The sequence below is a fragment of the Lepisosteus platostomus genome, chromosome 2 (genome assembly GCF_059453375.1).
Source record: "Lepisosteus platostomus isolate fLepPlt1 chromosome 2, fLepPlt1.hap1, whole genome shotgun sequence".
Classification (NCBI taxonomy): Eukaryota; Metazoa; Chordata; class Actinopteri; order Semionotiformes; family Lepisosteidae; genus Lepisosteus; species Lepisosteus platostomus.
In genome coordinates this window covers 51,791,941-51,936,119 of record NC_142612.1, presented here as the reverse complement: position 1 = coordinate 51,936,119, position 144,179 = coordinate 51,791,941, and the positions used below count along the sequence as shown (strand labels likewise).

The following is a 144,179-nucleotide window of genomic DNA, read 5'->3' as shown; positions in this document are numbered from 1 at the left end:
AACGCCTGTACACAATACCGCGGAAGCCCTGCCAGACCAAATTCTGGGCTTACAGCAACCAACCCATTACATACACCGGTGCCTTCCCCGGGCCAGAGGAATTCAGAAACTCACGTTTACTCCGTCATCTCGGGCGATTCTCGCAGGGAGCAGAGATTTCCCAATCAGTCAGAGAGAGTCGGGACTTTTAAATAAAAGAGGAGTCCTTACCTCTTAGTTATGTGCGTGCTGACCGTCTCTCCTGCCGATGGGAAGTTCTGCGCCTTCTGGAGCATCCGCCGACTACGCCAAATTTGTTGTAACAGAAGAAATAAGGTTCTTGATCCCGAGATGAAGTAAAACAGATGAGTTTATTGCATGCAAGGAACAATAAAGCCGAAGTCTTGTTTCCCGCAAGAAACAACAAAACCGAAGTATTGTTCCACGTACTGTTACAAACTTTTGGGTTATATAGTGTTTTCTTCTCCGTTTCTGACGTCACTCGGTCTGATGGTAAAGAGGGGGTTCATGGTATTTGGCCAGTTTACGATGTTCTGGGCAAATGGTCAGTTTAACATTACACCCAGGGGGGTTCCTAGCTTGCATCTGCAATCCTTATCAGTTAACCCCCTTTCCTGCCATAAACCCCAGCTTGTGACTTAGAAGTCTAAACCCCCTACAGAAAGGATTAAATTCAAACCCCCGTCTTCACATCTTTCTTCATTTAAGTTTTTGCTGTCAGACACAATATACATTTTTGCATTACATCATTTAATTTGAACCTCTTTATTTTGAAGGAGAAAATGTAATGATGAACATCAATCAGAACCATATTGCAGAAATTAGTCATACCAAAATTAACCATTGAAAATATACTGAATGCATAACTCAAATTCTTTGTTAAATGCATACAGAGAAGAACAAAACAGTAAAAGACCTTGAAAAATGTATTGTAACCAATCAACCACCCTTTGTAGACTAAAGTGATTATTTTACAGTACTTGTAAACTAATGATTTGATCACTGTTTGAGCTTTTCACGGTAGGAAAAGAAATTTACAGGTATAAAATTACAGGTTTTTACAGGTAATTGCCAAGTCAAAGTGGGTCAAGAATAAAAAATCTGTAAATGACGACAGAAAATGATCAGAGTTCTTAAATCAAGCACTAAAAGCCTATCAGGATTTTTCATGTAAACATTCCAGTGAAATCACCAATAAGAGCAGAAGAAAGAGACAATAGAATTACAAAGGTGATGTTGCTGTAAACTCCTCACCAAGACATATCAAGAACAGAAAAGCCAGGTAAGAACTTGCTCAGAAGCACAAAAATGAGCCAGGAGAGTTTTGGGACCAGTAGAATGAATTCTGAAGCTGACAGAAATATTTTGTTTGCTCATGTAGAAAAAAATTGCTTCCATACTGTACTTATTGGCAGTACTTTACCACGTAGCATAAAAATGACCCAGAACATATGACCAATGTAAACAAAGAGTTCATCAAGAGAGAATAATGGAAAATCTTAACTTGGCTATATCAATCTTCTGATTTAATCAAGCATGCATTTTACATGCTGAGGGGAAAAGTTAGAACACCTCAAGAATAGGCAAGTGGCTGCATTAAAGGGTTTGGAAAACAATCTCAAATGATCACATAAAGGGTTCGGTTGAATTCAGTGGGTCGCAGACTTCATGTAATAATTGTTTAAAAGGGATATGCAACAACTACTGTATAAATACCGACTTCTAGATTCTGTAATTTACTTAAAGTGAATGTGTCCCTTATGGTTACTTGAAATCTCCCTGTTGAACCTAAGGAATGTTTTGGTTGTAATACAACATGAATACATGGAATATTTTTTTTTACGTATATTACCCATCACTCATACTGGATTGTGATTCAGGGGAGTAACTTCAGGGAAATATGCCTCTCTAACCTCTTCACACCCTTGTCCTATGGTTTTCTTACATAATCACAAGGGCTCCTACAGCATGCGGGGACATCCAGTGTTCCATTAGTTGTACATTATCTACCAGATCTTCTGGCTTTTACTCCAAGCAAGCACTGCAGTAATCTAATTCTTACTGAGACTAGGTACATGTTCATTTGTCCTGCTTCAGTCATTGAACTAATTAAGTGAGGCTCCATTAGAAATAAAACCAAAGGACCCTACTTGTTTCTAATTGAATCTGAGACCCCTGTAGTTTTTTTTCACTATAAGGCAATTTAAAATAACATGATTTATTGTAAAAAACCCAACACCATAAGAACCTCTGAAGCAAGGCAGGTCCTGGAAGGATGACGTGTCTGCTTTTACTTGAACTTTTAACGATCTAAAACCAGTTCATCATTGGCTTAGAAAGATCAAAATCCTCACTTCGCCGAGCTGTTCAGAGGATGCTGCTTTAAGGAGACCTAGAGAACGTGCGGATATAAAACTTCCAGAATTAAGACTGGACATTGATGCTTTACTGTGACTGTTTTAACTGCAAGATGCTTTAAAGGGAATATGTTTTTCAAATAAAAGCCACAAAAGGTTAACAAGGGGTAAATAAGGACACAATGATCAATAATAATTCAAAATAGCATCAAAACGGCAGCAAAGCAAAGCTCAGAAACTGACCAAGAACACAAAAGTTAAGGTTTCTGTCCAATGAATTTAACACAACAATACTATATTTCTGTTCTATAATATTTCAACAATACTATCTATTCTCTATTCCACACTATATTTCACTTGCAGGATGAAGAAGAGATAAAGCAACAGAAAAAGGGTGAATAAGGTAAATGAGCTCCTGTACAGCAAAACAGATTTATATAATTAAATTAATTAATTTCTAAGTTGCAAGGTAATGGGCAGGGTGCTTTCCTGTGCTTAATGACCAGTGATCCAAAAGGAGACTGGGGATGCAGGAGGTGCTGTTCTTTAGATAACATATTTATAAGAGGAGTTGTAGTATTGGTCTTTAAAAAATGTTTTTAGAGATGGTACTATTTGTAAGAATAGGGATGTTATCTCTGGCGCCCTGCTTACAATCATGCACTCTTGGCTTGTACAATTTGCCCCTATCTATGGTTCCCCCTTACAGTAATTAAATTTTGCTCTCTAGTGGAGAGGCTGGTTTGAAATAGCTGTTGTGCAATCTTTCAACTGGTGCCCTCGGTGGTGGATGAAATGGGTCCCCTATTATGTGTAAAGAACTTTGGTATCCTTTTGTGACGAAAAGAGTAGTATAAAAATTTTTGATCGATCTAATCAGCCTGTTTCTTCTTCTTGTCTCAGTATCAGCCTTCATCCTGTCCACTCTTTTCCCTTTTCAGAATTGCCCACCAAGCCAGTCTGTCCACCTGGCTGTCTTCTAGTGTCTTCTGTGCTGTCATTGTGTGCACATGGATGCCTGCCTCTTCAAGTATAATATGAGTGTGTGCTCATCCCTGCAGTCTAATCAATGTTCCTTACGCTTCTTATAGATATGGTGCATCATGTGGCTGCATGTGTCACAATGGACCATCACTAACTGGATGGCTGGTGCACATAATAACCTGAACATCAATGAGCACTGTGCAAATGTATGTGTTGTAACAGACAAATAAGTTCTGGATCCCAAGATTAAGTTTAAACAACTGAGTTTATTGCATGCAAGGAACAATAAGATCAAAGTATTTTTTGGAATATAGGTACAAAACTTCCAGTTTATATAGCAAACTTCAGCCGTTTCTGATGCAAATTGTTACCGTGGTAATGTGGGGAGGTCACCTGTGTTTGGACATTCCCAAGACCTTGACCACTTTGAATGGCCGGTTTTATCTTTCCTTAGTTAGGGGGTCTCTATCTTGCACTTGGAATCTCTTAACAGTTAACTCCCATCCCTGCCATAACTGTCATAATGTCATGTCATGTCATGTCATTTGCCAAACCGCTTTATACCATGGTGTCGCGGGAAGCTGGAGCCTACCCAGCAAGCAACGAGCACATGGCAGGGCACACGCTGGACGGGGCACCAGTCATACAGTACATGGAGACAATTTGGAGGTCATGGTAAAGGCCGAGGGGAGAAATTTGGCCCAGACACCGGGATAACTCCCTACTCTTATCGAGAAATGCCCGAGGATCATTAATGTCCACTGAGAGGTCAGGACCTCGGTTTAACGTCTCATCCGAAAGATGGCACCCACTACAGTGTCATGTCATAATGTACTATCTCATAATTACAATATAATATCCCATAATTAATAATTCCTTATAATTATATAGCTCTTTTCTGGATACTCAAAGTACTTTACAGGTAATGGGGACTCCCCTCCACCAATGTGAAGCACCACACTCACCACACATCAGCTATCAGTGGGGAGGAGAACAGAGTGATGAAGGCAGTTCAGCAATGGGGATTATCAGGAGGCCATGATTGGTAAAAGCCAGGGGGAAACTTGGTCAGGACACCAGGGTAGCACCCCTACTCTTTTCGGGAAACACTCTGGGGTTTTTAATGACGATAGAGAGTCAGGAACTCAGTTTTACACTTTATCCAAAGGACAGCACCTTTTTACAGTAGTGTCCCCATTACTATACTGGAGCATTAGGACCCACACAGACTGCAGGGTGAGACCCCTACTGGCCCCACTAACATCACTTACAGCAGCAACCTTAGTTTTTTCCCAGGAGGTCTCTCATCTAGGTACTGATCAGGCTCATACCTGCTTACCTTCAGTGGGTTGTCAGTTGTGACTTGCAGGGTGATATGGCAGCTTGCCATAATGACATCATAATGTACTATCTCATGATAACGACCTATAATTCTCAGAAAAGTAGCTGCAAGGTACTTATTGTCATATTTTGGTCATATTTTTCTTAACAAAGTGCACTGTCACAGCAGTATCTTCTCTTTAAAACAAATTAATTAGTTCCAGTCCTCCTGTACACTAGCAGCACTGCCTATAAATCCATGTAGTAAAGGCTGAAGAGTCACACAGATTAGTTATCACTCTCACAAGCTGTAAAAACTACTATTACGGTGCTAGAAGATACTCATACCAAAGGCAATTTGTGCCAGAGATGCCTGCTTTTAATGCTCAAGTACATGTGAACAAAACATATTTCTCCATAAATTAACTACTATTGATTTCCCTTGTATATTTTCATCTCCCCCAATGAGTGTCAGTTTTGTAGACCATAGGATATTCTCGGTGACAAGATTAATTGGCAATGAGGTCTTTTTAAAAGGAGAGGGTCTGTCAGTGAGTGCATAAGAAATGGCCAATTTGTTTTCACAGAAGCCCCCTGTGGTTGTTTAATGACTAACAACCTATGAATTAAGAAGTGAGAGGTGAGTCAGCTCTTGAAAAATGTAGAGATAGGTTTCTTTGCTGTTATTTTGTTTTTTAGTTAGAGACTTTGGGAATGACGCCCCTGCTATCACACAAATGTATTTATCAGCTCATACCTTGTGAGTTAGTGACTAAACACAGAGTCCATCCCTCTACAAGTTCAGAGACAGAATCTCCCTTTTCCCAGCACACTTGTGTCTTAACAGTGTGCAGGGAAATCCTCATTGTTTTCTCATTTCTATTGTAAAACCCATGTCTAGCCAAATACAGGTTTCCAGTTAGTCAACTGAGAAATCTCCCAGAGTTTCTACCAATCCTGGAAACTTACATTTTGTCACTAACTTTTATTAAACTTCTGGTTTTGTTCCCCATGAATGAGGGGTGTATACTCTAAATTTTATTTCACATAGATGAATCAAGACAGAGTCTGACTAAGCCTTTATAGTCCCTTCACCACCCTGCTGTCACAAGTTTATCTCAGGACACAGAGAAATGTAGGTGTTCAGCAGTAATCCCCATTTGATGTCCCATTTCCGAAGGTTATATTTCCTTAAGTATATTTCCTTTATTTCATATTACTGTGGGATAAAAACAGAAGTGTTTTTATGAAGATGTGTAATGCATGTCAGAAATGGTCTTGAAGAATACCCCCTTCAGTTAGCAAATTCCACCCACTGGCCAATTTTCACAGAATTCTCTTACACATATCTTAAACTGATTTTTGTAAATAAAAGTGACAACAAAAGTGCATACTGGCTCTTACAGTACCTCTTACAAACAAGCGAAGGTTTCATGAAAGCTCACTCCTCACCCCTACCCTGAGTTCTCTTCTCAAAGCTCATCTTGGGAGCAAGCAGAAGACAGATAAACTGTACTGTACAGATTCTACTTTAAAGTTTGATAGCTTGCAACAAAGGGTACTTTTGTCAGGATGAAATGGAAAACTACTTGGTAGCTTCTATTCCATTTAATGAAACAAGCACTGGCATCATTTGATCAGCTTCTACTCCCTGATGATCTCTAAGCCTGTGTTCCAGGTACATAGATTGCTGATTCTGGACAGCAGAGAGCAGGAAAGGCAGCAGTTTAAAACCCTTAGGTTTAAAAGGAGACCAGTTACAGAAAGTGGAGGGAAAAAAAGATTGTTAGTTGATTGTAAGATTGTAGATTGTTAGTTGAATTATAGTTTCATGTTCAAAAACATGACATACCTTTTTCAATTTCCTGAATATTTAGGGTTTTAGTAAAATTGTAGCTGGTGAGACCCACTGTTCATAAAATTATCATACATAGTCCATAGAATATTGCCATTGAATATTACAGTTCAGTGTACAACTGTCTGTTCAGTTGGGGTGTATTTTTAAAACTCTTGCATGTTTAGTGCAAATCTTTGTGCCAAATTTTTATCAAGAGAAAATGGAAGCATATGCTTGCTCTGCACTGTTATTTTATCATTCAGGCTGATTTTTCACAGCGAAATACATAAACCTTCCTGTGCCTAGCTTTTGCATGTGGCATTTCTGCTTCCTTTTTTAACTTTGTTTTCACTAGGGGTTTGCTGATGTCTATCTTTGAATCATCATGCATTAACATCAAACACAGTGGTGGTTACAGAATCATACCTTTCTCTTCTCAGTGTCACTAGAAGTAAAGGGGTGATAACAAGACAAAAGCAAAGGGAGGCTGCCTTTTATTTTAGGAATTATTTTTATTCATATTTGTTTTTATTCTTTGTGGGCTGTGGGGCTCCTGCTGACATTGGGTTGTTGCTCGTCACAGCCAGCCATATGAAGTTGAAGTAACCTGAAAATAGAAAGAGAATAGATAACCTGAGATTGCAATCATGCCGACATCCGTAAGGGAAAACGATTGCACTGCTTTTGTCACTGAGCAAACATCAGCAGACTTCACCAGCAAAGGCTGTGGTTAGATATGTGTGGTTGTTTTCTCAATCTGAATTAATAACAAATTTGTGTGCCATAGACTCAGATTAAATTAGATGTTGAAACAGTGCAAAGTCAGCTCAAATCACAAAGGGCATTTCCTGACAGAGTGCCTGAGAAAAACTGAGAATTTCACCGACAAATGGCTTCTCCTGAAATTTTCAAAATCTTGGTTAAGTCTACTGCTATCTGTTAGATTTATGAACACTACACATGCCAGTCCTTCTGAAGTATTTAAATAAGTAAAACTGTGTGAATATATAATTTAATTATTTACTTTTTAAGATATTTGATGTGCTGCACTTCTCTGTCTCTTTTGTTAATTAGAGCAAATGTCACATTGACTACCCCTGGATCACTACTGGGCCTTACATGAAAAGCTGCAGAACTTTATTACTTACACTACACTATTGAAAATATTTACTTCTCTACAAGTGCCAAGGGAGAGCTGACTTTGAGTGTCACCCTCTACAAATACATAACTTATCGTAATTATTTTCTGTGATATTTTTATGTTAAATTTATTGTTGCAATGGCTATTGCCATGACTAAAAAGAGTTCAAGAGAAACACAAGACTGTACCTCGACTGCGTAGTCTCTTGAAGAAATAAAGACAGACCAACAGAATGGTGGTGAATGCTGTGGGGTTGACAACAGAGCAGGAAAAACAGGATCCTAGACAGAACACAAGAAAATATTTCTGCACATTTTCATGGAGAAGGAGCTGTCTGATGCAGTCAAATCCAAATCAAGCAGCTGTCTGATGCAGTCAAATCCTTAATTAGCCCTCCACATCATTAAGTCGGCTGCAAAACACAGCAGCCTTGCATAGCTGTTTGGTAATACTAAGTGATACAAATCACCAAATTATTTAAAGCATGTCTAGAGTACCTTTTGAAATAGTCAAGGAAGGAGGACTTGTGTCCAGAGCTGAGGGACTGGGAGAGAGGGGGAGGCAGAGAAACTATTTAAAACAGTAAGCAAAGGAAGTAGCACAGTCTGGTGTTTAGAGCCAAAGGACTAGGAGAGATTGAGAGCTCAGAGCCTTGGAAAGACAGCATACCTGAGACATGGAGCTGCAGGAAGTGTGTTGTTCTCATCATGTTACCCCTAACAAAGCAGGTGTAGTTACCAGAGTCGTCTAGGGTGGCACTCTGGAGCAGCAGTGAAGCATTACCCTTTGCCAGGCTGTCTGATGAGAGGTGTGTCCTGCCATGAAGTGATTTTGACTGGTATTTTGGCAGGTCCTGTCCATCAATATTGCAATGTATAACTGTATGGTCCCTGGTCCAGCGCACAACCAAATAATTGTTGGCAGACTGGGCATGAGGGGTGACAGACACTCCAGCACAATATCCTCGCCAGCGATGGCTAGTATTTCACTCCTACCTGAAAGAGATAAATACACGAGTACATTAGTGAGATATTATAAATGGCAGTCTTCTACCATCACTGATAATTTATTTACCAGTGATATATCCAGTGATGATTTCTGATCACATAACTACTGGGTCTTCTGAGGTTCTTGACTCTTGCCAGCAGAACTGTAATAACTTACAGATCTTAACTGTTCACCTCCATCACAGCACAATCTACTCAGCCACAGCATGTAGAGTAACAGGTTGGACAACACTGCAAGAAACACACAGGAGTAAGGACCCACTACAGCATAATTCCCTACATTTTACTCTCTTTTTTATACTTTTCTTCATGGGTTGTCTGTCTCTGTAGTTTAAATGCAGCAAGAGTTTATCTAGTCTACTTATTCAGAAACCTCCCTGTATTATCACTTCCTGAAACACTGAACAGCAACCGCAAGATCAATGAGTAAAATCTCTAGCTTTGCAACCAATTCATATTATTACAATTCTGGTTTTCCCATGTTATGGGGGCAGCCAAGTTTCAAACCCAATCACTCTAAAGACTCAGCACACATAGTGTCACTTCACAGAGAGCAATGACCTCACTACACCAAAAGACCAGGTCTTCTGTCACAGGAGAATTATAGACGCCTGGGTTTCAAGGTACTGGTGTCACTCACACAGCCAGTTTGAACTGTATGGTGCTGGGTATTTCAGTGTGAGAAGAGTGTTGTCTGTATCACTCCCACTGTCCTTAGCCATAAGGACAGCCAGGCCTGACAGTAGAGCTAATCCTGTCTTTTCTGGGGAGCCTCTCATGCATCTTCTTGCAAAAACCACATATCAATATCTGTGACTATTAACATGAAATACAGTAAGTACAGGAATCACACCAATAACCTTTTTTTTTTTGCTGAAGACGTCAAATACATTTTCTGTAGAATATTGATTCGTGAAACAAAGCCTTAATCTAAATCTTTGGTCATACAGATGCAGCCATTCAAAGTGCGCGGTACAGACACGTACCGGAGGTAATTGGCTACGGGGTCGCGCATCGTGACGCAAGATGACGCGGGGTACCACGGTACGTGATTGGTTGACCGACAGGGGCACTCGTGGTCTGTTGGTCTGTCGTAGAAAGATTTACAGTAAACGTCTTTACTGTGCCCATTGTAGTATTGAATATTCATATGGAATTTTACCACTGAAGAGAAATCTTAGTAGCTGAGCATAAAAAGAATAGGAGCATACTGCAACGCGTGTGAAGGCCATAAACTATATTAATTTTGGAACATAAACATACAGTATATGGCTGGTCTCGGTACTTTAAAGAAAACATACACGAAACATGGTTTCATTATGACCAGAATCGGTCTTGAGATATTTTTAACTTGATTTACAGTATTTGAGAGGTATGTCTTGACACTGATACTACGTAAATACTGCTCACGTACTGTATATGTTTCTAGGTTTATATTATGCATTTCATATGGTCAAATTACTTTTGAGCAACTGATAAGAAGCGCAAAATGGTATGCCCAGGGCGTTTTAGTTTTAGTTTTGTTTTAATGCAGTGCAGTGGATTGATTAGAGATATCAAGTACATACAAGTCATTTTTTAAATGTTGTAGTTCGTCTTGTAAAAACGTTACGAGTACATCATCTGTCAACAATTACACAGGTTCTGTTTCCATATTGCGGATTTTGGTTACGTAATATTATTTTCTAATTTCACGTTGTGAATATATGATTTGGGCAAACAGAGCCGCAAAGAAGTACATTATGGGTTGTTGGTTTTTTTTTGCAGTTATATCTAGAACAAGCGATGCTTAAACCTTTGTCTGATTCTTGTGAAAGTATCCACACGACAGTTACCTAGGAGTTGACTTCAGTGATGTCACTGATGGGATGTTTCTAAAAATCCATCCACTGTAAAACGTCTTCTCCACTTGTCCTGCATATGTATTCGCTAATGAAGCTGTGTGTTCTGAGCCTAGTTCTCTACATTTCTGTATGAACCAGCTTAGAGGGCTAAAGATAGCTTGTGTTTAAATTGAGTGTAAGGTAATTTATGCTTCTAAAGTCATGGTCAGCATTTATTATTGTACTGTGCTGTAAACTTCTTCTGTGCCTAATTACATTATTTGATAGCTTTATCAAATCTGTACATTGTCTGTCGATAATGTTTCTGTAGTGCTTTTTCAGCCCTCACCATGTGACTGTGCCGGTGGCGCTGTGTGTTAGTTTCCTGACTCTCATGTCACATGGTCTGTGATTGAATCCCATGGAACTAAGGCTTCATTTTTTAACAAACATTTCTTTGAAAAAATGAAACGTTTCCCTTGGTCAGAGATTAATTAAAACCTCACTCGCACCAAACAAATTTATATTTCTAAATATCACAACATGATCGAATTTAAGTCTTTTTAATAACAATGAATAGTCACCTATGCGTTACAAAATAAACATTTATATTGATTTGAATCGCGTTTTGATTTAAATCGTAAACGCGTGTTTAAATATATGTTTAAAGGCGATATACTGTATAAAAGCGCTGATTCTTATGGAATGTGTTCCGCCGGGGATTCAAAAAATTTGTTTTTTTTTAATCGCTTATCTAAGGAAAATTGCAGTATAACTTTGTTCATGCACATCATTATACAGTATCTCATTTTATATTTCTATAAAAAAAAATTGTTTGCCCAGCCAGTAATGTTGTTATTGTTTTTATCCTGTAAAGCGCTTTGAGGAGCACAGCTTTCTCACCACTTAGATTACTTTTTGACACCATCCTTACACAAAGCAGAAACTGATTGTATTTTCCGATGACATACAAGTGCAAAGATTACAGATTTTAATCGTCTTTTTTCTGAACCAGGGAAAATCTGATCATGTTTCTCTATAACAATAATAAAAAACTTTATTTTACATATCTCCTTTAAAAGTGGCATCTCAAAACAATACAGTAGATGTAAACCACAGATTACAAAGTAAATACCCAAACAAACGCAAACGCGTTTTTAATAAAATGGTTTCATTCATTCAACAGAGAGAGAGCGTAAAACCTGGGTGTAACAGCTGTTCCTTTTTCTGATCACTCGCTCTCTGGATAAACGTCTCGCCTGTCCAGTTCTTTGTTTTCCTAATTTGCCGATTATGCCTGCTGCGATCCACTCCTACCCTCACACCTAAAGAAGACTATTTTAAATTTCTTAAGGTGATATCACATAAAGGTGATATGTAAAATAATGTTTTTTTTATTGTTGTTATAGAGAAACATGATCAGATTTTCCCCGGTTCAGAAAAAAAGATCTAAAGTATACTAGTTAAGGAAAATAAATCTAAACGGGGAGAAAGCTATGCTGAAAGTTTATTAAGATACTTAGAAGACAAAGATATCAATTTATTTTAGTCAAAATTTTATATATCACCTTTAAAAGTGGAATCTCAAAGCAAAGTAAATACCCAACACTGATTGTACCCATCTGTCATGCTAATAAAACACCTTGAATTGAATTGAATTGAGGGAGAGAGGGGGGGAGGGCGAGCGAGATAACCAGGACGCAAGGCAAATAAGATACACTCCACAGGCATTCACAACAGCAACATATGAAACGTTTGCACATATAGTTAAGTCATTACTTGGTTTTCAAACTGCAATGAAATACAATATTGTTGTTGTTGCTGTTCTTGTTGTTTTTATCCTGTAAAGCGTTTTGAGAAGCCACCTTTAAAGGCGATATATACTGTAAAAGCGCTGATTCTTATGGAATGTGTTCCGCCGGGGATTCAACATGTTTGTTTTTTTTTAATCGCGTATCTAAGGAAATCTCAGTATAACTTTGTTGATGAACAAACAGTGGCATGTTACATTATTAATTTGGGTGTCTTAATTCGATGTATTTAAAGCAGTGAACTACTGTAGGTGTAACATAACATTCAGAAATACAATCCAGAATAGTTTTGTGGTGTTTGTTTAGATGAAACGTTCCTAAAACGTATAACGTAACCGGGCATCCATATGAATCAAGTAACAGGTTTATTCCATGCTGAAAAAAAAAAGAAAGAAAACACATTCCATAAGAATTGACTGAGCTCCGCTCTATACCACGCAATGATCCCCCCAGAGTCTCTGCCCCGGGTTATTTGGGTTTTTAGACAGAGGGTAAAAAACTCTCTCTGGCTTGACCTCCCCCTCCTTGTGTATTGTCTGTTTTTTTGTTAACAAGGCTCGCCAGCTAATGTGACTCGAAACCTGTCTTTCTAGCTTTTAAAGTCGTGCGATGTGTAAGCCACAATTCAAATAGAGAAAAAAGAGCTGACTGACAAGATTTAAGATGTGGCTGTCAATGCTGGATTAAAAAAAAAACACATTGCCTGACGTTTGTTGCATTGCTTGAAAAATAACTTTATTTCGAGAGACTGGATAAGTAATTCAAGTGTTTTTTTTAACTTCCTGAAAAACAACTAATAATTTAACTATATGTGCAAACGTTTTATGATATGTCACTGTTGTGAATGTCTGTGGACATGTGCTGGCTGGACAGGAGGCTCTTCTGTACACAGAGAGGAGCGGGAGGAGGGGACAAGCTGATATATATACTCTTAGAGTTTGATTAATAGGGAATATAATACAAAAATATAGTACTAAAAATAAGATACACTCTACAGACATTCACAACGGCGACTGTCAGAAGATAGGACACAGCGGCTCAGGCACCCGCTGAATGGAAAAGGGGCCCTTTAATGTTCTGTATGGCTAATACTAAAGCCAATACTAATATTCAATACTTTAATATTCTTTTCTGTATGTTTAACAATAGTGAGTACTGGCCTAATTCGTCCCTGCTCCCGTTGTTAGGTGTTAATGTGTTGTTAAGTGTGAATTTGTACCTGTTTCCCTGAGGTCTGGCTTTTTTTCTGGAAAACCATAACTCTGGTCTTGTCCAGATTGACTGTCGGCGCCCAGGTCTGACAGTGCTACTCCAGCAGTGCCAGGTTCTGGCACAGCCTCTGTTCTGTGGGCGACAGCGGGACCAGGTCGTCTGCAAAGAGCAGGAACTCGATTTCCATAATTAATGCAGATCAGTAAATCAAGGGACAAAACAACTATTGCGCCCAGGTCCTCAATGGGCTTTGACATGCTAATGCGTTGGTTTAACAATCCGGGTGTGGCAAGCCTCTAATGTTTAACCTTTAACTGTTTTTCCATCTACTGTATTGCTTTGAGATGCCACTTTTAAAGGTGATATGTAAAATAAAGTTTTTTATTATTGTTATAGAGAAACATGATCAGATTTTCCCTGGTTCAGAAAAAAAGATCTAAAGTGCTACACCTAACTTTCTTAATTCGATGTATTTAAAGCAGTGAACTACTGTAGGTGTAACATAACATTCAGAAATACAATCGAGAATAGTTTTGTGGTGTTTGTTTAGATGAAACGTTCCTAAAACGTATAACGTAACAAAATTAAAGACGATTAAAATATGTAATCTTTCCACTTGTACTGTATGTCATCGGAAAGTTTCTGCTTTGTGTAAGGATGGTATCAAAAAGTAATCTTACGTGGTGAGAAAGCTGTGCTCAATGTATTTAAGGGACTTAAAAGTAAAAGGACATGCTTCATATTGCTTGACTAATTTTAAAAACTAAGTTATAAATGCAGTTATAAATCCCTCGGTGCCGCGCCGGGTGTAAATATCAAAATATACATTCATCCCGGGCAGAGGCCGAAGAGCGCCCGGCTGGGGTGCGCGGGGAAGAGCAGGACAGGAGTGAAAGGCAGGGTTTAGGAAGGCGTACAGTCTGGGCAGGTATAGATTACACTTTTTCTAAAACGTATTTGAAAAATAAAAACGATTACAATCTAATCCTTCCACGTTTGATCCCAAAATCCCAAGAAATATAAATCTAAACGGGTAGAAAGCTATGCTGAAAGTTTATTAAGATACTTAGAAAACAAAGATACTGTATCAATTTATGTTGCATTAGCCTGATTATGATTAAAAAAACACATAATTAAACACGCGTTTGCGATTTAAATCAAAACACGATTTAAATCAATATAAATGTTTATATTGTAACGCATACTGTCCAGCCTCCATTTCTCTATAAAAATGTACTCTATTACACACACACACAATAGAAGCAGGAAGCAGAAGCAGGGACCGTTGTCAGAAGGGAAGAAGGTTCATTGTTCATTCATTGTTATCAAAAACTTAGAATCGATCATGTTGCGATATTTTGAAATATAAAAGTCAATTGATTGTCCATAATATTGCTATTCTATTTTTTCGAAGAAATGTTTGTTAAAAGAAAAGTCCAACACCAGCTGGATTCGAACACACAACCTGTGAGTTGATAATCAGGCACGTAGACCAGTGGGCTACAAGGGAAGTCGCATGAAGAGAGAGGGGAAACAGCCCTATACAGCCCTGTCGCAGTAAACGAATATAATCATATCGTTATTAAATTCTTTAGATACGCGAGTCCATATTATATTAGCAGAAAAGCTTAAAACTACCACTTTTTCACACGCTATTTCACATGCTAGTTAAATACTTCGATGCTTAAAATCGTTAGGGAGAAATGGAATACCGGTGTGTATTTTTCCTTTAAAGTACCGATTCCTGGAATCTGACTGGCTGACACCCTTCTGAAGTGGTTCCATAAAATCTGGTATACGGAAAAGAAAGCGTTGATAAAAAAGCCTGGATTCTCATGTATCTCATACAAGTATCTTTTAATACAGTCTTTGCTGTGCTCTTGAGGATCCTTGTGATATTTTGAGCTCTAGTTGAATGATAAGTGTCGCATTTTAAATCATTTTCGTAGTTAGAAATTATGAAACGCCCTGTTAAAAGCAAGGGAGTTTTTATGCCCGTTGAAGTAAAACAAAATGCCTGACAAAGTATGGCTTGGACAGATTCCAAGTGCTTGTACAAATGTGCTAAAGAAATTATTCTTTGAGTATACAGCTTGTCCAAAGTCATCCATTATTAATACTATTAGTAATATCTTCAGTAAAGGCTTTGATGCATAAATATTTCTGATAAAGGTAGGTTGTGTACTTTTGTCCAACTGAGCAATCTTGCTTTCATAAAATATACCAACATTTTAATGACTGATGATTAACATGCTGTAATACACAGTTCAAAATTAAAAGCTCACATGCTGTACATGAGAGGTTAAGCTCCCCCTGGCGGTTTTAGAAGGTGACGCCGGATAGTTTCCGGCATGACGTCAAATGACGCGATTAACCGCGTGATACGGCGTGATACCGCGACACGCCCACCGGGGTATGCCGCGAAATACCCCACCCATTTTGAATGGCTGCATCTGTACTTACACCTGGAAAACATTGTTCCAAAACCTACTTTCAAATAATTTAATTTTCTGTGCAAGCGGACATGTCATCTCTCCGACACGTCCTATGGAAAAGAGGCGGAAGCTTCTCTGCGCTTCAAAAGAAAACTTGAGGTGCAGTTGTCAGGCTATTTACACAAAAAATGATTAATACACCATTTGGTTGCAGTTTAATATCCGCTTAAATTTAAATCTCTAAATTATAGAAATAATTTAGATTGATGTTATATCATCAAGTTTGTTTTAATTACTTGGGAAAATAAATTACTGCAATTATTTCGAAACAGTGGAAATGATTGGACGTGAAAGAGTTCAAGAAAAAAATTATTCGAGCAAACCACTGCATAACAAAAAAAAAGCCACTTGGCAGCTGTCGTTATTTTTCTTTAAAACGAACTTGTTACTATATATGTAAACCCTTTTCCAGTGAGGTAAAGTAAGTCGATCATTAACACATGGCTTAAGATGACATTTTCTTTTTCAGGTCGGAAGCTGTCCCAAAGAAGCCGAAACGTTGTGTTTTCTTCTCTTTTCAGCATGGAATAAACCCATTACTTGTTCCATATTCTTTTTTGGTTGTATAGTGTTTCTCCGCAACACTAACTTTTAATATGGTAAACTGATGTTTGTTTGCTGTTAGGTTTCTGGGATAGGCCGTGTAACAAGCCCTCCAATGAAACGCACAAAATGCTGTGGAAAGGTACTAATGTCTTCTTTTCATCATCTTCAACCTCTGTGTGTAATTCGTGTCGACTTTAAAAGCATATATCGAATATAGGTGTTATTATCCATATCCTCCCTTATCTCTTTTGTGTCTTTGGTCACAAGTTATAAGCTTTCCTCCTGACATTAACATATTTCAAACTTAAGATTTGAGGCTAGTAGGAATTAATAGGTAACTGAAACATTTTCCTTGATAGGTAATGAACAGTGTAAAGCGTCTTGGTTTGAGGTCTGACTCTCAGGACCTGCTTTTTCCTGCAAGATTTTTTCCAGAAGCCTTAGGCTTACTCTGTTTTGTTGAACTTCATTCTAGCAGACTTTAGCAATCCTCAGTTGGACATTTACACCTCTGCTTTTGAGCTGGTTTGTAAAGTCAGCACCTTGCTTATTTGCTGTGTTCTCCTGTGTATGGTGCGCTGTGTGATGAGCATAGACAGCTTTATCCTTTGGTGCTTCATTACAACAACACAGGCTTCATTAATACAAAAAATGTGGTAAGCAGAATCTTATCATATTGAACTCCTGCGATTTAAGTTATTTCCATTTCCAGGGTTAATTTAGTCATCGGGTTTTGATGTACTGTAATCATATTCTTTGTCAAGTTGAATAAAACATCTCTTAGATTTAGGTACATTTTAGTTACAAAATTATCTAAAATTTGACTAAAATCATTCTCTTTTAGTCAACGTACAGTAAACTGCATTTGTTTTAGTCACATTTCACACAGTTACATTTAGTTAAATAAAATGTATAAAGATTTAGCTTAATTTTAAAACTTCCAAAATATAAAAAATATTTAATGAAGGAAATTAAGGTTAGTTCTTTTTTACTTCAGAATTAAGACAGTTCCATTTGAACAATATTTAAATTCATATAATAATTGTGTGGCAAATGTTAAGCAAGGAACACATGCTTAGAAAAGACAAGGAACCTTAACAGTTACTCTAAGAAAATATAAGAACCATGAAGTAATTTACATTTAAAACACTAACAAAAATAATTGGACAAATCTTAAAAATAGAATAATGGACTGTTTTCTTTGGTCTTTACACAAATTGGGGTTTCATTACTGTACTGCAAATCTGAGAATGACACAAAAATGTATGAGACTATAACAGAATAATGTCATCAGTTCACAACTTCCACTATTGCAATACCAAATATTCTACCACATGATTATGTTTTCTTACACATTCTATTAAAAAGCACAGGTCCATCTTGCACAATGTGAAGTATGTTAAAGAGATTAGAAGTCAGATACAGTAAATAATTGTGCAATAAAAGGTAATAATAAATCATCTAATGCAGAGACATTGTATAAGAGTTTTCTATTGAGAATGTCAGTCCTGGCCCTGTTAATGATACTTTCTTGCATGTATTTAACATTTTTCAAGATACTCAGAAATTGTTATTGTTATTAATTTATCCAGCAGAGGCCCCCATAAATACAGAGTTTGCAGAAACTATAGGCAAATTACTGCATGGGTTACCTACAATATAATAAATACCTACATATTGCTAGAATATTATTAATATCACCACATTATTTTAGTTTAAGAGCAATTTAAACTGTACTCATGTAATTAACTTCTTCAAAATTATTCATAGAGAAGGAATTAAACTGGATTTGGGCTTATAAGAGTCAGTAAAATACCAGATCTTTAGCTATCCTTTGTTATGATAATTATGTCGTGCTAGCATCATGCTAACAAAGTGACATGCCTATGCTTCAGGTTTGTCACAGCACGTTCATCCTGCACGCAATCTTCTGTAAAAATAAAAAGGAATACATGCATGCACTATAGAATGTTGCCACTATGAAAATATTTCCTTGGTTAACTAAATAATCAGACGGCTGTCTACATTAAATAAACTTCAATGACTAAATGCAATTAATGAACATTCTTTTCTGATTACTACCACACGTTGAGATGCATACAACATACAGCAACTCTCACTTTTAAAAAGACTAACTTCTTACGCATTAATCAAACTTTCAAAGACAGATGATTCTTTCCTGGCTTTTTATACAGGATACTTCATATTGTAATAATAATAATAATAATAATAATAATAATAATAATAATAATAATAATAATAATTGCTTACACTTATATAGCGCTTTTCTGGACACTCCACTCAAAGCGCTTTACAGGTAATGGGGACTCCCCTCCATCACCACCAATGTGCAGCATCCGCCTGGATGTATAGCGGATTTCTTATCAGTGCAGAGATGTTTGATTGATGTTGGTTCAGATATCCATTCAAATTTAATGTATATTTCCTCTCATAATATAGCTGCATTCTGTTTCTTTTTCTTCAGGTAATATATATCAAGCCTTCCTAGGTTTGATCATTGTATGTAATGTACTGCCAAACTCAATTTTTTCAGCAGAAAGTATGGATGAATAGCAGAGCATAGTGCTTAGGATTTTGTGATCTTATCCATTTGAATGTTTTATCAACACATCTACAGTAGCAAGCTAGCTACTAGAGGAAAAACAGCATAATCATTTTGAATAGAGCTTATAATAGTGACTTCATAGATAACTTGTTCCTAGATTGAAAAAGAACCTTACCTCCATAAATCCAAAATGGGTACACTAGCGTTACTCAAGTGAAATCTATCAAGAAAAAATAGCTTGTCCCAGCGAGACAAAAAATAACAAAGAAGATGGGCCTGTTTGCAGGTTTGCAGAGGCTCTACAAGAAAATATTTTTTGTCTTTTCTCAGCTTCTCTTCTTATCTGCTCTTGTTTTCTTTATCTAGTAAGTGCAACATAGAAATAATCACATTGTTTGCCTTATACCAAGAAATTAACAGACAATAAGTGATCACTAGGGACAGACAATAAACCAAAGAGGAAAAGAAAGAGAGAAACCGCACACCTCAATACTTAATAATAATTAATTATAATATGATATTTATCATTTTCAGGTATCGTATGAAAGTCATTATCATATAATACACCCCATCGAGTCAACTGGAATCTGTGCTGCTCTAGAATTATACCCTTTACAGTCATAGTGTGCATGCCTGTATTTGTAAGGTCTGAGAAAGTGATTTCATCTAAATGGAAAATGTCTCTTTGAATAATATTATTGTCTTCAATTTAATCAATTAAGTTAACACTTATTTAATTTGCCTTTAACGTGCAGTAGAATGGATCTTCCGTTAATACAAATGATTTTTTTTCTTAACAGACCTTCTGATTACAAACACTTTTTGTGTTTCATTATATATATATTATTTTTCTGGAAACTTTCTGGTTACAGTAAGTTGCTTTTGAAAATTTCTATCCCATGATGAAATCTGTCCAATTCGTTCTAGGTAAATGCATATTCCACTTTTGGAATAAACTTCAGTAAGCCCCTTTCCTTTCCCATACATTTTACAACAACCCTTTCCCTTCTTCTCATTAAAAATGATTCACATGAATGTCGATATACACTTTTCCTGAAATGTCCAATCTTTCTTAAGTTTTGCTCAGGTGCTGGTGTTATTTCCTTCCTATCATTAAGCTTGTTGGCAAATCACTTTGTATTACTGACAGAAGTCACATTGAGTTCAGATACTAAAGATTGTTGGTTTTCTGACTGGTGTTCCATATGAATTTATCCATTTCTGAAATGCATAGCTCCATTTAGGTTCACTCATTAGCAGTGGACATCAGTCTCAGTACCTTTCCAATCAAATATCAGCTGCTCATGGTTCTCTTATAAGTTATTAATGGACAAATCAACAGAATTATAATTAACTAAAAGTCAGATAAGTTCGCTATGGATTCAAGGTCAGAGATATTTATTGAGCATTAAATAGATATTAAGTATAGTGTAAATGCAATTATATGGAAATCTCCTAAACACAAGTAAAAACTGATTATCATGCTTTAACGATAACATGATCAAAATATTGGGGGTACGTGAGTCCAGACTACTCCCATGCCTATGTGCCTATGTGAAGGGCTCTATACAAAAGTGTCATTTTTCATTCAATCATTTACTAGGACAGTTGACCTATTGTTAATCCTTTACTATGTTTCTTACAGGAGGACTGGGCGTGATGCCATATGTCTTCATCATCCTCTCTTGTTACTCCTGTGAGTACCCCATCACTGCCTGCCTCTAGGTGCTATATAATTTCAGCATTTTCCCATTACAGTGCATTATGTAGGCATGATAAGTGGTAGGTTATCTTTTGATGTTAAAAGAATAGAGTTCTACAGCTCATAGTAGTGTACAAAAGAGGTTAAATGAACCTTCTTTCTTATGTCCCCAATGGAGATGAGTGTGAAAGCATACAGGTACTTTATAGCATAAAGACCAGTTTGCTTGTGAAGAGATCAGCGGTCACCTCTGTGAAAAACTCAGTCATTGTGTACAAAATATTGCACTGAGAGGGAGAAGACTAAATGGCACCCAAGCTCAGGAAAAAAAACAATCAAAAACCAAAGAGCTAACTACAAATACATTCCATGGCATCTGTTTACACTGAGTAAGATACTCACATGGTTCTTAATATTATAGTAAACACAAAGCAATACCAAAGTCCTAAAATGGGAAACTTCAAAGCATAAATATGATGATCAAGCTCCTAATTAAGCTGTCATTGGCATAGGCGTTTACCTGTTCAATACCTGTTTATCCACTCTGTTTCTCAGTGCCGGGCAAATGGGAGGTTAAGGTGTGGTCTCACAGGGAGGTCAGAGAATGGGAGGATGTCATGCTGGGCTGCAGTTTCCCATGCCTGAAGGAAGGTACACCCCAGATACTTACCATTGAGTGGCTGCTACATACCGATGAGGCCTCCTACACCGTGCACCACATTGATCAAGACAGCCCCTTGGTCCAGCAGCACGTCAGCTTCATCAGCCGCACACAGCTGGCGGAGCACATCTGCGAGAACGCTTCCCTGCTCATTCATAACGTGAGACTCGAGGACAGCGGCAACTTCACCTGCCACGTGCTGACCGAGAGGGGGCGAGCTCTGGGTGTCCTGAAACTGAATGTTATCCGTGAGTCACTTCTCTATCACTGCACTTGCTTGTGCCTGAATCAGTCCCAAAAAATAGGTTGTTGTCTCCTATTTTGCCAGATGAAGTTTCTATTAGAAGAAAAAATATAGAAAGTAGAAGAAAAAACTTTAACATGCTTTACCAGACAAACAAGTTACGGTTACAAAATACCTGAATAAAATTTTTTATCTTGGTAATAGATCTTGGTTGATTATGGAAAATGAGTTTTTCATGGATTACTATAGAAACACTGAAATTCTGAAAATCCAAAATACTATCATCAACTTTAATTTTTTAAGCTATATTTGAGGCCTGAAATAATAAAGCCTTAATAAGATTTACAAATATTGTTGTTAATTTCCCATGTAAACCTTCATGAAGCATAAAAGCATAATTAGAAACTAGCTTGATCCAAAAAGTGAGGGCTGAGAATCTGTAACACCTTCAGTATTTAAAGCATGATCCTGCAGCACTTCTCCGGCTCTGAAGGGTCTTACTTGAGTCCAGTTTTAAGTGTCCTGTTGCAGTAGTCAGGTCTGTCAGTCTCACATAAAGAGTTTGTTTTGTGACACAGGGTTGGTGGCAGAGGAGCAGTCATCCGTAACGTCTCCTAAACCCATTTCAGGAAGATCATATTTCACTGCAGTGCCCTTTCTTGTCATGCTGGGAATTGTCATTGTCTGGGTACGTAAGTATGAAAGTAGAGAGTGGTTTTGATACAGGCAGCTGTAGTGTGCTCTCACGAGGCACCAGTTCTGTAGGGGTTTGGGCATTTACTGGGACAATTATTAATTGTATCACTAAATCATGAAATTGATTCTTTTAATGGCCTTAGAATCCAACCATGCGGTATAACTCAAACAACGCACACACACAGGTACTAATACACGAGGATACATTTATTAATACATAGAATATGCATGTAAACCTAACAGATCTTATCGTGAGGGTTATATGAATACAAAAGATATATATTCATTCAGTTACGAAGAGTTACATATATCAAGAGGACATACGTTCAGTATATCATTCATTTAGACCGTTTCATAAATGAACTTGGTTATAACTTCTACATTAGATACTCAAAACAAGTACATAACTCTTAGGAATTAAATTGATATCAACTGGTTGGGACAACAATTGAATTCTCGAGCTGTAATGCAGTGAAGTTGAATACTCATCCAATCTCTGGGGATTCAGATCTCCTGTGGGCACAAAGAAACAGTTGCAGGCTTGTTGCTGTCCAATCAGCGCTCTCTGGCTCGGTGCCAGGCTGTGCTATGCGGCTTGCGACGGTGCGCTGCTGATGCTCTCTGAAGACCGGCTAGTTAGTTTTGGCTGAAACTAGCAAGAGTTTCTGCACAGGAGAAAAGATGACTGTGGGTCCCAACAGGTCAGGAAGAGGACCGGTTCGTTCCTAATGAAGCACTAGTTCTGAATAGTGATTCAGCTGTCCACAGTTCCGACCTGTTCACGAGGCTTGCTGCTGATGCTAACCTCGGGTGGATCCTCTGGTTACTCTCTGGCAACCTCAGCTCTAGACTCTTAGAACAGAGGAAAGTTCTGGCACTCGGACACACTGGCCGTTCCGTGGTTGTCCGGGCTGAGTCTCAGGATGTTCAGGAGGCGCGCTGTGAGAATGTCCTGCCCTTGGGAGCCTTTCTGCTCCTGGGCCGTCCTGCCCTGGAATTGTCTCGCACCCCTGGAATTCTCCTTAGAAATTCTCCTTCTCCAGGCTCTCTGTGTTGCCTGTTTTTACCTGGAGGAACTTCAGCTCGTTCATTGGCTGAAAGTTTCATGGGCATCAGAGACCCACGTGGGTTACTCGGCCCTACCAGTCCCTGATTGGTTGATCAAGGTGAGATATGAGTCACTTACTACTGACACTTAGGAATGCAGTCCAGATGTCCATCTGGCACCCCCTAGACATACCTAGACATAATGGATGACCATTGATCATGATAGCCAGGCTTAGCTAAGTGAATCCCCATTTGGGAGCTGTCCCTTTTCAAAAGAAAACATCTTTAAATCAGCCTGCCTGAATAGCTTCTCTGTGGCTGCACCACAGAGATGAAGAGAGAGATGGGGCGTCATTTGGGAAAGCACGGCAACACTTAATTCTGTCTTATTAATAAGCCTCACCGCTACACAGCTGTTCAGCCTAGTCATTAGGTTCTGGACTTGTAATGAAAGGCTGTAAGTTCAGTTTGGTTAAGTCAAGACCAGCCATTCAATCAGAGGCCCTGTTGCTTACCCGCTGTATCACTGATCTCTTCTCACTTCTTACACAGTGGTGGGTTTGCAACTCATCCCTCATACTCTACCCTTCTACCCTGTCTACTCTTTCTCTTTCCCAAGCTCCTGCAGCAGTGAAACCAGCTTCCACCAAGCAATTCAGACTTCATCCATCTCTCTCATCACCTTCTAGTTCCTGCTCAGCACTCCCCTGCTTGCATTGTACATTGTAAGAAAATTTCCAAACAAGCCAAGACTGTTTGGCCCATCTAGCATGTTTGTTTTGTTGTAAATAATTGATGAAAAAATGTCATTCAGACTTCTTTGATCGCTCTCACCTTTGTCTCATACCTACAGTATCAAGCTATCAGCTCAAATAGCCCACACCTGCCACATGCTTCTGAGTACTTGCCTGATCCAAAGCACCTTATTCCATCTACTCCTGTCTTTCTGATTGACAACTGCGATAATCTGAAGTTACAGCTCTTGAGTCATGCATTTACTGGCATTTTGTTCCCCACAAAGCCCACAGAAGTGCCTGAATATTATAACTGGGCAGGCAGAATATCATGCTGGCCTATGGAACAGTGATATTAATGATGAAGCATAAAAAACCTTTGAACAGCGACCCTTGTTTCGCATGCAGACATTGTACCCTATGAAAGTTTCTTCATCAAAATGTCCGTAACGCTTCTTTTCTTTCTTTCCTTGCCTTTTGTATTGAACACAAAGATGATTTGGAGAAGAAGAATTCCAGGCAGCGATTCAACTTCAGAGCTCCAGAATAGTGAAGAAGATGCCTGTGAACTGACAGGGAGCTGAAGAACAGATGTCTATGCACACAAAACCTGACACTTGAAACTGGAGAACATAATCAATAATGGTCAGCGTGCTTATTGGGGGAGTGTTAAAGCTGATTTGTAATGGATTGCTGGTGCTGTTAAGTGGAGTGGATGGTGCTTGATCATTGCTTTACCACCCTGTATCTGTAAGTGGCAAAAAGTGATACTTAACTTGGTCACCACTATGTTTGTTATCTGATTTCAAAGGGATAAGGAGTTCCCCGTTGCTGTTGCATTCACCACCACAATAGACAAATGCTAAACAGCAGCCATTTTAAAGGATTCCAACACTCTTTTAAAGTCATGGGGAAGTGAATTCTAAGCAAAATATCTTTGTGGAATTGAGGATTGCACTTTGTACTGTAAAGCTTTGCTGAACAGAAAGAAGAAACAAAGTCCTCCTTACTGGTAGCATCATTGTCACAATCTAGGCATTCCTTAAACATACTATACCTCATAGCTATATTTCATTCTGTGCTTTAAATTTGCTATTAACTAATTTTAAATAGCAGTTATTGATATTTTAATATTCTTATAATACAAGTAACAGTTGCTTAAGCATTCAGTTTTTTTCTCTTTTGCTTGGACTTTCAAGTATACCAGAGCACCAAAGTAAGCATTTAGATATTTTCAATTATTTACTCAGGGTGTTACGTCTGCCCCACTGTGAAATAGTAGGGCATGTTACAGGGAACCAACCAGCTGTGAATTGACATGGGGTCTGTTCAGTTTCTCCTTGGAGATCTGGCATTCCAGTTCTTCATCTGGTGCTTTCCAGCAGAGGTCTCTTGATCCTGTTTTCCTATTCAACCTTGGAACCCCTGGTTTAAATATCCCTGAGCTCCTGCCGTTGTGTGACTTCATATTACAGCCAGGTGGTCCACATACACTGTCTCCTCAATAATCAGTACAATCAGTATCAGACAAAGTTGTGGCCTGCAGTCACTACAGCTGCGCACGTCCCACCTCTTCACAGCAAGGTGGACACAACAGTAGCTGTAACCAAACCCGCTGCTTCACAGTGGTGTACAGAGCAGTGGTAATAGAGCAATCATGTTTGTGTGTGCAAGGGATGGGGGGTAGGATTTAGGAAGCACTGGTCTCCAGGTCCAATTCAGTCACTGGACTGGAATTGTAGGAAAAGGACACCAGTGGAAAACTTTGTAAAAGGTCATTTTTTAAGCTGAGAACAGGAGGCACTTTACCTAAAGGTTTGGAACAACCTTACACAGCTATGCTGTTGAAAGTCTCAGGAAACATCTGGATGAGGTCCATAGATTATTATCTACCAACTAACAAATGGCCTCCTCTTGATTGACAGAAAGCAGTTTGGCTCTGTACTGTAGGTGTCGCTGGAGGACTTTTTTTTGTTATTAATGTCTGTTTAACTTGTCAGCAAGATCCTGTGGAGGTGGAGCACTGAAATCCGGAGACCTTTCCCAGGATGAGAGCAATGAAACAACTAACTGGGAAGGTTTCTTTGTTTCACAGAGATCTGACCTCAAACATTAAAATAATGTAATGTACTTGTTACCTTAAATGCTGAACACACTCTTTTGGTGCTCAGATACAGTGTTGACATCTTTGAGCTGTGATCCAGTGATTAGTGTTCATTCACGAGGATGTTGAGCAATATGTTGAGCTGCCAGGCCACAGCTCATATTGCAGGGATTTGTACTTTAAAGTAATAGGATTTTTTGCAGAATATAGTTCTCTTCATAGATATAATGTCCCGTCTCAGTGAATTTTGTGAACTCACATGTTTATAATAACTAAGTAATTCTCTGCATTTATAAAATTATTTGTATCCCAAAGTGCTTTACATATCAGAGAGGATTCACTTCATCCACTACAGAAGTACTACACCCACCTGGGCATTGTGCAACTGCCATTATGGAACAGTAACACTAGTACACCAGAGTTAACACTCCTTTTAAAAAAATGCCATGGGATTTTTACTACACAATGATCAATTGTCTCTAGTTCTGGTAGTTCTGTACTCAATAGGACCATGTCACACTGAGGACCTGTTGTGTCTTCTCCTTCCTGAACTTCATTGGCTTCCAAAGTAGTGCCTACAGTATCTTCAAGACAGTAAATGGGTTACATTACCTGTTTATGGTTACTATTCCAGAGCTGATGAAATAAGGAAAAGTCTCTCCCTAATATTACAAGATAGAGTATACAGTCAACTACTCCAGCTGTTGCACAATATTTTCCTTGAGAAGTGTGGAATACCACCCCAGTGGTGGGGATATGCTTAGATTCATTTGCTCTCACTCCAAACTCCAAAAGTCCTTAAACCCAAAAATAATGGTCCCGACGTTTCACTCTTGTTAATTAGAGAGCACTGTGACTCCTTACATATCTCATCGGTCATTTTGGTAGGGTTTAGGCTGAAATCAAGGACTAGCAAGATGTTACTGGAGACAAACCTAGTCTCTAGTACACAACCTCTGATGATCTTGCAATGTATGGTCAAAACTAAATATTAACTCAAACCGAACACCAGTTTCCTTTGTTTTATAAGTGAAATGAATATGGCTACATTGGTGTTAAACTCACATTTTCTAATAAACACCTTGTTTTCTTTTCTCACTGCCAAAATGGTTTCTACCGCAACCTGTGGGACCCAAACCATGGCATAGCAACAGGGGCTGGCTTAGTGGTGCCTATTCCAGGGCTGGTTCAATATGTTAAAAGATACTATTATTATGTGGAGGTAGTGTTGTACATAGAAGAATTAATGGTATTTTATTTTTGTTAATAATATGTTAATTGTTAAATTATGTATTGCAGAAAGGTGTGTATCAGAATTATGATCATTATTTTGTATAATTCCTTTTTGCTTTGTAGTGGAATCTTCTAGGGGGAGGAGTTTTACCTAGAAAAGGAAATCCTCAAGATAGAAGAAAGAAGGTAGTAGGAAGCTTGCAGTATTGCTGAGTAGGAGCTGGCTATAGCAATCTGTTTCTTAAAAGCAATGAATGTATACTGTATATTCTTGTTGTGTTTTTTGTCCCTTTGGTTAGTTTGTATATTGCACTGTTTTTTTTTGGGGGGGGGGTTATGGAGTTTAGGGAACACAGTTCCTCACAATAAACACCTTTGCACTTCTATGAAATTGTGGCTGTGCCATCATTATTGCTGTATTCCATCTGCACTTCTAAACTACTGAAGGACGAGACTGACAGTTGTGTTTCCCATACACCATATTTACTACATACAGTAAGTTTGAAAATGACTGTCAGAAGAGAAGAGTGCCTCCTACCAAGCAGATATCGTGCAGCAGATATCTTTAGAGATCTCTCCTCCCAGTACTGACCCAGTCCAGCCTTACCTTCTGCAGACTGACCAAATCATGTTGAATCGTGGTAACAGTTTTTCAACAATTTGAAAGGCAGGCAAGTGTTACTGAGAATTGCCACTGCTTGAAAGCTTGATAGCATCATACATGCAAAGAAAGTGCACCTTCTGCTTAGTTCATGTGCACTATATAGAATGAAGAGATTTAATTGACTTACTGTGAATGAATAACAGGTGAAGGAGGTGGTGCAGAGTGTGGCTGACATGGAGGTCTTTGTAGTGATGATGGTTTAATCAGATATGAAGGAATTGCAAGTTTTATCTTCCTCTGCTTCTTAATAGAGAAAAAGGAAGAGGCATTGAGACTCAACAAAGTGCACAATGGTGGTCGTAAAGGTTGACATCCCTCACAACTACTGACTGGCTATCAACTCCAGATTTCATCCCTTTAGAAATGTATAAACATAGTTTTTCCTGAGTGACAGAAAGAGTTCCCTATTCTATCTGAAGTAGTATTAGGTGCTTGTAGGTGTTTTAATAGCATAGTACATAACATAACATCTCACACCTTTTCTAGGTCACTGAGGAAGAGACATACAGAAGATTTAAGATATGAGCTATTTCAGAGCTTTAAGAGTTTTTACTTGAACCAGCTGAGTGCTTATAGGAAATCATTTTTTTACTGATTTCAGGATGGTATGAAAAACGTACAGTTTGATATCACAGATTTGTGCTTTGATCTTTCAGTGTTTAGGACAAAGTTGATTAATGGACTTATGGGCATATGAAAATTGCTATATTTACAGCAGGTAAGAGAGTGACAATTAAAATGTTATTTATTAATAACATAACAAATGCCTTGTACTTGCAGATGATGTGTAATATGTGTAAAAGTTAAATAGATATGGATACTGTATTTTCTTGCACTGTTTTGGCAGGCCTCTTCTGTAATAATAAAAGCATTAGCTGGACTAGATTTATATGTTATTATTTAAGAAACACTCATCAGTAAAAACACTGTAATAAACTGTACTCATGTATGGAAATGCTTCTGTTGCTGATGTAGCGGTGAGGCTTATTAATAAGGCAGAATTAAGTGTTTCTGAGCTTTCCCAAATTAGGCCTAATTTCTCTGTTCATCTCTGTGGTGCAGCCACAGAGAAAGAATTCATGCAAGCTGATTTAAGATGTTTTCTTGTGATAAGAAACCAGCTCCCAAAGGGGGATGCACTTAGCTAAGCCTGGCTATCATGATCAATGGTCATCCATTGGCGCCTATCTGTCTAGGGAGTGCGAGTTGGACATCTGGATTGCATTCCTAAGTGTCAGGAGTAAGTGACTCATATCTCACCTTGATCAACCAATCAGGGACTGGTAGGGCCGAGTAACCCACGTGGGACTCTGATGCCCATGGAACTTTCAGCCAATCAATGAGCTGAAGTTCCTCCAGGTAAAAATAGGCAACACAGAGATTCAGACAAGATTCAGAAGGGATTCTGGAGAGGATTCTGTGGACTGTTCTAAAGGGAATTCAAAGGAGAATTCCAGGGCAGGACGGCCCAGGAGCAGAAGGCTCCCAAGGGCAGGACATCCTCGCAGCGCGCCTCCTGACCATCCTGAGACTCAGCCCGGACAACCATGGAACGGCCAGTGTGTCCGAGTGCCAGAACTTTCCTTTGTTCTAAGAGTCTAGAGTGGAGGTTGCCAGAGAGTAACCAGCAGCAGGCCTCGTGAACAGGTCGGAACTGTGGACAGCTGAATCACTATTCAGAACTAGCTCTTCATTAGGAACGAACCGGTCCTCTTCCTGACTTGCTGGGACCCACAGTCATCTTTTCTCCTGTGCACAAACTTTGCTAGTTAAAGCCAACACTAACTAGCCGGTCAGTGAGCATCAGCAGTGCACCGTCGCAAGCCGCACAGCACAGCCTGGCACCGAGCCAGAGAGTGCGGATTGGACAGCAACAGCCTGCAACTGTTTCTTTGTGCCCGCAGGAGATCTGAATCCCCAAAGATTGGATGAGTATTCAACTTCAATGCATTACAGCTCAAGAATTCAATTGTTATCCCAACCAGTTGATATCAATTTAATTCCTAAGAGTTATGTACTTGTTTCGAGTATCTAATTCAGAAGTTATAACCAAGTTCATTTATGAAACGGTCTTAATGAATGATATACTGAACGTATGTCCTCTTGATATATGTAACACTTCGTAACTGATTGAATATATATCTTTTGTATTCTGATAACCCTCTCGATAAGATCTGTTAGTTTAAGGCATATTCTATGTATTAATAAATGTATCCTCGTGTATTAGTACCTGTGTGTGTGCGTTGTTTGAGTTATGTCGCATGGTTGGACTCTAAAGCCATCAAAAGAATCAACTTTGTGATTTACTGCTACAATTAATAATTGTCTCAGTAAATGCCCAAACCCTACAGAACTGGTGCCTTCAGAGAGCCACTACATTACATTTTGGCTATGGCAACGTTACATATTTGGCGTCCCTGAACGGCTATGAATCACTACACTGATGATGGTCAAGAAACTGGTGTATTCTAAAAACTGGTAATTTAAAATGTAATTGCAAGACAAAGATTTCCTGTCATCTATGGGCATTGTAGATGTGGGCACAGATAGCCATCCGTTTGGGCAGCTGAAGTGACGCTGTTTCTCAGCCTGTGCGATAGTGCAGTGTCTTTATGCAAAAATGCTGTTGCCATGAAAGAGTGTGAAGAAACATTTCCTGTCTACTCTGGTAAAACATTGAAATACACTTCCTTGTAAACTATCCGGTTTCCTCAGGAAAAAAGAAAATGGTGGTTACTAGCAAAAAATCCATTGGTGATTTATTTTTTAAGGAAAAATGAAAAGTCTTGGGAACAAAGTGCTTACTTTCAAATTTGAAGACATCTAAACAGAAGGGTCTGCTGCCATGTTGGGAGAATGTCGGTCTACAGATGAGAGGAGGTCATTTTGATAAATGTGCTCAAAAGTTATGGAAAAGGTTGGAAAGCTTGCTTTCATTTTCTGTTCAGGTGCAAATGCAAATAAAAAGTATCACATGCAGACAGGCAAGTTTGAAGATGTAACATATTGAAAAGTATTATAAGTTTGTGGACTCCTCATACTATATGTTGCCATTCAGACAATGTGCTGAAGTTGTGGAAAAGACCAATATTATATAATGATATATTTATATATTTTAGAAAAGTATACCATTTAGGTCAAAAGGTGTAATGTTCAAATTATACAAAAGTGCTCATTCAAAAGTACTGTACAGATTTGGTTCCTGTTTGTCAAAAAGGGAATTGCTGTAGTACTGTAGTATGTAGTATGTAGTATGGCCTCAAAGTAATGTCTTACAAAGATAGGTTATAGGAACCTCTTGGTTTTGAATAGTGGAGATTACAAAGTGCTATACTGTAGTCCTGGAAGGTATTGTCAAAACGGACTACAGTATAGTGAAACAAGTACTAAGTATTTGTTTATACTAAACATTGTAGGAATCTGGAACAAACCTCCCAGCTACAATTTTGAACCAGGTTCTCTGGGTTTTGTTAAGAAATTGAAGCGCACGTTCCTTGGACCAATAAACTACTCGAGGAAAGGTTTGCATTGCCCAGTTTCTGGACTATCATTATAATTGTGTCTTTCTTTTTATTAACAGAAAGGTTGTTGGTTTTCATTTGGACTTGCAGCCATGGATCCAAACATTGAGGCCTAATTGAGCCATGGTAGGATGCTCACAGCTCTTTTCTTAATTACCCAAAACAACAAGAGACACTTGTAAGCCTGTGGTCCCAGTACTTGTGCTACTTCACCTTAAAGACGTTTAATTTATTTATTCACCCAAGAGGGCAGAGTTGCATTGACCTTAAAAAAGACTTAAGAGTTGTAATTATTCTCTTTCGTTTCCTGATAAATTATAATTCGAGTTCACAATAGAAATACTATTAGCTTTCCTTATCAAAATCCCTTTTAGAATTCCCCCAATTATTTTGGAGGGCAAGGCTCAGTAGCTTCAGAGCAATAATTTGCTGTATTGAAAATGTATTTGGAAAGTAAAGAAAGAGAAAATAGTTTTAATTAGTCAACACAAAGTTTGGCCATGAATCACACTCAAGACATTTTTGAGCTGGATTGGAAAGGAACAAGAAGTCCAGAAAAGTGGACTGAACAGGTCTTTTCAGCTCAGTGTGTTTGACACTGTACAACTGCGTCAGATTTGATAATATCAAACCCGGCTCCTTGCTAGCATGGATCCCTTATCCCACATGCTTTGTACAGGTGCTGCCCCTTTTCTGCCATGACCCTGTGTCTGAAGTTGGGAGAACTATGAGAACAAAAGACCAACACACTGATGATGGAAAAAATATATCTGTATTGAGTGTTGTAAATGACCCAGAGATTGATTGAGTGGCCTCCTCCCATGTGTGATTCTTAAAAAACCTTATACTGGAAAAATAGGTCACATGTGGGAGTCGATTAACATTTATGAAAATCATTTTGTCCACAGCTAATATAATAAATTGAAGGGATTTACATTTTAATCCGGAAAACAGTGTTTCTTAGGATTCAAATAGGAAAATAGAGTCTTAATAACTATACAGCAAAATTGGCCAATACAATCTACACATACACATACAATGTGTGTCAGTCCAAAAGGATCTTTTTTAAAGAGATTCTTCATTTCAAATGAAAGAAAAGGGAATGTTTTATGTTAACTAACATTTAGACATTCTTCTTGATTACATTTATACTAATCCTGCTTCTCCTTCATGGTTTAAAGATGCTTTAATTAAAATTAAAAATATAAAAACAAAATATGTGAGCATTAACATTAGAACGTTAACATTAAAAACACTCCAAATGTAATATCACACATCCTTCATAAAAAAAACTAAACAATGGCACACTTTAAGACCCATTGGACAAAATTTTCCATTTTGACCAAAACATATTTTTTCATAAAATTAAATGTCACATTTTATGAAATTATGACTGACAGACTATAAAAAATATTTAGATTTTTATAGAATCTGCAAAACATGCTGTAAAACAAGCAAATGTGTTTTTTCATTTGCATTTTTCATTCTTTGATGTTTTAGACGCTTCTTCCTTAATTGTCTTCTTACAGAATTCTTATGTAGAATTACACAACTTCGGTAAGATGGTTTCCTTTGTCTGAGGTTTTTATTGGAAAAAACTCAAGAACCACAAGGGAAAAAATATATACTATATGTAATGATTTATCAATTTCTAGCAATTGTGAAACTGTACCTCATGCAGGAGATGCAATAGTGCTGTGTAATTGCTGCAAATGTTCCACACTCATACAGTAAAACACTCCACAGGCTGAATATGGTTACGTAATTAGAGATAATTAATTTTGTGTTTCTAATACAAAACTATCTCCTGTTTTGGCTCCATCAAGAGTCAAAGAACTGAAAACAGAGATAATTCTGTAATATGAATGACACTGCAAGTCAGTGTTACCTCAAAGATTCCTGACTTTCCAAATGTGTAAATCACCTGATAATGAGTTTTATTCACAATGTGGAAAAAGCACACAATAGTATACAATCACAAATTTCCCAAAATAACAATTATACATTAGTAATCATCACATCACTTTTATTAACAATTTATCCTATTCAGGGTCACAGTGACCATGGATGGCATGCCAGTCCAACATAGGGCACAAACTCACACCAGGGCCAGTTTTCCCAGAAGCCAGTTATCCTACCAGTATGTCTTTGGACAAACATGCGGAGAATATACAAACTCCATGCAGATCGCATCTTAGGAATTTAACTCATTGTGAGGCAGCAATGCTAACAACGGCACCACAGTGCCACCCAAAAGCTTCTATGTAAAATTGAATTTTAAGAAATTATTTGAAAGCATTATAGCACTTAAAAGATATATTCTTGCGCTTTATTTAATATCCAAGCTGCTGAGTTCTTAACATACAGTTCTGCAACTTGTTAAGAAAATTTAGATACACCAACAAACACTGTACAGTATTTCAATATTCAAGCATGGTAAAGACATGGAATGCATCAGCCATATCACCCTACAACTCACAGCTGGTAACCCACTGAAGCTAAGCAGGTGTGAGCCTGGTCAGTACCTGGATGGGAGACCTCCTGGGAAATACTAAGGTTGCTGCTGGAAGAGGTGTTAGTGGGGCCAGCAGGGGGTGCTCACCCTGCGGTCCATGTGGGTCCTATTGCCCCAGTATAGTGACGGGGACACTATACTGTAAACAGGCGCCGTCCTTCGGATGAGACGTAAAACCGAGGTCCTGACTCTCTGTGGTCATTAAAAATCCCAGGGCGTTTCTCGAAAAGCGTAGGGGTGTAGCCCCGGCGTCCTGGGCAAATTTCCCATTGGCCTTTACCAATCATGGCCTCCTAATAATCCCCATCTATGAATTGGCTGCATTACTCTGCTCTCCTCCCCACTGATAGCTGATGTGTGGTGAACGTTCTGGCACACTATGGCTGCCGTCGCATCATCCAGGTGGATGCTGCACATTGGTGGTGGTGGAGAGGGGAGTCCCCATTACCTGTAAAGCGCTTTGAGTGTAGTGTCCAGAAAAGCGCTATATAAGTGTAAGCAATTATTATTATTATTAATTAGCTTTTCTGCATCAGACTAGGAGAAATTGGAAGAATATCTGCAAAGATAAAAACAAAGAAACAAAGACACCTTCGCAAGTTGAGAACATGAGCTTTCAGGGATTTCAATAAAAAATAACAGATTCCTGATGTGAGTCCATGGACTGATTTCAAGACCTTCAGTAGTCAAACTCAGTTTGTTACAATAGAAGAGTTGGTAAGGAGAGCCAATCAACATACAGGAACTTCAGACTTTACAGTGTGCAGATGTTAAAAAATGTCTTGCAGTCCAAACCCTGATTACAAAGTCAAGAATCCTTTCTTACATCTTATTTGCAAATAAGTACACTCTAACAACATTTAAGGCCAGAGGGAACAACTCTAGATCTTTGTGATTCTTGATGATATGCATGACAATGGGACAGAAAACTACCAAATGTAAAAAGCAAGGTAATTAACAGGAACGTGGTGAGTTTCATTTTAATTATTATTTTAGAACTGCTAAAAAGAGACTGCAGGAAACTGAGTGGTGAGATACATTTAGAAGTGAATATAGTATTCTCAGAAAAGGAATAGAAAAATAAAAATCCAACACCTGATGTATTCAAAGTTAGATTGAAAAACTCAGAAAAGCAATTGCATTCGGCTGCATACTCTGAGCGGTGTGGAAAAATGTAGTATTTATTTTTCTTTTTGCCTACTGGCTCCCACCAAAACAAAAACATAATGCATAACAATATGAGTGTATGCTACTTATAGCAAGTAAATTAACAGATTGTTAAATGTCCCTTGATCTCTGTTCACTTTTACGTCAATGAGACTACATGCAGTGAAGTTAGCTGGTGTGCCAAGGTGGAGTGACATGTAACTGAAACTTCACTAGTTTCTTACAGAAACAAGCAATTTATCACAAGACTGCAGCTGTAATGGGTAATGGAGTTCTTAAGCAACACTCATAAAAATGAAAAAATCTGAAGAAAATTGTTGGAAAACGAATTCGAATAGACCTGATATTGTGAAAGTTTATGTAAGGATTAGGTTGATGAGTAGATACCAGAGCATCCAGATCAAGACATGGCTGAATGATCCAGAATATCTAGATAAAAGGTGAGTAGGCTTTGACCCACACCTGCTTGACCAACATCTAGGACTGTGTTTACTTTCTGGTTCTCTAGCTGGCTACAGCCCCATGCCGCCTTAGTGATCAGCATACTGTAGCTGCCTGCACACTGCAGGTTTTCATGTCTTATTTGTCCTTCAACCAGCATGTGGGTTCACTAAATGCCTCATAAATCTGCTTCTCGCTTCACCTTAGCAGTGGTGCCATTCCTGTGGGCTCATTCTGATAAGACAACATTCCAGAAGACATGCTTTTCATGTAACAACAGCATACTTGTGAGATGGGAAAGAGACTATGAGGGTCCTGTTAGCTATTAAACATGAACCCCACAGAACATTTATGGGATGAGCTTGGATAATAATTGGCTAGGGCTCAGAGACCAGTGAACAGGCACATCCTTATCATCATTCTAACATCTCAGTAATATCACCAGACTATGTCCTATGTCATCTCTGTAGCTGGAAAGCTGGTCAGCACATTCGTCTTTATCAGAATTGATTACTATAATGTCATACTTGCTGGACTGTCTAAATCCATACTGAGCAAACTTCAGCATGCCTACAATTTGGCAGCCAGAATCATGACCAGGTTGTCTACAAGTGGTCACGTGATTCCTGTCCCGGAGTCCTTGCATTGGCTTCCTATCAGGTTTTATGTCAACTTCAAAATCCTTATCCTCACCTATAGGGGTCTTCATGGCTTGGCACCTCAATACCTGTCTGACTTATTATCTTATCCATAACCTCACAACCATTCAACTGACCCTGGTCTCCTGATCATCTGCCAAACTTGTTTACATAAAGTAGGTGACAGGGCCTTCTCTTGTAATGCCCAAAGGAATTCTATCCCTATAGGTATCAGAGAGTCACCTTCCCTGAGCACTTTCAAATCCTGACTCAGAACTTCTTTCAGAAGTGCTTTTACTTATTCAGTTCTGTGTCTGCCCCTTGTATCCCAAGTTTTTAATTGTGCTAATTTAAGAAGACTGAGACAGAATCCCACAAGACAACACCTGGAAACTTGTGCAAAGCATGCATCATATGCATCACATGTATAGCTTATCAGAATCAGAATCATCTTTATTCACCAAGTACCTTTCATTTACTGCACAAGGAATTTTCTCTGGAGTACTTGGTGCTACAAAATCATTCTACATATACAATTCACAAAGAACACTGGTAGATTTAATTAAAACAGTGCACATATAACTAGGAATTATGGAAGAAAGTTGTTCACATACCAGGTGGTTCTGTTTTTTTTATACCAGTAGTGTCTTCCGAGGGATGTTTATGAAATAAGTGGTAACCTGGCTAGAAGGGGTCTTCAACAATATTTCCTGCTCTTTTCCTTGCTCTAGAAGTGTACAAATAATCAGCAAAAGGCAGATGACAGCCAATAACACCTCTCTGCAGAGCAAAACGTTGTGTTGCCAAATCAAACAGTTATAAAAGCAGTCAGAATGCTCTCAATAATGTCAGTGTACCTGTTTCAGAAAATAGTTTGTCATTTTCCCAATAATACATTTGCGAATTTGTATTAATTGCAAGTGAAATATTTATTCAATGAGGCATGGTAGTGCAGGGGTTAGCATTGGCTTCCTGGGTTTGATTCCACATCTGAGGTGCTATGTGGGTGGAGTCTGTACAGTATATAGTCCCCTTGTTCACATGGGTTTCCTTGGGGTGCTCTGATTTCCTCCACAGTCCAAAATCAAGCTGGCCCTTGTGTAAGTGTCCTGTGCTTGTCTGTTGCTTGCCAGGATAGGCTCAGGCTCCCCCAATAACCTGAATTGTTAGAAAATGCATAGATGGATGTTTCTTTTGTCTTTTCAGTATAAAAATCTCCAAAATATAGATAACCTCTTTCAGGAAAGCAGCAGCCAAGATGAGCCAGTGTTTCTTCCCAAGTGAAGGTTAATCAGTTCTGGGGTCAGTGCTTTCAATGTTTTGGTAGTGTACAGTAGCTGGAATCTAGATGGTTGGACACACTTTGTAATAGAGAGTATCTTTCTTTTACTTAACAGTGTGTTTCTTTCCTTTTATAGAAGGTACCAACTAGTGCAAATGTTAAACTTCAAATGAGGGGCTCTCCATTTAGAAATTAATGAACTATAAAAGCAAATCATTAAGATTAACCTAGGTAGACCTTACCACTATAAGTGATTCACTGCATATTTCCAATAAATTGCAGTTAAATTAAATTCTCGTATTACTTCTTATATCATTGTTTCTTAAAGTGTTAATAGATGATTATACTATTAACATTTCATTTCTCATTAACTGTAATTTGCACCCCTTTTACTAATGTTACCTCATATTTTATACAGATTTCATACACCTTTTTCAACAAAAGCTCATCTGGTGTTTCATAGTCAATTATTGGGTGCAGCAAAAGGTTTTCCAGTTAAAACTCAGTTAACTTTTCGGTCTTTTCAAACTATCGAAAAAGTAATAATGATTTTGTTTAGCAGGGTCTTGTGATTTAGTTTCTTCCAAATATTAAAATGTCTTTAAGTGTTTAATATTTAAATGTTTTGTACCAAAATGTGGAGTGTGAACCCCTTTAGTTTATTTTTAAACAGGTCTTTTCACAGTAATTTCCACAGCCTAACTCTACCTTGTTTCATTAAACTAATTGCTTTGAGGTGATGAAAAAAAGTTCCATCTAAAAAACGTCTGGTTGAATGACTAATTTAGTTGATTGATTAATTAGTCTGTTGTACAACTGATTGTAATAGCCACTGTTCCATTCTTCAGTCTTTGGTTCCAATCTTTGGTTTCATTATCTTGTGTTTTACAATGATTGTTAAACATAACTTGAGGTGGAACAAATTATCCCACTTTAAATACCAATTTTTGGGGGGAGGTGCATGGCACACCCATCATGATAAGCTACATTCGAATGTTGTCGAGACAACAGCATTGCACAAACCTTTCTTTTGCAATGTGTCATGCTCAGAAATCCAGAGACCCACAGATTCTACTGTTGTGAAAATGTAGGTGAGGAAATGCAGACTCTTTCTCTTTCCTGTGCTGAAGAGCTTTTTCGCTGGTGCATTTGCAGTCTCATAGGCAGTCTCAGAGACAGTTTCACAGGCAGGCAGTAACAGGTGGCTCACACTCGGCACTCCACACTCAGGTAAGACTCACCTGTTCCAGCAGTTCCCTACCCAGGCATGTTGGTCATCTGTGTTACTCTTCATTTCTTGTGCAGAGACAGGCTTCTTTATAAATAGGTTGTATTACAAAAAACCTAAATCAAATATGGGACTTTTCTGATTCTAAAGATTCTGGAGACAGTTTAGTTAAGCGGCCAAGTGAAGTTACCATGAGCTCAGCTGAAATGTAAAACAGCACATACTGTTGTGCCCTTTTACAGGGACTAAAAATCCTTCCTTTGAGTTCTGGAAGTTGCTCATGGATCAGGGTGATTGCCATCAATTACAATTGCCGAATTGATAAAGGCGGCTCTTTTTTGTGCTATTAATACAATGCAATCTATGATTTTTGATCGCCCATATACTCTGCTTGAATCTGGTTTTGTTGTCTATAAGAAATCCTTGCAACGCACAATGAACCTCTTTTGTTTGTTTCTTTTTGTCACTAAATGTTTGAGGTCTATAGTTTTTTTCTGAAAGCATACACGTTTTTTAACTTTTGTTTTTAATTAGGAGCTAATGCAGCTGTTTTTGTTTGGGTTTTGAGGAGTTTGCTTCTACTAACTTGGAAAAGTGCAATTTAGCGTAAGGGGAGAACAAATTGGCAATTTGGATGGAGCCAAACATTTTAGAGACAAGAAATGTGGTGCAACACTGTAAAGCCAAAGTGCTGTATTTGACAGTCTTGTTTGAGCATTGTGCCAAACTGCTGAACCACAGGATTGCGATGAAACAAGGTAAGGAGTGCTGTGGCAATTTGTATTACAGTAAATTTGTAATACAAAAACAAATTTCCCCTAGGGGACATTAAAGCTTGAATTTAATTCAATTGAATTATAATAATTTGTATTACGGATGTTATAGCAAAGCTGGGAGTTGTTTATACAAAATTGAACGGCACAACATGGATTTGCAACATTTCTCCTGTTAATTCTACCTCCTTTTTTCTCAAAGCTTTCCTCTGTTAGTGAATTCTACTTGCTCAATACCACCCCAGTGCTAGATCAACAAGATACAGGTTTCTTTTCTAAAGATTCAAAGAACTCGCCTACATGCAGTAATCTTTTTCATCTTATGCAGATATTACAATTCCTCCTTTCAAAACCTTTTCCCTTCCATGTGAGATTTCTCCTTTTTTATTTTTGAAACACCCCCACCCTCCTGCCATTCAAATAACACAATGATTTGCAGAACACCAGGACATAGATTCACACTGCAGTACCCCTCCAGCTCCAGTTCCTCCGTATGCCAGATTACACAGCAATTAATTTCTACTTCTTTGGCAGGAAACATATATGGATGTTCAGAGACAATATAAGAATGTGAGAAATGTTAGTGCTTGGCTACAAATCCGACCAGAAGTTCCTTTTTTTAGAATATTGTCTACTCATTCACCATAAAGTTGTACTGTACATTGTAGAGTTAGCCACAGTGACACTTCATTGTAAGAAAACTATTACAAAGGAAATTTTATTACACAAATGGGTTAAGAAATTGAGTCAACATATTTCTTCAATGGATTAAAAAAAAACAATGCTCAAGAGTAAAATCACTTTGCACAGAGTGATTACGGTGATCACAATCTTTAAAAAGCTTACTTAAAACAACCATCTCTTTAATGTGATAATAAGCCATTTTAAACTATCCAATCACCCTCATCTCTAACATTTAACTTTTTAGTTTTGTGGGGACCTGGAGTCAAACCTGGAAGGAAAGGGGAATTATGTGGGACTAGCCCTTGGCCAAATTATTGAAAAACTAAAACAGGAAGCAACAACAGAACAAGGCAGCTAACAGCAGGAAGCTGATGGTCTTCTCTGGGTGTCAAAATTATTTTAGAACAAAAAAAAATGCCCTATACTCACAAGGTGTTTAGAAGCAGTAAACCTCAGACAGGATTTTTGTTCTTTAACTTTTTAATAGCAATATCTATTAAATGCTATTATTAAAGTCCCTGTATTTGCTGCAACCAGGCGCTGAACACTGTCAATGCAAGAGTAGATTCCCTTTTTAGTACCAGTATATTTGTTTGAAGGTTTATTAAGTCTCACACTTAAAGACCTTACTTTGAACTACCTTCCTGTAGCTGGGAGAAAGGTTTTTCTCTATTTGGTAATTGAAGAATCTCATTGAGGGGACTGAAGCCTGTCTCCATTACAACGGAAAATGCACCATTGCCCTGTGACATTAATTCTCCATAATAGACCTCCTTTTAAATCCTCCAGCCTTTACTTTCAAAACTAACCAGTTGCTCACTGGAAATTTGCCAGTAATGTATCACACATAATGATTTTGTAATTTCCTCAAATACTTCAGAAACAGTCAACACACCAGCTTTTTATGAATGACACAACTACTGAATCATCCTGGCCAAATTTCCCAATGGCCCTTACCAATCATGGCCTCCTAATAATCCCCATCTATGAATTGGCTTCATTACTCTCCTCTCCTCCCCACTAATAGCTGATGTGTGGTGAGTGTTCTGGCGCACTATGGCTGCCGTCGCATCATCCAGGTGGATGCTGCACACTGGTGGTGGTGGAAAGGAGTCCCCATTACCTGTAAAGCACTTTGAGTGTAGTGTCCAGAAAAGCGCTATATAAGTGTAAGCAATTATTATTATTATTATTATTATTATTATTATTATTATTATTATTATTATTATTATTATTATTATTATCCTAACCTACCAAAAATATTTCCCCGGTTTATTTAAAACTTAACCACTGTTTTGTTACATTTCTGTACATTGTTATTCCACATTCTGTCTGACCATAAATATTGGGGATAAAATATCTCCACATTCAGTGAAAATAATGGTTTTTAATGTAAGCAATATGCAAAGTCTAAGAAATGGAATAAAGAAGGAATCTACTGTACATTGAATACTTGGCATTCTTGCATTCTGAACACAATAGGAAAAAGCAATGCGCTGACGAAATGATCAATTATTTTGAATGCTGCGAATTATCTCCTTTGAACTGCAGGTATTTATATACAAAGAGCCTTGCAAAAGAATTAAGCCCCTTCAGTGTACCATTTTGTAAAATTACAAATGTGGCATACACATTTTTAAATTAAATACTTTATTTAAAACTGGAATGCTAAAACTGAAGACTTGTAAATGTCAGGACTTTTACTGGGCCACTCAAGCATATTTTCTTATTCTTAAACCACTCTAGCGTACTGTAGCTTCCACCTGAAGTTTTCTCCCAGGTTTTGGTCTGAAGCAGGTTTTCCTCTACTGTTTTCCCAGCACATTACCATTACTCCACCTACAGTATGTTCGCATCAGTCTTGAAAGTTTAGTCCTAGCTGACGAGAAGCAGAACTACAACAGTGTTTTCACAACCATGCATGACATCACTGACACCAAATTTTGTTTTGTCTGGCCATAAGATCTGTTGCCAAATGTTTGCAGTATTTCCTTAATGTTTAATTGCAAATGCCAAGTGGGATTTGTTACCTTTTTAAGTTCCATACAAGCTCTCTTTGTAGAATGACTAGGATATTCTTGACCAATGGACATTTTTTCCCATCTCAGCTGAGGCTGTAACTTTGAAGCTCATTTAAGGTTCTCACAGTGGATTCCCTAACCAATGTTTTCTTTGCCTGGCTGATACTTAGGAGGAACAGCCTAACCTAAGCAGTGTCTCAGTGGAGTAGTCTTTTCTGTTCTAAGATATATTCAGTTTTTTAACTGTTTTATACCTTTCATCAAATCTGTGCATTTCTACAACTTTCTGACTCTCTGAGTTGTTTTCATACTGTAGCTCTTTGATTTTACTACCTGGCCAAAGAACTTTACAGAAAAAGGTGCATTTATTCTGAGATCATGTGATTTCATGTTAAATCACTATCATTATACAGTACCAACAGATAAGATTGACTTATCAAAGTAATTCTGTGCACCTGAATTTTGGTTTAAAATAGCAAAGGAAGGGAATAATTATGACCCGGGTACAACTTACAGCACTGCCTCTTCCACTCCATTCCAAAATAAAATTCAGTAATATATTAAATGCTTTAGAAGAATATCTAACCGTTATTATTTCAATTCTCCACAAATTGATATCCCCAAAAGGCAATGGATAAAATCCAAGTCTCAACATTTAGACTTCAGCCAAATTATATGTGACTGTAAAAGTCTTTCTTCTGATCTAGTTTAATTAAGCTATTTTATCATTTATGTGTCATGAAAGCTCATTTAAAACACGGGGATTTTAACTTATTTCTATTTTTTTTGCTCGTTCAACTTATGGCCCTATTGGTTCACATCTACAATGTATTACAGATTTTCTTCATTTCATATGTTTGGAAGACAATTTGAATATGTGGAGTAGGTTGTATGCAGAACAAATATTTATTTCTGCTACACAGTGTCATGACTGCCATCTTTAACTCAACAGAATGTGAAAACTCTGCAAGAACCTGAATATTTTTAAAAGGCATCGTGTCATGAAAAAATCTCTAGTATCTTAGACCAATATATGCACATTATGAGCATTAGCAATCAAAACCTTCATTAGTGTCTTCTATTTGAACAGCTTTGAATGTTACCAATCCATCTTAAATTGGGTGGGAGAACACAATGTTTGTCATTTGACAAATTTTAATTCACATTGGTATAATTTTTGAAAAAACAGATTACCTCAACTCAAGGCAAACTATACACAAGTAGCCAATATGAAATATTGTAAAATCAGATCCATTACACTTACCAGTCCAGTCTGACTCATTTCAGTTGTTCCTCTCTACACATCCATAAGGCAAAAGGACTGCTTTTGATTTCTCTATTCCAAAATCTAGATTAATCTATTAAGATAAGGTACTAAATTAAAATCCAGTGTCGTATAGTTTTGCAGACGTGTTTGTGCATTAACTAAGTAAAATCATTGAGTTATGAGTAGAACAATGCAAAATGTCTAAGATTACATAAATTAATCATCAGGTTCTCTGATCAAAAGTAATTTAGAGAGACGAAATGGCAAACTGTGCGTCAACAGTTGCTGCAAAATCATTCAGAGAATCTCAGTTTTCTGTATCAGAGGATGGATTTGAAAATGATTAATTAAACTGCTCAGTGTAACATGCAGTGAGTCAGTGAGAGCCAGGACATGAAATGAGAATCTAATGAGAGCAAGACCTGTTATTTAATTACTAGGCAACTTTGTAGTTCTGATGGCCTCCTATATTGTCCTACAGAACTAATTGAATTCTGTCAATGAACAATTAAATTCCTTACAGGAGAGAAAATGTACAAATTTATCCTCAGTGACCATAAATGTAAAGTTTGGTTACCCGCAGACCATCTCTCCTGATCTTAAATTGGTTTCGTGCCTCTTAGTCTCTTACTGGTCCTAAGGGGAGGTGGTGACATTAAAAACAAGAGTACAGATTTTTATTTTGGACAAAAGTTCCAATATATTATTTGCATAATGTAGTGCCATGTTCCAAACATAAAAAAGTCAGGTGGAGGTTAACAGGGTTTTTCCATTTTTTTTGCGAGAATGTTGTTACCACTTCTACTTTACTTTTTTTCATGTGAGGATTCCATTTATGTTAGAAAAAAGATTCTTTGGACATTTTGCAAAGGCCGTTCTGAATTTGACAGTTTTCTTATATGTCGATTTCTGTCTTTCCTGTCCTCAGCAAACTCCCTCAATGGCTGTGTTCCAGACTGCTGGGGTGCCCATTTCACCCACTGTGGCTGCACTCTTTGGAAACAACACCCAAGATCCATCCACAGAGGTTGCACGTGTGGTTCAGATGGTGGTCACCACGCTCATCTTCCTGGTGGGCATTCCTCTCAATGGGCTTGTCGTATGGGTGCTAGGAGTGAGGAGCCTCAGGAGGGGGGGGAAGAGAAGCAGTGGCAGTTTTGGCATGTACGTGGTGAATCTGGCACTGGCTGACCTCCTGCTGGTGTTGCGCACCCCCCTGGCACTGGGCTACCTGGCTGCTAATTATCACTGGCCCTTTGGCTTGCCCACCTGCAGACTAGTGATGGTCCTGCGTGTGCTGGGGCTCTATTCCAATGCCTTCCTACTGTGTGCCATCAGTGTGGAGCGCTGCCTGTGCTTGCTGCACCCCCTGTGGTACCGACTGCAACGCCCGCCCTGGGTCGTCCCACTGGTTTGTGGCATCCTCTGGATGGTCTCCATTCTCCTCAGCCTCCCATACTTCTTCACCAGCATTATCATCCCCTATAATAACCACAGTCAGTGTATGGAGAACACGCCCCAAAACCCCAGCAAGGGTCTTTTCATCACCGAGACACTGCTGGGTTTTCTGTTGCCACTGTTCATCTTTGTCACCTGCAACCTGGCCGTGCTGCTGACCGCTTGGAAGACAGGGGGCACCATGAGCCCCACACCCACCTCCCCACGATACACCAAGCTCTACCGAGTGCTCTTCTTCACCATGCTTGTCTTCCTCACCTGCTGGGTACCTTACTTCACCTTCCGCTTCTTGAAGACACTGTACGGGGATGATACACACCACCCCTTCTACATCTCGTCGACGAAAGGAGTTTTTGTCTCACTGTACCTGGTGTACATAAAAAGTGCCCTGAACCCTGTGCTGTACGTGTTTTTAGGGAAGGGGCTTGGACACACCATCAAGGCCTCGCTGCTGTCTGCCATAGACCGCGTGTTCAATGACGAGACCTCCGACTACAGCCGCAGGAAGTCGCTCCGAGAGCGCAATTCCCTGGTCTAGCCCACGTCGGACCCCATCTCGCCTTATGCAGACTAGCATCTCTCATTTTGCAAATTAGCCAATGCCCGCCCCTCAGTCTCCTATACAACTTGTCTCTTCCTTTGTTTAGAGGGCCATCTGCATGGCCCCTTGAGAACATTCACAGCGATCAAGGACTTTAAAACCAATTTTGAATATATCTGAAATTTGACATGCAATACCTCAGAATAAAAGCCACACCTTTTGTTATTTCTTCCTCACCACAGTGGAATATTTACAGCAGAACTATTGAAGTCTGACAGATTTTTTTTAAAGTTTTGTATATACCTAAAAAATAGCTGTTGAATAGGATCAAAGATTTTTCTTCAAATATTTTACTTATACTCCATTTGCTTTTTCTTTGTAAACTGAATCAAGCTTTAAACTATACTAATGCATTACCTGCTGTAGCTTTAATAATTCATTTTTCATGTTGCTGTCAAACTTCTAAAACGCCTTGAAATAGAGTTGTCAGAGAAACTGATAGCTTATCAAAATAGTTTTAAGCCCAGAAGTATAAAAATGTACTGTATTCATTAAGATATATATTGTTAATATATTACTTTTTCGATCACATTATTTGTCCTCAGTAAAATTCATAAACCAAAAATCAAATCTGAAGAATTCCCTGGAATTGTGCAAATGGTACTACACATTCTCTAGCTTACATATACGTCTGAAAACATGTTTGTTTGCAGGGTAATTCACAACAGAATGAACAAACATGCAGCTTCTACCACTTTAAGATCAAATCCTATAGAGCAAACTGCTAAAATACTCTCTACTGAAATCCTTTTACAGAACTAGTTTCATTTAATGTAAGAAAAACTACCTTAAAGACAATTTATAGAAAACATTTTTCAATTTGCCAGTGTGCACCATTGGTCTTCTAGGATGGATGTGAATGCAATTTTCAGAAATTCCATCTTCCAGACCAGTTTAATTCAGCCTACATTTCTCTGTGCAGGTATGCACTACACCAGGAGAACACATGAAAGGATGGAGGGGCAAAGTACAGTTGATCCTCTTATGACATATCAACTTCAGAAGAAAAATAAACTACTGTATGTATATGAGATTGTAAAATGATCTGCAAGACACATTCACAAACTTTATTTTAAAGTTTTTCTATCACATTTAACAACAAATCATCAGCAAATGAAAGACAATATGATAAAAAGGGTTTGATTCTATTGATTTTGTATATATAATCTGCAAATATATCAAATTATTAGTGTGAAGAATGCAGGCATTGGAAATAGGTGTTATAAAAGGAGAATGCAAGAAAAAACTCAGATTTCTGCATCTAAAAGAAGGATTGAATATATAGTGCCTTGACAAAGGAACATTTTTGAGCCAAAACATTAGTTCGATAAATTACAAGCAAATGGGACAAAAAGTTCTGACTTGCTGTCAACTGCCGCCTTTAGATCTACGGTAAAAAAACAAAACTGCTGAATCGGAACATAGTTCCAGATAGACTATGTTCTGTAGACCGATGCTAAACGGCTGTCAAGTTTTGTTTTTATTATGAAAGAATAACCTTACTTACTCAGGACTAAAGGGTTTGTCATAATCGACAAGTTAAGATTTTGACGTGTTTAACCCTGGAAGGAAAAAAAAAATCCACAGGGTTATTTTAGTTGAGTAAAACAGCACTCCAGGTTCACCATGTCGCAGGGGCAGAGGGACAACGAGGGGATGATATACAGCTGATAGAGAACAGGATACAGCGTTTCTGTACCCTTGGTCTGCAGTGGTCTGCTTCCCACAGGCTCCCTTGTGCTCTGCTCCCTGTTTTTGCTATGGAAGCAGTTATTACGTGCAGTGAAAAGTGGCTTTAGAAGGTGTTATGATATTTCAGAAAGGCTGTGTTATTGTGAAAATTAATAAAATTAAGCCAAACCTAGTAAAGGACAAAGCAGAAACCACTAAGTCTGTAAACAAAAAACCATGGTGATATTCTAACCAACATATAAACCTCTGTGGTCTGTAGAGCAGGAAGACAGTTTCACAGAGTAAGAGAGGAAATGGCAGCACTAGGCCCCGCAATGCAGCAGCACACTGAGGCTGCGGGCTACTGTGCTGCTTCAGGGCTACTGCTCCTCTGGCCCTCGGAGGCAGTCTCAGGCCCAGACCGTGAGTAGTGCTCAAGGCGGTCGACTTGGTCATGCGCTAGCTCCAGAAAGGCCACGATGTCCTTCATCTCCTTGGAGGCCTGCAGGGCTTGTCCAAGCTGAAGAGCTATACCGGGGTTGGGCAACATCTTCATCATCTGCTCCTGCCAAAACATGAGCCATCAGGTAGCAGGGGGAGAGAGTCCCAGAGAGCAAATGCCCTAAAACTTCAAGGTTATAAAGAGAACAGATCATTAGTCCCATTAGATCTTGCCATTTTTCTACCTAAAAAGCTTTTTCATCACAGCATTTGGATTCATTTCTGAAGCTTCTTAAATGTTTGTCTCCACTACTTGGAAGATTTCTCTAGCGATTAATTATCCCCCACAGGACCACTAACAGCAGAGCCAAAGTATTTAGATGTGGTGGTGGGGGACTACTGGAGCTGCAGTGCAGTTTGTGGTTAGGAAACTATGGCCCACCAGACATGGTTCACTAATGATCAGGATCCCTCCCAAATTCATTCACCAGCTGCAAATGAAAAGACCTAAATTCATGACACTTCTGTCACTGAGATACCATATTTGTTTAGGGGGTGACGGTGACATTAACTGTGACACCACCTTCACCTTAGTTTTACCTTACAGTCCTACATTTGTAACCATACACTGTTTCTTCTTGTTCCTGAAAGGGTCGAATTAGTATTTTCAAACATCCTGGCCCTTGATAACCACTGGACTTCATTTTAAATTAGGGAAGGCAGTCTAGAACTACAGCTGATAAAGGACTTGTGAAACCTTGATAACACTGCGAAGAACTCAGAAAGCTCTGAAAGCTTTAATTTACACTGTGTTAGTGTCTTAAAGGAATTTACACTTGTTTGTGTGTGTATGATCAGGGCCTTAAGGAGATCTCAGTATCTTTCTTGAGACTGTGTGGGACGTAAGGACCGACTGTCCAATCTGTGGGTGTGAGGCAGTGCCGATGTACCTGAAGCAGGGGGGCTGTAAAGCTCCGGGGAGGAAGGCGGGGCAGCTGTAGGGCTTCAGGCCCTGGCCGCGGCAGCACCTGCAAGAAACCACAAAGCACATACAGTAAAACCCAGGAAGCAGAAGTTCATTTATCCAGCCTTCAGACAATTTTGCTTTCATTTTATGTCTTAGAATTCACACAATCATTTAAAATTTCGGCATTTCTTTTTTACAAAGCGCAGATATATTTTTTTTAATTGAGGTATTATGCAAAATAACCTTATACAGCAAGAGAAAGCAAAAGCTCTACTTAATGTTAAAATGTATTATAACCATTTATAAATATTTGAATCACACTAGTTTAAGATTTCTCTGTCCAACCGTTTTTTTCATGGTACAAATGGTTTGTTTTTTTGGAACAAACGGACCAATGTAACAGCTTGTAAGCTAAATTAAGCTCAACCTTGTAACTTTTTACCTAATTTTAAATAAAATCAGACCCCCTGAGTTGTAGTACCTTTTGGGTGCATCTCTCCAACTTCTCCTGCTGCACCCTGAGAGTGGTGATCCTTTCTTGTAGGCTGTTCTTCTCAACTTCCATCTCTTCCAGTGTTTTGACCACACAGCTCACATTGTCCTGTCAATACAGAACACCACAGCGTCACACACAATACTTTGGCACACTGTACCACACAGCTCACCTTGTCCTGCTAATATAGAACAGCACAACATTATACACAACACACAGGCACACTGTACCACACAACTCACTGTCCTGGCAACACTGATTAGTACAGTACCACACACATCACACTACAAGCACCCGCTACCACCTAGAGCCAAAAAGATAACAGTTTTTTTGCACAAGCAGGAGTCATTTGACACCTTTAACTACTAGATTTGCCAACGCTGCACATTACAGAGACAAAATAGCTTAGTGGCACGTTCAAAGGTCAGTGAAACCACCATAGTATGCCTGACCTTAACAGTAGTAATCTTTTATGTGACCAGAATGACTTCCTGTATATAGTCTCACTTTTTTATATCTCTCTCTGTTTAGGGCTATCTATCATTCTAAGCATAACTCCCTTATTAACCCTCTCACTGATTTCCTTGGCCTGCCCCTTCTTTCACACCCCAGCCATCTCTCACCTCTAGTTTGTGGAGGGTGTTTTTGCCAATATCAAGCTTCTCTTTCTCTACTTGATGAAGCTGTTTAATCCTTCTCATGTCACCCTGGTTTGTAGAGGGCACTTTCAGCTGTGCGCAGTGAGCCAGAAAACTGCAGAGACACAAGGTGTTGAGTGTAACAGATTTCAACAGATAAGCACGTTTAAAAAAGTTGTACAATCCCAGGTCAGGACCACAGAGAGATGAGGAGCTTTGTTCCTTTGGTAGGAGGTTTTAAAAGGGCTGTTGTCACTCAGAACAGCCGTGATTTTCTTACCTTTTATTGCAGAGGAGGGACTACGCACGATGGAACAAAAACTAGAAGGCATTATTTTGAGGCCCCTGGTGTAGGCAGACCTGCTGTTGGAAAAACTCAAACTGCTAATGTTAAACAGCTCAAATTGCTGTAATAAGTGTTGAGTGTAACACTAATTTCCACAGATAAGCATGTTTAAAAAAACACAAAGTGCACAATCAGGACCACAGAGAGATGAGGAGCTTTGTTCCTTTGGTAGGAGGTTTTAACAGGGCTGTCTTCACTCACAACAGCTGTGATTTTCTTATGTTTTATTGCAGAGGAGAGAAAGAAGAATTAATAAATTGGAATTCTAAAATGGAGACAGAGAAACTGGCTATTCTCATTGTCTAATTGATTTCTAATATTTTTCCCTTTCACAAGAATGTACAACTCTTCCTTTTTAAATATCAACAATTTTTGTAAAAATGTACAGTGCCTTTTTTTTCCCAATGACTCACATTTCAATGTTGCCTGATGATGTTCCAAAAGACAAGAAAAACCCACCGATACCATATTCGGCTCTTTAGCCCCTCAAGTGCCATACATTGCAGCAAAGCATTTTGGGCCTAGGCCATTAGTGCTTCCTGCACTGCCACAAAGTTCACACTGCCTGGCTGCTTTATGAACTTGGAATTCAGAGTGCAGAACTTACACCAGATAAACTGCAACTCTAACCTTGAGTTTTCTTAACTTTCATGGCAAGAACCATCTCGAAAGGTTTTTATAAAAATCATGTCACCACGGTGCACAGGAAGTCTAAATCTTTTGAGTAAAACAGGAACTACTATAAAACAGTAATATGGAAACATTTTAATGATTTTTTTCTACAAAATGAAAATTTATCAATTTCTCAAAAATTAGGGACACAGTAATAAAAAGCATACTCCAATCTGCACAGAGCTGTGACTCGCTCCAGTTTTACAAGCTGCCGGCTGTTCCACCAGTTTTACTGAAAAAGAGGAAACATGCGACAAGATTTCTAAATCTCAGGTTACCTCCACTGTTCCCTTGGTTCTCCGATTTACTTAGAAGTGTGTCAAATGCACAACATCCTTCACGTGGTGCTGGTTTACGTACTTACTGGGGTCATCAGCTGGCAAACCTGGAGGAAACCAAACTGCTATGCTCTGGGAGTCAGACCATTAGTCCCCTCACAGATTAGAGATGCAGCTCTGCCAAAAGCAAGTCTACAGCAGTGGTCTGAAACACTTTCTAGAGGACCTAGGGACACAATTCTAATTAACTGTGTAATTTTACCAAGCTCTGAAGTGTTTTAAGTGCCTTTAATGAAGTGAATACTTTAAATAACAGTGTAAAGAACTAAGAAAAGTCCCAGAAACGTGTAACCATCCTGTTATTCAACTGACTACATAAGATGGAACAAAAACTAGAAGGCATTATTTCTGGTTATATTATATAGACCCCTGGTGTACACAGACCTCCTGTTGGAAAAACTCAAACTGCTAATGTTAAACAACTCAAATTGCTTTTGAGTGTAACACTGATTTCCACAGATAAGCATGTTAAAAAAAAGAGAACAGACTGCAAAACACAGTTATCTGAGCTCTTTAATCTACCTCAAGCTGAACAATTTAAAACTAATACTTTCCATTCTGCCAGTGTCACTGATCACATCCTGTATTAAAGCTTTAATCATTCTGTGGAATCTGGGGAAGAAGCTCAGAATCACAATTTTAGCTTTGCCACAATACGGATTCAGAAAAAAATAACATTTCAAAAATTTCCATGACATGGACCTGCTTTGTGATGTACACTATTTATGGTTCCAAAATGAAATTAATGGTTTCCTGAAACATTTACATTTGATTTCAGAAAGTATAAGACTTGGGGAGGAGATCACAAATTGAGCCAAACATAATGATGATGTTTTAAGTAACCCACAACTTTCCACACTGATTTTAACGTTTCTAACAGACATTACATTTTTATGTTTTAATCAAACATTAGTTAATCAATGCTTTCATTATGAACATATAATACAGGTATGCTGGGACGCCAAAATGCCTTAATATCAAGAACACGGCTCAGCTTGCTTCAGTATCACTCCTGCTAACTGGTCCTCTTAATTTTTAAATGGCAAAATACTATGATGGTGTCACATGTGCCAGCAGCAAGAAATTTCCACAGACATTGGTCCTTCATTGACAATGTAGTTTCTACAACAGTACTAGAGTTCTTAACTGCAGACAGGGAGATAAGAGGGAACTCTTATGTTAAAACTTTCAAAGATATCAACAACTCTTCCACTTTCTGCACACTTTGATTTTTAAACACAGACAAATGCGGATGCGTTCTGTGCATTTTTATAGTATCCTGTCTGTATGGGTAATTTCTGAGTTTAACTTGAAACCACAAATGAAAAATCAAGGGTGGGGATGGAAAGAAAATTGGCTTATTTGGGTCAAACCCCAGTGTCTCTATCGACTCCTTAAGTAGTCACATAGTATCGTAAAGGTTCTAATTAGTAACAAGTCTTTCGGGAAACAGCTGGATGAGATCCTCAGATCATTTAGCTATTATAGACTAACTACCAAAAGGTTACAGAGGTCGAATGGCCTACTTTCATCTATAACCTTTCTCATGTTTATGAGTCAAAGTTTAAATGAGGTCCCTTTCACTTACCTTTCACCACTCTGTGGTGAAATTAGCTTTTGAATCTGTGTCTGATCAGTACTACAGGTTAGTGAAATTGCTTTGTATAAAAGAACAGAGAAAGGCTTGATCTGGCAGGCAATGTGAAGTCATGGTTCTCAGGGTCACAGCAAAGAGCTTTGCGAGACTGGAGCTGCTGTGGACCAGACTGTGACACAGCAAAGGTCTCTGTCCCTATGAGATTCTGCAATCCAGAAGCTACACCTAAAGTATACTATTTACCACAACACTTTTGAAAACAAAATGTAAGATAAGTTGCTGGCATTACAAACGTGCCACATGCTTACACTGCCCACAAAAAACTCTTAAGGCTAATTTACACTACGCACAATTTTTATTGACATCTGATGTCCAGTTACGCAGCCGTTCAATGGATAGAACTCTGAAGTCTACACTGGCAGCACATGTAGCCTATGAAGCTGTCATTATGTTGTTATGAATTATGAGCTGTTATAATCTTTCAAGCAAAAGGAGTGCAGTGGCTATACTCGGGCCACTGTCCAGTGACAACTCGACACAGCCTTGAGAGCACCACCCTCACCTGTCCTTCTGCTTGTTGAGTTGTCTCTGAAGCTCTTCTCGATCCTTCCGGCTCGAAGACAACACTGACCTGAGAGAAAGAGAAAGAGCAGGAGGAAAAGCAAAATGAGGCAGAGAGAGCAATGAGAAGAAAAAGAGAAATGAATGGAAGATGAGAGATACAGATAAAGGGAAGAAATCAGACAATCAGATCCTTTGTCTGTCTCTCTGACCAGTGAGATACTACAGTCCTCCACTGAATAGTCATCATTGTGAATCTGTGACCCTCAGACCCTTTGGCTGACCATCAGACACTGAGATACCACCGCCCTACAACTAGTCTCTGACCACTCCCTCAGTCCTGCTACCGGCTCAGCATGCTGACCTGCACATCTGCACCACATGTGGCAGATACTGTCTACCCTGCAAGATATCGTCTTGTAAAAAGGACTGAGCCCCCAGAATTCCATCCAAAAGCAGCTTTCAGATCATTACTTTCCTCCACTACAGGCATGATCAAACATTTTAAAATAGTCAAAAAACAATTAAATAAAATTCAGTTCCTGATACTCTTCATATATGAACCTACTCTTGCCAGGAAGCCATCCTCTACAAGTAAATAATGAATGAATTCATTTTAAAATTGTTTATAGTATATATTGACAAGAGTTCAGTCTGAAAGTCAAGATAAGATAAGGGATGAAGAACGTGTTGTCAGCAGTGTGTTGTGAGCACTTACAAAATTGCCATATTTAGGGTTTCGCTTAGATACTGCAAGGAGGATTTGGGCAAGGGCTTCCAATCCTTCAAGACTTTCCCTTTCTTTCCAGCAGGAAGCACCACGGAACACACTGGAGAGAATTACAGGAAAAGTTCAACCATGCAGAGCTAGGAAAACCATTTGAAGTTCAAGTCTCTGATTCAACAAAGGTTTGTAATTTGCTGTGTAGCAGCATTCTGCAAAAAAATAAAATCTGAGAACCTGGAAAAAACTTTTTAACTTGTTAATACTGGATCTCTCTGGAGTTAGATCGAAGGTAATTATTACTTAGCTGACTTGGCTCAATGTAATGTAAACTCAAAACAACAGAGCTGTAAAAAAGATATGAAAGCTTTATAGGTTATTAAAACAGTTTAAATTACTACTGTACAACAAGGGGGAATTTTAGTAGAAGTATTATATTATTTTCTAACAGTTACAACATTTGAACTCAAATATGACATTAACTGAAACCTGATCTTCCACTTCAGGGTCCTGATAAAAGATTTAATACAGCACATTTCATTCACTGTGCAAAAAGATAAAAAAGGTAGAGAAAAACACAGACTTGGTTCAAACACTAAAAAAGCAAATTTCTTAAAATGTGTTAGATGTGTTTCAGTCCTTGACAAACCTAGGAAAAGTGTCCCAGACATGGGGGCGGTAGTCTCTTAGGAGCATACAGAAGGTAGACTGCAAGTTTTTTTGTGGCATGTAGAGACAAAGGAAATTCTTGATAGAAGATGAGCATGCTTTCTTGACCTTGTAAAAGCCTACAGTGTACTATTCTGACAAACCTGTGCCCAACCTTTGTAGAAAAAACAGCAAACAAGGGTTTTACAGCAAATAATCCTTTTTGCAAAATGAAAGTGTTTAGGGTTTTATTGCATCAATAATTTTTCATTTAAATAATTAGAGAAGCTGTGCAAAATAGGCAAGGGTTAGAACCTTGAACTGCTTGGAGTCAGTAAATGGAAGGCAGACAACATCACACAGAGCTGTGTTGCAGGAGCGCCCCCTCTTGGTGCAAGCACGCAAGACAAGATTTAGATGCTAGATTAGCATTTTCCGTTGTGACTGTAAACAGTCACACACTCTTTTTAGTTTAATTTTGCAGAGTCTGTTTGCTTCCCAGATGTATACTTATGCAAATATTGGTATCTAGAATCTGGAAAAAAATGTTTATTATGCTTTGTCTCTTGAAACCCATCCATCCTTGCAGATAGCAAGGAAAGATTTTCTACAAGATAAAATACAAGTTATCAATACAAACAGGATTGCAAGGGATTTGACCACAGTCATTAAGAAGCTGGAGTTAGTGTCCCAGGCAGACATTCATAATCTCCCACTTATTTCAAACATACAGATTAGCAAATACAGATACTGCTAGGCAGGCCTGGTGAAAGGGCTACAGCAATCCAAACACAAGCACCCCCTGTCTCCCAAACAGCTCTTATTTCCATCTCACCTCCTTTCTTTTTCTGGGGCTCACTACGCTGGGTCTTCCCTTTGGACACTGCCGCCTAGAGAAAATAAAATGCAGTGTTTAATCTCCAGGTTTTTTTCTGCTCCCTGGCGCTCCTTCTGCACAGAGCCTTTAAGCGATGGATTGTGCAGGCCTGGTGACCCACCAAACAAATCGGGCTTTGAGCAAAGACTCCCCTGCAAGGTGTTCAAAATCGTCTTATGTCCAATATTTTACATCACTAACCCAGAAACATGCAAACATGTTCAATGTCATATCAAACATAGGGGTACATTTAACATTAGACATGTAGGATGATTTGTGGTGTAAAAAGAAATAAAACAACAACCGCAAGTCATAGCCCAGGACTGGATCTTGGGCAATGTTATTCTGTAAAAACAGTTTACACCACCTGCTACTTCCTGTTATGGCAATTCTAAATTGCTGTTACATGAGACAGGAAGTTGGGAAGACAACACGGAGCTTGTCCTGCAAACATATAAAAGTTATTTACATAGCAGCACCCAAAACACATTCTCCCCTCCACATTCTCAAGGGTTCCCAATTCTGAACAGTGATTCAGTTCTGATTAATTTTAAATGAACAAGTGACTGGTGGAAGATTCACATGATCTTGATCATGATCATTATGAGAGTACTGTTCTATTAACTTTATGGGGCTCTACCACATGACCACATGCTAACTCAATCCTGAATCACTTGTCAGCTATGACTAGGATTCCCCAAGAGAAAGAAAACTATTGGCTAAGGTGTGGGATTGAGATTAGTTGGTTAAAATTCTTTCAGTTCTTGGCACAACAACGACTCCTTAGACTTGCAATGCACCTGCAGGTTTTGCAATGATGTTAAAGAAAAAAAAACACTGCTCTTCCTGTCAGCACTAACCCTGCAGAGCACTGTAGAGCTGGGCTATGAATCAGATGAATGGTTCTGTAGGTTAGAATATCAAAAGAGAATGTCTAACTCTTTATAAAGTGATTGGATTCCTTAAGGAACCAAGACACTTGAGAACCGGAAATTTCTAACTGAGTGGCTACATAATAAGTAAACAGGTTTATTACTTTTTATGTTTTAAAAAAGAAAAAAAATATGATGTCAAACTCAATCCATCATATGCATGTACAATGCATATATATCATCCAACTTCTAACTGCTTCTTCTAATACAGGGTTGCGGATGAGCAGGAGCCCATCCCGGCAGGTGCAAAGCAGGATACACCCTGGATGGGAAGCCACTTTAACACAAGGCACACACAGACACCCGCACCAGGAGTAATTTTCCCAGAAGCCAATTAGCCTACCAGTATGTCTTTGGACTATAGGAGGAAACTGGAGCACCTAGAGGAAACCCATGCGAACAGGAGAGAACATACAAAAACACAGATGGCACCCCAGCTCTGGAATTGAACCCAAGGCCCCAGCACTGTGAGGCAGCAATGCTAACCACTGTGCCACCAATGCATATATTTATTAAAGAAAATGTCTCAGATACAGTATATGACCATATTGGAATTTTCCCTTAAAGGTTAGAAAACAGCGTGCCATCTGAATATACCTGAGGGAAAAATTAGGGATGAGGTGAACAGGAGCCAAAAGGCAAAGGGATGGCACTCAGTGTGCTCAGACATGCATGAGAGGCAGAGAGTGAATGAAACCTGTAGCACACTGGTCCAGCAGTCCAGTTGAATGCACTGCCTGTGTGAAGGACAGAGAAAGTCAGAGCACCATGAATGCTATAGCAGACAGATACAGACACGCCACCAGGGAGCTCATTACTGTCCTTGGAAGCACACACTCATCATCACTCAGGGACACATTTGCACATTTCACTTAGAGCTCTCCTCTGACTCAGCTATGAGAATAAATATGTTAGACTCCCGGAAGACAACAGTGCTCTCCTGGGATAAGCAATCAGGTCATTAGTTTCCATCCTATTTTACCTTTCTGCTTCTTCAAAATTGCTTTTGTCTGGGCCCAGTGCTTAAGGCTCACATTAAATTAAAGAGGCTGCAGCTTCACCGAGTATGAACTCAGTAATCAAGGGCATCTCTTTTTAAGGAAATCCACCATCAAGGATTAAGAATGAAAATTTGTACTGGCAGGCAGACAAAAATCTAAGAGTCATTGCATGGCAATTCTACTCTGATTTCAAGGTTTTCAAAGACGCCTAGTTTGATGTACGTGACAGGGTTTATTTTATATTTGGTTAAACTTTGTGTGGGGAATGTTTGCAGAAAGATTATGTGGATTTCAGAACTATTCTTGTGCCATTTATGTCCTTTTTCACATAGACGTTTCTGCATAAAAAACCCTTGGAAATGCTTGTGTTCAGGCCACAGCAGAAAACATACATCTGTGTCACTGCTGTGCTGTCCGTAGGGCTTTTCTGTACAATCCACTCATTTCAAAACTTCACTGAGTTGTGTAACGACGTCACTCATCCCTCTCTCACCATTTCTCACCTGTGAGGATACTTGTCGTGAAGGTGTAGGCCCGGCAGGCCTGCCGGAGGCTCGTGGAGGTTTCTGCACGATCAGAGGAGAAGGGAGAATGAAGAGACAGAAAGAGAGGCCACTACAAACCACAGGCAGGAGGCTGAACACCCTTTAGGGTACTAGGGTACTAGGAAAACAAAAACAAGGGCAAGTTTACATAAACATCCTGCAGAGACAACTTTCACTGCTAGAATGGGGCCGCTAGCTCACACTGTATCACTCTCGTTTTAAAAATCTAGTTCAAATGTAGCTTTCTCTTAAATCAACTCAATCATTAGAATCAATGGACAGTTGCTTTCTGGGAGACCCCTGAACTTGTGAACTTGTGAAATGTTTGGCAATTTGGAATAGGTTGCCCTTCCTTGTGGGTTCTTAGCCCTTAACTCACCTATTCCGGTTTACAAGAAATGCTGTGATATCTTTGTTGATACCAGCCTGTGCATTCTCCAGGGAGTGAGGAAGGCTCTTGCTCCAAGGGTTTTCCTATTTCATGTACCTCAGACCTATATCTAAATTTGAAATCTAAATGTTTTAATAACTGCTACAAGGGGTGTATCCTCTTCCCCATATGGCTTGCTTCACTTGGCTAAAATCAGTCCTCTCACAGCTATGAACAGCAAATGAATCTGCCTTTGAAACAGCAGCACCGCAGCTAATCCACTTTCATCTTGCACATTAAATATACACAATACCATACTGGTGGTTCCAGATGAAGATTTATCCTAACCCTCATTCTCAAATACATGCTCATGGTTATATGTTACTGACACACAGGCCATTCTCGGGGCATTATCAAGCACCAAACGATCCTACCCCACAATCATTCTTGGGATGCTATCAAAGCCCAGAATGACCCTGCTCCAGTATTATTCCCGGGAAACTATCAACCTCGAGAGTCAAAAGGCTGTATTTTAGTTTTATTCACTCGCTTAATGTTAACAATTGCTACAAGAGAGCCAGCAACACCAAAAGGCCAACAACACAATAATAATGCAACCCCTTTCACAAATTTAACAAATTCAACAATGTAATAAGAACAAGAGACACTGAACAGAGCCCCAGTGATAACTATTGACACCATCACCACTGGGCAGGCATAGATGAGGCACAGGCTTAGGATAACTTAACTTTCTGAAAAAAAAAATCCTGTAAAACCATATCTACAATGAATGACTGACACTCTATACTGACTTTGTATTACAAACACATTTTATTGATTAATGTAACCTATTGATTCCCTGGAATGTTTTAGCTCTTATTTAACTGCATTACATACTGCTATTGTGCCAGTGTATTTGTTTACTGTTATATGACTTTCAGGATTACCCTGCAACTCACTGAACCTCAGCAGGTGTGAGCCTGGTCAGTACAGTATGTGGGTGGGAGACCTCCTGGAAAAAAAACTAAGACTGCTGCTGGAAGTGGTGTCAGTGGGGCTAGTAGGGGGTGCTCACCGTGCAGTACGTGTGGGTCCTAATAGCAACAGGAACACTATACCGTAGAAACGCACCGTCCTTCGGATGAGACGTAAAACGGAGGTCCTGACGCTCTGGGGTAATTAAAAATCCCAGGATGTTTCTTGAAAAGAGTACAGGTGTTACCTCAGCATCCTGGCCAAATTTCCCATTGGCCTTTACCAATCATGGCCTCCTAATAATCGATATCTATGAATCGGCTTCATCACTCTGCTCTCCTCCCCACTAATAGCTGGTGTTTGGTGAGCCTACTGGCACACTACACACTGCCGTCGCATCATCCAGATGGGGACTGCACATTGATGCTGGTAGAGGGGAGTCCCCATTACCTGTAAAGCGCTTTGAGTGGAGTGTCCATAAAAGTGCGATATAAGTGTAAGGAATTATTATTATCATCACTGAAGGTTACCTGCATTAGCATAAAAAGTATACAGGTCTGCTAGCATACAAATTTACAAATTAAAAGTTGATTAAAACTAACAAAGTATGCTGATCAGCTGGTGTAATGCAAAACTGATTGTCTAAGACTAGCATTATCATTAGAAACACTAGAACATTTATCATATTATGTTTGATTTATACTACACAATTTTGATTGTTTAGGCCTAGTACTTTATTGAAAGTGACAATATGGAAATCAAGCTTAATTTGATAAATGTAATATACAGACAAATGTTTTGTTGGGATGCTTTTTTGTATAGGTCTAGTTTATGCAGCCAAATGTATTGGTCAATATACAGTATAGTATATAAATATCGAGTAGTTGTTTATTGACATATACTGTTTACTGGTTTATTGATCACATCTGTATTTGGAACTGATTCATAAACATAATGGTGTGATACATAAACTAGCTAATACTCCGTTCTCCTTAGTTAAAAGATTTCGTTGATTAAGAAAATGGACTTTCAATACTTGGTGCCTGTGTAACGATATTTACAGATGAAAGATGGTACTCATTTGGGTAGAACGTTACGTGTTTCAGAAATTTCTACAATCAAACTTCTTTCAAACTCTGTATTTAGAAACTATGTACAGTATAGTTAAAACTACCGCTGTGGAGGAAAACAAAAGCTTCGCAAACATTTACATGTACTTGAAAAACACCGGATCCATAATTCACAGTGCGTGTTAAAGCAATCCGGATGTGCTGATGAAAGACGTGTTCCCCTTCTGAAGTTCCCCACACCTGAAATCCATAACCGAAACTTTGAGTCTCTTTTCTTTTCATCATGAAATAAACCTTTAATTGTTCCTGTGTTCTCCATCTGTCAGGCAGTGCTAACACTACGGATCTCAATCCTAGGACAGCGAGGCAGTAGTAAACACGACCTCTGAGACGTCCGGCTTTCAAGCAACACATGAGGCAGTGTCAGCTGTTATCGCCAGCGCCAAAATGAACGTTACCAAAAGCCAGCAAAGATAAAAATATAAATTGATACGCAACGCTTTTACCGAAATAAGTGAGAATACTACAATGCTGAGTGCAATAAAGACAGAAAAGGAAATATCCAAATTACACTGCTTCATATTTTCAACTTCTGTATGTACAATTACTGCAATGTAGGTAAAAAATTGAAAATATTAAATCGACACTGATCGAATTTCACCATGCAGGGAAAACGCCGAACACTAACCTTATTCACCATGGTCGTGGCTAACACTGGTCTTGCCTTACGTTACGGTCACTGGATGCAAGATTCCTGCAGCCACTGCCAGCTGTCGGTCTGATCTCAGACGCGGTTTCAAGAAGAAAGATTTTTTCAAAACCTTATTGGACAGAACTCACCAAAAGAATTGCATTTAATTTTACAGAGGGCGACTAAAAAGCTTGTGCGTTGTATAGCCACATATTGGGTAGCAATTACAAGAATAATATTGGTTAAATAAATGTCGAGTTGTTCAACCTCTGTCTCCCGCCGCAACTTTTCAAAGCTGCGCAGAATCTGTCAGGACCAACGCTGACGAACCTGGGTGACGTCACCCAACCTCATCCGGAATGTACCACTTGATTTTATTCTTTCCTACAAAATTGTGCTTTTTCACTGAATGAGCCAACAATGCTATGTATGTGCTTCCAGTACTCCATATTAAAAGTAATTAGGCAAAATCAAGATAGAATCGCATTATCCGGCACATTGGTGGTGGTGGAGTGGAGTCCCCATTACCTGTAAAGCGCTTTGAGTGAAGTGTCCAGAAAAGCGCCATATAAGTGTAAGCAATTATTATTAATTATAATTATTATTATAAGAATAACAGTCTTGGTGTTCTGGAATCTGATGTTTTTTTGTCCCTTTAAGTCATCAATAGCATAAGGGAGTGGGGAAAAGATTAACATGTCTACCTAAAACTTAACCCTTTCAGTTAAAAACCTGTCCCAATTGAAGAAATGTAAAGGGAACATATAAAAACCTACTGAACTCTGGGCACCAAGTTCTAGTGTTTAGTAAGACCAGTTTTTAGTCTCAAAACTATTAAAAAAAACACCAATAGAAAAGCTTTTTTCCCTACTCTTAATTTAACCGTTACACTCACTGTTAATCCATCACAGAAACAGATAATGTCATGTCAGGGGAAGCTCTGCTGTAATAGTATGTTGTCAAAGAGAAATTCTCCTGTGTATGTATGGTGGCACAGAAGGGCTGTGATTGTCTTTGCGTATTGTAAGTTCTCCCTGTGTTTGCATGGGTTTCCTTAAGGTGCTCTTAAGGACGTTCCTTAAGGTGCTCTTACAGTCCAAAGACGTACTTGTAGGTTAACTGACTTCTGGGGGAACTGGCCCTGTGTGAGTGTGTTGAGCTGTTTGTTTGTATCTGTGTGTGCCCTGCAATGGACTGGTATCCCATCCAGGGGCGATCCTGTATTGTACCCATTGCTTTCAGATCCTGAACTGGATAAAGTGTTAGAAAACGTATGGATGGATATAAAGGGTATTGGGAAAGGGAAGAGGTAAATGCCGAAAACAATAGTGCCAAGACAGCGAGGTAGTATCAATAAGTACTTTCTCATGCAAACACTTTTATACCAGCTGTAAGATGCAATAACACTGTGGATGTATAAAGCTGAAAATGTTGGTTACAGGGGAAAAATTCCTTGAAGGCTCCTGAAAACCTAGTTATTGTTGTTTGAACAGCCACGTAGGATAAATGGTTTTGACCAGAAAGAATTTTACAGACCATTAAGTTCTGCATTTGAGCATCCTCTCCAGCAGTGGACAAAGAGAACATCTGATATAGGGAGCACTAAGAACCTGCTTGTAGGTAACAATAATACAAAAGACATTTCTTTGGAAAACATCAGGCTGGCATGTTTTATTTTCAACTGCACATCTTATTCTGAAGAAGGAATAGAAATCCATTTATAAATAAAAAAATAATAATAATGGAGTCCCTTACAGCAGACAAAAGCCAACAGGCTTAGTGCATTTAAGCTGCACTTCAATTATAAAATAATAGCATCTTTTTCAAAACACCCATCCCAGCTTCTGATACATCATTGGCTTTGTCCTGGACAGTCTTTCAATTCCATCTGCCCTGGGCTGCCCAGCAGCAAAATATCTGGTGCATTGTGTGTTAAATACCCAGCTACTGACGATGTAAGTGTCCATAACTGTTCAACTGAGGGACAAAAGGACTGTCTGTCACCCAGATTGTGACCCCTAAACCTTAGACAAAGTCAGGAGCAGCTTGGTGTATCTACTGAACAGTCAGTAGCTGCAATGTGGTGTGTATGGGAGGACGTCTATTCCCACTGCTGGAGCCGCTTTCCACAAGTCTCCTGCCAGGTGAAGGTCGTGGTAGAGGTGATCACTCACACTCTGCCCGGCAGGTAGAACTTGCCAGTGTACCTCCCATGGTACCGCAAGTCAAATGGGCTCAGCATCTTGCGAATGCCCAACATGTTGGAGGCAGCCACTCTCTGGAAGGTCCAGGGGTTCTGATTGTTCATTTCGCGCTCCTTCACCTCCTGCTGCATGGCAGCCAGACTCTCCCTGCTCACAACCTGCCAAAACAGGGACACAAGATAGCTTACAAACCTCATGTGGCCCACCACACCCTTTCTTTGCTCATATCCTCTCCCACAGATACCACAAGTTTATGTGTTTTTGACAAATCCCAAGGAATAGGCTCTCAGAACTGTTAGTCAGTGTCCTACACACACCAGCAACTCTCTGTATACAGAGGTTAAGCTGTTATTTCCTCTGCTAAATACATAAAATGTGCGTAATGCCTTTGCTGTTGCTGCTACAGACTTCATTGCTCACTGGTTTTTGTACCACTTACAAATTTAACAAACTATTTGAAAGTCTAACAGACCAGTGCTTCCCAACCCTACTGAAGGAACACTGTGTACATTATCAATGCGGGTGAGTTCTAAATCTCCAGTGTAACTTGAAGACTTTATTGACCTGCATGCTTGTTTAAACACGGGTACCACATTTCTTGCTTGCTATTATTTCTTACTCAACTAGTTGATCAACTGAATATGAACAGACATAGGTGGGAATGACACTGTATCAGACACAACCACAGGTGGGAATGACACCGTATCAGGCATGTCCACAATGAGCATTCTTCCTTTTGCAAAAGTCTCATTGCTTACATTAAGGCAACATATATGTCATTGTGGGGACTTCTGAAACTCAGAAAATGGCAAAGGCCTGATAGCAATTGCAAATCTTGATCTCTTAAGACAGGAAAGCAAACTTACAAATATGCCCCAAATAGAAATCAATTAGCTTGTGATTATGAACTCAGCTGGAGCAAAAACCACAAGACACGGAATGGAGAACACTGATCTAGACTAGGGCTACAAATCTTAATGAATTTCCAAAATAAGTTTATAACAGAATAGTTCCTTAATTATTTCCTTGACTATCCGCAAGATTGGTATAACCAAATAAGCTTCTGGTTGTATTAACGACCTGCAATGGGCTAGACTTGAAATTTGCCATGTGGCCTGGGTTGAGATACAGACAAGGAAGAGCAGCTGACCTTGGCTGGGAAAGGCAGCTTCTTGGTCACCTCTATCAAAACAGGTTCAACCTCGCCAAGCTCACAGCGCCCTCCAAGCTCCAACACCAGCCGCCCGCAGCGCACGGGAGTCACATAGTGGTCTATGGCACCCTTGCCTCCGCCCATGCGCTGCCCTAGCCCCTTGCGTGTGATGGGCTTGTAGGGCGCATTGACCCGCCAGCGTGCAAAGGTTGTTCGTGGATCGATGTGCCTGTTGATGGTCAGTCTCATCATTTCCATGTGACCCCAGTGTAGGTAACCCCCACCCATAGCCTGGGATGGAAAGAAAAATTATTTTAATGTCTGTTGGTATATTTCAGGAAAGACAAACCAAGCATATCCTAGAACCAGTTTAATATGATAAAGATTTAACTACTGGAAGAAGTGCTTGAGAAGAAAAGGAAATATCCACTGCTACCGTTGAAGGTGGTTCCACAGTAGGAATGTAGTAACCTGGCCTGCACGTAGAGGGCACCATAAAGAGCTACAAATACATTTGTATACAGTTTCATTACTGGCTAATGGAATGAATGTGATTTTTCACACTGTCTGCTTCATATTTAGCACATCATCTCACTCTGGGGCAGGAGTAGTAGCTAGGTGGTAGTCAGGTAGTGAGGTGCAGAGTGCAGATAGGCATTACCAGTTTAGTCATGCAATGTGTAGTTTAGTATATTGAAATATTGTGGTTTGATTTGATGCTTTTTCTTAAAAACAAAGCCAGAAACCCTCCTGGACCTTCAGTCTTGTTTAGGAGTGTTTCATATGTGAGGGTGCTATGATCTGTATTACCAAAAGTAGGATCTCCCACTCCAGTACTACCAATGATGCTGTGTGCAATATTTATGCATTACCAATACCCACCACAATGCCATACTGGCCATGCGTGAAAGTAGTTCCCCTAGTTGCAGGTCCCCTGATGTCTCTTAATCTTTTCATTTCTCTCTTGGCCTTTTTGAGGTTGGGAACCTTGTTTATGAACTTAAGTTTTGGGCGCTCAGGCAGTACCACACCTGAAGTAAAAAGAAAAAAAACAGACACTACTGAATTAAAGACAACATCAAATTTATCTAAAAGAGAGCTGGAACAGTAAGAAAAGACAAACAGCAGTCACAGTCCTTCTGTATTTCACTGTGAATTCCAAGCAAGGATATTTCTGTGCAAAGTTTGTGCCCACAGTGTCAGACACTGGAGTCACTCAGTCCCAGTCTCCACACAGCGTCGGTCACTGGAGTCACTCAGTCCCAGTCTCCACACAGCGTCGGTCACTGGAGTCACTCAGTCAGACAGATAGAGTCTCCACACAGTGTCAGACACAGGAGTCAGTCAGTCCGTCCCTCCCAGTCATCACATAGCGTCAGACACTGGAGTCACTCAGTCCCAGTCTCCACACAGCGTCGGACACTGGAGTCAGTCCGTCCAGGTCCCCACACAGCGTCGGACACTGGAGTCAGTCCGTCCCGGACTCCACACAGCGTCGGACACTGGAGTCAGTCCGTCCCGGTCTCCACACAGTGTCGGACACTGGAGTCAGTGAGTCCGTCCCAGTCTCCACACAGCGTCGGACACTGGAGTCAGTCTGTCCCAGTCTCCACACAGCATCAGACACTGGAGTCAGTCTGTCCCAGTCTTCACACAGCATCAGAAACTGGAGTCAGTCTGTCCCAGTCTCCACACAGCATCAGAAACTGGAGTCAGTCAGTCCCAGTCTCCACACAGCGCCGGACACTGGAGTCAGTCAGTCAGCCCCAGTCTCCACACAGCGTCAGACACTGGAGTCAGTCCCAGTCTCAACACAGCGTCGGACACTGGAGTCAGTCCCAGTCTCAACACAGCGTCGGACACTGGAGTCAGTCCCAGTCTCAACACAGCGTCGGACACTGGAGTCAGTCCCAGTCTCAACACAGCGTCGGACACTGGAGTCAGTCCCAGTCTCAACACAGCGTCGGACACTGGAGTCAGTCCCAGTCTCAACACAGCGTCGGACACTGGAGTCAGTCCCAGTCTCAACACAGCGTCGGACACTGGAGTCAGTCCCAGTCTCAACACAGCATCGGACACTGGAGTCAGTCCTGGTCTCCACACAGCGTCGGACACTATTGTCAGTCACTCCTATTTTCTACACGGCATTAAGACAATGATGCCTGTCATTCAGTCTTACCACTGTAATCAGGGGGCGGGGCATATGTTTTCAGTCCTGCAGAGAGAACCTTGAGGGGGTTCTGGAAGAGCCCTATAAAACACAGAGAAGCAAGAACATTTTATTATGCAGGAGCAAGTGAAGAGATCTCCAATACCTCAGCCAATGCCATGGGCTTTCTTAAACTGCACTTCACCTGATGGTGGCTTTTTCTGCTGTTCAAAACTGAATTACAGCAGAAAAACACAAACATTAGTTGGGTAACTACATTAAAATTTAAAAATACATTTAATCTGACTCTTTTGCTGAAAGTGAAATCATTTTAGGGAGGAAGTGGTCAGCAGACCCCAGAAAAATCAGACACCTTCAGACACAAATGTTTACAAAAATAACACCTGTACTAAACTGTTTATTTTCCTCACAAAATCCAGTCGATAAAGAAGTCAATAAAAATGGGCCAACAAAAATATTTTATTTTACATGTATAAATTAAATAAAATTAAAACAAAAATGTTCATTATTATATATCTTACTAGTTCACAATTTCACCTTCCAACATCACCAGTTCTGGGTCCTGCCACTGATCACACTGAGAACAGCTATTTATTTAACATTTGATCCAAGGGTCACAGTGGAAATTAGGACTATGAATTAATTTCTAACTGTAACTCTGTAAAATATTATAGAGTGCTTTTTGTTGACATTCAAGTCATGAGGTTAAGTTACAGAACAAGGCAAAATAAATTGCATACCTTATTACCGTTAACTTAAAACCGAAAACAGCATTCCCCCACTGAATGTGTAGCAGCTCCTTATACCGCTTAAAAGGAAGCAGCTAAAGCAGCAGCATCAATTGAAACATACAGTAATAATCTGCACTCCACAGAAGTGTGCGCAGTGCAACTGGTCTATGACATACTGTACAGCCTGAAATGCAGCTTCACCATACCAAGCGAGCATACACTGGAGACACTATAATATAATTACGATATAATCTGGGAGGTCAAACTACATTACTGTCTGAGCTAATTCGCAGTTATTAAATGTACAGTACCTGTGCACCCAGTGCTCCGGGCGAATACCTGGACGGCCGATTTTAACAGAGGGATCATGCTTGTATTGCAAAGTTTAAAACCGCTTCTCTAAACTGTTCCTCCCGCTGCCTCTTTCACACTCTTTACACTATCAGATTTAAGCGCGTTAGATAATTCATGTGCAACTTCTATTCACATTATCACCACCAAGGTCGCCGCCATTATTACTAAAAATCCGGTCCGTCTAAAAACCGCTCCGTTGCTGTAATCAGACTGAGAATCAAAGTTCCGGTTAACAACTTCCGTTCAAATGTTTAATAAAAACCACGTATTGATCAGCTTTGATTAGTTTTCCATTCACCTTACAACAAACAAGATATTCGTGTTTAAAAACTGATGATAACAAAGCGATCATTATTAAAGATGATGCTGATGCTGATGATGATGATTATTATTATGATGGGAGCGTAATGATTAGGGTTGCTAACAACCCCTATTCCTGTGGTTTTATCTGCATGGAGTTTGTATGTTCTACCCGTGTTCGCATGGTCTTCTTACACAGTCCCAAAACACACAGGTAGGTTAGTTGGCTTCTGGAAAAAAAACTGTCCCTGGTCAGAGTGTGTATGTGTTTGTGTCTCCGTGTGCCCCAAGATAGACGGGCATCCTGTCCAAGGTGTATCCAGCTCCCCCATGACCCTGAATTGGATAATTATAATAATACTTAATTTTTGCTTTTCAGTCGGTCACATAAAAGAGGTGTAAATAATTATCAGATATTAGTATTTCATTTTATTCAAGTGTGTCCTCTTATAGGTACAGGAAAGTGTCTTTAATAAAAGATACTGTAGGTTAGGTGGCTATCTCACCTCTGCCTAACCAGAACTGAATCTGTTTTTTATATTATTCCTTTTTATCTTCACGACTCATTTGGTTCTTTATGAAAGGGTTCATTGACATTTGTCCTCTATCCCATGTACCATGGAAAGCTTTCCTCAGCTGTGTACTGAGGGAGCTCACTGTCGGAGATGGAAGACTAAAAATGGAGATGTGTCTGTCCCTTTAAATGGATCAGCCTGAATAACCAAGACCCTGAAGTACAGGATTTAAGCAAAGAAGTCATGTGGAGATCAGGGTCTGAAATTCTAGATAATCCCTAAGAAGGAGGGAGCATGAGAGAGAGAGAGGCAGGAAGGGAAAGCCACAGTAACCACAGGGACACAGAAACACTGGCAGGAGTCGGAGAAACAGCCAGAGAAGACAAACAGACCTGCACATTACCACTTACACTGACCAAGCAGATTATAACAGACACACACGCAGAAAGACACAGTATCCCAGCAAAATGGCCCAGACTGAAAATGATGTGGCCACCATGGGGCCCAAGTCAGAGTTTCTCAATGGAGACCTGACCAATAGCACTGGAGAGCAGAAGCCGTGGCAGGACAGTTTGGCAGGGGAGAAGGTGAGAGAGAAGGCACAGGACGAGAGTCCTTGTCTAGCCGAGGAGATTGAAGAAGGCAGTGCACCCACTGAAGAAAACAAAACTCCCAAGGGGAAAGAGGGCGCAGAAGAAGAGGGGGAGAGACAGGAGGATGAGACAACAGCGGAAGCAGAACAGACAGTGGAAGGAATGGAGAAGAGCACTGGTTCTTTAGAGAGAGAGGTGACTAATGGTGGAAATACACAGGGAGAGGAGGCTGGGCCTACTGCTGCCACATCTGAGACCATCTTGGAACCCTCTGGCATCCCAGGCGGACAGGAGAGAGGAGAGGAGCAGGGGACTGAAGAAGAGGGGAAGACTGAGCAGGAAGAATACCTGCAGAGGGGGGAGAGGGAGCCCAGAGAGGCAGAGGAGGGAGTGGGGGAAGCAGTGGAGGAAAGCAGGAGCAGCAGTGAGGAGTCAAGCAGTGATAGTGAGGACGAGGTCGAGGCAGAGGCTGGGTCTACTGCAGAACACAGCCAGAAGGAGGTGGAAGATAATGGTCTACCAAGGAAGAAGGAAGAGGTTGTTGAGGGAGAAGCAGTTCTGGAGGCACCAAACCAGGAAGCAGCGATAGGTCCTGGGACACTCAGGGAGGAGAGTGGTTCTGAACCTCAGGAGTACGACATCTCACTGTATGTCAAGGTAGTACCATTTTTATTTTCCATGAGGGTCTGACATCGCATCAACATTGCTAGCACAAGGTTTATTGTACAAGGCAGAGAATTTGAGTGCTTCAGTAGTTAAGAGTGCTGGATTGCTCTGTGTTTGATTGGTAGGTTATACCATGGTTAGCACAGTGTTATAATGTAAGTAGGTCTTATGGTATTCAAAGGAACTACAATGGGTTTATTCCATGCTGAAAAGAAGAGAGAAAAAACATTGTTTTGGCTGTGAAGCCCTCTTCAGGTGTGAACAGTATCCAGCTACCTATGGTATTCAGCAACTCAACATTAAAAAATAGAATGTAGTGTTTTCTTAATCAGTTTAGTGTTAAAGTGTTTTGCTGCTGTGTATTTAGTAGCACAGTATTAAAGCAGTACCTCAGCTTTAGAGAGCTGCACTGTAGTGTGTTCAGGAATCCAGCACTAGGGCAAAGATCTGCAATGTGTTTAATAGCTTAGTCTTAGGGTGGTGGGCTGTAGTGTATTCAAATGCTGGGTTTTAGAACAGTGGGCTCTGTATTGTTATTTGAGAAAACAAGTAGGAGTTTCCAGTTAAACAATAGGTTTTGTATTGATATATAATTGCAGTTAATTGGTTAGGACAGTGATATTACCTGTAATCTTATAACAAGACAACTATAAAAATCCCACAAAGTATGGCACTAGTATGTATGGATAAAATTAGGATTTTCTTTCATAATTGCTTTGAAAAACCTTTATTGTTTCACATAATGTTGAGCAAGGCAGGGCCAATTATTAGTGTATGTTGCTTTGCAGATAACAAATGTGATGGGTTAGTAGTCTTTGCACAATGTCTGCATTTTGAAGTCACTTGTTTAATGAAAAGATCATTGACATTAATTTCTTACAGAAGAGTTAAAATGTTGTGATTAAAATATTAAGTACAGTGTACATTTACAAATGATTTATTTGGGGTTGTTATAAATTAAAATTAAGTTTTCCAAGACCTGAGTCTTTCCATCAGAGTACTGGTGGGTGAAATCTGTCTAAAGTATTCAGTTGTTAAATTTGTTCTGAGTAACTAATGGTCTCCCCATAACCAGGCCTTAGGTACAGGGGTATATAATTGTGGGTATTGGTTGAGTTCAGAGACATTGTTCACCCCTAAGGCCCATTTTCATAATCTTCTTCAATCTGAGTGAAAAGCCCCACTCACTATTTTAACACACATTAAGGTTTCAAAACCTTTTTTGAAATTTTATTAGTGTTACCAAAGTAATGTTACTAATCTCCTGATGGACATTTTATAAAACCATTTCTAGCAACACTTCAATTTCTGGGCTACCAGGATTAGCTCTCTGTGGGATGTTTCGAAATAAGCTTATTTCATGAACATTTAATCCTCATACATATCCCAAAAATGCATTGTGTTCTGTATATTATTTCTGTGATATATATTTCTTTGCAAAGCAATGCACTTAGCTGCAGAAATCCGGGTACGTTTGGTGTGTGTGAAACCGTTGCTGTTGAATTTCAATATTTACTGTAAATAATGGAATGTTGCTTTTTTAAAGTGAATGCTGAGTAGTGTTCATTACAAAAGGCTGTCAGCTCACTCATTGATGCCTGCAAAGGATTGTGCTTCATCAGAAGAGAAATAGTGCATGTTTAACCACCAAATGTGAGTGACTATGTGCTGTAAACCAGAGATTATCTCACACCAAACATTTTTTTTGTTTAATGAGAAGGTTCATGTAGTTACAGTACAGTATGTAGCTTGATTACAGCATTTTTAAAGCCAAGGCACTCTGATTTAGATGTGTCGTACCAGAAATAACAGCTCCAGTGACAGCAAATAGCAACACAACATCAAAGCTTTGTAAATTAAAAAAACTATATTTTTCTCATTGTTATCCTTATTTTCAAATGCAGTTTTAATACTTCTGCAAACAACAACTTCAAGTGAGTCAAACTTAGTGGTCTGATTCTAGTTTATTCCTTTCAGGATACTGTAGATATTGCTCTCCTTAATGCTGCAGCAAATGATCACAATGTTTTATTTCTATCCACCTTATGAGGTTATGACCTAGGTGGGGCTGCACTTCATCCACCCATCCATTCATTTTCTAACTGCTTCATCTAATTCATGGTCTTGACCAGTCCTTGCAAGCAATAGGCACAAGGCAGGGCACACCCTGGACAGGACATCATTCCACAGCAAACCACACGCAGACACACTCATATGAGGGCCTGTTTTCCCAGAAGCCAATTAAACTACCAGTATGTCTTTCGTCTAAGGGAGGAAACCCTTGCGATCACAGGGAGAACATAGAAACTAATAGGCCAGGTCACGATTGAACTTTAAACCTTTCAAGTAAAAATGTATTTCTTTATTTCCATTTGCATATTGGTCATATCCAAAACATACTGGATTCTAATTCTTGGAGAGACATGAAGGCATGCAGAAAATAACATTTGAGAAGAATCTCTTCATTCCATATTGCCTGAAATTGCAATAAAATGAGTGCCTGTATCACCCTGGCAACTGACAGCCATGACTACAGCCAGAGACAGGAGCTTAGTCAATCTGTGTGTCAGATTTACAGTAGCTGGAGACACTCATATCCTAACACCTACAGGTGGATAAGCCACTGAACAAGACACAGAGTGTCGGCATTAGAGACAGCACAGCACAAGGTCAATCCAGTCTATTGCACTTATTCAAGCACACATATTCTCACTTTCAAACCAACACACACACAGGTGGAGAGAGATGAAGAGTAAAGGACAGGGATGTTGCTGGAGAATCCCACAATTGAAACTCTCTTCTGAGTTTCTACCAAAGAAACCCTGAAATATAGTAAAATAACTATGATGAAAATAATGAGAACAAGGACACTGACTTATAAGTCAAAATCCATCCCTTCACCAAACCCATCATTGATGGATCCACACAAATATGTGTTACATGAATCCTGGTGGAGGAATCCACACGAATAATGATTCAGACAGGACAGGATCCAGTGGTGCCAGAGGAGGGAATGTGAATTCTCCCAATGTTGTAGTATACGTTAACATATGAAACATGTTTCTGTCGCAGCAAGAGGTAAAGTTAAATACATATTTTAGCGTGATTACCAGGTCAGAGCCTGGAATACCCAAGAAGTGGAAACCTGTGACCTAAATGGAACCACATCTACATACCCACAAAATGTGTAAAATGTGCTTATAGTGACCAATGGAAATAGTGTACAGCATGGATTTTCCAGTCCTAGTCCTGGGGGGCTGGTGTGTCTGCAGGTTTTCAAGGTCTGTTTAAAGCAGCAGAACCTGAAGAATTGGTAGAAGCTGTTAAATTGGTCCAGTTAAGCTAGTATCCAACTAGTTTAGCCTGTTAAGAGATATTGTGGAATGAAAACCCACAGATACACTCACCAGGACCAGGATTGGATAGCCCTGGTCTACAAGATGTCAAGCACACTCTTAAAGAAAATGCAAGAAGTGAAGCATTATTATATATTGTGCTGGGAATGTTATCTGTAACACAGTAATCTCTGTTTATAAGAATAAGAGGGACTATTTGGCCCATCTTGAAGGCTTGGCAGCTAAGTGAATCAAACGTAACCTAGAGTTTGGACCTCAACCATTACACTGGGAAGAATTCCACAAAATTGTTAAACAAGGTCTTCCCTACATAAATCCATATCTGTGTCTGTTGAATAAAAGTATGCCAAAGAGTGAGAGCTGATAAATATTCAAATTTAAATAGGCAATGAGAAAAGGATGGGAGAAATATTTTTCATAAAAAATCATATGTCCTCACAAGTATTGGTGTATTTAATAAGTATCATTTGTCAGAAAATGAAGATTCATCTCATCAATCTGAATTCTTCTAAAATTGTTTTCTTTCTTTCCGTTCCTTTCTTTCTATCTGTCAGCTAGACATGTCTGAAGCGGTGTGGAGGCTGCAGGAGCTCTGAGCTCAGTGGCTCTATTCACGCTGCTGTACAGCACACTGAGCAGGGGGTGGGGGTGTCAAGCCTGGCCGCCTTGCACTCCACACCCTGCAGGGTGTGTTTCTGTCTGTGCACAGCGGCTCAGCAGCCTCCTTTAATTTACCAAGAAGGGATGAGCGTCTGCACCCAAAGTCTAGCTACCAGAGTTTTAAATAGCTACCAGCCCACCCACAAACAGCTGGCACAGCCAATAAGAGTCTTAATTAGAGGGCAGCAATATTCAGCTGATTAGGCACTAACCCAGTTTACAAGGAGGCACCAGAGCCTGCTAGTTCCCAGCTGCCCATGATGCCAATTTTCACCTTTATGCCTGGACTGGGCAGAAACTCCTTCAAGCTTTCTGCAGTCACTGTGGTTGATCAAACTTCTATTTTACATAGAAGAATTAAACAAAAACCAATTTTATTATACTAATTGTTTTTTAAAGTTAAAGATTTTAAAAGGAATGAAAAAGACAAGAAATACGATATTGTTTTCTGAGTGAACACTGTCCCACATTCTCAGCTGACTGTCATACTATACACCTGAAAAAATTAAGCTTGATAGGCCCTGAAGTTGGAACTAGAGTATTTAATAGATAAGACTTTAGAACAGATCTTATACAAGTATCCTGTGAAGTTCCATGATAAAAGCAGAACAAAATCTAAAAAAGCACAAATGTAAAAAAGCACTGAAAGACACAATCAAGCATAGAGAAGTGCAGTATGTTAAAACATAGTTCAAAGTTGAAAAGTGAAACTAAATTACATCTTCTAAGCGACTACTGGAAAGCTTCAACCAGACCTTACAAATGCAGTGCGGTATGCTTTCACAAAAGCTAAGACAAAGGCTTTGTCTTAATTTGCTCTGTTAGGATCCTACAGTGCACCCTGTTTCTTGGAGCTGGGCTGCTGTGGTTATCAGGGTTTTTTTCACACAGGAGTTAAAATACACTGCTGCCAAGAGTCGATTGGCCTATGCATTGTCTCATTTCTCCTTAAAGTCATACATTTTAACATAAGTAATGCTCTTCTTGGTAGTAATGCATGTCTTTCTCATTGGAGTTGCAAGCCACTTAGTGTTAAAAATGTAATTAAATATGGTGGAGAAGTTGAATGTAAAAGGAATATGTTGTTTAAAAACTGAGTGTTCAGCCTCATGGCTCTGACTAGTCTCTGGGATTGAACCATATCAGTCATTGCCTTGCTATACAGACTCTTGGTGACCTATAGCAGGGCCTGGATCCCATGCAGCTATTCTCACAGAGAAGCCAATACTGGTGTTTGTGGGAGTAACATGGACCAATACTTTAGAGCGCAGGACTAAATCCCTGTTTAATAACATGGCCCAGCACCAAGCTGGAGGATGTTTTAAGCTTGGGGAAAAATGTTTTAATGCCTTCTTTCGGTCCTTTTGAAGCTTTTCCACAAACAAAGAAACTCTTTGTGGGGCAGAAGAAGAAAAGGAAAGTACATGTTTTGGTAAAAACAGCCTATTTTAGACCTGTGAGAGGAGACGTACCTTCTATTTTTTTTTACTCCACTGAAGGTATAACGTAAATACATTGCTTTATCTACAAATACAATGCAAATACAGTACAAGTGCTTTTCCTCACTTAGATCCTTCCATTCGTTTCCCTTAAGTACCAACTCAAAGCCCAAAAGACTTGCTTTAATTGGGGTATTGGTGTTTCATACTAACATAAGGGGCATTTTGACATGGTAATAGTAGGAGTTGCCTAGGGGGGTGTTAAGCATACATTGTGCATGGTGTCTGTTCACATTGCATATGGACTGTCTATTCAGTGTCAGAGCCCCCGTGCAAAGGCCTGTCAGATTTGCTAAAAATTCTGTGCTGGCTGTGTTCTGGACAGAAAAAATATGTATCTGGGTTCCCACTGGGTGCCTGGAACCACTTGACTATTCTCCCCACCCAGGCTTCCCAGACACCTCAGGATGAGCTGTGCCCTTCTTTTTCTACTCATCATTTTCAAACAGGATGCCCCTCAAGTCAAACTGACACAAAGCAAACTGAAATACAGAAATAACAAAGCCGATATAAATCCAATTTTAACCAAAAATCCAATATTATACAATCCAGGATAATACTCCTTTGCAAAATAAAAGCTCTTCTGACTTCATTCACCAACATCTGTTTTCAATTCTAGCAAATTTGCTAGTACATATATCTCTGTTGTAAAAGGCAGTAACTGTTAAAACAAAACCATCCATGCCTAAGCCGCAGTTCTATTCTTTAGCTTGTCATTGAGATTTACTTTTGAAAACAGACCTTAAGATGGTTGCCTCTGGGAGAGAAGGCTACATATGAAAAATAAGATATTAAAAGCAGCATTGCATGATACAAATTTGCAAATATTAAAGAGTTATAAGGTGAATGTTCAGGGTCACAGAGATAGGAATGTTTCTTCTCAGGGATTATGGGAGATAATATTGGATGTTTTGGAGACTATGTGGACCTCAAAATGACTTTATCCTGGACTGTAGTATGATAACTGCAGATCCATACCACAGTACCACAGAACTTTGGTCAAGTATGATTGCGGTTACCCTTGACTTCTGCAGCTGCTCTCCTTGCTTCATAATTGGTGGTGGCCGCAATTAAACCCTGTCGCGACATCAGTCTACCACTGAAACAAATAGTGATTTAAAAAAAAAATATTGTGCAGTTAATCAGCAGTCTGTTTGGGAGTACAGGACAAAGCTCTCCAGTTCTGATCCTGAAAAAACCCTGTCTTTCAGGTTTTATGAATGTTTTCATTCAGTGACTTAAGGTGGCATTAATCTTGAGCAATTAAGCTAATAAAGGTTCAATCCAGCAAATAAGAACTGGGCTACATCAATACAAATCAGATGACCACATAATAGTCCAGGAATAGAGACTCGTTTTTTTGGATGGCAATGACTAATCAGAGGTATAGACATATAACTGTAACGTAGGGTTTTGTACTGTATTGTACTTGTTTGTGAATTCTGAATAATGTATTAAAAAAACAACGTAGATTGGAGGTACACACTTCCCTATTCTATTTCCAGGGGAGGGGGGATGGAGCTGCGGTTGGCTAATCTCTTGGTAGCTCTGCATTCCTACTTCAAACCTCTAATCAGATTAACACCCTCACAATGCTATAGGGTGGGTGGCAGGCAGCGGGGTAGGAGGGGATAAGCGTTCTGTGCTGCCACACTTGCAGCGCAGTGAAATAACAGAATACTGGTACTTGGCGGAGGCACAGTGGATAGAACTGCTGTCTTGCAGTGCCGGGGCCCTGCATTGTAAACTTGGGGTGCTATCTGGAGTTTGTATGTTCTTCCCTTTGTCCATGGGGGTTTCCTCTGGGTGCTCCAGTTCTTTCCGGTGGTCCAAAAACATACTGGTAGGTTAATTGGCATCTGTGAAAATTGGCTCTGGTCTGAGTATATCTTCCCTGTGATGGACTGGGATCCTGCGCCCTCCTTGTGCCTGTTGTTTACCAGAGTAAATAGTCACTGGTTCCTCCGTGACCCTGAATTAGAAGAAGTTAGCAAATAGATGGATGGCACATTGGAATATAGTTTTCAGATCCCGGGCATAGGGATTCATTGAGCCAGAATTTGTCCTGGTTTCTGTAGCATTAAATGAACTTAGGTGCACAAGACTTCTGATCCCTCCTAGGAATCATCCCCAGAAATGCTGGTCCCCCCTTATACAGCTGGGTGGATTGGTGCAACTAGAATAAAGCACTTTACTGAAGGTACAACAGTGTGGACCTGAACCCACAACTAGTCACAAGACCACAGACCTACCAGCTACACTATACTGCTAATAGTGTACTAATAAATACTGTACTTGTACACCTCTTAAACTCAACACTTCAGTTTTCAGTAGGCATACAAGCATGTCAATACCATATATTGGAGTGTACTGTACCACATTCAGTTCCGTTTTAATCCAGGTTGTAATAACTCTGTTAATATTGCTGGTTTTTACATACTTTTTGCTGCACATGAAGGATCCCATATTATGTTTGTAGATACTGTATAAATACCTTAAACTGATTGAGCACATCTGATTTATCACCAGCTCATTCTCTGTTACCGACTGTTTAAGGCAGGGACCTGGGTGGGTATGAATGGAGAATATACAGTCACAAACATATGCACTGCCACTCATTTGAACAACATATTCATTAATTCATCCATGTATATCCAAATAGGTATTACAAATTACACCCAGATCAATTAATTTAATTTAGACAAGAGGTGCCAATGCTTTTGACTGTACTTGTAGCTGATAATGTTCTTCCTCTGAGCCACTGACAGAAAAACACAAACAGCATAGACAGGTTTACCATATAGCACACATTCTCACATTAGCTACTGGAGACATTACAAACACAAGCTGTTTATCTTCAGAAGGAGTTGAAGTACCTGGTGATCTGAAACGTTTTGCTAATGAGATAATTAATCGATCAATCAGCTCTATTTTTACTGCATCAACTGAATCCCACTTTATCTGAAGTACATTCTTAAAGCGCTTTGTAAAGTCAGGTGACTAAAGGTTTCATTTATTTTCTTAATCCAAAGTAAACAAATTTTCAAAAAAATAAAGTATATTTACTATATATGTTTATACATGATTATTTTGCAGACTTCCAGCTTGAGCTCATTCTGTGCTATTGAGAGGGATGGAGGTTAGTGTATCGGGTCCATGTTTCAAGACTGGAGATAATGCTTATTAGTACAATGAGCCCTTCCCAGCACCCTCACAGATGAGTCAGTCTTTAGGATTGCACAGCTCTCTGCTCCCACAACACCCTGTCACTCCATGCTCATAATATCCTTCCAATATTGTTTCTATCCAAGCCAATCATGAGAACTTTCAATAATGCACAATACTTTAAGTTCAACTGGTACTGCCTTTCTGGTCTGTAAGACCGAGTTGTCATTCTGCGATATTTCCACTAGAGGGCAGAGTGTCACCTCCTTTCATGAGTAAGCAGGTTTGTGAGAATGGATGAATGTGTTTAAGGGCTGAAGGTACTTCTGGGCTTTTTTTTAAATCTACTTCATCCCAGAGCATTTGTGGGATTTTATATTCATGGCACTAAAAATAAGGATAGTTATAGGAAACAGAGAACACTTTATTTCCCCCATTTGACATGTTTCATGATTACACCATGCTAAAAATGCATCCATCCATTTTCTATCCACTCCATCCAATTCAGGTTCATGGAGAGCCGCAGCCTATCCTGCAAGCAAGGGTAAGCCCTGGATGGGACACTAGTTGATCTAATGACACAAACATGCAAACACTCACACCAAGGCCAGTTTTCCCAGAAGCCAATTGATATACATATATACTGTATCTTTTCATTGTAATAAGAAACTGGAGCACCTGGAGGAAACTCACATGAACACAGGGAGAACATACAAACTCCACGTAGATAGCACCCCAGGTCCGGAATTGAGCACTACACAACCGTCCCAACTATGATAAAAATCCACTTGCAAAAATCTCCTTTTGATAAAAACTCCTTCATTATTCATGAGTTTCTAAGTAACATGTGCGACTGAATGAAGAAAAACCAGACCTTACTACACATTTGCATTAAAGCAGTACTCTTTGATTAAAAGGCACAATGGAATTGCTCCTATTAGAAAAACGAAAATCATAGCAAAGAACCATACCAAAGAAGCAAAGAATAAGCAAAGAAGAGAGGGGTAGTGAAATAAAGCTACTGCATATGAAAACAGCACTGTAATGGTAACAGGACAGAAAAATGGTTTTAAACTCCTGTTTAAATAAACTTTCTATTTTTCTTTGAAGCAGCACTTAACAGAAAGAATCAAGTTTAAAGCGCGATGAGCAGAACTGATCATTACAAAATGCTACTAAACAAAACAAGTCTCTAGAACACTACAGAACATTACAGTACAGTACTCACCGTGGCATTCCTCTTTCTGCTGGGTACAGGGAGTCTATTGTCAGAAGCCCCCAACCCCAGTGTGTGGGCACAGGAACCACAGATTCCAGCACTGTGCTTCAGCCAGTGGATGAGTGCACTGGCAGGCTCAGCACCAGCTAGAACCGGCCTCACCAAAACAGCACAACAGAGAAGAGGACATGACTTTTCAGCCCCATGTTGTACACTTTCTCTTGTGTTATTCTCCAATAAAACTTCAAGCTCAAGTTGCTAACTGAACTGTAGCTTCTACAGTATGTATAGGCTTCTATGTATGTGCTGCTTTGCATTGCATAATATGAATGATTTTGAAGCCAGTGCTCCAGAAGTTAAGTTTTGTTTTTTTTATATTTAATTTTTTTCCCTTTTTCTAAAAAAAGAACAGTCAATAGTACTGTCAACTTTTACTTCATTGATTAGAAAGAAACCCTAAGCTTTACTCTCTTCCCCAGTGGTGAAATGAGGTTCTCGGTCATTTAAGGGAGGTAACATAATTTAAAGTGCTTGTCAGAAGGAGGATGACCAGCTTTTCTCACAAAAGAAAAGAACACAACTTAAAAGAGCAACATCCAAAAGACTTCTCTATCGGTGTGCAATTCTGTCACAAGGAGCTGGTAGGTCATTGTCTTTGGAGCTGTGGTGCCCTGAATAGCTTCACATGCATCCACCCACACACCCCTAACCCCTCCCTTCAGCCACCTCTGTCTGCTCTGGCCTTGCAGATGTCCCCGGACAGCCTGCAATGGCTTTAGAATGCAAACCACCTCCCTCTCAAAGCCACTGGGCTGCTGGGCACAAACAGCCACTGTCCGCAAGCCAACCAGCCACTATGGCCTGGTTTGATTTAGCAGGAAAGAAGTTTGGATTCCCAGAAATTGAGCTCTTTGTAAAGGTAAGATTTTATATTCATGCAGCATTGTTTTTTTTTTCAGATGGCACTTGTTATTGTGCTATAATTGCTCTTGAGTTCTGTGCTGTATAGTATTCTTTCATACGTCTTCTGTGAAGAAGTAAATAAGTGGTTCTAGGAGTCTGTGTGAGAGGCAAATAAACTCATGTGTTTGTGTCAGAAAGCATTGCCGGCCACAGGTGATTTTCTTTGTCCTGTCACTCTGATGTGTCACCCAGGTCTCTGTCTGTGTCAGCATTTTTTTTGTTTCTGCATTCTGTTTCTGCCTATCCATCTTTCAACTATTGTTTGTACTGTTCAGTTAGCCAGGAATGTCTGCATCCTCTCCACTCACCCGTTCCTTACACCTTGCTGAGTCTGTGTGCAGTGAGCGGCTAGTCAAGTCTATCAGAATGTTTGCATTAACCCTCCCTGCCCTCTTTCTCTTTCTAGGCTGGCAGTGATGGGGAGAGCATCGGGAACTGCCCCTTCTCCCAGCGTCTCTTCATGATCCTCTGGTTGAAAGGTGTCATTTTCAATGTCACAACTGTTGACCTGAAGAGGTGAGAGCCTGTCTGGTTGGATGACCTGTTGACATTGCAGCCCTCATTGCAGGCTCAACCACTTAAGTCCTTAAGTCTGACATTTTGCTTTTTGTTAGAAAATTCTGTTCCAGCTCAGCTCTCAGTTACAGAATTGAAGACTTAATTTACTTAATATTGATATTAATAAGAGCTGTTTGACTGTTTTCAGCTTTTAAACATTTTGGAGGTAATCTTTAACAATTTTATTTCATATGCACAATAAAATAAAAAAAATAAACAAGTATTTCTTTTTTCAATCAAAGGTTTGATTTAATAAATTTTCATATTGCATTTCAAAAGTAGAACAAAATCCATACTTTTTTACTTAGGTAAGTTGACTGTAATGAATACCAGCAAGTCTGTGGTTCTTCAGGAAAACCCTGTGCTAGAGATCTCAAAATGGTTCTGTTAATTTCTTCTGTTGATTTAGAAAGGGACTTTCCCTGTCCCAGATACCAGTATGGCTGTAATTGCTAGATGAAGGGGAATAACTGCCCCATTTGAGTGGAGATCAGATGGCCAGAGCAGTTCTCAGGCTTGGAATGTCCACAAACTGAGCAGGAGCTTGTGTTATCATGTTACAATGGAGAAGTTACAATACCTGAGGTAGTGTGAATTACAGGTTTGTAACCCATCTTCACCACTGGATTCCTCTTTTACTAATTGAAACCTATGGGGTATTAAGTGTTGAAAGAACTTAAACAAATTTTCAATTATATTTTCTTACCACATTTTCATGTTGGTAGAACTATTTAAGTGATCATCAGTATCTGTCAATCTAGTGCACTGTTATTAAATAATTAGTAAACATTGTAGATGCAGCAAAATAACAAGAAGAGGCTACTTATTATATTGACACATTATTTATCTAGACAATATGGGGAAGCAGTAGAAAGGGAAAAATGTTATGTAGTTAAAAGTGTAGAATTCAAATCAAGGAATATTATATTAAAATTGTGTAATCCACTAGTTAGAATATAGTGTGCAATTTTGGTCACCTGATTATAGAACACATGCTGCTGTTCTGGAATCAGTAGAGAAAAGAGTTAAACAGATACATTCCAAGGATTAAGAAAATGTCATACACTGACACGCTGAAGGAACTTTTATGAGAGGACCTGATAAAAATGTTCAAAATCTTCAAAGGCATTGACAAAGTCAGCCCAACAGATTTCTTCAGAATGAATGAAACATGAACCAAATATCACATGTGGAAACTATATGGAAGTGCATTTAAAACTGAGAACAGGAGGTACTTCTTTACACAAAGAGTTGTGGGAGTATGGAAAAAGCTATGTGGCCATGTTGTTAAAGCCAATACCCTGGCTTCATTCAAGAAACAGCTGGATTTCATAGCGTCCAAATAAACCAAATAGGCCAATTGGCCTACTTCTGTATATAACCTTTCTTCTGTTCTTATATCTGAGCTATTTGTCAGTTCAAACATGTGTGATCTACAATGTGTATCTCGCGGGAAGATTGCAGACCCTGGTAGGTCTTAAGAGTCACAGTTACACAAAAAGCTAAGAGGTCCTGCCAACTGAAACTACCTGACCTTGGATTGGAGGTCACAATTTGCTAATGAAACTAGGCTCCAATCTACAACATGTACAGTAGAACTCAATCTGCATTCTGAACGAGTGCATTTTGATTGGTTGAACCATTGGGGAACACTGCAAAAAAGTATGTTTTAACCCAAATTCATTGTGGTTTTATACAGCTTTTCCTCCAACGTGATTACTATAGGCTGGTCAGATTGTGAAAATCCACAGAGGAATTTTAAACAGGAACCTGGGATTGACATTCCTGTTATTATGAATAGTTTACAGCACAGTGTCTCCAATCACCATATTGGTTTGGTTTTAATTTCTGGTTCAGGGGGAAGAGCACCACCTACTGGACCACCAACTTCAATAAATAATTGTAAAACACTGTAGGAGATGGAGAATTTAGACACTGTGTAACTTTATATTTACAGTATGTATGTTGATCAGAGTCCCTAAATATTGAAGAGATGACCACTATGTGTCTCTGATAGGAAGCCAGCTGACCTACAGGACCTGGCTCCTGGGACCAACCCTCCATTTGTGACTTTTAATGGAGAGGTGAAGACTGATGTTAACAAAATCGAGGAGTTCTTGGAGGAGAAACTGGTGCCTCCACGGTATTACTCTCTTTTTTTCTGTCTTTTTCTCACATATCAATATGCTTAATTTCCTTCTCTCGCTGTCAATCTGTCTTTCTTCTTTTCTTTCTAGATTTTAATGTGTCAAGAAATTTTAACTAATTATTCTCATGAGAAGAAGAATTTCATCTTGTTTGTTTAATTATTTATAGATACCCAAAGCTGGCAGCAAAGCACCCAGAGTCCAATTCAGCAGGGAATGATGTCTTTGCGAAGTTCTCTGCCTACATCAAGAACACCAGGAAAGATGCCAATGACAGTAAGAGTCTGTTATTAGGTCTTGGTCATCTGAACCAGGCAAGTCAGCTGTACTCCAGGGCTGGACACCGGTGTTGTGAGGTTCTGATCTTCTGAACCTGGCAGGACAGCTGTGCTCCAGGGCTATAGTCTGTGATTGTTCAACCTGCAATGTCCTCTGGTTTTCCCCAAGGTCTCAATTAACTTACAGATCTCATTATTGGCTGAAGTTTTATAATAGATTGGAATAGACTTGTAATCTATGAAAGATCTTTTAAAAACACCTGCTCGATTCATACTGTAATAGCAATAAAACAATTGAAGCTTCGATAATAATACTATTGTTTATTTTAACAGGATAAGACCAAATTAATGTGTTGGTGTCTTCAGCACACTGAAACAGTTTGACCAATGCAGGGAGTGAGGTTTTGTGAAAAACAGAAATACTCCTTCATTTACCTTCATCAGAAGAAGAGTAAAAGACATTGGTTCATTTAATTAATGCCATAGTGGTTGAATAGTTTGGTTGTAAACCAGACTGAAATGGTGATAATAAATTAAACTCCTTAAGATAATCAGATATTTGGGAATTTATTTGGCCATGTATTAATTTTTCAAAAATATTCATGATTATACATATTACTGATATCTTTATTTAGTTCTTTCTGTTACAGTGGGCAGTTTCAGCTCAGAGTTGACGCAAGCATGGTGAAGTTTCTGTAGTTCTGTAGAATTGTACAAATCATCAGTACAATTGGCTGCCAGTAGAGGGCAGATGATAACCAATGACCTTCTCCACAGAGCAAACGACACACTGCAGTTTGACTTTGGAGTGAGCACATGTGTTGCCAAACTGGGGTGAGTTTCCCGAAAATGATTAATCTTAGAGACTAACGAGCAACTTTACGATGTACGTACGTACGAGCTACTTTTTCGTACGTTTCCCAAAACCCCTCTTAATCGGTCATTTAACGAGCGAGTATAAAGTACTTCTTTGTTAACTCCGCCCCTGAAGTCTCTTAGCAAAAAGCATCACAAGTTGATTGAAAAACAATCGATTGACAATACTTTCATTATATGGTGTCGGTTTTGGTCCTTCAGTAGGATGAAATAAAGTTGTGAAAAGGAATATGAATTAAACTTGACATCATAATTTAACAACCATTTAAGCGAAAGCGTATAGATAGGCACAAAATGGGACCCTTATTGTTTTTAAGAGAAAATAAAATAAATGACTGACATGCCGTAAAAGAAAACCAAGATTAACTGCGTGGACAGTGTATGTGTCCTGCACGACGTCTTTGATTTAAAGCAATATTTTTTGGCGCGCTGTCATTGTTAAGAATCACAGTGTTTCAGGAGAAAAAAATGTTGTTATTTATAGTTATTGGGTGTATTGGAACTCAATGGGAAAATTAACTACTATGCTTGGCATGTGTCACTCAACAAATACAGGACCTATAATCAAATTTAAAAACAAGTAGGTCTAAGCTTTACTATCAACAATCACGACAGAACATAAAACGGTATTCAAACTTTAAATATTGTATTGACCGCGGGTTTCTGTATGGAATGGAGCAGGCGTGGGACTCAGGGAATGGGGTTGAACAACACATTTATTAACTCGAATCGGGAAAGGTACACACACAGGGACGGGGGTTACAGCGCTGCACCTACACTAACACACACATGAAGGAAAGAGACTGTATCCCAGCCTCCGTCCCACTATAGTCCGGTAGTCCCCAGGTGCTGTTTTCAGCCCGCTTTGCGTGCGCATGGCTAAAGCGCCCTGCGTGGCGCTACATTATAAATACGTTAGGCCCAATGATTTAACTTAATGCATTGCTGCATTTCATCCTGAAAATAATATCATCTAGTCAGGTATAAAACTTAGCCTTTCTTTTTAATTAAGTGTATTGTAACGGATTGGGGTTCTCTGGGCATATGCCCTCGCAGCTCCCAAACAGTAGAGGAGAAAATACAGATAAAAGAAAGAAAACAAAAAGAACAAAAAACAATTAACTGCCAGCGGTAATGAGGTAAATATTTATGTAACCAAGTTATATTTTTACATATATCAAATGTTTTCCTTTGTAGTGGTTTGATGGGTTTACTGAGACAATTATTAATTGTAGCAGTAATCACAAGGTTGTTCGTTGGGGCTTTTAGAAAATCAATCGTCAGAACAACTAACAACGCACACACACGGGTTCAATACACGAGATACATTTATTAATATAAACTGTGCACCAAACATATACTAGTCTGCCTGGATACGAGCGGCAGACCTTACTGTGAGGGTTATCAATATACAAGGTATATAATCTCGAAGAGATGCAAACACAAAGAGATACACAACAGAGAATATATGTCAATATATATCGTTCGGTTACCAAATCGCTAATCAGTGTTATTACCCACTGTTACTCTAAACTCGGAAGTAAATACATTACTCATGAATTAAATTGATAACAACTTGTGTTGAGGTACAATTGAATTCTCGAGACGCAATGTAGAACATGGGGTTTACTTATCCACTGTGTTTGGATTTGGAATTTCCCGGCACGAACACCAAACCAGCTGACAGGCTCTGTTGCAGCCTCTGTTCCAGCGGTTGTCCAATGGGCGTTGTGTCGGCGTCCTCTGGCTACCGGCCAACCAGTCGAGGTGCAGCTCGGAGTAGGACGGGCGGAGGAATCTGACTGCGGCGCGCAGGGCAGTCGTTGCTCCGAGGGGATCTACCAGCAGTCCGGCTGGCTAGTAGAAAGTCTCTATGCACAGAGTGTGACCGCGAGTCCTCACAAGTCACTCTTTTGCCTGGGAAGAAGCTGGTTCGTTCCGGGTCCAGCGCTGCTTCTGAATAAGCTATTCAGGTTGTCGACGAGGGTCCAACTGTAGGCTGCTGTTGATCAAGCGGAGCATTCACGTTGGTAGAATTCTGAGTACGTATGGGATCCTCGGCCTCGCGCTTAGAACAAAGTCCAAGTCCTTTTGCAGACAACAGCAGTTGTCACGTGATTGTCTCTGAGGATGCGCGAAAAAGGCCAAGGAGAGCTCAGAACTGAGCTTGCGCTCCCTTTTTGATCAAGACCCAGATGTGTGCTGATTGGTTGAGAGTTTGGCGGGCATTGGAGACCCACGTGGTATTACCACGCCCTGCCAGTCCCTGATTGGTTGGTCAAGGTGAGATATAAGTCACTTACTCTTGACACTTAGGAATGCAGTCCAGATGTCCATTTGGCACTCCCTAGACTGATAGGCGCCAATGGATGACCATTGATCATGATAGCCAGGCTAAGCTAATTGCATCCCCGTCTGGGAGCTTGTTTGTTATCAAAAGAAAACATCTTAAATCAGCCTGCATGAATTCTTTCTCTGTTGCTGCACCACAGAGATGGAGGGTGAGATGGGGCCTCCTCTAGGAGCATACCAACGCTTAATTCTGTCTTATTAGCAAGCATTGCCGCTACATATCCCCCCTTTTTGAAGGTCACGAGGTCCTGAGGCGTTGTTGCCTTCAAAACAAAAACAGAGTTAAGTGATGTCTGTTGTACCACGGTGGATTCTACCACCCAATATTCACATTACCTCTCGAGAATTTGTACAGGAAATAGTGTTGGAAAGAACATTGCGTATACCTGCTCTCAGTTATAAGGTACATAGAAATGAGGCATCGGGCGTCATCCTTAGCCCTAGACCTTAAACTTCCGGCAGTTCACTATCAGTATCGGATAGCTCTGCAGCAGGCAGACGTTTGGGAGTGGTTACCTGATTTCGGTGATAAACCATTGCTCCCTTTGTCTCATTCAAACTACCCGGCAAGGCTTTGATACAAGAGAACAGCATCCAACACATTACCCCAGCCATGATCCAGCTACCCAGCAGCAGTGTCAAGATGACCAGGTTTACTGTTCCTAGCGCCCCAGAGGATCCACAACGACTGTGCTTGGGACCTACCAGTGTAGTTTTTAAGTTTGTGTCATTGAGAACAAATTCGACTACCTGTACACCCTCAAGACTTACTGTCTCTTGGATTCTCTCATCCAAGTCAACGCTGTGTCCTCTGAAAGCGTCCACAATTTCGAGTTCCGTTTCATACAGTTCTGACTCCAGGTGATACAGTGTTAAATCGTTGAGATGCACTATAGCTCCTCCAGGAACTTGTAGAAAAACTGTTTGGTTGGGTAGCTGCACTTCGGTAGCTGTATCATGTCTGTCATAGGTTATTGTAACAGTTAACTGTGGTGTGCTGACCAGCCATTTCTTTCCCACCTGCTCAACCTGGGGTGGTCAACTTCACATGCATGTCCCCCCTCCAGAAGCCAACGTTCGATATAGACTTGAGTCTATAGATATCCTTGCTACTCACGATGGGAAGGTTCAACAGGAAACCTATTTCCTTGGCTTCGGGGTTGACATGTATGGGAATGGCACTGCCTAGACTGTATGCAAGATGTACTTGCAATGGCTGCACCATCTCGGAAGTGGTTGTCTTCAGTACTTCTTCTACTAAGGACAGTGGAACCAAGTAGGTTGGAATCTGTCCCATGGCTAGGCTAGTTACTGTGGCACTAAGCTCCCTAAGCAGATCCTGCATCAGCATTCTGACCTGTTGCACATAAGCATAGTCCCACTGTAACACGTCGACAATCCTGCCCACGGTGTGGAGGGTGTTATTTAACACTGCTGCATGAAGGTTTACTGCTAAAATTGTGCCCTGTAAGGTTTTCCCTAGGCTTTCCAGCCGCTGCTGCTGTTGATACAGCCTGTCATAAATTTCTGGCATTTCCTTACGTAACCCAGACACCTGCCTTCTCAGGGTGGTCAGGGTGACAGTGTTAGCAGCAAACAGACCCGCTGAAAATAGCGAACCCACGGCGGAGGCCGCAGCAATCAGACCCCCCAAGAACCTTTTGGGGCGGCTGAGGCCTGTCATCTCCTCCTGGGTGACTGTTGCCTTCCTCAGCTGGCGGAGCATGTGTATAGTGTCTAGCTGGGCATGCCATACAGTATCTCCAGCCCACTGCCTACCATGATAGGACACCCTACTATTCATGTTGATGTGCTTCCGAAACACATCATGTGGGTCCAGCCGTACATACACTCGCTGAGTATATGTTCTGCAATTTGTTAACAACAATCCGGGAGCGTCCTGCAGGACTATGCCGGTTGGAGGACCGGGTTCCACAACTTCAAGGGGCTGTGTCGAGGCGATCCACAGTACTGTCAGGACCAGCCGTGGCAGTTTTAGGATTCCCATTCTGGAACACAGACGAGGCACATGGTACAGTTCCACTATATTTTTGAATATACAGTATTTTCCTAGCAGGACCTACACTACAGTACCTAACTACCTGCAACTACAAAGGGGCACCCCCCTCTTTGATCGGGTTTGGACTTTTAACCCTATTCTGTGTCCTCCGGCGCCATTTGAGGTGGGCGATACAACCGGAGGTGGTTGCGATGCACCCACTTGTAGACCAGAGATTGCCTTCCCTTTTCAATCCGAATTCGATAAGCTACTGGTGATACCTTATCGACAATCTCGTGGGGTCCTGTCCAACTGGGTAAGAACTTCCGGGCCACCCCTGTGGGTTTGGCAAATTGGAAGTACAGGACCTTGTCTCCTACTTGGAGTTCCTGGTTAACTGCCTTTCGGTCAAAGTATGCTTTCCTACCCTCTGCACTCCTTCCCAGATTGTTCTGGGCAAAAGCAAAGGTTGCCTGCAGATGTGCTCGCAGGTCTGACACATACTGATGGGCCGTAGCAGCCCCCGTCGTGCTCAGGTCCTCCACCCCATAAAGACAGTGTAGGGGAAGAGTCATCTTCTGACCTGTCATCATCTCAAAAGGTGGGACCCCCGTAGAGCAATGGGGCGTGGCTCGGATGGCCATCAGAACCAGGGGCAGCTTAATGTCCCAGTCCCTACTGCTGGTGGAGACAAACTTTTTGAGCATACTAACCACCGTTCGGTTTGCCCTTTCTGCCTGGCCCGAGGATTGAGGGTGGTAGGAGATATGCAACTGGGCCTTGACCCCAAGCATATTCCACAGGGTTGCCATTACTGTAGCTGTGAAATGGGTTCCCCGATCCGAGTCCACGGTCAGGGGGAGTCCCCATCGACTGAACACATGGTTCACCAACAGCACTGCAGTTGTCTCTGCCGTGTCGTTGGGTGCTGGGAGGCACTCAATCCATTTTGTGAATGCACACGTAACAGTGAGGAAATATTTGTTCCCTCTGGATGACCTCACCAGCGGCCCCACCCAATCCATTTGTAGATTGGACCAGGGGAATGTCATGCCCTTTTTCTGGAGTGGTGCACGGTGCAAGCGCCGTGATGGTTGGAACTGGCTACACGTCAGACACCCCTTTACATACACGGCGATGTCTTGGCCCATGTGAGGCCAGAATGCCACCTGCTGGATAGTGTCGTACGTGGCCTTGATTCCCCGGTGACCCCCACAGGGTTCGTCATGAGCGTGTTGGATCATGACCCCCCGATGACAGTGGGGAACTACCCACTTTGGGACACCTAGCGCAACTGGTACACAACCAACAACCCTTTTATAATTTTTAGGTTGTCTTTTACCTCTGCCAGCTCCATCAGCTCCGTAGACTGGCTCAGCACCTGCTCCGAAAGAGGTTGACGCACTGGGTCAGCGATATGCTGATACATTTGCCCAATTGCTGGGTCCTGTTTCTGCATTTCCGCAAGATCGGTGTTAAAACCCTGTGACCCAAGCACTACAGATTGAGGGTCAGCTCCGACATCCTGTCTAGCCCTGCTTCGGGTGACCGCCTTGACCTCAGCCACGGTTTCTGGGGGTAGCCATTCCTGCTGGAACTGCCAGGGTACTGCCCGGTCGGCCTCATCATTCCCGTCTTTGTCGGGTCCCTTCACCTGGGAGTGTCCCTTCACCTTCCTCCAGTAAACCATCATTCCAGCCTCGGTCGTGAGCTTGTCACTGGCCAGGAACAACTCTTTATTCTTTACTTCCTTGCCCCGGGCATTTTTCATGCCGTTACCCTTCCAATACGGAAGATGGGACACGAAGCTATGTCGGGCGTAGTTCGAGTCACTACAGATGACAAATTGTTTAAGGCCATTTGTCAGGGCCTGCTGGAGGGTGATCAGCACCCCAGCTACTTCTGCATACTGACTAGTCTTTGGTCCTAGCTTATAGCGGGTCGGCCCACAGGGAGTATTGTCTTGCCAGACTACTCCTACCCCTGCTAGCACCTGCTGTTCGTGGCGAAAAGAGCAACCGTCAACATAGGCCATGGGTAAGCCCTGGCCCACGTTCTCATCGTAGTACCGATGATTGTTCGGTAGCTCAGCAGTGGGAATTGTTTCTGGAGCTTCCATGTCAGTGTCACAGCCGTGACACACTTGGCCCAAAGCCAGGCCCTGTCCCTGGTACATTTTCTTGCTCTGTGCATAACGTACCTCTATCTCATAGCCTTGTAGGGCATCATCCATGCCACAATCCTGCTATTTGACACCCTGCCCGCTTTCAGTCTCTGGCTATGCAGGAATGTCACAGGTTGGTGGCAGGTTTCGATGATGATCTTTTGTCCCCCAACATAACTACGGAAGTGTTCTACCGACCAGACCGTAGACAACAGGGCCTTCTCGCAGTCCAAGAACTTTTGCTCCACTGGGCTCAGGGCTTGACTGGCATACGCCACCACCCTTCGCTCTTGGTCATATTCCTGACTCAGAGCAGCCCCAAGGCAGTGCTCTGAGAACCCTGCTTCAAGGTAAAAGACCTTATTTTTGTCAGGGTAGGCCAAGCACGGCGCACTACCGAGTCAGCGCTTCAGCTCAATCACAGCCTGTTCTGGGGAAGGTCCCCACTCAAAGGGCACGTCTTTCTGCAACAGCTTGTGGAGGGGCCTTGCTATTTCAGCGTAATCCTCAATGAACTGCCGGGAATAGTTACATACTCCCAGAAAGCTGCGCAGTTCAGACAGGTTAGTGGGCGACTTCATATTCTGGATAGCTTGGACTCTGCTGGACTGTGGCTGTATGCCTTGGGCTCCAACCAATAGTCCCACGTACTCCACTTGGGTCCTACACCACTGTCCCTTAGCCAGAGACAGTTTGGCCCCTGCACGGGAGAGCTGGGTCAACACATGCCTGATCTCGGCCATGTGTTCTTCCCAGGTCTGACTCCGCATCAGAATATCGTCCACATAGACCAGGTTGCCCCCGGCGGCTGCATCACTCATGGCTTTGTGCAGAAATATGTTGAACTCCACTGGGGAGTTGGAATACCCAAAGGGGCATCGATTCCAGGTGAACTGCCTGTTTCCAAAGGAAAAGGCCAGTTTGTACTGGTCTGTCGGTTCTACCTTAAGGGTCCAGAACCCATTAGCCACATCCACTGTGGTGAAATATTTCGCTGTTGTCACCTTGGCTAACTCCTGATCTAGGTAGATCATTGGCCATCGTGACAAAGGAACCTGTTTATTCAGCTGCCGGTAGTCAATGGTCAGACGCCATTTACCATTGGGTTTCAGCACCGGCCACAGTGGGGAGTTATAAGTGGAGTTACACTCCCTTATTATCTGACGCTCTAGTAGAGCATCCAACGTCTGCTTTATGGACTCGTATCCCGTGAGGGGAATGCGATACTGCCTGACATAGGTTGGGCGGGCGCCAGGGGCCGTGGGAATGCGCACTGTGTGCAAATCCGTCACCCCGCAGTCATAGGCGTCCCGTGCAAACACTTCCTGGAAATCCTGGAAGATCTGACGCAGCTGCTGACGCTGGCTTTCCGTTTCCAGGGCATCTGCCTTACCAACCTGTTCCTGTACCTGCTCTAGGAACCCCACTTTTGACGGCATGGCGGTATCCCGGGTCGCACTCTCGGCTGAGTGGTCCGTCGGAACACCTGCGTGTACTGTGTACACAACCATCTCATCCTTATCGCTAAGGTCCACTCTGCACACCTCCTGGTTGCAGAATCCCTCTATTGGCATAATTGCAATCATCCGCCGGGGGTAGGTGTAGTACACCTGCTCGGTTCCCCCCTCCCTGGCCAAGGGACCAGGGAGCTGCCCCAGTACTGGGATGGCCAGTTCGAAATCATAGAAACCATTGTCAATTACCAGTCCCATGTCAGTGTGAGCAGGGATTTTGACATCTTGTTTTGCTATGTTCTGCACCAACAGGCAGGTGGCTCGGCCATTCCGTTCCAGTCTGGGGGTACCACAGACTGCTATGTTCAGTCTGATAAACTGGGCTGATGGTTGGAAGAAAACCATCTCAGCGTCCATTCTCTGTCCCTTCTGTAGGACAAGGCGTACCGGAAACCCTGCTGTTGACGCAGGAACGATCAGGTCCGATTCGTTTACTACCTGGCAGGCCTGAGGAATCGTCTGACCTGACCGAATGTTCTCGGGGTCGCCGCTTAGAGAGTGGGCATCTGGGTTCACCCGTGTCCACAGCACACTGTTTACTTTGTCCAGCTGGGCGCCCAGTCGAACCAACAGGTCTGTACCAATACAGACCGAATGGGTCAGCTGAGGTGCTACCTGGAAGTAATGAGCAAACTTCCTTTTTCCAATGGAGATGGAAGCTACACAGCTTCTTTTGCTCCAAATGGACCTATGAGGTGGGGGTGCCCACCACAGAACCTGTGACTGCGTCACCAGGGTCACCTGACGGCTTCGCGACAGGTCCTTGAACAGACCTTCACTGATTATGGACTTCTCAGAGCTGAGGCTGAGAATTACATCATCAACCTGCACTTCTGCCACCTGGACCCCTCCCACCACCATGGGGTGGTAGTCCTGGTCCCCCTGAGGTACCAGGGCGCACAGAAAGGACTCCCATTCATTACCGGACAGGGAGATCCACTCTTCTTCATGGATGAAAAAGGGGTGTGCTTTACCTGGCGGGTCAAGCAGCTGCTCGGAGCACTGCTCCTGTAGTTGGGAGACCGTGGGAGTGCTGGCCTGGGCAGGACTTCCCTGTAGTTTTGGAAAGCAAGAAGATACATTTATTTCTCGTCCAGAGGAACCAGGTGGAACCTCCAACTCAGCTATAGTGTTCAGTGGGCACTGTGTGATCACAGCATAACCACTGAACCCCCCTTTTTGCTTTACGACAGGCTTAGGGTTTTTGACCTGAGCCCACAATTTCCCACGCTGGCAGTCCACTAGAGGCTCCAGCCTGTCAAGCAGGTCTTGGCCAATGAGTAGTGGCTCTGTTTTAAACCTAGAGATGTAAACAGGATGCACCATGTTCATTGGCCCGAACCTAAGTGCCACCCACACTCGGAGTGTGATCCTGGCTTGGTCCTGGATATAGCTGGAAATATCTATCTTACACGGTTCTACCTTAAGTCTGATGCCTTTTCCTTTCGCTACTCGTTTGAGCTCGCTGAGTAGATCGGCTGACATCAAACTAATTTCAGCCCCAGTGTCAATCAGTGCTTCTCTATCTAAGACGTTTTCAAGAGAAACCTTGATATAAATCCGCCTTGCTTTGCCTTTCTGGCTGAGATTCCCTATGAATTGTTGGAAGCCTGCCTTTTCTTTGACTTCAGGGGCGGGGTCAGCGCCCAACTCAGAGTCACTGCCTTCTTCCGGGCAGGAACCCTCCCACCCAATCAGATAGACTGAGGGAGGGGCTTGGGACGGATCCCCGCCTCCTCCAGTGAGAAGGGGCGTGGTCCCCCTAAGCTCATTCACGCTTCCGGCATTCGGTGCGGAAGGTTTACCCTGTCCTGATCTCTCAAGCAGGGCTTGTTCAAGCCGGGCCAGGCGGGCTGCAGTCGACTCCCTTCGTCCAGCCTTATGATAGGCTCTGCCTGAGCCCTTGCCTTCCCCGTAGCGCTCACGGCGGCTCTGACGCTTAGTGCGGTCCTGCCTGCCTATTTTGCGCCGGGGCTTAGCGGGCTCAGGAACCTCAGCTCCCTTGAGCTGAGGTGAGTCGTCAACCCTGCTGGCTTTAGTGGCGAACACGGCCGTTTTAGCAGGTTTTCGCTCTGAGGAAGCAGAGACTTCAGCTCCCCAGGCTTTTTGAGCCAACCTTCTAATGTCAGCCATTTTCATCGCTTTTGCATCAGTGTGCATCACAATCATTTTCCTGACTGAGGGATGCAGATTAGCAATGAATAAACCTTTGAAATTCACGTTCTCTTCACAACCCTCTTCATTCCGCCCTGCAAAATAAGTGCGCCTAAGCCTCTCATAATAGTCGCGAGGGGCTTCAGCTTTTTCGTGCTTAATATGGTGCGCAGCGGCCACAGCAGCTATGGGATCGATAAAAGCCGAAAATTCTCCGATCATTGCCTGACACAGCTCCTCAAAGCTATTACAGACCTCCGGTCCTTGTCTAGACATCCACTCGTGGACCGCTCGGCTAGTAGTTTTCCTTACTAACATAGCCTTTTCCTGTTCGGACGCTCCGGGCATAAACTGCAAAGTATATCTCAGCTCATCGATGTAGGTTTCCACATTATTCCCTGACACTGACGGGTCAAACCTTTCTACATCTTTGGCTAACTGCCTCAGGGAGTGGAGGTTAATTTTTAAGGTTTCTCCGCGGGCAGGGGGACGGCCGTGATCAGGAGCAGGGGGTCTATGCCTGAATTGCATCGCCCTTGCGTCTCGCGCAGGACTCGGCGATCTCCCCCATGCCGATCCGACCACAGACCCTGGCCGGGAGAAACCTCCTCCCGGCGCGCTGGGTGATCGCTCCGGGCTGCTAGGTGGGCTGGCATGCAAGTGGGATCTAGCCTGTTTTGCTTCCAGTACGGCAGCATCTAACTCCTTTTGCCTTTCCTGACTGAGTTCATTTAAACTCTCAATTTCTTTTTCTTTTTCTTTCAAGCTTGCTTCCAGGTCTCTCCTAGCTACCTCAGCAGCAGTTTCTCTAGCAGACAAGTCATCTAATTTACCTAAAACTTCCCTGAGTCTGTCTTCACTTTCCTCATTTTTCACTCTCTTTTCTCTGATTATATCCAACAACTCAACTCACTCCGCCTTATGTCTTTCTAGCTTTCCCTGAAGCTTTTGAAACTTTGTCAGCTCGGACAAAGACAGTTCCAGCTGTTTAGCTAGATTTAAGGCGAAACTAGATAGGACCTGAACTGCGTTCACGGACCCTCCTGTGTTAAGCTGGTTCGCTACCTTAGCTACTAAATCTACTTGCAGCTTCTCAATATCATCAAAGTTCAACTTTTCAATACCGCTCCAGTAACCAGGATTGTCGTCGCTAGAAATAGTACTTATAAGCGACTCCACTTCAGACATTTTAGCAGCCATTGTCATTACGTCAGAGAAACTTTAAGAGTATTACTTTTTTTTCCTTTTACCAAAATACAGTATGGAATCTAAACACCCGAGCAGATGGATTTCCAATCAGCACGCGTTACACTAAACGCTAGAAAACAGGGGGATTTCTTTGCGCAGTTATCAGCACACCCGGTATTCGCGTATAGAAGCCGCGGTGCTGTGCTGAACTTGAACTCACAGCAATGTCAGTTATTCTGTGTGATTGATTTTCATTTCATTCTAAACTCGTCCACCCAGGGACGCCATTAAATGTAGTGGTTTGATGGGTTTACTGAGACAATTATTAATTGTAGCAGTAATCACGAGGTTGTTCGTTGGGGCTTTTAGAAAATCAATCGTCAGAACAACTAACAACGCACACACACGGGTTCAATACACGAGATACATTTATTAATATAAACTGTGCACCAAACATATACTAGTCTGCCTGGATACGAGCGGCAGACCTTACTGTGAGGGTTATCAATATACAAGGTATATAATCTCGAAGAGATGCAAACACAAAGAGATACACAACAGAGAATATATGTCAATATATATCGTTCGGTTACCAAATCTCTAATCAGTGTTATTACCCACTGTTACTCTAAACTCGGAAGTAAATACATTACTCATGAATTAAATTGATAACAACTTGTGTTGAGGTACAATTGAATTCTCGAGACGCAATGTAGAACATGGGGTTTACTTATCCACTGTGTTTGGATTTGGAATTTCCCGGCACGAACACCAAACCAGCTGACAGGCTCTGTTGCAGCCTCTGTTCCAGCGGTTGTCCATGGGCGTTGTGTCGGCGTCCTCTGGCTACCGGCCAACCAGTCGAGGTGCAGCTCGGAGTAGGACGGGCGGAGGAATCTGACTGCGGCGCACAGGGCAGTCGTTGCTCCGAGGGGATCTGCCAGCAGTCCGGCTGGCTAGTAGAAAGTCTCTATGCACAGAGTGTGACCGCGAGTCCTCACAAGTCACTCTTTTGCCTGGGAAGAAGCTGGTTCGTTCCGGGTCCAGCGCTGCTTCTGAATAAGCTATTCAGGTTGTCAACGAGGGTCCAACTGTAGGCTGCCGTTGATCAAGCGGAGCATTCACGTTTGTAGAATTCTGAGTACGTACGGGATCCTCGGCCTCGCGCTTAGAACAAAGTCCAAGTCCTTTTACAGACAACAGCAGTTGTCACGTGATTGTCTCTGAGGATGTGCGAAAAAGGCCAAGGAGAGCTCAGAACTGAGCTTGCGCTCCCTTTTTGATCAAGACCCAGATGTGTGCTGATTGGTTGAGAGTTTGGCGGGCATTGGAGACCCACGTGGTATTACCACGCCCTGCCAGTCCCTGATTGGTTGGTCAAGGTGAGATATAAGTCACTTACTCTTGACACTTAGGAATGCAGTCCAGATGTCCATTTGGCACTCCCTAGACTGATAGGCGCCAATGGATGACCATTGATCATGATAGCCAGGCTAAGCTAATTGCATCCCCGTCTGGGAGCTTGTTTGTTATCAAAAGAAAACATCTTAAATCAGCCTGCATGAATTCTTTCTCTGTGGCTGCACCACAGAGATGGAGGGTGAGATGGGGCCTCCTCTAGGAGCATACCAACGCTTAATTCTGTCTTATTAGCAAGCATTGCCGCTACACCTTGCTTTGGCATTTTCACGTTCTTTATGGAATTTAAATACAATTTAAACCCCACTTCAAAAGTACTAAAAGAGGGAGTATCATTAAAACATTTGACTTATGAATATGAAATTTACCCAAGATGACTAATAAATTAATTACTGTATAAATAAATGTTCTTTTTTCGAATTTCCTCTTACATAACACAACAAAATATCAAAATCTTTCATTTTCAAATCTATATTTCCAGAGAATTCCCATGACGTGAATTGAATGTGCTCTGTCTGGAGATCTCTGTCGTTAAGGTTGGCGCAAGAGGTAGCCAGTTTAAGAAGCACTTAGTGATAAACGAGTGGGTTGGGGAGCACGTAGATTACGATGGGTTTTGGGAAACACTCGTAAATTAATGATCGATCTTAAGAGCAAGTTTACGATGTTCTTAGCGCTACGATGCTTTCGGGAAACTCACCCCTAAACAGTTAAAGCAGTTAAAGCAGCTCTCAATAATGGATCTGTAAAACTGTATTAGAACTAGCTGAGATATGTCAAAAATATTTAGCTGGCACAAAAAGTACAATGTTGTTATTTCAGATGTATTAAGGAGATATTAGAGCTGTGAGGCACAGCACTACTTTCCACACTGTCACACTTGTTTGCTAGGTCAACAGAATGTCTACAGAGCCCTAGAGTCTACTGCTGAGAGGTTGTTCAAATCAAAACAATTTTTTTTCTCTTGAAAAGTTAAAAACCTGAGAATTGTTTTTTTTTTTTGGTGAGCAGGGCACACAGCATACAGCTTTAATGGTTGTTTCCTAAAGTTAACTGCAGCTATTTTTATCAACTTTTCAAACATTTTGATTTAGTTGATCATGATATTCATTTAAGAAAATTAAAAATAGTGTCTGGCTTGATTTAATGCATACCTCTGTAATAAACAGCAGTGTGTAAGCATTGATTGGTATACATTTAAAATCCTTGAATTATACAGAGGAGTCCCACAAGGCTCAGTTTTAGGTCCTTTGCTTTTTTCTTTATGTATAAATGACTTATCCTTATTACAGTATATAAAAAATCTAGCATTCATTTGTAAGGAGATAATCCTTTGCTTTACATCTCTAGCTCAAATCTGTTACGTTTACAAGTTTCTTTACAAATTGATTTTGATTTAGAGCAAAAGTGGTTGTCTACAAATAATCTGATTTGTATGGAAGCCCGTTTCCGCCAGGGAGTAAAAAAAACCGCGGTATGGTATCTCAGAATTCTGACTTAGTATCTCAGAATTCCGACTTAGTATCTCAGAATTGCGACTTAGTAAGTCAGAATTCTGACTTAGTATCTCAGAATTGCGACTTAGCAACTCAGAATTCCGACTTAGTATCTCAGAATTGCAACTTAGTAAGTCAGAATTCCGACTTAGTATCTCAGAATTGCGACTTAGCAACTCAGAATTCTGACTTAGTAAGTCAGAATTCAGACTTTATATCTCACATTTGCGACTTCGAAATAGCCATATTTCATTGTCCTTTTGTTATTGTAACGGATTCGGGTTCTAGGGCATGTGCCCTCGCCGCTCCCACCCTAGTTCGTGCCTCACTGCATTGGCTCGAACCCAGGTCTTGCCAGCTGAGCTAAAGAACACTTTCTTTAACCCCGGCGGCTAGCATCCCTGTTATGTGCAGGGGAGGGCGGTGCCGTCACCACACTGTAACCAGATCATACAACCTGTATGTCGGCCGTTCCGTTACACTATTTTCATGAATTGTACAGGATCATAGGATCTATAAGCCTGAAGACTTGTCTTGTACAGTGCCCTGATAAAAATCAAATTAATTACACTAATTTTTATAGAATCCCATTTCCGCCAGTGAGGCTTCCATAGTACCCGGGTGGAATAGTGCACGGTCGGCTTTTTAAAAATAGTTTTTATTTACGGAGACAGAATATGAAATAAGATACAGAAATAGGCACTTCACATCCGGAGGAATTCACAATTATAAAAGCTGAAACATTTTACGTATTTCCATTATATGTACTTTTTTACTTAAAAAAGAAGGTCTTCTTTAGCTCAGCTGACAAGACTCAGGTTCGAGCCAGTGCAGCGAGGCACGAACTAGGGTACAAGCACAAGCCCTAAAACCCGAATCCGTTACAATAACAAAAGGACAGACAATGAAATATGGCTATTTTGAAGTCGAAATTCTGAAATACTAAATCAGAATTCTGAGTTGCTAAGTCGCAATTCTGAGTTGCTAAGTCGGAATTCTGAGTTACTAAGTCACAATTCTGAGATACTTAGTTGCAATTCTGAGATACTAAGTCGGAATTCTGAGTTACTAAGTCGGGGGTTCCTAGCTTGCATCTGGAATCCTTATCAGTTAACCCCCTTTCCTGCCATAAACCCCTGTTGCTTAGAAGTCTAATTTTCAGGCAGAACTGACTTAAGTTAACCCTTTTTACATCTTGTGTCTTACTTCATTCCCTCCTTATAAAATATGGTATACGTCAGGACTGCCTATTTTTTACACATACAATGTCAGGGCAGATCTTTCCTTTTTAGATGTACAGTACAGGCATGCATTACCATGACATTGTGCGTTCCACGGTTACAACAAGATGTGATTGATGTTTTTGTACAAGTGATAGTTACAATTATACAAATAAAACAATCCTAATCCTACAAATACATAAAGTCCTACCCCAGGACCCAAACGCAGACCTCAGCCATGTAGAGATCTATTGTCAGGATCTTGGAATAGCAATATTGACCCAACTCCGATTATCATTTTTTGGCTGAAAGATATGCCAACACCCGGAATGTATTGATACCATAACCCCAGTAATGCTCCTCGGGCATAACAAGCACACTGTTGGTCTTAGGAAGCATCAGACACAGAAACGGTAACAACATCCTTCTTTCTGTTCACTCAGTCTCTGGTGCCGTGGGTCGGTGAAAGTGCAATGCGCGGATCCAGCGATCTCATCCTCTCACTCAGGTGGCACAGTCAGTAGTTAGTGGCACTTGATATGGTCCCTCCCAGCAGTCTCTTCTTCACCTACACCCACTCGCCAGGTATCCGGTCGTGTCTCCCCTCTACTAGAGGTCCCCAAGTGTCCAGCACCTGTTCACGAGCCCTGTGCACCGCTTCAGTTAACAAACCTACAATACTTTAATAGAGAGTTAGTAAATTCATCAGTGCGTTAGCCAAACTTGGCCTCCAGGGAGATTCTTTGGCTGCCCGTGATGATCTCAAATGGGCTCAGTCTCACAGTTCCGTTTGCTCCAGCCCGCAAACTGCACAGGACCACAGGTAGAGCATCTACCCACCATGTTCCTTCGGTTGATATTTCCTTTGTTGGTCTTTTAGACTGTGGGTGATGGGGATAATGTAACTTCCACCTCACCCCAATGAGGCGTTTACAACCTGGCACACCTTCGCAGTGTAGTATGCCCCTAGATCAGTATCCAAGGGGCAGGGCAGTCCGCACCACTGGATCATCTTTGCCATACACCTGGGTATCCACCAGCATGAATTTCTGGCTACAAAATGGCATGCAGGGCATCTGGTGTACTGACAGCCCCACATTCTTTACACATTTTCTAACCACTATTAAACATCTATTAAAGGCCTCAACCTGAATTCTCCCTTTTCCCCAATAGCGGTTTCACAGGAGTCTCAGACTCCTGCTCTCCCAGTGCCGCTCGCCTGGCATCTGCATCTGCACGGTTGTTACCTTGAGTTACTGGAATTCTTTATTTATTGTGTTATTTACACCTTATTCCAGCTGCTTCCGTCGGCAGCTGTAAAATTACAAATCAGTTCAGAGACAAGCCCAGTATTCTTAACTGGAGTCCCTGCCATTGTGAGAGAATCCTATTTCTCCATAGCCATCCAGAATTGTGGCCTACATGCAACAGATACATACAATATATACATATACAGTAACCCTTTAACATCTTTCTTTTTACAATTTTCCATCAGTGCTCTAAACTGGCTTGCTGAGCTGAGGCAGTGGAGGGGCATTTTCGATCGTTAGCACCTCGAATTCTGTTATAACAGCTCAGCCTGTTCTCTGTTCTCCCTCATGCATCAGAGAGGACCCATCAGTAAACAGTATTACATTTTCTTAAAATGTTCACGGTCCCCCACCTTTTGGCTACAGCATCTAATGGTATAATAGTGCCTACCTCCAAGCTCCTGCATCAGCACAGCTGCCCAGAACCCTTTTTCCACACCTACATACAAAGGAATGGTTGATCCATCTGAGGAAACCCCAGTCTCAGCACCTGTAAGAGAGCTTGTTTCAAATTATTACAGGCGGCTTTTGCTGCTGGAACCAAGGCAATCTTGTCCTTAGGCTGCACTCCCCCCTTAAGCAGATCTGTAAAAGTTGTGCTCACCCCCTAAAAACATTGCACCCAGGCCCTGTTAAAATTACACACTGCTAGACACAAAAGAGCCTTATCATAACTGCTTAATATTAGACACTCTAAACCTGAAGCAACTCAGACTTGTGGGTTTCCTCGTCAGGGGAAGCACTCAGAATACCATCAACATACTGAGTGATCACAGTCAGTTGAAGCCACGTGATACCCTGTTCTGGATAGTCATTCTTTGTAATGCATATTCCAACCCAATAGATCTGGGATAAAACCACCCACATTCGAGTGATAAATCCACGTGAATGTTAAAATCTGGTACTCAGCAAGTAAAACTTGCTGCCCCAATACTCCTGTGGCCTCCTACCGTCTCCCCATATACATTACTCCGTAGCACACTGTTGAACAGAGGAGTGAAACAAGCATGACAGTAGTGCTCCAGTATCCCATAACAGAGAAACTGACACCCTATTTACAGTACATTTTAGGTTTAACTCCTTTTATGCACTGGACTGGGACAGACTAAGGAAGGCTACAAGGGATTAACAAGATCTAATCTGTTAGATCTGCCAGCAGCCATATCACCCTGCAACTCACAACTGGCAACCCACTGAAGCTAAGCCGGTGTGAGCCTGGTCAGTACCTGGATGGGAGACCTCCTGGGAAAAACTAAGGTTGCTGCTGGAAGAGGTGTTAGTGGGGCCAGCAGGGGGTGCTCACCCTGCGGCTCATGTGGGTCCTAATGCCCCAGTGTAGTGACAGGGACACTATACTGTAAACAGACGCCGTCCTTCGGATGAGCCGTAAAACCGAGGTCCTGACTCTCTGTGGTCATTAAAAATCCCAGAGCGTTTCTCGAAAAGAGTAGGGGTGTACCCCGGCGTCCTGGCCAAATTTCCCATAGGCCTTTATCAATCATGGCCTCCTAACAATCCCCCTCTATGAATTGGCTTCATTACTCTGCTCTCCTCCCCACTGATAGCGTTCAGATAGCGGTGAGCGTTCTGGCGCACTATGGCTGCCGTCGCATCATCCAGGTGGATGCTGCACATTGGTGGTGGTGGAGGAGTCCCCATTACCTGTAAAGTGCTTTGAGTGGAGTGTCCAGAAAAGTGCTATGTAGTGTGCTCTCACGAGGCACCAGTTCTGTAGGGTTTGGGCATTTACGGGGACAATTATTAATTGTAGCCGTAAGTCACAAAATGATTCTTTTAATGGCTTTAGAATCCAACCTTGTGGTATAACTCAAACAACGCCCACACACAGGTACTAAAACACAAGAATACATTTATTAATACATAAAATATGCATATAAACCTAACAGATCTTATCGAGAGGGTTATCAGAATACAAAAGGTATACTGTATATTCAATCAGTCACGAAGAGTTACATATATTTAGACCGTTTCGTAAATGAACTTGGTTATAACTTCTACATTAGATACTCAAAACAAGTACATAACTCTTAGGAATTAAATTGATATCAACTAGTTGGGATAACAATTGAATTCTTGAGCAGTAATGCATTAAAGTTGAATACTCATCCAGTCTCTGGGGATTCAGATCTCCTGCGGGCTCTCTGGCTCCGTGCCAGGCTGTGCTGTGCTGCTTGCGACGGTGCGCTGCTGATGCTCACTGACCGGCTAGTTAGTGTTGGCTTAACTAGCAAAGTTTGTGCACAGGAGAAAAGATGACTGTGGGTCCCAGCAAGTCAGGAAGAGGACCGGTTCGATCCTAATGAAGCGCTAGTTCTGAATAGTGATTCAGCTGTCCACAGTTCCGACCTGTTCACGAGGCTTGCTGCTGGTGCTAACCTCGGGTGGATCCTTTGGTTACTCTCTGGCAACCTCTTTAGACTCTTAGAACAAAGCAAAGTTCTGGCACTCTGACCCACTGGCCGTTCTGTGGTTGTCCGGGCTGTCTCAGGATGGTCAGGAGGCGCTCTGCGAGAATGTCCTGCCCTCCTGGGCCGTCCTACCCTGGAATTGTCTCGCACCCCTGGAATTCTCCTTAGAGATTCTCCTACTGGAATTCTCTAGAATAGTCTTGGAGCTCTGTGTTGCCTGTTTTTACCTGGAGAAACTTCAGCTCGTTCATTGGCTGAAATTTTCATGGGCATCAGAGTCCCACGTGGGTTACTCGGCCCTACCAGTCCCTGATTGGTTGATCAAGGTGGGATATGAGTCACTTACTCCTGACACCTAGGAAACCAGTCCAGATGTCCATCTGGCACTCCCTAGACAGATAAGCGCCAATGGATGACCATTGATCATGATAGCCAGGCTTAGCTAAGTGCATCCCCATTTGGGAGCTGTCCCTTATCAAAAGAAAATATCTTTAAATCAGCCTGCATGAATAGCTTCTCTGTGGCTGCACCACAGATATGAAGAGAGAGATGGGGCCTCATTTGGGAAAGCACAGCAACACTTAATTCTGTCTTATTAACAAGCATTGCCGCTACAGCTATATAAGTATAAGCAATTATTATTATTATTATTATTATTATTATTATTATTATTATTATTATTATTAATCATTAGGTAAACAGATGTTCTCACAAGACTGTTTATTCTCCCCAGTCTTGATTCTAAACCTACAGCGTTTCAGCATGTCTGGTTTCGAGACATTCAAATAAATCCAACTTGTTTCCACTATTACAACTAATTGTATATACATACAAAAACTGTTTATCTAACTCATTTTACGTCCACCTGTACTGTACTTATACGTTTCAGACGCTCTTATATTTTCCAATCTCCTTAAGTTGATTTTCGTCAAGTCTCTTTAGTTACGTCTCTAGCCAATCCCGCTGGCTAAACACACTCGCACCGTCATTTAGTATACCAAAACTCACAGTTACACACATACATGGTGGCACACAAATTCATAAAACACACATACACATCAAGAATATATTTTTTCTCTTCGTACTACAATGCGCTGTATTTTGTTTCACTTCTACATTAATCCTTTTAATTCCTGAAGCGCACTCCAGGTTCGCTGCATTCCTAATTTCGGATGCGGTACTTCTTTAGCCAACCGGTCAATATTTTCCGGTTTTGGATTTGATCGTATGGGAGAATCAGGGAAGGTAGGTGTGAGTGTGGACCCCCTCGACGGGGTGAGAGACAATTAGGGTGACGCTGTCATCAACAGCGCCAGCCCCCGCTACATCAAGTCCTTTCCCACTTCGGGTGAGAGTACATATCTGCGGGCACCCTCCCTTTAAGAGGGGAGTCCCTGTTCTGTCTCTATTACACTCGTACCAGATGTCATCCCACTCAGACCCCCCCGTCTCCATATGGTCACTGTGGGAATTGATCCCAATTATTTTCATTTCCTGCCTGTCTGTTCCCCTATGGGAGAGCAGGATATCATTTAGTTGACGGTTGTAACACATTAACTAGTGCAGTGCGACTACCTAATAAAAGAGGAGTCCTTACCTCTTAGTAATGTGCGTGCTGACCGTCTCTCCTGCCGATGGGAAGTTCTGTGCCTTCTGGATCATCCAGCCGACTACGCCACAATTGTTGCAACAGAAAGAATAAGGTTCTGGATCCCGAGATGAAGTTAAACAGATGAGTTTATTGCATGCAAAGAACAATAAAGCCGAAGTCTTGTTTCCCAAATGAAAAAACAAAACAGAAGTATTGTTCAATGTGCCGGTACAAACTTTTAGGTTATATAGTATTTTCTTTTCCGTTTCTGACGTCACTCGGCCTTATGGTAAAGAGGGGGGTCATGGTATTTGGCCAGTTAAGAGATCCTGGCCAAATGGTCAGTTTAAGATTACACCCAGAGGGGTTCCTAGCTTGCATCTGGAATCCTTATCGGTTAACCCCCTTTCCTGCCATAAACCCCTGTTGCTTAGAAGTCTAATTTTCAGGCAGAACTGACTTAAGTTAACCCTTTTTACATCTTGTGTCTTACTTCATAACTTACCCTCTGAATTAAGATCACAGAGTTTAATTTGTGTATTTTAAAACAAACTAATTTTGTATTTAAAAAACTGAAGGTTCTTGTATTGAAATAATTCTACTCTTATTAATTTACAGATATTATTTATTCCATTTGCATGGCAGCTATATAGTTTGTATTTTTATTTACTTTTGTTTTTCTTCTTTCTTTGTGTTATTTTACTTTTTCTTCTTTTTTGTTGTAATTTGTTTATTTATTTTTTGTTTAAGTATTGCTTATGTATTCTAGGGTCCCCTTGAAAATGAGATGGTCCATCTCAAGGGGTTTCACATTACATTGTGAAAAAAAAGAAAATGAAAATGAAAAATGAGAATGATGGTGTTAGAAACTGGACCCTCTTGATATATTCATCAGCTTGAGTCTGACTGTCAATACAAAGCTGAAAGTGCAGACTCGTCTACCAGTCCAGTGAATCGCACTAACAGTGCAATGTGGTTCTTCTATGTGAATTAATCCTGTTTGTTCCTCAAAAGCCCTAGAAAAGGCCCTGTTGAAGGCACTGCGACGACTGGATGACCACCTGAACACTCCACTGCCTGAAGAGATTGATGCTGACAGCACAGAGGAGCCGGGGCCATCCACCCGCAGCTTCCTGGATGGAGATGAGCTTACACTTGCCGACTGCAACTTGCTACCAAAACTGCATATCATCAAGGTACTGAACTGGTCCTCTATCTATCATGCACTTCATCAAGGTACAGTACTGAACTGCTCCATCTGTTCTTCATCTATACTCCACATCATCAAGATACTGGCCTGTACAGACTATGCTCTGTCTATACTACACACAACCAGGGTACTGGACTGCCTCTTGTATTGCCTGTCCTCTGTCTATATAGCACATTATTAGGCTACAATGTTTTATTACCTGTTGTTGGTCTATACTGTGTACAACCAAGATCCTGTCTTTATACACATTTCTAAAAAGAACCAAATTCATGATAGCCTACAAATGTTTAAGAAAAAATGATAAAAGTGAAACTATTAAGTGAAACCCAGGCAGAGATACAAACTTGAGCTTTTCCCTGCCTGATCATGCTCATAGTCCTATGGGGACTATTTCACTTAAAAATGAAACTATTAAGTGAAACCCAGGCAGAGATACAAACTTGAGCTTTTCCCTGCCTGGTCATGCTCATAGTCCTGTGGGGTTTTTCCAGGTAGTGGCCAGGAAATATCGGAAGTTCGTTATCCCAGCTGACATGATGGGGGTGTGGCGTTACCTGAAAAATGCGTACCTGAGAGAGGAATTCATCAACACCTGCCCTGCCGACCGCGAGATTGAGTTTGCTTACCTGGATGTGGCCAAGAGGATCAAATAGCCGGCTGAGGGCAAGGGGACAGATGTGGGTGGGGGTAAGATGGGTGTTTATGAGCTTGTATGTCTGTGTGCGTCGGTTTCTGCTCTCACCAGCTGAAACACATTGGACAGAAGACCAATCCTTTTGCGCTGCTAGCAGCATTTTTTAAGGAACCACAGATCATGTTGCACAGAGATCCAATTTTCTCTCTTATGTGGCATTTGGTGGGGACATCAGAGTCTATTATTTTAAGTGTTGGAAGAAGGGAACATTGGGGTGCCAAAGTGCTTTTCCCATCCAGCGTGTCATCGTGTGACCGGGCTAGGATTGAGGGCTGTGGATCTGACAAGGCTGACTCTGTGCTTCATACAATGCAGTGGTGGATCTAAGATGCTCATTGCCCACCTATTATACCCCTGGACAAGCGGAGGGCATTAACAGACCCACAAGATGCACGTGTGGCACTGCAGAGAGGCTGATAATAGTGTTTCTCCCCTGCAGTGGTGTCACAGGCATCAAATTCAGCTGAATGTGTTCTCAATCTACCCTAGGAAAACATTTGTGTTATTTGTTTATTGTTGGTTCCTTTTTTCAATTAAATAAATACAGTTGCCAGTCTTCATAAAAAAAAAACAATTACTGTGGTAACATTTTACATTTCACATTTCATGCTACAGTTTATCCTGTTAGTTCTCTTTTATAATACACATTAACTTTTCTTTTCGATTTTATGATGTTGTTTTATGCTCCACTTTACTGTCCATTTAACACAGGATACCACAGTAGAGTTTTACGCGGAGTGGGACAGCACTCCACTGCAATCTACACACAGTTCTTTCCTCTGAGCCAGCAATGCTGGAAACAGTGAATATGAGAAACAATACAGTGACAATAATTAATAGGGGGATTGTCAGAGTTTCCAGAGCAAAATTTTCCAGTGTACCAGTAGTAGTCTGTAGGAGTACTAGCAAATTCTATCTAAATTCTCTGGCTTTCCACTGCTGCCTCATCTTTGCCAGTGGGCAGGTGGAAATGTTTTGACCCATATGGGGAGGGGAATACCCTAGACTATGATGGTGTAACCAACTTATTCCTTCTGCGCACACAGGCAGAACACTGCAATACTGAGATTGCTCTGTTATCAACAGACCATGCCTTTAATTTCAGTGTAAACTGAACAGAATGTTCAGTTAATTTAGCTCAGTGTTGCCTGGACAGCCACAGTCTCTTGTATTTCCATGGTTTTATCGTGTGCATTAGGCTAATTCCAAGAACATCATTCATACAGCCCTGCTGGCTGTACAGAATGTATCACTTGTATCCTGGCCTATGACTGCTCCCCATCTGAAGATTATGTGGTTCACAACTTAGATCTGTAGAATTGTTTCCAATACTTGTCCTCTATCTATCATGCACTTCATCAAGGTACTGGACTGCTCCAACAGTCCTTTGTCTATACTCAACATCATCAAGGTACCAAGGTACTGGACTGCCTCTTGTATTGCCTGTCCTCTGTCTATAAGATACTTGATAGTGGAAAGAGGAAAGGTCGTGAATCAAAGAGAGAGTTGGAGCAACCAGATGTCAGTCTGTTTTCTGTTTCACAAATATGATGGAAGCATGATTGTATTTCCTCCAACGTCTGCTGTGTGTCCCACACAGGAATGTCCAGTTCTGGTCCTAGATGACTTCTGTGTCTGCAGTTTTTCATTGTAGCACAGTTGTTATCTGCCCAGTTCCACTAATTATTGTTTTATTTGAACTTTTTTTTATTTTTTCCCCAGTCCTTTAGATCACAGGTCCCCAGTCCTGGTCCTGGTGAACCATACACCTGGTGGTTTTCATGTAGCTGAGCTCAATCATCTAATTACAGCATTAATTGAACAAATTAGTCTCTCGATTGGATATGTCCACCTTTTCTTGGATTTTATTTTACTTATGAAATGCAATAGTTCAAAGGTGTCCTCCAATATGATAAAGAGCTGAAAAGAGTCAAATAGATCAAATGAATACCTTATATTTATATTATATTAATACCTATTATGAAGTTAATTAAGTTTTCAATTGTGTAACTGAGTGCTTGGCTGGAGCAACACCCCGCAGGTGAGTGTGCCTCCATTACCAAGATTGGGATCCCCTGCTTTAGGTGATGATAATTTGAAGAGACGGTCAAACCTACTACACTGTGGCCCTCCACTTACAGGGTTGGACATATTTGCTGCAACATGTTGCTAAATGTAAAATGGGCTTGATACAATGACACTTCCCACTCCCCCAGGTCTCTTCAGATTGTAAGAATATCAGTAATTTCACATACAAGACACTCTTTAAGGCCATTGTTTGAATCAAATCTCTGGACAATTTGATGGCAGGTCAGATTTCATACCCTACAATATACATGATATATATACATGTCTTTATACAATTTTAGAATTATGCTAACAAGAAGTATTGAGATACTCTAATTTTTCTTTTATGTCATTTCCTTGTTTATTCCTTTGGATACTTTTATATCTTTCTAAGGAATAGTAGGCTTTGTATAAAAATGTATTCTCATATATAAGCTTATTTTTAACTAGCAGCCTAATGCAAACTTTGCAAATTTGAGTTGATTGTTTCATATCTATGTAGGTATGGTTGTTAACACAACTTAAGAAACCTGTGTGTAAATGCCTTACAAATCTCACAAAATAATAAAATAAATATATATTTCAAATCGTGTTTTGTAGATGATTTGTGAAGATGAACATTAACACAAAAATTTGTTTGGATTCAAAGGGCTGTGTTTTCAGCTCTCTGTTTTAATTTACAGTGTATTCATTGGAGTCTATAGAGATGTTTGAGCCACAGACATGAAGAAGGATCCCTGGATCTGTGCTTGCCATCAACATTCCACATCTTCTTCAGAGGACAAGTGATTCATACAGGTCAAAAAGACCAGAGTTGTTCAGGGGCAGATCAGCAGAGCAAAAGAAAAAAAGAGAGTATCAACCTCATGAGTCATAGTCAAGCCTTCCTCATGATACATAGCTCACTGTTATAGCGGCGAGGCTTAATAATAAGAAAGAATTAAGTGTTCTGGGCTTTCCCAAATGAGGCCCCATTTCTCTGTTCATCTCTGTGGTGCAGCCACAGAGAAACTATTCATGCAGGCTGATTTAAGGTTCCTTTGAAAAGGACAGCTCCCAAAGGGGGATGCACTTAGCTTAGCCTGGCTATCATGATCAATGGTCATCCATTGGCGCCTATCTGTCTAGGGAGTGCCAGATGGACATCTGGACTGCATTCCTAAGTGTCAGGAGTAAGTGACTCATATCTCACCTTGATCAACCAATCAGGGACTGGTAGGGCCGAGTAACCCACGTGGGACTTTGATGCCCATGGAACTTTCAGCCAATCAATGAGCTGAAGTTCCTCCAGGTAAAAACAGGCAACACAGAGAGCCTGAGAGATTCAGAAGGGATTCAGGAGGGAATTCTGAGACTTTTCTAAAGGGAATTCAAAGGAGAATTCCAGGGCAGGACGGCCCAGGAGCAGAAGGCTCCCAAGGGCAGGACATTCTCGCAGCACGCCTCCTGACCATCCTGAGACTCTTGATCTTGTGGTTTTCTGTGGTAAAACTGTGATTTCGTACTTAAAAGTAATACTCTTTAAGTTTAACGATGGTTGCTAAAAGGTCTGAATTCGAGTCGCTATTAAGCACTCTCTCTAACAGCGATTTTAGAGCCAGCAGGGTTAATTCCCTCCTGCTCGAAGGAGCACAGGCTCCTGAGCTGGCTAAGCCCCGTTCCAAAGCAGGTACACAGGACCGCACCCAGCGTTTCAAGTGCCATGAGAACACCGGGGGAGGGAAAGGGCTAGATAAAGCTGAACAAAAGGATTCAGTAGCCGCCCGCCCGGCCAGGCTTGAACAAGCTTTATTAGGACAGGGACAACCGCTCCCCAAGGCTGCCGGAAGCGTGAATGAGCTGATACTCTCCACTGGAGGAGGCGGAGACCCGCCCCCTCTAACTCCCTCAGTCTATCTGATTGAGTGGAAGGGTTCCTGCCTGGATGAGGTCAGCCACTCCCAAGCTGACTCCACCCCTGAAGTCACAGAGCAGGCAGTAAAACACAGAGGAAAAGCAAGAAGCTTTTACCTCAAGGCTGCCATGGGAGATGTCTTACACAGTGAGACACTGATTGACACTGAGGTTGAAAGGTGTTTGATGTCACACGGCAAGCTCAAACGGGTTGAAAAAGAAAAGGGCATGCGACTCAGAGAGGAACCTTTGGTGGATCGCCAGAAAGGCAAAGTGTACAGAAGGAAAGGGGGGCCAAGAGGCAGACTGTGCTCACACAGTACCCACCGAACACAGAAGCCCATGCGGAGATTCCTTCTGTTCCCTCTGGACAAGAAATAAAAATATTTTCTTGTTCCCCCAATATACAGGGAAGTCGTGCCCTGGTCGAGGTCCCAACAGCCTCCCTGCCACAGGAGCGGTGCTCCAAGCAGCCGCTTGATCCACCAGGTAAAGCACACCCCTTTTACATCCCTAAAGAGGAGCAGATCTCCCCACCTGGCGATGAAAAGGAGCTTTCCCTGTGCACCCTGGCACCCAAGAGGGGTCAGGAACACCACCCTGCAGTGGTGGAAGGGATCCAGATGGCAGGAGAGCAGGTTGGTGATGTAGCCCTCACCCTTAGCCCTGAGAGGTCCTCTGTTAGTGAGGATCTGCTTGAGCAGTTGTCGCAGGGCCACCGCCAGGTGCCCCTGGTGCAACATTCACAGGTTAGACAGGAGGTCCAGCTGGAAGCTTAGACTACTGCGCTGTGGACACACCTGATCCCAGATGCTGATTCCCTCTGCTTTGACCCAGGGAACCTGCAGTCAGGTAACATTATTTCTCACAACTACCAGGTAGTGAGTGAGACTGACCTGATTGTTCCTGCCTCAACGGCAGGGTTGCCAACACACCCAGTCCCCCAGAAGGGACAGGGAATGAAAGCCAAGCCGGTTTTCTTACAGCCACCAGCTGACAGTCTGTCAGTCTGAGTCGGACCAACAGTGGTTCAGCCAGAGTGGAGCTGGATGGTCAAGCCACCCGGCTGCCAGTGCAGGACATCGCAAAGAGGGATGTCAGAATCCCTGCCCGCACTGACATGGGCCTGGTGGGTGATAGTAAGTTCAAAGACAGTGAACTAGCTATCCCAGTGCTGGGGCAGCTCCCTGAACCCCTAGCGAGGGAAGGGGGGAGCGAGCAGGTGTCCTACACCCACGCCCAGCGAACGACTGTAAACATGCCGATAGAGGGATTCCTCAATCAGGAGGTGTGCAGGGTGGACCTGAACAGTGAGAATGGGATAACAATCCCAGATCACTCAGGTGCTCCAGATGACCACTCAGCCGAGGGTCAGGCATGCTCCACTGCTGCACCGCCCCCTGCAGGGTTCCTAGAGCACAGGCATGAACAAATCGAAAAAGCAAATGCCCTGGAAAAGGAGGAGCAGCATCAGCAGCTGCGTCAGATCTCCCCAGATTTCCAGGATGTTGGTGCCCAAGATGCCACAGGGCATACTGAGAAAGACACCATGTACACGCTGCGCCAGCTTAGAAAGGCAACAGTCCCTCAGAAGGAGATGACTGGGGTCAGCCACCCGAAAAGACTTTTGGGAGGACTGATTGCTGCCGCCACTGTTGCACGTTTGCTTTTTCTGGTAGGTTTGTGTGCTACTGGCACTCTCACCCTGACTGCCCCAAGAAGGCAGGTGTCAGAGATGCCAGAGGGTAGTGACAGACTGTATCGACAGCAGCAAAAGTTGGAAAGCTTAGGGAAAACCCTACAGGCAACTTCCTATGCAACAGGGTTAAACCTTATTCCCCAACCAGTGGACATGATTGTTGGTGTTATACAGTGGGTTTATGCTTGTGTGCAACAGGCCAGAATGTTGACACAAGACCTGTTAAGGGAGTTTAGTGCCACTGTAGCCAGTCTAGCCATGGCACAAATCCCAACCCACTTGATTCCACTCTTCTTAGTAGAGGAGTATGTGACATTAACCCCATCGCTCATAGCTCACCCAGAAGGCAATCCAAGATTGAATTCGGTTCCAAATCTTGAGATGGGTATGGCTACCAAAGCTATCCATTGGCTGTGTCTAAACGATTCAACAATGAAGGGTGTAAAGCTACTAACGAGCAGAGGGAGGTTAATGAACCCCATGAAGAGCAGGTGGGAAGTAAATGGCTGGTCAGCACACCACATTTAACTGTCACCATGACTTGTGACAGGCATGATACAGCTACCGCAATGCAGCTACCTAATCAAACAGTTTTCCTGTAAGTTCCGGAGGAGGCCATAGTACAGCTTGGTGACTTAACACTGTACGGTCTGGAACCAGACAATATAAGACCAAACTTGAGGTCATGGATGCCTTCAGGTGCCACACTATTGAATTGGATAGAAATCCAAGAAACAGTAAGCCCTGAAGAGGTACAGGTAGTTGAGTTTGCTTTAATGGAACAAACCTCCAAACCACCCTAGCAGATACCCAACACAGGTGTTGTGGTTTATCGGGGGGCTGGGAACAGGAACTGTTGTTATTGTAACACTACTGCCGGGTAGCTGGATCATGACTGACAGCGTACTCTGAATGCTGTACTCTCGCATCAAGATGTACTCTGGGTAGTACGAATGAGTCAAAGGTAGCATGTCAAAAGAAAGGAAGTGACTTCTCCCCAGATATCTACTACAGAGGTATCAGATATTGACAGTGAACTTCCTGATGTGTAATGCCTAGACTGAGACGATGTCTCCTACCATGTTTATACATACTCCAGATGTTATTCATCCTGTTTGTTCCCAATGCTGGTTCCGGTATGAATTCTCGAGGAGTAATGTGGACATTTAAGATTAATGTTCTAATGGCAAGGGACATCACTTAACTCTGTTTTGTTTTGAAGGCAACAATGTCTCGGGACCTCGTGACCTTCAAAAAGGGGGGATATGTAGCGGCGAGGCTTAATAATAAGAAAGAATTAAGTGTTCTGGGCTTTCCCAAACGAGGCCCCATTTCTCTGTTCATCTCTGTGGTGCAGCCACAGAGAAACTATTCATGCAGGCTGATTTAAGGTTCCTTTGAAAAGGACAGCTCCCAAAGGGGGATGCACTTAGCTAAGCCTGGCTATCATGATCAATGGTCATCCATTGGCGCCTATCTGTCTAGGGAGTGCCAGATGGACATCTGGACTGCATTCCTAAGTGTCAGGAGTAAGTGACTCATATCTCACCTTGATCAACCAATCAGGGACTGGTAGGGCCGAGTAACCCATGTGGGACTCTGATGCCCATGGAACTTTCAGCCAATCAATGAGCTGAAGTTCCTCCAGGTAAAAACAGGCAACACAGAGAGCCTGAGAGATTCAGAAGGGATTCAGGAGGGAATTCTGAGACTTTTCTAAAGGGAATTCAAAGGACAATTCCAGGGCAAGACGGCCCAGGAGCAGAAGGCTCCCAAGGGCAGGACATTCTCGTAGAGCGCCTCCTGACCATCCTGAGACTCAGCCCGGACAACCTCGGAACGGCCAGTGTGTCCGAGTGCCAGAACTTTCCTTTGTTCTAAGAGTCTAGAGCGGAGGTTGCCAGAGAGTAACCAGAGGATCCACCCGAGGTTAGCAGGCCTCGTGATCAGGTCGGAACTGTGGACAGCTGAATCACTATTCAGAACTAGCTCTTCATCAGGAACGAACCGGTCCTCTTCCTGACTTGCTGGGACCCACAGTCATCTTTTCTCCTGTGCACAAACTTTGCTTGTTAAAGCCAACACTAACTAGCCGGTCAGTGAGCATCTGCAGCGCACCGTCACAAACCGCACAGCACAGCCTGGCACCTAGCCAGAGAGCGCGGATTGGACAGCAACAGCCTGCAACTGTTTCTTTGTGCCCGCAGGAGATCTGAATCCCCAAAGATTGGATGAGTATTCAACTTCAATGCATTACAGCTCGAGAATTCAATTGTTATCCGAACCAGTTGATATCAATTTAATTCCTAAGAGTTATGTACTTGTTTTGAGTATCTGATGTACAGTGCCTTGCGAAAGTATTCGGCCCCCTTGAACTTTTCAACCTTTTGCCACATTTCAGGCTTCAAACATAAAGATATAAATTTTTTATTTTATGTGAAGAATCACCAACAAGTGGGACACAATTGTGAAGTGGAACGAAATCTATTGGATTTTTGAAACTTTTTTAACTAATAAAAAAATGAAAAGTGGGGCGTGCAAAATTATTCGGCCCCCTTGCGTTAATACTTTGTAGAGCCACCTTTTGCTGCGATTACAGCTGCAAGTCGCTTGGGGTATGTCTCTATCAGTTTTGCACATCGAGAGACTGAAATTCTTGCCCATTCTTCCTTGCAAAACAGCTCGAGCTCAGTGAGGTTGGATGGAGAGCGTTTGTGAACAGCAGTTTTCAGCTCTTTCCACAGATTCTCGATTGGATTCAGGTCTGGACTTTGACTTGGCCATTCAAACACCTGGATACGTTTATTTGTGAACCATTCCTTTGTAGATTTTGCTGTATGTTTGGGATCATTGTCTTGTTGGAAGATAAATCTCCGCCCAGTTTCAGGTCTTTTGCAGACTCCAACAGGTTTTCATCCAGAATGGTCCTGTATTTGGCTGCATCCATCTTCCCCTCAATTTTAACCATCTTCCCTGTCCCTGCTGAAGAAAAGCAGGCCCAAACCATGATGCTGCCACCACCATGTTTGACAGTGGGGATGGTGTGTTGAGGGTGATGAGCTGTGTTGCTTTTACGCCAAACATATCGTTTTGCATTGTGGCCAAAAAGTTCGATTTTGGTTTCATCTGACCAGAGCACCTTCTTCCACATGTTTGGGGTGTCTCCCAGGTGGCTTGTGGCAAACTTTAGACGAGACTTTTTATGGATATCTTTGAGAAATGGCTTTCTTCTTGCCACTCTTCCATAAAGGCCAGATTTGTGCAGTGTAAGACTGATTGTTGTCCTATGGACAGACTCTCCCACCTCAGCTGTAGTTCTCTGCAGTTCATCCAGAGTGATCATGGGCCTCTTGGCTGCATCTCTGATCAGTCTTCTCCTTGTCTGAGCTGAAAGTTTAGAGGGACGGCCAGGTCTTGGTAGATTTGCAGTGATCTGATACTCCTTCCATTTCAAGATGATCGCTTGCACAGTGCTCCTTGGGATGTTTGAAGCTTGGGAAATCTTTTTGTATCCAAATCCGGCTTTAAACTTCTCCACAACAGTATTACGGACCTGCCTGGTGTGTTCCTTGGTCTTCATGATGCTCTCTGCGCTTTCAACAGAACCTTGAGACTATCACAGAGCAGGTGCATTTATACAGAGACTTGATTACACACAGGTGGATTCTATTTATCACCATCAGTCATTTAGGACAACATTGGATCATTCAGAGATCCTCGCTGAACTTCTGGAGTGAGTTTGCTGCACTGAAAGTAAAGGGGCCGAATAATTTTGCACGCCCCACTTTTCATTTTTTTATTAGTTAAAAAAGTTTCAAAAATCCAATAGATTTCGTTCCACTTCACAATTGTGTCCCACTTGTTGGTGATTCTTCACATAAAATAAAAAATTTATATCTTTATGTTTGAAGCCTGAAATGTGGCAAAAAGTTGAAAAGTTCAAGGGGGCCGAATACTTTCGCAAGGCACTGTAGAAGTTATAACCAAGTTCAATTACGAAACGGTATAAATGAATGATATACTGAACGTATGTCCTCTTGCTGTGTGTAACACTTTGTAACTGACTGAATATATATCTTTTGTATTCTGATAACCCTCTCGATAAGATCTGTTAGTTTTATATGCATATTCTATGTATTAATAAATGTATCTTCGTGTATTAGTACCTGTTTGTGTGCGTTGTTTGAGTTATTTCGCATGGTTGGATTCTAAAGCCATCAAAAGAATCAATTTTGTGATTTACTGCTACAATTAATAATTGTCTCAGTAAATGCCCAAACCCTACAGAACTGGTGCCTTCAGAGAGCTACATTACATTTAGTTTGGCTATGGCAACATTACATATTTGGCGTCCCTGGGCCGGCTATGATTACACTGTCCTTTTTATGGAGAATTTCCTGTTCACTTTAAAGATGAGACAAGCAAAAACCATCCCAAAAAGAAGTTCAGAAATATTAGGTTGATTAGTCCTCCAGTCTAAAAAGTGGTTTAAATCCTTGTGTGGTTACACAACGAAAAATTGAATATTATTATACTATTCAGACATGAGCACACAATGGACAACATGTTTAAATGCAGTAGGACTTTCCAATGTTATAGTACTAATGAAGTTTAAAAAATCTAAAGCCCTTTTGGGAATGTAATTCAAGGGCACATCTGTCTGATATATTAATGATAAACTCATCATCTGATACAATAACGTAACATGTGTGACTGTTGATGGAAAGATGCTCAATAAAAAGTAGGAGAACTAAGGCACTTGCAAAAGATGAGTCCTGAATTTTTGTTAGGATGACTGTATAAAATGCATATAAATTACTATTCTAAATAAATTCTTTGTTGTAGTTGGCATACACTTTTACTGTAGTTTGAGTGAAGAGCAGTGTCAGTGTGTAGGCTGCAAATGTTAATGGAGACTAATTGCAGGCTGAAAAGCAGAACAGAAAAATAACATATACAGTATGTATCTTTACATGTGAGGGAGAATAGTGTAAGGTGTGATCAAAGTTGAAGATTTCTGATGCATTTCTTCAAATGATTAATTATTTCAAAGTTCCACAGATGGAAAGATTACTGAAACTGTGGAAGGGAGAGGTAAAAGAGGAATCCCACTGCTTGAACAACAAAGAAGACTGATATATTAGTATTAATGGCCAAAAAGATGGAAAGTGGGACACAGCCTCCTCTGCCTGAATTGGCAGTTTGTCAACTTGGTTTGTGAATTTTACATGTAAAACATGGATTTGTAGATTTTTTTAGCAAATTTATATGAGCAGGATAAATCAGTAACATGTGGACAGCTAGTGTTGAGAAGCCTTGTGTTATTAAACATCTCTATTACATATAGGCCCCAGGGACTGTATGTATAGAATTGAATTGTGATACACAGTGGGATAAAAAAATCCTAGATTTTACAGAAATGTTACAGATCCAAAGTGATTGTAACCTACAGTAGTTTGTTCAACACAACTCCTTAAAGAAATTCACACTTACACCTTCTAGATCTGCCTGAAAATGTGGGCTTGAAAACCCTACATTTTTTATTAATCAAAAGGTTTTGAGAGATAAATTATACTGGTGACCATTCCAAGTGGAAGAGAAGAATGCTGCTGTAATACACATCTCTATTGCTCATGAATCACCAAGACTCCACCAGGGGGACAGGAGAGTCTGAGAGCTTGAGTGTGCTCAGACTTAGGTCTCAACCCCTTGCAGCATTAATTGAGACACATGGCGAGCAGGGAGCTGCCAGTTACCCATCTCTATTGGTTTTTCCCAGAGCATACTCATTGCTGGCATTTTGGCTTTGTTTTATTAATTACTGAGTTGTTGGGGTAATGTCAGGACTGACAACTGCCTGGACACACGTTCAGTGCTTTAGTGCTCAGAAGAAACTGTTTTACAGGGCTGGACAGCATGGCGCTTTGATAGGGAACTTGTGTCAGTTTCCAAAAAAAAGAGAAACAGAAAAGAGTGGAAAGAGGGAAACAAACAAGAAGAGAGAGTGAGAGACCTTTCTTCAAAAGGGCAGGATCCAAATAAATTCCCTACTTCAGGCCATGAGACACTGTAGCCTTGGTAACAGAGCCTACAAAATTTTTGTTTGTTTGCTTTGACAAACTCTGCAAGTGACACCTGGCAATCTTATAAAAATAAAAATCTGTTTATTCGCTTTTGTACTGTAACATTTATTTGATCTCTAGGTTGCAGTAGTGGTTGATGTACAGTACAGTGGCAGTACACAGGTCTGGGACATACAGTGTGCCGACAGATGTCAGTAATGTTATTATTGGCCTATTGAAAAGGTCGCTGTTAGCGCTCTCTCCGTCGTTGCTAAGTGCTGAGTTAGGGACTCTTCAGAGAGTGTCCTGGGTCAAAGGTCAGGAGTCAGTTTTGGGAGCAGTATTTCCAGAAGCAGACTGTAGGAAAAGGAAAAGGAGACAGAGAAGTACAGTGAGACAAAGCAACACTAAGTTCAACTTCTTCCCTGCCTTTCAGACATGTAATATTTTATTTTAGGAACTTCACTGGTTTGTTTGCAACACAGAGCATAATTCATTAAATATATTACTTATTAGATCAAAAAAGTGGAGTGTTAGTGGAAACCTAGGTCTGGAGATGGGGAATATACAGTAGGACAACAAGTGGACGCAGTCACCTCAACTCTCCCATTCTGCTTCAATTTTGTTCTATTTTTTCATTATTGCAACATCAGCAAGGGGCACTAGATCAATAGTGTAACTCCCTTGTTCTGGAGAATGACAGGATCTTCTGGTTGATATTCCACCCAAACTCGTAATAACATCATTGTACCAGCTGTTTACACCACAAAAACAAATAAGTTGTAATTCAAGGACATACATATAGACCCTACACAACATGGATCTCTACACTCAAACCAGTACAGATCCTTGAATACTGCAGAGAGCCTGGGCAGCTGTTTATGATCTAGTTACACAAGAAGTTAAGCAATAATACAAATTAGAATAATGAGGTTAATTTATAGGCTTTATCCAAGGTAACTCTGGTATGGGCTTCTAACAAAAGGCATATAAAACAGTTTAAATAACAATTATGTAAAACAGTCTACATAATGCGCACTCTGTTATTTTTGGAATGTAATGATGGAATATAGAACACTAATATAACTCACTCAAGGTGTTACTTACCTCGTTTATTGGGTTTTTTTGGTGGTTGAGGGAGGGACTTCTTGAAACTTCTCCCTGCCAAGGTCTGGGAGTCAGCGAGGTCATCACTTGGATGTGCTGCAGTTCCTGTCTCATCCACGGGGGGAGCTGTGGCAGCTCTGTGAGTTTCTTCTGATGCCCCCTGTCAGAGATCCACAACACAGACACTTTTGAGAAAGGAGAACAGACAGAGCTATTGCTGTAACAGGAAATCTTTATACTCTCCATGGGTTGTGGAAGGTATTTAAGTTTGCACCCATCAAGCTCTTTGTTCTTGGGTTAATTTTCAGGCTTTTGTTGATTTAGCTACAGAACTAAGAAATTATACCTTATACCTTTATTATACCTGAGTAAAAATGGTGAAAGCAGAGAATGGAGGCAGGTTACTATTGGCATGTAATGAAACAGAGGTGCACCAGATAGAAGAAAGAAGCATGACAGAAACTTACCATTCGGTTTCTCTTCCCTGTGGCGCGGAAATTAGCTGCGAGAAAATAGAATGATTAGTTAGCACAGAATTCACAATGCAGTTACTCACTGATCACTCTTATGTCTTCTAACTTTGTCTCCAAACTCACCTAAAGGAAATGAGTCACTGTTCTCCATTCACAGTACAAATCAGAGAGCACAGAACTCCATCCATCAGTCTGTAGGCATTCTAGTGTCATGGCAACATACAGCACAGGACACGAAGAAAGACTGATAGGACCATTACGGGGCCATAAATATAGGAACAGTTTAGAATAGCCAATCAAACACACTGTAGATCATGAACTTGGGAGGTCGAAGGACATTGGAATAACTGGGGAAAACCCATGTGAATAAAGGATGAACATGCAATCGGCACACAGAAGGTGCCATTGTATCCAGGACTCAACAGTTGTAAACTGGACATGATGTAAGCCACATCACCAGTCCACCTCCATTCTAGTGATGACTTTCACAATTAGATAGCCCTAAGATAACTTGTCTTCGGCCATATAATTAATAATAATAATAATAATAATAATAATAATAATAATAATAATAATAATAATAATAATAATTGCTTACACTTATATAGCGCTTTTCTGGACACTCCACTCAAAGCGCTTTACAGGTAATGGGGACTCCCCTCCACCACCACCAATGTGCAGCATCCACCTGGAGGATGCGATGGCAGCCATAGTGCGCCAGAACGCTCACCACACATCAGCTATCAGTGGGGAGGAGAGCAGATTAATGTAGCCAATTCATAGATGGGGATTATTAGGAGGCCATGATTGTAATAGAGCAATGCAAGATCCACCAAGGAACCTGGAAGAGTTTTCTGTCTTGATATCTTTGTGACTTCTCTCCCAGTTTCACACTTCCTCTCCGTTTCTCACTTTTCCCTCCTCTCCCTCACCCCGTGTTCCAGTGATCCTGGTGCCCAGTGTGATGTTAGCATTCCTGTGAATCTCCTCCAGTGCAGACAGAATCTTCAGGATCCTCTCCAGCTGCTCTATACCATTCTCCGTGGAGACATGGGGTTTCCTCTCATCTGGATGTGAGAACACAAATTTCTCAATTAGCAAAGACTTTTAATCCAGAGTAATTTGAAGAGATCAGAGATAAACTATGGAATCAAGACCTTGTGCTACAAAAATACTTTATCTGATCTTCAGTTATTAAATATCAGCCAAAGAACAAAGAACCAGGATATTCAATATCATGTATTTAATGTAAGAAACTTCCAGCACAAAAAAAATACAAAACAGCCCTTAACAACAATTTGAAGGAGGTAACCTTACTAACCATGAGGAAGATAAGAATGCAAACATTTAGCATTTTATTTTTATCATTTGATACTTTTTACTGCATGCTTATCATTCAACAATACTGACTCATGATTTCTGCATGTACTGTACTGTATATAAACTTCCTACAGCTCTATGGTAGTACTTATCACTTTAACCCCTGGCATGGCTACTCAGCTGGACTGAATCACTTTCCATTTAAAGAGGGTGTCATGACCCTGAATGGATAATTATGAAGCGCTGCTTTCACACTTCCTCATCACTGAAGTGACAGCATCTGGTGTCTTTAGTGTCATATGTCTGTAAGTTTGTTAGGCTGTCCTAAGGTCTATAGTTCTGATACTGACCAAGCAGATCAGACCGACAAATTGTCATCAAAATGTATGTGAAATATTCTCTACATCAACCCCTTGCATGTACAATAAGGATCAACTCCACTAGGCAGACCAGGATTAAACCAACAACACTGCTTATTAAACTTCACAGCCTCGTAACACCACCCCACTCCCTGACTACGTTGTTATTTACCATGTGAATAGTGATGTGGTGTGGTTGCTATGCAGGCAGTCCTGGCCTGGAATCAGTCTTTGTTTGTATCACTGCTGGGGCCAAATCATACTCAGGGCAGACTGAGATTACAGTGTTTAATTGGCTTGAAGTGGTTAATGGCCAGGGGATTCTGGATTGGGATTGTGGTTAGGATTGTTGCTTTGCAACACTGGGGTCCTGGGTTCAGTTCCTGGGATGCTCTGTCTGTGTTGTTTATATATTTCTCCCCGTATTCATGTGGGTTTCCTATCATGGTCAAAAGACATACTGTTATCTTGATCAGCTTCTAGGAAAAACTGGCCCTGGTGTGTGTGTGTGTTTGTGTATGTACTGTATGTACCCTGCAATGGACTGGCATCTCTTCCAGGGTGTATCTTGCCTTGTGCCTCTTACTGGCTGGAATGGGCTCTGGCCCATAAGAGCTGCTTATTGGATAAAGCAGTAAGAAAATATTGCAGAATAATTACATTTGTTGTGGTGGTGTATCATTATGGGCCTTGGGGATACAGCCTCACCATAGAAAAGTAAAGGAAAATATAAAAAGCTTACTAAAAACAAGAAAAGTTAAGAGCATCACTGTATAGCACAACTGCTAGCTTCCCAGGAAAATTACAAGTTCTTATACATCCTTGCCTCACTGTTTTGATTATCTTGTTCCTTGCTTTTTTGGAGTTTTTCATATTGTGTACAACAACAATAACAACAGCAGCAACAACAATAATAATAATTGTTATCTTTCCACTCCATGAATGGCAAACAATAAGATACACTTGACTGTGTTATTGTGGAGTCACATTATTGGCATAATTTATGAAGTAATCATTTTATTTTTTAAATTAAATTAGGCCTCTCCTGGGTTAGATTGAAGTAGTGAAATGTTAAGTTAATGATCTTTTGTGTAAACAATAATAATAATGTGCTGAACATTCTAGTAGAATTTCCTTGGGGAGTATCTGCTTTTTTACGTGATTATAATATTAAATCTGGCTTTGTCAAAAGTGATTTGGTAAATACTAAAATGCTTGCATCTACATCTATTAAATTCTTAAAAACATACATACTGTACAGTATATAGTACCCATCCTCATTAAAACAGCAAAGTTAAACCACGACTTCGAAAACTACAGTAATCTATGATGTTGGACAGGTTTTGTTATTTTAAGACTACTTTCTATTGTTAAAGGTTAGAAAGATTTCATAAGCAGTGTGCAATTCCCTATTAGGAGCATGTAGACAGCAGTGTGAAGGAGTGGTCAATGCTATGCTTTTGGAAGTATAAGGTTGTGTGTTGAATTCCAGGGGTACAGCATGGTCATTTCACTTTGGCTCTCTTAAATAAAATCTGGAGCTGTACAAATATTAGCTGCTTTGAATAAAGGCATCACTTAAAGAAGTTATGAATCATACTTTGAAATTGATGTGCACATCTTACCTTTCTATCCCAGGCCACACAAATTTGTTTAGAAAGTAAGAACCATAAAATCACACAATAATGTCTTCTCAAAAGTAGAATCAAGCAATGCAAATTCTGCAGCCATTCATTTTCTTATAGCACTTATTTGAAGGGGACCTTGTGGAGTCTCTAGCAAAATCTATACCATTACACAATTAAACCAAAGGATATTGACAGGGTACAGTTACACCCCTACCCAGGTTTTATTCTGCCTTTTTTCTCTTGTTAATAAGATGGGTAAAATGTTGTACATTACAAATTGTTAAAAAAATCAAAACCTTATGAAGTGAAAGCATGATGAAACTATAGAAAACCACATAACACACAAGATAAGGTGGTTTCCTAGCACAAAGCCTTCAGCACAGTTTATTCCTTCCCCATGAGAGAAGGTATTATGATCTATCTAACGTAGGATCTACTCCAGAAAGAGCCCACGTGAAGGCTGTAATGTTTCCACTCTTAAGATAAATTGCAGATGACTTCCGCTTTATCCTAGTTGCCAATCAGGAGAGACTATTCCATTCTGTGTGAATGGTGGCACGATCACCGTGTGACAGTCTGGCTGTCCTAACAAAACGTGCTGGTTGGAAATATGCATGTGCCAGGAAACCAATTGTACTATTCATTATAAAATACAAAAAAAATCAAACATTCTTAAAGATTCATTATCATGCTCAGTTATGAACACCGCTGATTTTTGATAATGGATTTGCCAGGTAATAATTTCAGAAAATGAGGAATCTGAGCCCCACCAGCTCGTCTTGGGTGAGCAGCATGTAGTGACACTGTGTACGAGTAGCATGGGTGTGTCTTACCTCCCTGTGTCAGGAACGTATCAGTGTGAAGAGGGGCACTGCCCACTCCAGACACCATCACCAGCACCAAGGCACCGAGGAGCACTCCACACTGCATTGTGTCCGTTTCCTTTCTCCTGGATACTAATTTCTTGGACTGGTATGGCTCCGTCGTTGTCAGATTCTGCGTACTGTAAGTGCACAGTCGTCCCTCAAGTGTTGAGCGCCTGTCTTCAAGGCTTGTCAGGTAACTGTGTGTGTCTACCGTGGTCTCTTGATTTCTGCCAGGGCTGGTTGGTTAGGGCCTGCTATTTAAATGCTCTGGCTCTGGGGGAACTGGTACACAGGCACAAAGAGCGCCTATCAAACTACACTTTACAATCCATTGCTGTGACATTTGGAGAGGTGTTTGTCTGTGTGCTGGGCGTCCGGGGACTATTATGAAAGGGACTGCAGGCAATGGGCCCTTCTGCGTCAGAGGCCTTTCTCTCTCATCCCCTGAGCAAACACATTAAGAGCGCCTTATCATTGCTTGCACAGGAGGGACAGCTCAGTCAGCGGCCAGCTTTCTACTTTGGGAGAGGGTGCTAGCATTGTTTGGTGGTGGGAGGGGGGTCAAGGGTCATGCTGGACTCTTCCACCACTTCCTCTCCCCTATTGTCCCCATCTAACCCATGCCAACGGTGAGTCTCATTCCCAGGGCAGTGTGACGCACAGCAGGCAGACCGGGAGGCTCTGATCAAGCTTACAGACAGGCAACTCTCTTGACAACGCCATGAAACCCCCTCTTCCGAGAAATGAGGGGGGAGGAATCTGTGAACCAGGCAGCCAGCTTATAAGTTGAGCCCTTTTCCATTGCAGGGTCTAGTTTTGTTCTCGGAGATATATTGGCTTATATGCAAATATCTGTCAATATTAAACTCTCCTTTATGTTTCCACTAACTTCTCCATTAGTTTAGGGTCTTCTTGACTTGTCATTTAGTGCTTTGAGAATGGTCTTCACTGTATATCAATTTATCACTTTTTTTCCTTTTTTTAGTTAGCGTTTTCTTATCTGTTCTCCCTGCTGCTAAAGGTGACAACCAAGCAAATCACATTATACACCTAAATCTTTTGTATAGTATTCTTCAAATTCATGAACCCATTTAATGATATATAGTTGGCATTCATATTAACCAGATGTCACGGAAACCATGTCAGACTCCCATGAAATACATTGTTAAAGGCCCTATGCTTGACAGTATAATCCGGAAGTCTCTGGAGGAGGACATCAGGGGATGACACAGCAGGGTTAGGTTGGGGTTACAGACAGGGGGCAGTGACTGAGGTGATCCAGTGCTTGAGGGGAGTGCAAGTGAACAAGTCCAAAGGATGTCCAAAGGGGTAGTTAGGACGCAGGTCCATCTAAGATGCAGATGGTTAAAAACAGGGACAGGGAACTGGGACCAGGAACACAAAAGATTAAAAGCATAACGGGGCAAGGTGCCAAGACCTGGACTCAGAGATCAGGATGCCGTGATTGAATCCTGTGCCATCAGGCCACTCCTGTGCCCGGTGGTAGGCGGGCTACTGGGAGTCTGTCTTCCAAAGCTGAGCCCAGAACTGCTGAGACACTGGACTTTAATAACAAAAAGGGGATAAGACACAGCTGAGACTAATAAAACTGGGAACAGTACAAAAAGGTAGGAGCACCCTATAGAGGCAACCATGATGGTAGAGGCATGATCTTGTCTATAGTAAATTTGTTTTTCTGAATCTGCCCATTCCCAAATAGTGTCTAAAGTTCTTTGCATTTAATTTGTGTTTTCTACAGTGTTCAACTCTCTGCTTTTCTATTAGTTTAAAAATTTAACAAGAAGTCAAGAAGTCTATATAAAATAATATGAGTAGTGGACCTAATATAGACCCTTGCAGTTCTCATCCAATTACAGTACCTCACTTTAGTTAATGTTTTTTCCTTTATTGGCACTCTTTATTTTTGTATGTTAGGCATTTCCCTGTCTTTTACTTTTTATTCTGAAACCTTTAAAATGAGAATCATTCTGTTATTGAAAGGTCTGAAATGAATTAAGACATCAATGTGTTCCATCCAATGATATGTAGATAAGTGTTACTGTGATTTATAAATCAAAGGCCATGGGTTCAATACCAGACCTCATTTTTTTATGTTCTATTAATGTTAACGTGACTTTCCCCTGGGTGCTCCAGTTTCCTCCCATAGTCCAAAGACTTTCTGGTGTGAAAATTGACTTCTGGGGAAGTTAGGTCTCGAGTGATTGTGTGCATATCTGTGTGCCGTTAACGTGACTTTCCCCTGGGTGCTCCAGTTTCCTCCCATAGTCCAAAGACTTTCTGGTGTGAAAATTGACTTCTGGGGAAGTTAGGTCTCGAGTGATTGTGTGCATATCTGTGTGCCCTTTGATGGACTGGTGTCTCCTCCAGGGTGTACCCTGTCTTGTGTCTGTTGCTTGCTTAGATAGATTGCTTTCCAGCTATACTGAATTAAATGTGAATTAAAGTTCAAAAATAGATGGATGGATGGATGGATGGATGGATGAATTTGAAATTGTGTTAAAAAAGAATAGATCTTTGGACAGGTTGATTGATTAATTAATTGATCAATAGTAGGAGAGGTTCTGTGGGGCTAAATTTGCAGGATGCTCTGGAAGCCCACCTACCACCAAGTCGCCCTACGTCCACGGTTCGGGGGGCATTCGCCTCCTATCGGCGTTCCAAACCAGCCACTCCGGGACTTGGAGCGCCTGGTCCTGTTACCCCTTTTTCTCCCCGAGCCTTTGTCGGATCCCGTTCCGGCTTTTAACTTTGTCTTGTTTGTCTCAGATTGGATCACCCGGCTCTGGACTTTGGCCTGTACTGGATTTCCCTTCGGACTCCCTTCTGGACTGTTTGCCTGGACCACACCCCCCGAACACCTTCGGCATACCCCCCTGTTTGTCAACAAGCCCAGTTCCTCATCTCCTCCCCGTTTCTGTTCACTCCCTTACGGATTGTGCTGTCTGCATTGGGTCCTGAAAGACACTTCGTAACACTTTAGTATGATACACAGGACATCAGTGATGTCAGAGAATCTGTTATCACCGGACTTTCCTAATCTCCTCCAACAACTTTTAATTAATTTGGACTCTCTGAATGTTAATATATTGCGATCTCTCCTGTTTCTTAATCATCTAGTGTGACTTAATCAAGAAAATAACTTGATTGCAATCTTTGAGAGGTTGGTGCAGAATTCTTGAGCCTCTGTCTGAAGTGGAAATGTTACCGAATGAGAATGGGTACTGACACTGATAAAGAATTAGGGAAAGTGCTTTAAGGAATGGATTTTTATTCCTCAGTTGCTGGGAGTACATAATCCAACCTCAGAGCATCCTTGTGAAACTAATTAGAACTCAATGAATAGGGAGTTAATTAAAGTGTTGTGTCTGTCTAAACCCCGAGAAGAGATCTGTGAAGCAGTCAGCACAGAGGTGATTCCTATAGAAAGTGTGTGACTGGATTTTACCCAAACTGTCTCAGTGTCTCTGTGCACTGAGGCTGGGGAAGAACAGGCCTCTTTTACACTCTTTCACACCTCTTCTTTCTCACTTGCTCTGTGTCTGGATCTTTATTCCTTCTTCTTTTTTCCTCTCCTCTTTCTCACATTTTCTCCTTTTTTCCTTCTCTTGTTCTCTCTTCACCTTCCCCATCCACTTCCTCTATCTTTGTTACTTTCCCACTGTCTCAAGTTCAGTTACTTCATTGGTCACAGAAAAGCTGCCAAAGATATGCAACCCTAGAGAAGGCAACAAAATAGATGTGACATTAGCATAGATTAGTTTCTGTCTCTCTGGCCCTGAGGTAGAATGCTATAAACATACAGCAGCATGCATTCTTCTTTCAATTTATCTCTTTTTTTGTTGCTGTCTACTGTGTTTCCCTGCCAGTCTGCTCCGTCTGTCTCTCTTTGCCCATTCTCAGCCTTCCCAAGCATCAAGGCTCTGGCACACCATCTGGCAAACCCACTTCCCTAAATAGAAGACAGACCGTCTGACATGGCGTCTCTTCATTAAACCTCCATAGGTCAGCCAGCACTCCGTCTTTCCCATTCTCTTGAGTTTCTAGGAGCCTTCCCTTTGATTACATGAATTTGTTCTCTCTCTATTCCATTCTTCTTCCCTCACAAACCCTTGCACAAACTCACTCTCTCTGTTTAACTTACACTAGGCGCCATCTCTGGGTCTCCAGCATTACAGATACTCCTTTCCCAAAACAGACTTATTCTTTCTTTGGCTGCAATGAACAAACTCTCTGTGAGCCAAAACCCAACTCATCTGTGAGTGTTTACAGTGAGGAGAGGCTGGACCAGGAGTCTGCCACTCCAGTGCTCCAGAGACATTGAGTATTATGGTTCTTACTCTTAACTGAACTCTTTCTCAGGTTGATAAACCAATTATTTACTTCTATGTACCAATTTAGTTTTTCTGGCCTGTAGCTGAGAATGACTTCTAACACTCCTCTGGAGGAGTGGAGTTCTGAAACACAGCTGTTTTAAAGAGACCTGGAAAGCATGCAGGTACACCAGCCTTCTAGGATCAGGATTGGAAACTCCTGTTTCATTTTTTGCAGAATTTTGTATTTCTTTTTTTTAAGCATCATCTATATTTTACCTGTGTTTTGTTTCTTCTTTGCGTCTTCATAATATTGTAAGCTGTCATGTCAAAAAAGTCATGCAAACTTCAATCGGTTGTTTGAGAGAGCATATACTAGCATTTTGAATCTGTTTGTATACTCTTCCTATGTTTGCGTGGGTTTCCTTTGGGTGCTCCAGGTTCCTCCCCCAGTCCTAAGACATGCTTGTAGGTTAATTGGCTTCTAGGAAAATTGGGCCTGGTGTGAGTGTGTGGTCTGTGTTTGTGTCTGTGTGATGGACTGTTGTCCTGTCCAGGCCTGTCTCAGGGCTGTGATGTGCCAAGATAGACCAGCTTTGAGGTTCTTGAAAAAAATGTGAATTTAACAATAGCTATAACATTATAATTATTATTCTTATTGGAGGTGGAGAGGGAACGGTTGAGATGCATTTTCATACTGACATACAGTACTCCTAACACCCACCAGATGTCACTGTTCACCTAACAATCTTTTGTTCCCCCTTGCCTTCAAGATCCACTTTCAAATTCAAATTCATATTTGAATTCAGTGTTACCAAAGAGAAAAAAAACACAGGATTTACAGGAATTTACAGTACAAGTATATTATAGGACCTTTACATACATCACATAAAACATTGTGATACAGGCTCACTGTCTGTACCTTGGGCCTTGTGTAGGTCACATACTGGCCTACCAGCTCCACTGAGCATTTTGCTACTCCCTGTGTAGGATTCAAAGCTATTCTGATCATAGCAGTTGTGGAATTATTCTGGGATTATTATTTTTTATTTTAGAGAAGGATTTGTCTAATTCCAGAGTATTTCTTGCAGTGCATCTACTGTATGTCTCTGCTTCTCCTTACTGATAGTGGTACTACAGCCTATCCTCTTTGGGCAGACAGGTCTACCTGTGTCACCCAGTTTCTATGGCCAGGCTGTGATCACTGAGCTTGACACCTCATCAGGGGCTAATTCTCTTGGCTGTCTCTGGCCCTGTCCAGATATTGAACTAATGCTTATTGTCTTTTCTATAACATTCTAGCTTGTGTTGTTTATGTGTGAGTGTCTGAGGTGGTAAGGTTGTGGCTTGTTCTGTGACTTTCTTATGGAAGCACCTTGTCCTTCATTGCCCTCACTGCCAGGTAAATACGCCCAAATGAACTGATTGTCAGATGAAGGTATGCGTAGCTGTTTGTGTGTTCTGATGTGTATTTGCATAGCTGTTTGTGCGTTCTGATGTGTATTTGTTTGATGTGTATTTGTTCACTGTGAATGGCACACTTTATTACTTCTTGTTCAGAGAGCTCTAGACCCGGATGGACGATCTGGTGGAACTGTATAGCACATACTGTACAGTAACAATCTAATATCTACAATTATAAAGTTACATAAGCTGTTACGATCTCCTGTCAACATTACAGCATTGACCCTGCTGATGTGTTCCCTGTCTTAAGCAGGCTGTGTCAGTCCTGTGTATGGACTCTGCCAGTGCAGTGCAGTCTGAAGAATGGGCAGCAGAGGGCACTGTGGTCTTCTCCGCGACAATTCTGTCAAGTGGAGGCGGCGCAGTTGGACAGACCAGGCTTCACACTCCTGATGGCTAGTAAAGGCATGGTAATGCACACTGTGCAAAACAGGGAAAACAGGAATTAAATGCACAGTACTGGAAAGGAACACTTCCAGACTGTTGTGTTGTCCACTGGAGTGTATAGTATGTGCTTGGGGAGCTCAATGGAAAGCAATAAGATTAAAGTCAAGAGAACTGTTCGGCAGGCGTCACCAAGCCCCATCCAGAGTTGAATCATGCACACCTGCCGTAATGCCCTCCAGGAAAGGAAAATCAAACAATCGAATGCCCCAATAAGCAACACCAGCAACCAATATCTACAATCTCACATATAACTTTCTCACCGTATTATTTCCTGCATTGGTTCTGGAGTGGAATATATTAATTAGGGGAAGATAGAGTCCTTCACTCTTCTCCCTCCAAATAGGACAAAGAAAAGCAAAAAACACAATAATGGCAATAATAATTGTTGCTCTACACTATATCATACCTTTCAGATAACAAATGATTTCCCAGTCCTGATCCTGGAGAACTACAAACTTTTTGGTTTTCATTCCAGGTGAGCTTAAATACTTAATTGAAGCCTCAATTGAACTAAAAAGGTTTTTGATTTGAATACTTGCATATTTTCTGAGCTCAAAGGTTTGGGATTATATTTTGCTTTGGTAAAGCAATTGTAAAAAAAAACATTCACCAGCATTTTTAGAAGCTGAAAACAGTCAAACCATTCAAGTTAATACCATTTATACGTCCATTAAGACATCAATTCAATATCCAACTCAGCTGTAATTAAAGCCAGCAGGTGTGTGGGTCTTTAAGACCAAGATTGGGAGCCCATGATTTAAAATATGTTCTTCACAACGGGAGAAGCAAATAAGAATAAATCAGGGTGCGAAATTTGTTTTCTGTGTGGATTTAAAAATGCAGAGAGAGGCACTAGGAGATATGAATGCCATGACGACACTTTATCCAGAGCACAAACCGGCCTTGGAGAAATAGATGCAAAGAGGGGAGGGGCCTTGGAGAGAGAGTAGGTTGGGAGAGCAAGAGCGAAAACTGACAGTGCAAGCAGAGAGGATAGGAGGGACCAAGCGTAAGAGAGGGGGCAATAAAAGAGGTGTAAAGAGGTGTAAACGGAGGGCTTGGAGCAGAGGCTGGACAAAGGAGGTGGAGGGGAGAAGGTCAGAGCTCAGTAAAGTGCGATTTGTTTTCAGTGTAACTCAATCCCCCCCACTTACCACCAGGCCAACCTACAGCGGAATCAATTACCACTTGTCAGGCTGAAACCCAACCCGCGAAACCCAATAAGGGCACGACCTAGCGGGGAAAGTGTGAGGGAGTGTGCCTGTGTGAGTGTGTGTGAGCGACAGTATGTGGTCAAGGTATCAGTCTCAAAATCGGAGAAAAAAAATACAACAAAGGTAGCCACTCTAGAAAAGAAAAAAATCGACAAAATGTGAAAAGGTTCTTACCTTGTACATTTTTCGTTTTGCCAAGCAAAACATTAAGCAAACAAAATAAATATAGATTTTTTTTGCCATTATTTGCACCTTGAGTCTTGGAACAGTGATGTTAGGAGCTATTCATTAACACATAAAAGAAGTGAGTGAGAGTCCCAAAGAGACTAAAGCCCATAGAAGGTTTGTGTGTATCAGTACAGTACAGCAAGGAGTTCTGAACAGAGGAGCTACACACAGTCCTGGTTTTGCACTATTCACTGTGTGGGATAAGGTGCTATACCAAGTCCTGCCACAGAGAGGCACTGTTTGCCAGGCAGGACAGCTGTCATAGTACGGTAGGTGTGTGGCATCTGCGGCACACCAGACCGCTCTGTGGTTCGCTGGGGTGTTGAAACCTCTAACCACAGCATAGGGCCCAGGAGCTCAGCAGGACCCAGTGTACACAGCTGGGGAGAGACTTTCACACGGGGAAAAAACAAGTGACTGGGGATCTGGTTACAGGCTGTGAAGTTATTCTCTGTGACATAGTGATGGCACTGTTCTGCAGCTAGCATTTTCTGGTGAAGCCATAGTGAGGCAGCAAACCCTATAAAGGATTACTGTGATATACCACAGGAAAAGCAGAGAAAAGTGCCACAATGCAGAGTGTATCATGGTATCAACATGGTAATGAACAAGACACTATTGGTACAGAACCAATGAAACTGAGAAAACATGGTAATGTATTTCAAAAACATGAGAAAAATTTGACAGCACGGCACAAAACCTTTTAATGGCAAACACTTGAAAAGTTTTATAAGGGGTCTCAGGGGTTTAGCACACACAACTACATACACAAAACAGGTAATACAACACATTGGTGTCACGGACGTCCAAAGGGACTAACCGTGGGGAGCAGGAGAGCGGAAAAAGACCCATATGCATAGTGGCGAGACGGGAATAAGGCCCGGGCTCATTAGTGCAAAGAGTTCAGGAATGCCGTATAGAAACCTATGCCCTCAGGGAGCGGACGTGGGGCGCCCTGGTGCTAGGCAGGTCTCAGGACATCCGAACGTCAATGCTGAGCGAGGACAGAGTGCACTACCCGGAAATATATAGCCCAAGGGAAAGAGAGGGACAGGAAGGACAGCAGACCGGAAACTAGGGACAGGACAGAGAAGGAGCGCCCTCTGGCTGCAGAGGGCGTGACAATTGGGCTAGCTAAATTCCCCAGTGAAATATTTTAATATTTCCAAGAATGGAAATTGATCATCACATACAGTACATATTCTTCTGGATATCTGGAATACGCACAATTTTAAAAAAATAGTTTTAGATGTTTTAGTTATTTATTTTTGCAGATTTTGCTGGTAGTTTAACATCTTTAACTGTGAAAGGGTTTAGTTTGAGCATACCAGTTCTGATTGAAAATATTCTCTTTGAAAAGATGTGTAAACATAATTTGTATTTCAAAAAAATGGGACCCCTTGGGAAGGGCGTGAATACTTTGTCAAGCACCGTAGTAACAGAATTTTAGCAGTTTGACACTAATAGACCTCTGCTGGAGATTCCTTTGTTATTAAGGAAAAAAACGTATGATTCACAAGTGTTTCTTGGCAATATACATTTATTACCATTTAAACCACGAATCTATAGCATAAAACTTTTAGCACAATCCAATGAATCTCTCAATTAAGGTATCATCGAAGCCTTCTTCTCTAGAATAAAACAATTTCATCTACCAAGACAGTTTGTCACTTAAAAGAAAATAACCAGTTTTCATAGTGGTTCTGAAACTGTCCAGTTTAGTTCTGAAAATAAACGATACAAATACAAAATATAAAAAAATGGGGGAAAAATTTTAATAAAATTTTAAAGGACGTGGACAATACCAGCCAGATGTCTTCCAGTTTCCGGCCTATGAAACAGCAGGATAGACTCAGAAACTGAGAACCTGCCTCAGCCTCGGAGGCCTCACTGACAGAGAGACAGAAGAAGGAGGCAGTCCTCCACTGAATGTAGGCTGGAAGAGGAGACGGGCCCTTGAGGAAATTAAGGAAGACAGAACAAGTGATTGGTTACTATTAGCAGACACTAATGGGTGTCACATCGATGAGGACAGTAACCTGATAGCGTGTTTTTTAGTGCTAACTGCTGCACTCTCGTTATGCCATCAATCATTATCGCACTCGGACTGGGTTCCCTCAAGTTTGTAAATTTTTAATCAGCTTTAAAAAAGAAAAGGGAGAAAAGGAGGAAAAAGAGAAGAAATTATCTCAGCATACTCTGCCCCCCATTCCAGCCCCCTCCCTCGCTCTCGCTGTCTCTCTTTCTGATACAGCACAGTTCATCAGGAACCATGCTCCTGTCCTTGAACTCTGCTGAGAGAGCTCCCAGTCAGAGGGAGGGAAAAACTGGTGCTGGGAAAACTGGTGCTGGAACACAACTCGAAACCAAGAGCAGTCCTAGCACAAGCAGAGATCCATTCGTGCCTCTTTCACTGTGTACACAGGCTGCTGGAGTACCTGTTTATTTTGATTCTTTTAACACCTAGCCTTGTCCTTCCCTAATGAAGAACCTTCGCAAAAGACAGACAGGCAAAGTAAATTCCTCCAATTTGGAGTCTCATATCATTTTTGCACAAAGCAAACTTTTAGTCAAAGCAGCCTTACTTCTATTCCTAACGTGTTTTATTCCAAAACATCTATTTATCTATTTGATGTATTATGAGTTGAGATAGCGTTAGTTACAGGAATTCTGCAGCTCTTGCAGACAACAACATAGGATCACAGAGTCACAGTTGCTATGGACACACCGATTGATGCAAGCCCACCTACTATAGTCTGTCTACACAGGACCAGTTGTGTGTCACCATTGCCCAAATACAGCTCACTGGTAGCTAACAATGACATCTAGCCATCAATGTGTGGTCAAAAGGGTAAACCACATCTAAAAAAAGAGGCATTGCTGTCTCATTCTATTATTAGCCACAACCAAACAGTTTATTTGAACTTGCCCAGTACCTCAAACTGCACACAGTCTTCCCCTTGCAAAATACAGACTCACTAATGCCCAAAAGAAAATGGACTATAAAGAATGTTCTTTTCCCAGTTGGTATTTCGATTTTCAAGAGACCCAACCCCCCCCCCCCCCCTTCACAAAATAGAGCCCAGACCATTCTTTTCAAATTAAAAAGGGATTCTCCTTAATTACAGTATGTAGTATTCAATACTGTCACTTTCTTAGTTGCTGACAAAATTGTGTAATATGTCTTCAGAAAATCCACGTTTTAAAAAAAACTACAGATATTTAATACCCTGTTTTAAAAATACAGCTAACACAAAGGTTCTTGCTTAAATAAATGTATTGTTTAATTTAATAATAAGCCTGTTATAAAAAAACATGAAGGCAGCAGAGAGTTATATTTCCTGGGGACAGAAGCTCATAGACTATCTTCTCCTTTTTTATGCACTGTAGTGAATACTAACAAAATACCTGAAATCTACATCCTGTATACTGTATGTGCCTAATGATACCTTAAGCATGACCATTTCCCAGCAAAACCTTATCTAGTCTTCTTTTCCTACCTTACACAGGAACAAACCCATCACTGGTTCCTGTGAGAAAGGAAAAGAGCGAAGTTTCACACTAAAGTTACTCATTCTTACAGGGGGCTCAGTCTTGTGTTTGAACTTTGAGGAACCTAACAAACACCATGTACAGGTACAGGGGAATTCAAATGTTAATAAGTATTTACATTTTAATAGTAATGAGTGGGGAACTGCATGCACACCTGAAGACACACAGCACACAGCAGAAATTTTAATTTTTTGTCTTTTTTTCTGTATTATTGTGGAAATAACCTCTGCTTGTTAGTAATAATGCTGGTGGTATCCAAAGGTCTTGCAGTGAGCTGAGTCAGGCAGTTCACTGAGTAAGGAACTCTCTTCCTATCACTGGCCGGTCTGAGCTTCAGCCTCCTAGACTCTATCTCTCTGCAGCACTACTCCTAGCACTCAGGTTTAGTTATATCTGCTGATTTATATGAATATTTAATTCAAGGCTTTATTGCCACTTATCCTGTGGCTTGTGCAGGTCCTGGTGTCTGCGTTGTGCGGTTTGTTGGGTCTGCGCAGTTTCGTGGGGTTGTGTGGGTATTCATGTGGGATACTGTGGTCTGTATGTGCAGCTCAGTCTCTGTTGTTCTGGGATCTAAGGAAATGCAACTCCAACCACAGGGCAGAGGTGAGGAGTTGGAAAGGAAGAATTTATACAGATTTGCACGTCTTATTGGGTCTTTTCAGAGCACATGTTAAATCTCTAACAGACAAGACTTACCTTTACTAAGAAAAAACACTGCAACAAGCTTCAGGCTCTGTTTTGTCCTGTGATTTTAAGCATGATGAAGACCTTCACATCTGAAGAGAAGAAAACATCCTTATATTGGAATATCCAGAGGTGAAATAAAAAATACTGTAAGTACAGTGAGGACAGTAGGGAACAGAGAGCAGAGAGACTGTAGAAAAGACAAGGAGTAATATGGGAATCAGCTAATCTCATGTTCAGTCAAAACTGCTCAATACCTCAGAACTGCGGGCACATGTCAGGGGCCCATCAGAGCTAATGAAGACTGACAACTAGAAATTGTTCCCAACGATCCCCCCTCACTCCTTCCTCACAAGAACCTGGATTAAATCACCGCCAAAAGGGCTGACGTGTGGAAAACCGCCTAGCCGCACAGTGCAGCACAGTGCAGCACAGTGCCAGGGAGCAAACTGCCTTTTCTGACACATCTCAAAGTCACTTGACATCCAAGCCCCTGGAAAACAGGAACAATAATTAAAGTATATGTTACCATGCACAGGGGGATCTCATGGCAGGTAGAGATCGGATACAGCAGCTCTAATTCTCTCACACTGTCACTAAGAGGAACCCCATTAGCACATATAAATTATACATTTTATTGTACAGGGGCTTCAACGTGGAGCTGCAAGCCAGGTGGCTAAGAGAATTCTGTAAGAAAAAGTAAATGATGCAAAGTCACAGGAGATTGCTTAGAGTAACCTTGATGGCTGATGGAAAAGGTCTCACACTGGCTGGCCAGCTCTCTCACAGGACTACCATTCAGGGTCTAATTTTTTGAGAATTTAACATGATGTAGTCAGTCTGAGGTAGTGCACATGTCCACTCATTCACAACTTACACAATATCGCAAGGTAATTTGATTAGGTGTTAAAATATCAAAATCCATACCTCTTAAGCTCTGTACCTGTTCTTTAGTATATATGTGTGCATTGCCATATCTACTAGTTTATGACCAACATGCATATAACCCTAAAGGCATGACCAATCAAACCCAGAAGTCAAGAAATCTGGCCATGCTTTTCACTATAGCTGACATAGATGAAAAATGCTGACCATTAATCATTGACAAAATTTTCTTTGCTTATACCTAAAATGGTTAAAAAATTTGCAGCAATTACAGTTGGTGCAATTCAATATCACTTTTGACACTAGGATGTTGCAATTTTCAGCATTTCTTCTTTACTTTTATTTTCTTTTCTTGCTCAAGTTCTTTCAGGTTGGTTCCATTAATGGACATTCTTTTCAAGTCTTACCACAGATTTTATATTGGATTAAGTGAGAACTTTGGTAAACTCAACATCAATTCTTCTTGTTAAGCCACTCCAATGTACCTTCGGCCTTGTACTTTGGGTCATTGTCTGGCTGAAAGATTTTTGGCCCAGTTTTACGTCTTCAGTGGACTGAAGCAGATTTTCCTCTAGGATTTGCCTTAACTTGCTCCATCCATCTATTTATCTGTATCTATGAATTATGGGAAGGAATATTAACTAGATCTTGACATTTAACAGTTAGAAGAATTGTTTTAGACTCCCCTTCAGCAAAAGATAATTCATATTAATTACCATAATTCACATGAAATACATGTTTTTAAAGTTCATTATACCTGAAAGTTGTTTATTATACTGTATCTATATGGAAGCTTCTATTTTTTAATACTTGTGTGTTGTTCTAAGCTAGTTCTATGCTAGAATTCAGATGAACTAAAAAGATTATATCAAATGCTAGTATTTTTTGGGCTTGAATGGCCACTATAAAGATCTGGCATAAAGATGACCGAAGATGAACAAGACAACCTGGAATATAGCTGTTAACAAAAGTCTAAAAAACCTAACAATCTTACTAAATGTGTAATACGTTATCTGGTACATAAATCCTTAAAACTGCATTTTAAGGACTTTTTAATGCAAAAATGTATTAACATACGAACCTATTTAGAGCAGTAAAAGCTGAACATTAATATAGTAGTCTGTATGTGTAATAAAATCTATTAATTAATTATATTGATATCTTTACATTTATAACAAGGATTGAATGTAAAAATAAGTTACTTTATTTAAAGGACACTAAAATAATAATTTTATTATTTTAAGAACATGATTTAAAAACAATCCCAGTCTGTTTAGGACCAAAAAACACACAGTTCACTTCAGAATCAGGAGCCTGTTGTCTTATTTCTCCCACATAAATGATCCCAGCTTTTTGCTCACTGAGTGGTTATATCCCCAGTGCCATTACAGTGGGGGAATGCAGAATGCAATTTTGAGAACGTGGTGGTATTTTTTTGTGTGAAAGTGAATTATCTACCTTTTAGTTCCTGTCTCTTCAGTTGTCTAACCTCTCCACTCCCCTGCCTGACCCTGCCCTGTGCTCTCCTGCCTGAAGATTATTGATGTAAGCAAGGGAGAGATATTGAATACATCTGGTCCAATACCTCTCCCCTAATACACTAATCTGTTATCCATACCATAATTATCTTAGGGGTCAGAGGTCGCTGGGCTCCCTCCATCCAATGGCGGAGCTGGGAAAGCTTTCAGCACACGTCCCGCTGTCCCTTCCAATCAATGGGTTTGCTAATGACAGCCAATACTTTTCATGTGTGATTACAGGACATCTCCATCTTATGCGGCAGCGAGACTCTCTGGAAACTTGTGCTATTGATCTTTTTAATAAAAGTCAGCATAGAGAAAAAAAAAGAATGAAATTATTGGCCTCTCTTCTGGCAAGCGACAGAGGAAAAGAGAAAAGAAAGGCAGCTATGACAAATGGATTGAGGAAAAGTTCTGCTAGGAGCTGTGCTTATCCTGGATCTTTAATATCTTTGATTGATTTGCACTTTTAAAAACCCAATGGTAATGATTCAGGGATTAACACACAAAACAAGAGAGTTGTGTATAATTGGGGCTATGTGTCACAATGGTCCGGGACACTCTCAGTACTGTCAATAACTCTTTCTTACCAGTCTCTTGCAAGACCTTCATACTCTGTACCATCTTATTGGTCCCACAGTCTGGTCCTCATGCGATAGTGACTAATGTCTTACTGTTCAAAAAGTACACATGATCTTTCCTAGCGGGGAGATGTACAAAGTCTTCAGTTCCTGTCTTCTTCCTTGCTGCAAAGCTAATTGAAACTCTGAAATTCAAGCTTTTTCTGTCTAACAGGGTTTTATGGCTGTGGTGATTTTGGGAGCACTTAGACGTTGCTATGAATCATGGGATGTATGCTGCAAAGTGTCTAAATCAGGGGACTCCAGGCCTTCACCTAGAGAGCCCCAGTTTGGTTTTTACAAATTGTCCATTTAATTTATCCCAGTTAATTATTACAGTGTTAAAGAAGGTTTGAAGATTTATTGACTAGAAAACCTGCTTGATAGGGTTTCTCTATGATCTGGGGTTGAGACATCCTGATCGAAAAAATCTACATAATCCATTCATCCATGCATTTACCAGTAAAGTTCTTAGTATCTTAGTGAGGTTAAAAATACCTAAAATTCCAATATATAAACAATGATAATGTACAGAAGACTTTATCTAAAAATAATTTAGATATTTTTAATATCATTTTAAGGTATACATTTTCTGTAATTTTCTTTTTAAGGTATAAAATAATATAATAAATTGTTTTAGTAGTAGATAAAACAATATCAGTCAAAGTCTTCAGATGCACACTTGACTAGATTTTCTAGAGGTCAAACTGTGGGCAATTTTCTTATTTAATCTATTTGCTACAGTGCCAGCGGTTTGCCCACAGGAAAAGCAGGGACCTACAGTTTCCTCGGGTATAGAACTTAGAATTCTAATAACTTTGTTTTAATGCTGGTCAAGTTATGATATCTGATTTATCACTGCAACAAAAGATGTGCACCTGTAACATGCGTTTTTCTTGGTTTATGAATACAGCTTGGAATGTGATGTGACAGTTACAGAGAACACCAGCACACTGGAAAGAAGTGAGAGGCTGCTATTCTATGTCCCTATTGGTCAAGACAATGTGCCCCAGTCGGGATAGCGCCCGTTTTCTTAGGATGCAGCTGGAAATCAGGTTAGACTAAAATGAGATTTGGATGATTTATAGCCAGGCTTGGATGGAGGGATGAATGGGAAACCCCCTCAGAATGTATCACAGCATAGCGAGGGACAGGCTTTACAGAGGGTATTACATGATTGGGAGAACTGCATTGGTACCCTGGTGGGATTGGCATCCTGCCTTCATACTTCCCTTAACTCTCTTAGTACACTAAGGTACAGCCCTGCAAATACTGAGACAATGTTCCTCACAAATTGCTTACTTATATACTGTATTGCATTTCCTCAACTTGTGTTTGACTTTCTCCAGCAAGCCCTACGCAACATACTGTAGGCCAAGGTTCCATCTGTACATGTGTTTATGACTGTTTCTGTGTCAATGTAGCCTTTTGTAATTATAATAGGTCATTGTACTCATACTTTGTTGGGTAACACTCTTAAGGTGAATTTCTGTAGTTCAGGTGGTGTGCATGAAGTATAACTGTATTTAAATATCAACTCGGCATGTATTCATAATATAGAGTATTCTGCATTTTTATATCCTTTCCTCAAAATGAAGGTCACATATTACATGTTGTTACCTTTGAATCCATTTTCTAAATGCTTCATCCAATTTTAGGTCACAGGGGAGCCAGAGCCTATCCCAGCCAACAATGGCGCAAGGATGCCAGTCCTTTACAGGCCAAACACAGCACACACTCACACCAGGGTCAGTTTTCACAGAAGCAAGTTACCCATCCAGTATGATTTTGGATTGTGGGTGGAAACCCGTGCAAACATGATGACAACATATAAACTCCATGCAGGTAGCACCCCAGGTCCAAAATTGAACCTAGAGCCCCGGCACTATAAGGCAGCAATACTAACCCCTGTGCTGCTCACTACCCTGAAGTCTTCAAGCAGAATTAAAATGTCATTTTTAATTGAAAAGCACCCAGCAGAGAGGTTTAATGAGTTACTCCAATGAGTTTGGGGAGAATGCAGCATATTCGTGAAAGGGTTGGCAGTCATGCCTGGATTCATATCCCCATGGATAATGAGGATAATTGATGTGGGTCTCTGTGAACCAAAACAGAGATAACAAATAATTAACTAAAGCAGGGCTGCAGAGAGCAGGGTGTGGGTGCTGGGCCATGGAGAGGTCAGGACTGTGAGAGGTCTCTGCCTTTCTGTAAAGATCTCTCAGTTTACTAAAAGACATTTGCTGTACTTCTTTAAGCATATAGAAAATGTTTACAAATGAGAGGGGGCCTTATTACTCATTCGGTTTACTCAGTTTACTGTGTCTGTGGAATCCATTGAGAACTTTCCTGAATGTTCCCAAAGTACCAGCTTCAGTAAGAGTGCTGGGAAGTTTGCTTTACATAACCTCATAACCCTTGTTTCTGCTGTTTTCAATCTTATTTGCACTTTCTCTTAATTTCAACATGTGGAAAAGTAAGATATTTCTTTTTAATAGTGATATCCGAACTGCAATTAAAAATTAAAAATGGGGCAAGATGAAGTCTGTCTGGGACACAGAATGAGCAGCTTGGAAATTTGGGAATTAATGTTCTTATTGTCTGATGATTCAGTTATGCACCCCAGCAAGCATTTCCTCTCCATATAGTACTGACTCTCAATTAGAGGACTGAGAGAGAAGCTCCGTTTTATAACAGCCAAGCTAAGGCTGTTGTAATGTATTGTTTTTTGTATACTGACAAATCAGTTTCTTTATTTCTTTGTGTCATTTGAATGTTCTCCCTGTGTTTGTCTGGTTTCCTCCCACAAAGGCCAAAAACATACTAGTAGGTTAATTGGCTTTTGGGTATATTGGCCCTGGTGTGAGTGTGTACATATCTGTGTTTGTGTCCAAGTGTGCCCTTTGATGTACTTGTATCCTGTCCAAGGTGTATTCTGTCTTGAGCTTGTTGCTTAGGCTATGGCTCCCCCTAAACCTTGAATTGGATAAAACAGAAAATGGGTGGATACATCATTTCTTATGTTTTGTTTGTATGCATGTGTGTTCCATTTTCAAAAAAGGGAACATAATTTTGATAAAAAGCCTCATAGTTTAGTATTCTGTGTGTTTCTAGCTGTCAAAAACAATTTATAGGTCTTATGGCAGAAAATGTCAACGTCAGTTTGCAATCTTTTTCCCACTTGACCACTTTCCTAACTTTTTTCTCCCTGGATTTATGCTCTCATCACCCTTTCCCTTTGGTTTCCAGCATAGAGAGTCCAAATAAAAGAATTCAGGTACTGCTACTGGTGGGCAAGTGTCCAATTTTCTTTGGTACTTGTCTAGGCCACAGACCAAACTCTGAGCCTGGACCCATCCTGCCTAGTCACACCTCAGGCCCAGCAAGAGCCCACTGTTTCATCATAGAATCAAGCTCGTGGGAGGCTGCATGAGGTCATAGAGTAAACAACAACAAACAATCTTTCTCTGTGTCCTGAGGAATTAAGGATAAGGAGAACAAATAATTAACCCCCTAGGGGGGACCAGCAATTAACAGCAGGCAAACAGGCGTGCAGACAGTGACAAGTGAAATCTGAGAGCTGCAGAATGGAGAGCTTGGTACAGGAGTGCCTGTCCAGGAGGCAGCGGTGCGCAGCCTACTGATGGTGGGGAGGGTTAGGGGATAACAAGCTGACATGACATCACACTGAAAATAACAGGCCCACTCAGCACACAGGCTCACTGACCCTGGCTATTCACACACACACCTTCTACAGCTCAGCTTGCTGCTTTTGCTGGTTTATACTAGAAAACATGCTGCTGAAAGAGATTAACCTTCCCTCTCCCCTGCCAGAGGATGGGATTTGTTCAATTACACTCCTGTCCTACCCAGGGAGACCTCACTGTGCTAGAGCTCTCTGTTCTCAGAGCCTGGCTCTGCAGTGGAGTCAGACAGGCAGGACAATAGGGTCAGAAGAAAGGCCTAATGGTTTCTCAAAGGTTTCTAAATAACAAATATATTACAAGCTAAGCACATTTTGCCTAGGTTTTGGCTTTACATATTATGTAATTTGTGCTTACGCTTTTTATTTTCAAAGAGAACAAAATATCAACAAGGCTAACATGGCAGAGGAAATTCACTGGCTGCTCAATTCAAAGCAATGGCCCTCCTTTGCATTACAGCCCTCTCCAGCTTTCAAATATGATTGCCAGAACTTTCATGTCTCTATTACAATGTCATTTTTAAAAGCCAATGAATGAAGAAGAAGATGGTAATGGTGATGAGGACGACT

The 144,179-nt window shown here is 41.1% G+C and overlaps 5 protein-coding genes across 10 annotated transcripts; 2 read left to right on the top strand and 3 right to left on the bottom strand.

Moving 5' to 3' along the window:
- Positions 1-38,841: 38,841 nt before the first annotated feature.
- Positions 38,842-46,311, top strand: LOC148676453 (C3a anaphylatoxin chemotactic receptor). Its single transcript, XM_088608382.1, has 2 exons — positions 38,842-38,978; positions 44,650-46,311. The coding sequence occupies exon 2, from the start codon at positions 44,662-44,664 to the stop codon at positions 45,715-45,717; it is 1,056 nt and encodes a 351-aa protein (XP_088464508.1). The 5' UTR covers positions 38,842-38,978; positions 44,650-44,661; the 3' UTR covers positions 45,718-46,311.
- A 515-nt stretch (positions 46,312-46,826) lies between these two features.
- cenpq (centromere protein Q) lies at positions 46,827-61,666 on the bottom strand. 5 transcript variants are annotated; one of them, XM_088608365.1, is made up of 9 exons: positions 61,335-61,665; positions 58,190-58,252; positions 55,712-55,766; positions 54,223-54,334; positions 53,506-53,574; positions 49,976-50,105; positions 49,341-49,460; positions 48,843-48,920; positions 46,827-48,016 (listed from the first exon to the last, which is right to left on the bottom strand). In XM_088608365.1, exons 1-9 carry the CDS (start codon positions 61,344-61,346, stop codon positions 47,813-47,815), a joined length of 843 nt encoding a protein of 280 aa, XP_088464491.1. In that variant the 5' UTR covers positions 61,347-61,665; the 3' UTR covers positions 46,827-47,812. The 5 variants fall into 5 exon arrangements, with proteins under 5 accessions (XP_088464491.1, XP_088464481.1, XP_088464473.1 ...); XM_088608355.1 differs by lacking the exon at positions 61,335-61,665 and adding an exon at positions 60,821-61,252 and having other exon boundaries at positions 54,223-54,336; positions 55,717-55,766; XM_088608347.1 differs by lacking the exon at positions 61,335-61,665 and adding an exon at positions 60,821-61,251.
- A 1,312-nt stretch (positions 61,667-62,978) lies between these two features.
- On the bottom strand, positions 62,979-68,150 carry mrpl16 (mitochondrial ribosomal protein L16). The gene is made up of 5 exons (XM_088608336.1): positions 67,907-68,150; positions 66,874-66,945; positions 65,577-65,725; positions 64,692-64,985; positions 62,979-63,699 (listed from the first exon to the last, which is right to left on the bottom strand). The coding sequence occupies exons 1-5, from the start codon at positions 67,962-67,964 to the stop codon at positions 63,508-63,510; spliced, it is 765 nt and encodes a 254-aa protein (XP_088464462.1). The 5' UTR covers positions 67,965-68,150; the 3' UTR covers positions 62,979-63,507.
- Positions 68,151-69,052: 902 nt separating this feature from the next.
- Positions 69,053-110,476, top strand: LOC148676450 (chloride intracellular channel protein 6). 2 transcript variants are annotated; one of them, XM_088608325.1, is made up of 7 exons: positions 69,053-70,014; positions 81,292-81,401; positions 83,461-83,586; positions 83,760-83,866; positions 106,595-106,776; positions 107,282-107,477; positions 110,235-110,476. In XM_088608325.1, the coding sequence occupies exons 1-6, from the start codon at positions 69,232-69,234 to the stop codon at positions 107,441-107,443; spliced, it is 1,470 nt and encodes a 489-aa protein (XP_088464451.1). In that variant the 5' UTR covers positions 69,053-69,231; the 3' UTR covers positions 107,444-107,477; positions 110,235-110,476. The 2 variants fall into 2 exon arrangements, with proteins under 2 accessions (XP_088464451.1, XP_088464444.1); XM_088608318.1 differs by lacking the exon at positions 110,235-110,476 and having other exon boundaries at positions 107,282-110,138.
- An 8,807-nt stretch (positions 110,477-119,283) lies between these two features.
- Positions 119,284-125,220, bottom strand: urp2 (urotensin II-related peptide). The gene is made up of 5 exons (XM_088608306.1): positions 124,926-125,220; positions 121,718-121,852; positions 120,780-120,814; positions 120,313-120,472; positions 119,284-119,562 (listed from the first exon to the last, which is right to left on the bottom strand). Exons 1-5 carry the CDS (start codon positions 125,020-125,022, stop codon positions 119,531-119,533), a joined length of 459 nt encoding a protein of 152 aa, XP_088464432.1. The 5' UTR covers positions 125,023-125,220; the 3' UTR covers positions 119,284-119,530.
- Between the last annotated feature and the right edge of the window lie 18,959 nt (positions 125,221-144,179).

Excerpts from the sequence above, each read along its gene's own strand:
- LOC148676453 (XM_088608382.1), top strand. The coding sequence starts at position 44,662 with ATGGCTGTGTTCCAGACTGCTGGGGTGCCCATTTCACCCACTGTGGCT.
- cenpq (XM_088608347.1), bottom strand. The coding sequence starts at position 61,060 with ATGTGTTGCTTGAAAGCCGGACGTCTCAGAGGTCGTGTTTACTACTGC. Across the intron at positions 54,335-55,711 it reads GCCCCAGAAAAAGAAAGGAG|TGTGTTCCGTGGTGCTTCCT; the intron begins GTGAGATGGAAA and ends AATTCTCTCCAG. Across the intron at positions 49,461-49,975 it reads ACACCCTCCACAAACTAGAG|GACAATGTGAGCTGTGTGGT; the intron begins GTGAGAGATGGC and ends CTGTATTGACAG.
- mrpl16 (XM_088608336.1), bottom strand. The coding sequence starts at position 67,964 with ATGATCCCTCTGTTAAAATCGGCCGTCCAGGTATTCGCCCGGAGCACT. Across the intron at positions 66,946-67,906 it reads CCGGAGCACTGGGTGCACAG|GGCTCTTCCAGAACCCCCTC; the intron begins GTACTGTACATT and ends TGTGTTTTATAG. Across the intron at positions 65,726-66,873 it reads CCCGCCCCCTGATTACAGTG|GTGTGGTACTGCCTGAGCGC; the intron begins GTAAGACTGAAT and ends TTTTTACTTCAG.
- LOC148676450 (XM_088608325.1), top strand. The coding sequence starts at position 69,232 with ATGGCCCAGACTGAAAATGATGTGGCCACCATGGGGCCCAAGTCAGAG. Across the intron at positions 70,015-81,291 it reads ACATCTCACTGTATGTCAAG|GCTGGCAGTGATGGGGAGAG; the intron begins GTAGTACCATTT and ends TTCTCTTTCTAG. Across the intron at positions 81,402-83,460 it reads ACAACTGTTGACCTGAAGAG|GAAGCCAGCTGACCTACAGG; the intron begins GTGAGAGCCTGT and ends TGTCTCTGATAG.
- urp2 (XM_088608306.1), bottom strand. The coding sequence starts at position 125,022 with ATGCAGTGTGGAGTGCTCCTCGGTGCCTTGGTGCTGGTGATGGTGTCT. Across the intron at positions 121,853-124,925 it reads TACGTTCCTGACACAGGGAG|ATGAGAGGAAACCCCATGTC; the intron begins GTAAGACACACC and ends TCTCACATCCAG. Across the intron at positions 120,815-121,717 it reads CAGGATCACTGGAACACGGG|CTAATTTCCGCGCCACAGGG; the intron begins GTGAGGGAGAGG and ends ATTTTCTCGCAG.